The sequence below is a fragment of the Pempheris klunzingeri genome, chromosome 2 (genome assembly GCF_042242105.1).
Source record: "Pempheris klunzingeri isolate RE-2024b chromosome 2, fPemKlu1.hap1, whole genome shotgun sequence".
In the NCBI taxonomy this organism is placed as follows: domain Eukaryota; kingdom Metazoa; phylum Chordata; class Actinopteri; order Acropomatiformes; family Pempheridae; genus Pempheris; species Pempheris klunzingeri.
This window is the reverse complement of record NC_092013.1, coordinates 25,461,730-25,605,908: the sequence shown is the minus strand read 5'-3', so window position 1 is coordinate 25,605,908 and position 144,179 is coordinate 25,461,730. Positions and strand designations below refer to the sequence as shown.

Below are 144,179 nucleotides of genomic sequence, written 5' to 3'. Positions count from 1 at the left end.
TTCGCATACAGCAGGTCCAGAGTTTTATTGTCCCTGGTGTAGCAGTCCATATCCTGATGGAAGTTAGGGAGAGTGGCAGACAGGGAAGCGTGGTTAAAGCCCCCGGTGATGAGGAGAAAGGCTTCGGGATGCGCTGTCTGTAGCTGTGACAACACTGTGGAGAAGCTCACAGGCACGTACACCGTTAATGCGATGCGACATGTGAAAACTCCTGTTAGAACCCTCGATTCTTTGAATTGACAGCCCAAGAATCTTCAGCCAGAGGGTTCAGTCGGGTCTCAGAAGCAGTTTATTCAGGTCACAGGTAAAGTACGTGCAGCGCTGGGCTCAGAGTGACAGAGGCCTCGTGGATATCTGTCAGTGAGCCCCGAACTCAGTTAGATGTCTGCTTTTAAAGTGTTTCTTGGACAGAGTACCGTACGTAACTGTGTCTAATTGGTTGTTGAGGTTCGTGCGTCACAGATAGCATGACCCTGAAGTGATACTATGATATTCTAACACTTGTGGATGTTGTTTGCGTAGGTGTGTATCTATAGTCATAACTTTAGAATATGTTTTGCACAACAAAAGCACTACAATCAAGGTCAGTCTGGTACATTCTATCTTTATCTATCTGCTTCTCAAAACAAGGCAGAGTCACTTGTTCTGTGTAGGTCAGAGTGACCTTCATCTTTATCTGTCCACTCTCACAATGAGGGAGAGTCACTTTTTTTGAGCAGGCCTAAGACATTTTATGGTAATACTAAAATTCTAATTTAACACTCCCTCTGCAGGTAGTACGGCCAGATGCTAACAGCTAGCAGCTCAATGTCCTTAGTACACCGTTGCTCCTTAACATGAATGTGCCTAGGATTACACCACTTGTCGTTCACAAACATCGCTATTCCCCCGCCCTTCTTCTTGCCACTCTCCCTCATGTTTCTGTCCGCTCTGACGAGATGAAATCTGTCCAGCTGCACCAGAGAGTCCGAGGTGAGCTCATTCAACCAGGTCTCTGTAAAGTGTAGCAGACTGCACTCCTGGTACTCCCGCTGTAGCCTCGTTAGCGCCGTTAGCTCTTCCATCTTGTTCTGAAGAGACCTCACGTTTCCCGTGATAACAGATGGAAGCCATGGTTTGAACCATCGTCTCCTTTCTCCTCCTCCGTAGTTCAGCGGGGATCTCTGCTCTCTCCCAGAGAGATAACAACTATAATAACTAGATATTAACTTTATCTTTTCAGCTAGCTTGAACAGCTTACCTAGCTAAACACTCAGTGATGGCTACTCTTTCTCCCTCTCACTCTCCTGCTCTCTCTTGTACAGTATGTCATATGTTTAGTTATTCCTCCTCCTTTAGCGAAAGTGGTACCTGTAATGTTTTTATTTTCTGTCCTGGAGGCGAGGCTTAGTGAGTTGGAAACACGGCACAGCACCATGGAAAATAAATCAGTAGCTGCTGTAGTTAGCCAGCCCTCAGTAGACGGTGGCGATAAAAATGTCTCAACTAGATGCCTATCTGATAGTGCTGTTGCCAAATGTAAGGAAGTGATTCCATACCATCAATACAATAGAAGGCCCTTATGCTAATCTTAGCCCCACCTAAATCGATTTTCTGGTTGATAGCGCTGCAGGTTAACATAACACTATAACACTCCATCGCCCCTCTAAAAAAGAAAATAATTAAAGAAAAGAGACAAATTCCTTGGTATAATTTCCAGACCTGCAAACAAAATTCACGAAAACTTGAAAGGCTATTGTGTGCCACCAAATTAGAAGAATCACGGTTGATCAGGTCTTGAAACCTGTAGGAAGGCCTAACCTTAATCAGCACATCCTTACTGGATATGATCAATCAGTCTTTACTAACAGGCTATGTACCACAGTCCTGTAAAATAGCAGTAATTAAACCTCTTCTGAAAAAGTTAATTCAGGTGTATTAGCCAACTATAGACCTATATCCAACCTTCCCTTTCTCTCCAAGATCCTCGAGAAAGTAGTAGCCAATCAGCTGTGTAATTTCCTAAATTCCAATAGTCTATTTGAGGATTTTCAGTCAGGTTTTAGAGCGCACCATAGCACAGAGACAGCACTGGTAAAGGTTACAAACTATTATGTACCTTATACATGCTTCCTTTGGGTAATATTATCAGGAAACACTCCATTAATTTATGTAATGCAGATGACACCCAACTATACTTGATGAATCCAATCAGTTGACTAAACTCCCAAGTCTGCTTTAAGGACATAAAGTCCTGGATGAGCAGTAATTTTCTGCTGCTAAACTCAGACAAAACTGAAGTTATTGTGCTTGGCCCTAAACACCTTAGAGACCTATTTTTTTTAACAATATAGCTACTCTGGATGGCATTACTCTGGCCTCCAGCAACACTGTAAGGAATCTGTGAGTTATCTTTGATCAGGATTTGTCCTTTAACTCCCACATAAAACATATGTCCAGGACTGCCTTTTTCCATCTACATAATATTGCTAAAATCAGGTCCATCTTGTCTATGAATGATGCAGAAAAATTAGTCCACGCATTTGTCACTTCCAGGTTAGACTACTATAACTTCTTATTATCAGACAGCCCCAATAAGTCCTTAAGGTCTTTCCAACTGGTCTAGAATGCTGCTGCCGGCAGAAGAGATAATATTTCTCCTGTACTGGCTTCTCGTCACTGGCTTCCAGTAAAATCCAGAATAGAATTTAAAATCCTTCTCCTCACATACAAGGCTCTTAATGGTCTGGCTCCATCATATCTTAAAGAATTCATAGTACCGTACACTGCGCTCCAGAATGCAGGCCTACTGATGGTTCCTAAAGTCCTCAAAAGTAGTGTGGGAGGCAGAGCTTTCATCTGTCAGGCTCCACTCCTGTGGAATCTCCGTCCAGTTCGGGTTTGGGAGGCAGACACCCTCTCTACATTCAAGAGTAGGCTAAAAACCTTCCTTTTTGATAAAGGTTATAGTTTGGGGCTGGCTTGGCCTTGGACCAGCCCCTAGTTATGCTGTTATAGGCTTATGCTGGGGGACTCCCCATGATGCACTGGGCTCCTCTCTCCTCCTCTTCCTTTCCATCCTTATGCTTTACGTATACCGGAACCTTTTTGTGCCTTTCTCATCTGTCAGGTTCCTGTGAATCATGGTCATGATTCCCCTGTCTGTGGTTCTCTGGCTTCCGTGAATCCCTGCTGTGGATCGTCAACTTTTTACTAATATTTGTTGTGTTATTATCATTCATATAATAACTATTGTCATGTTTTTCACTGTTACCATATTGCTACTTATTAGTCATATTGCTATTGTCGGTACTATAGGTACTGTTATTATTTTGGTTGCTGTTTGTTTGTGCACCCCCCCCCCCGTCCAACCTCCACCCAACATGGACCCTGACAGCTGATTGAAGGGGAGGTTTTCTTTGCCACTGTTGCCTAATACAGTATCTGATGCTTGCTCATATGGGGATTCTAGAATCCTTAATTTTGCATTGCTGAATCGTTGGGTTTTTCTCTTAATTAAAGAGTTTGGTTTAGACCTGCTCTCTATGGAAAATGTCTTTAGATATCGCTGTTATGAAGTGACACTGTATAAATAAAGATTGATTGTACGTATGAACACATCTGCCGCAAATGCTAATCGATACCATCATCGTTCTGTAGATTTCACCATGGTATACAGAATCAGAATCAGAATCAGAACCTTTATTGTCGTTCTTCTCGAAGCACAACGAAATTGCAGTGGGGGGGGAAAGTGGGGAGGAAACAGGAGGAGAGGAGAGGGGAGGAGAAAAAAACATGCAACGCCAGACTGTACTCATATGTGGAGTGCAGTGTGGGACCGGTGTAAAAAAAAAACCTCAGCACAAAATTAGCACATCACATGACAAAAACAACATTGCAACAGGGGAGGGGAAAAGGGGAGTGGAGATATTCCAGCACCGCAGGAGGCAGGCCGCAGGCTCAAGCCTTTTCAAGCGAACACTTGGACCTCGCCCCTCATACTGGAGGGGTGGAAGCTGGCGAGGGCGTTGGATGTAGGGCAGGAGTAAGTCCTGATGTGTTTGCTTATCAGTTCCCAAAACCCGCCTCAGTTCATTCGCGGCCGTCGGCGATAACATGGCGGTTGCCATGGAGACGTCCCTGGTCTGGTTCCAGACAAGCCGACAAGCACCAGGTGGATGGGGGTGGGATGGGGAAGAGCGTGCCAGCTGCAGCGAACTCAAGGGGAGATTGTTCCAGCAGTGACCTTGGCCGAGGCCATTGCTTAGGGGAGGCCAATTCAGATTAGATTATTTGGGTTAGAGCGAGACAGCCATATTCAATAGACTTGGCTTACTCTATTGTCCATTCTGGCCACTCAATCGATCCAATCCTTTTTGCAGAGCCGAAAACTTCTCCAAGATGTTATCCGTGCGGTTGAGAACCTGAGCCCTGCCTAAACCGTCAATCATGGCCGGCAGCGGAGTGGGGCCCTTGACTGCTGCCACCATCTTCCAAATTTGACGATAAATCAGGGCAATGCCTAATCCAATCAGCAGAACACCTGTTATCATGGTTCCAAACAGATAGACATCTTCCACGTCCTCAATGGACAGGTCCGCCAGGCACACGGTCCTCCACTTATCCCACGAATCGACCATGTAGCCAGCTGGACACGTTCCTTGAGGGCATGCCGGTTCCCCAGAAACCGCTCTTCTGGTGCTGAAAATTTTATCAACTGCGTGAAGAGACCAGTTCACTAATTCCATGGTTAAGGTTTAGAGTTTTGGAGAACAGTGCAGAGAGAGGCTCCTAGTCAGACAAGACTGAGAGCAGAGCAGGAAAGATAAGGGAGAGGAGAGAAGGGAGAATGCGACCGCCTTCGTCAAGAGCCAGGAAGAAGAAGTTGCAGTCCGTTTGCTAGCCCTGACACTGGAAATGTTACATTAACGTCTTAGTTATGTTGTTAAAGCAGCATTATACTATATTCACTGAAAATGTTGTTTTCTAACGTTACTCCAGTAAATACGATGAATTACAGATACAACTCCGCTATGAGCCAGAGAGCTAACATTAAACTAGCAACACTAAATACAATTTGATGGTTTGTTTAATGACGAGACTAGCTAGCTGTCCAGCCATATCACTTTCCCCAAATCAGTTTCAAGATTTTCATCACAGCTGAATGTTAAATTATACTGTTGGCAGCAGCCTGAATGAGCAAGTTGAATGTGGGTTGTGAGATATTCACTTATGTTGAGGTAAGGTGATTTTCCACTCACTGATACTGTTTGAACATCGCTGACAAGGTCACAGACTCCCATGAGCAACAATCACTAGCATTATGTGTGAACCGTTAAAAGACACAACCACAGAGTGATGCTGTTTTGCAAAGTGCAGTGTATCTCCTGTCGCATTTGTGTTACAGTGTCCTGTGGTGAGGATGAGTACTTGAAGGAGAACTCTCACTGTTGGAAATAAGTTAGCTTGTTGCTTTAAATTGTATACAGAGGCTTTGACTGCACCCCTGTTGCTGTGATTACCCATTTTACATATCCAGTGCACTTATTTACAATGATAAACAGACATTTTCTGGAACCACTTAGTAGGTGTCATACATCACTTTTTAATGCAATTAATTAGAATTGAGTATAAACCCAGACCACCGTATAGTCAGTATATCAGAGAGGTCACTGCTCAGGGTCTTCTTATGCCAAGTACCCTTTGCCTCGCTACAGAGAAGGTATTGGGAAGAGATATCGTCTTACAGGGCAATTTAAGACTGCAGTAACCATCTTCAAGTGTAACAATCCCCCCCCCCCCCCCCAAATCTCCATGAACTTGATATCCTCACTTGATAGCCCTGTCTCCTCCATAGCTTTCTCATTGATATCTGGGTTGTACTGCTCACTCATCATGTCTTCTAACCTACCCTCTCCTTCAGTCACAATGTTGTCTGTACTTTCAAGCATTTTCTTGTGGGTTTCTAGGAGTTTATAAAAGAATTTGGCCTCAAATCCAGATGCTTCGAAATCTGAATCAACCCTTTCTTGTCCCGTGGTTTGTGTGTTGCCTACTAGCCAGACAGAGCCTTTGCTTAAGATCCTCTGAACAGAAGGAGGCTGAATTGCTGGGATCCAAAACTGCATACAATTGCAGATAAAATTATCTAAAAATTTACAAACTTTCAGCTGTATTCAATGAACAACTCAGGAAGAACGTGGTCCTTGTTTGAGTTGTTCATTGAACACAGCTGAATGAAGAAGACAGTGATCAATGTATGACTGCAGGTTTTAGAAAATGCTTTGATGTTATATGCTCTTTAGAATACTCTTTAGTCATTAACATTGACAGGTCATCAGGATTCACAGTCTTGACTCCTGTGCCCTGCACATAAGCAGCCAAAGCGGAGCTCGTTTTCCTTTGTAAACTGTATTTTATCTCTGTGCGTCTACCCGTTAAACTGTTGACATTCTTCCAATGAGTGACTTTGAGTTCAGCAAACACAACTTGACTCCACTGCAGAGCCATGAGGGATAGGTCTACACTTGAGTCTCAGAGTTTTTACAGCAGGTGCAATGTTGGTCGAAGCTTGCTCCTTTAACTCTACTTCCTTGCTATGACTTCAGGCTATTGACAACCTTTGAATCACTTGTTCCAGATATCTCGAATGTCACCAAATAAAGGGTCTGATAGAATTCTGACATATCTCTTTTGATAAATGCAACCAGAACTGTGAACAGAGGACAGTATTTCATGTGGAACCACTGTCCATTACTCTCTCAGCTAACATAATAATTTAGCTTGGCATATCCAATTATTTGCATGTACTGCAGCTTCTCCATGACATTACAACACAAGCTCAGAAAAAGATAATAGGATTCTATTATATTCACATCCTCTCATTTTACTCAAGACCACTCTAAAACATTTTCTATGTATGCAGTAGCAATTGTATATTCATTGCCAAAGAGTTCTTGCTGCAGTTGCTTTGCTTGAGTGTAGCCATGCTCAGGAGCTGTATGCTGGCAGCTACAGCTACACTAGTTCCCATGGCTGACCTATGGTGAACAGCCCAAGACAATACAAGCAATTGCCTCTGCTGACTTTTTCCTCCATGCCTTGCTCCAATGCTCTTTTAAAGGAAATGTACTGAAGAGAATTCCCATTCAGTAAGGGAATATGCCTTGCTGAGGATTCCATTAGATGTTGTTGTTGGGCAAGCAGTGCGGCCTTTTCTCACCCTGCTTTTCAATCAGTCAATCAATCTTTATATAGCACCAAATCATAACAAATGTAATCTCAAGACGCTATTCATAAGAAGCAGGTGAAGACCAAACTCTTAAATCAAGAGAGACCGAACACTTTTCAATTCTAAATTAAAGATTCTATAATCCCCAGATGAGCAAGTACTAGGTCAGAATCAGAATCAGAATTACTTTAATAATCCCCAGGGGGAAATTGCATTTTGTTACACACAGCTCCAAAAGAATAAGAATAAGAATAAAGTAATGATACAAATAATACCACTACTACTAATAATAATATATAACAACATGTACATTCAGAGTGAGGAGATGTATTATATAATACTAATAATACTACTACTACCACTACTACTACTACTAATAATAATAATATACAACAACATGTACACTCCGAGTGAGGAGCTGTATTATATAATAATAAATAATAATAATAATATATAACAGCATGTACACTCAGAGTAAGGAGCTGTATTATATAATAATAAATAATAATAATAATATATAACAACATGTACACTCAGAGTGAGGAGCTGTATTATATAATTATAATAATAATAATAATAATAATAATCAGGTGAGTCCAGGGTCCTCTCCTCTCTGGTGAAACAGTTCACGTACTGGATGAAGTTGGGCAGTGCCTTTGCCATGGTGACATGGTTGAAGACAGAGATAGCAGTGAATGCACTCGGGTGTAGAGTCTGTGCCCAGGCTATGGCGGAGTGGATGACGTCACACGCCGAAGTTGGGTTGGCAGAAGGAGGAGTGTAAACAGTCACCACAACAACATGTGAAAACTCCCGTGGCAGGCAACGTGGACGAAGACCAACAGCAAACAGTTCAATATCCGGGCTGTAGATGCGCTCCTTGATAGTAATATGAGCAGGACTGCACCACCTGTTGTTCACCAGAACGGCAAGCCCCCCTCCTTTCCGCTTACCGCTCCTGGTGCAATCCCTGTCGGCCCGAACAGTTTGGAAGCCACCGATGGAAACATTGTCGTCGGGAATGTCCTGATGCAGCCATGTCTCCAAAAAGCACACCAGACTACACTCCCGGTACTCCATCTGACTCCTGGCTAACGCTGTTAGCTCCTCCATCTTGTTTACCAGCGATCTCACGTTGCCCATAGTAACGATGGGGAGACAGGGTTTATATTTCTTTTCCCCATACACCTCCGTTGTCTCCTTCTAGTTTCTCTCCTCCGCTGGTTCTTCTTTCCTCTGCAACCTCGGTGTGTTTTCCTCCACAATTCTTCTGGAATTTGTGAAGATCTCGTGGTCAAGATGCCAGCAGGTTTCAGAGCGATCAGCTGATCACTTGTGTAGCCAAAACAGCTACCAACGGCTACCTATGTTTACTGCACCCGGCAGAGTTAAAGTAGTACTTTCAAAGCAAAAAGATGACAAGAGCTCTCTCCACCAGCATGTATTGGAGAGGGAACGTATTAAAAACATATTACCAGCAAAAAAGTAAAACAAATAATTAAAAAGATAGTTAAAACTAAGAAAAAATAAGGAAACAAGCAGGAGCAATCAGGCAGCATATACTTCCGCACATGCGCACTAGAGATCAAGAGGTGACAATGGAATGGCAAAGCCTGCTTAAACAAGAAGAAACCTTAAACAGAGCCCAGCTCAGGGGTTGACCACAACCAGGTATACCACCACTACAACCCACAGGTACCTGACATGAGAAAGAACAAAAGCTCAGGGGAAGATACTAAGTTGATAAGATACATTAAAGGGACATGATGCATACAGATGAGAGGAAAAGGAAGAGAGAGGAGCTCCATGCATCATAGAAAGTCCCTCAGGTAATCTAAGCCTATAGCAGCATAACTAGAGGCTGGTCCAAGGCAGGCCAGCCCTAACTTTAAGCTTTATCAAAAAGAAAAATTTCACTCTTGCATGTAGAGAGGGTGTCTGCCTCCCAGGACCAAACTGACTGAAAGAAGATTCCATATGAGAAATAGCCTGATAGTTGAAAGCTCTGACTCTTTCAGAGACTCTAGGAACCACAAGTAAGTCTGCATTCTGGGAGCGCAGTGCTTTAGTGGGGTAATAGGGTACTATGAGCTTTTTGAGACATGATGGTCCCTGACCATTGAGGGCTTTGTGGGTGAGGAGAAGGATTTTCAGTTCTCTTCTGGATTTTACTGAGAGCCAGTGCAGAGATGCTAATATGGGAGAGATTTGATCTCTTATCTTAATTCTTGCCAGTACACATGCAGCAGCATTCCGAACCAGCTGGAGAATCTGTCAGGGCAGCCTTTTAATAAGGAATTGCAGTAATACAGACTGGAAGTAACAAACACTTGGACTAGTTTTTCTGCATCATTCTGAGACAGGATGTGCCTAATTTTTCAATGTTGTGTAGGTGAAAAAAGACAGTCCTTGAAATTCCCAGGACTTTATGCCCTGAAAGCAGGTTTGGAGTTTTGTTAACTGGTTTCATCTGGCTTATTGGTAAGTATAATTGGGAATCATCTGCATGTTAATGAAAAAGTTATGGAGTGTTTTATTTATGATGAAGTACAGAACCTTGTTGAACCCCACGTCTCACTTTTGTATGCATGGAGGATTCATTGTTAATGTGTAAAAACTTAAATCAGTCTGATAAATAGTATTTAAACCATCTTAATGTAGTTTCTTTCAGACAGTTGGTCATACTGGTCATATCCTCATTGTTCAAGCCCATATGGCTTTAATATCACTCACTAGTATTGTTCCAAGTGTTTCTTCTTCAAACGTTTTTATCCATTTTGTCTAGTCTAGCAATCAGTTCCTCAAGGTCAAGCATTTGCCAACAAATGTAATGTCCCTGTGTTGCCTTTATTAACCCTTTCATGAATGAATTATGATAACCTCAGTCAGGATTTTTTTACTAAGTGTTTTTATTCATCTTCAGGCATGAAAAACAAGGTTTGAACTTTATTTTTTTATATTATAAGATATATTTACATGTACACTCAGGTGGACAGCATGTGTTCTTGCAGAAATATGCATTCAACAGACACATGAATAAAATTATATAATAAAGTGTATTGAAATGTGATGTGAACTATAAAATTATAGAATTTATGCATGCATAACCAAAACACAGAAATATACAGTGCATCCGTAAAGTATTCATACAGCTTCACTTTTTCCACATTTTGGTATGTAACAACCTTATTCCAAAATGGATTAAATTCTTTTTTATTCTCAAAATTCTACACACAATACCCCATAATGACAATGACAATTAGAAAATGCTGCATATTTATTAAAAATAAAACACTCAAATATCACATGTACATAAATATTCACACCCTTTGCTATGAAACTCAAAATTGAGCTCAGGTGCATCCTGTTTCCAACTTGGTGTTTCTGGCGACCATCTTGGTTTCACTCTTTTTATTTTTCACTTGCAATGGCTTCCCACTGGGCAGCAGTGTATGAGACGATGCAATAGTATCCACTGTAGTGGTTGATGTGCAACTATGCCATCAAAACTCATGCATATACAAGAAAATAGCTTTTGAATAGCTGTACACTGTAGTGACCATGAAAGGGTTAATGTTGGGAAGTTGCCAGGGTCAGTGTAATATTGTTGCCATTGTATGGCAGGTCTGAGTCTTATTTCACAGTCTCTGTTTTCAACTACAGACTTCTTTCCTTTCATCCTATTTTGGAGCATTTTACCTTGCTTAGAAGAAGAACCACCTGTAGGACAGAAGGAAATATATTAATTTAGCATCAAGTGATGAGCATCTAGCATTAACCATTGAACTGTAAACAGCAAACAGCAAACAGCAAGCATTAAGCGTAAACAGTCTCATTACCAAATCTGTGAGCTCTCAAAAACACAGATTTCTCTATTCTGGAGAGTGGACGTGGTAATAAATTAATATTTGAAATTTTCAAACTGATGTATTTCTATGGGATTATCTTTTGTGGCCATGTTAAACTAATGTTTTGGGCTCTCCTCTGTCAGTGGACTTAATTCCATTTCAAATTGCTGTCGGTCAACCGTAGGCTGAATCCAAACACCCCTATATCTTTTGAGAAAGGCTTTTTGTATTAAATTTTTGCTCTCGACATCTCCATTTCTCCATTTCTATTCTAAACTATTAGCCACTTTCCACTCTGCAAATAAATGAGAAATTTTCAATTAAATTTTGGGCTACTTTGATTATTTTTTATTCTATAAAGGCCTTCAGAGTGCTTGCTGAAACTAGGCTTGGGATGTCTTCTGTCCATGAAATGAGAAAATAAAAACTTTGTCATAACACAAAACCAAATGCATAGTTACAAAGGTCTCAACTCAAATCTTTATGAAGATTCTACATGGCTTCTGCTTTGAAATACTGACCTTTGAACCTGACCTCAGTGTGTTTTTTAAGGCTTATAATTCAGTATCATAAGGGGCTACACAGATGGGACCAACTGTTTTAGAGAGTTCTGGACCTCAGCTATTATGTGAATTTGGTCAACAATAATCACACTGTATCTAGATAATGTATAACAACAAAAAGTAAAAATGTTGGTTTATTTCAAGATAGAATGCTAGTATTCTATATAATAAACAAAATGATTACATAAACTTTGGTTATACAGTGGATTAACTTAAACTCCAATTGTTTAATTGTGTGGAATTGTTCGCTTACACTTTATTTCAGTGAACTTTGTAAAGCACTGAGACAACTCTGTTGTGATATTGGGCTATACAAAATAAATTGAATTGAATTGAATTGAATTGGACCTTTCATGTGTTTGATACTGCATGATAGTATGGTCACATGGAAGCTACTGTGTTTTATCACAGACACGTGTAGATTAACATTAGCTAATTTACTGGGTGACTGAACAGTTTCTTAAAATTATGAAACTTTAAGTACAAAAAGGGAAAACGCAGACACTTTCAACTTAGGAATTTGCAAGTATTTTATGACTGTGCTCTGTCAAATGATATCAGTCAGTGTCACCAAGCTGTAAAGAACCTGATTTGTGGGTTTAGCAGGGTTTGCCTTTGAGCAAGAGATCAGAAGGGATGTTGATTGCTGTTTGTAGTTCACTATGATCCCCAAAGCACCATTGTTTGTACTGTAAATATAGTGAGCCAAACTATCTTGTTAAAGAGTTACATTGCATCATATTGTTGGATTGGGTATTTTGGTGGCATTTGTTGACAATAAGCAAGACATAGAACAACTTTAGTCTCATCCTTTAATTTAGGATCAGTTCAACAGTTTCACTCAAAGCTGATTTTTCACAATAAACCCTGGCCCAGAGAGAGAGAGGAAAGGGAGGGAAGCAGAGAGAGAGATGGGTGTAGACCGAAGTGAGGAGGAGAAAGGGAGGGGTGATTCTTTCTGGAGCTTTGGACGTTTCAAATTTCTCTTTCCCTTTGGTTCACTTCTTACATGCTGATTGACTCTCTTCCTTTCTTTTCCTCTGTCTTGTTTCTCCAGACCATTAGAGGTTTCTGCAGATCAGCCCATTCCAGCCAAGCCCCAGCATGTTGTAGGCGACCGCTACTGACAGGAAGTGTAGTGGAGAACTCAACAAAGACAATAAGAGAAGAAACTTAAAGACATGATGGTGAAAGAAGGTAAGCACTGCTGCACATGTTCTTTATTTGAAACACTGAAGGGAGAGGAGGGGGCAAAAAAGATGAAGGGATCTCCAGTTTCTGCTCTCTTTCTATTCAGTTTTTTTCCATGGGAGACATGGTTCAGTGTGTATATGCTGTTGCATTTCTGTGTGTGTGTGTGTGTGTGTGTGTGTGTGTGTGTGTGTGTGTGTGTGTGTGTGTGTGTGTGTGTGTGTGTGTGTGTGTGTGTGTGTGTGTGTGTGTGTGTGTGTGTGTGTGTGTGTGTGTGTGTGTGAAACCTGCAGCTGAAGCCACACATGCTGCTGATGTGAAGGACTAAATAAAGCCATGCCTGTTAAGTGTGACCATAGGACAGGGAAGTGCCTGTGTGAACTTATGTGTGTGTCAAACTCAGAATATTCTTGTCACGTTTTAATATAGAGACCATGCATTTGTTGACACTTAAAAAGCTATGCAGAAAGGAAACATTTTTAGACTCCAGTGGCATCATGTGTTAATTTATGTGATATTCAAAACATTTAGTGTTTGATTGTGTGGTTTGTGAGGTTGTATGCATACAAGATAATAATGTGTGTGCACATAATAAGTAAGGGGTGATGCCCGATGAGGTGTCCATTATCAGGAATTGACATGGAGGTAGAGGCAGCGGAGATTGCCTTCATGGAGATTTTTCGTGGGACTACTAAAGGAATATCGTATCTTATCTTATCTAAAACCTTGTTCACTACTCCAGTAAAGATAAGACTTGCTCATAGATCCATTTTGCTCAGCAGTTAGCCTGAAAGCTAACGTTATGCTAATAAGATTTAATGCAAATAATACTGTGTACAGTTGACAAACAGTAAATATGTTTTGCAGCATGTTTAACAATACCTAGCTAACCAGTTATGCCACTGTCCCCAAAGCAATATGAAGATTTTCTTGAACAAATGAAGGGCCATGTATAACCTTTCATGTTGGCTGCAGCCTAAAGAAGCAAGTTGAATGTGAGATGTGAGATAATCGCTCACACTTTCCACACACCAACAGTTTTTCAGGATTGCAGACAAAAGCTCCAGATCACAGGCTAGCCCCCATAAACAATGATCGTTAATATAAACTGTTCAAAGACATAATCAGAGAGTGATGATGCGATCCAAAGTTTCAGTGAGTTCAGAGTGGCAGCGTGCTTCCTGCAGTTTGCGTGTCTCTATCTTGTGGTGCTCAGAGGATGAGACACAGGACTATAACGTTATAATCATTCTTGGAAATAAGCTAGCTTGGTAATGTGTTGCAACAAATTGTAAACAGAGGCTGACTGTATCTGTTGCTATGGTTACTCTTTTTTTGGCCTTTATTGGACAGGTAACAGTGAGAGAGGGCTAGACATGCAGCAAAGGGCCATGGGACAGAATCGAAGACCACACCGCTGCGGTTCGGCCTAAGCCTTAATGTGGTCTAGCAGTTGAGTCACCAGGGTGCATTGTTACTCATTTAATATAGCAGTAGATTAATTTAGAATGCTGAACAGACAGTTTCAGTGGAACTTAGTAAGTGTCCATTATAACTGTTTTACAGACACCCAGCTGCCAATCAGAATCAAGTATTCAACAAAACCATGGTATATAATAAAAAAATAAAAAATATTTCTGTAGTTGTGCATTCATCCATTTGTCTCAATTTCCAGTCTAATGTTGGATTGATTTGAATAATTTTTGTAGCTTCTTTCACAGCATATTTTATAAAGCATATTTGTATTAGTTTTTCCGCCGTCTGTTGTAAAATTAATACTTCATAACTGAGCAGTCCAAAGTCTTCTTCAATACAGTCTTTTTCCCTAGCTTAGCACAAATGCAACAAATACACAGAGCACTGTGTGTGTGTGTGTGGTTCTGCATCAAAGTTGTACTCCTACTTTTGTATTGTATTTCTCAGCATCGTTCCCACCAACCAAGATTAAATGAAAACAGGGACACTGTCTCTGGAGGGACATGTTGAATTTATCAAATGTAATTTTTCAAGTATTTAATGCCGACAAACCAAATACAGTTCACCTACATTGTATTGTAGTGCAGTCGTTAGCATTGTTGCCTCACAGCAAGAAGGTTGCAGGTTCCAACCGTGGGCCTTTCTGTTTGGACCCCCTTTCTCCAGGTACTCTGGCTTCCTCCCACACCCCAAAGACATGCAGGTTAATTAAATTGATGGCTCCAAACTGCCCATAAGTGTGAGTGTGAGCATGAATAGTTGTCTGTGGTTGACTGCTGACTAGTCCAGGGTGCACCCCACCTCTCACCCAATGTCAGCTGGGATTGGTTCCAGCCCCTCTGCAACCCTTAAAGATAGACTTAAGACATTAGACTTTATTGTCCCCTTGGGGAAATTCTTTTCCACAGCACCCTCTATATTCCACAGACAAAGACACCACAGAACAAATCCAAAATGCTTGAATTTCAGTTTTGCCCTGAGGCTTTCCCAGTCCTTGAGCCTAAAGGCTTTGTGTTTTTCCTTTAGGCTGTGTCTCATTTGTTTTATTGTTTTGACAGGAATGCTGGTGTTTATGCAGAAATTGATGTAGTCCGTAATGACAGAAACTCTGTCATTCAGATTTCCATCAAAAATACTCCAGTCAGTACATGCCAGGGAGCCTTGGAGATGGGCAATTGTGTCCTCCGACCACTGTGGGGCGCTGTAGCATTGTGGCTTGTGACGTTTCAGTTCTTGTCTGTAGAGCGGAAGTAAACAGATGACGTTATGATCTGCAAGTCCAAGTGGTGGATATGAACGAGCATGGAATGCATTGGTACTATTACCGTAACACATGCCCAAGATGTTTGCCTTCCTCTTAGGAATATCCACATACTGCGGAAATTATGGTAGTACATTGTCCAGCCTGCATGTGTTGAAATCTCCCACAATAAATACCGGAGCCCCGGGATACTTAGCCATCATAGTGTTAGCATCCTCGGCTACCAGCTCCGCTGCTGTCTTGGTGTTAGCGCTGGGGGCAATATAAACATAGCAGACGACAATCGTTGGAAACTCCCGGGGGAGATAGAAGGGACGTAGTGACAGGGTCAGCATCTCAAGGTCCGGTGAACATACCTTACGATGCACCTTGATGTTGTCACACCACCTGTTGTTGATGTAAAGAGCCTAGAAATGGCTGGATATAACATCAACACCAGTGACAGATGTACAGATGAATACACAATGTGTTAATGTCACTGGGACTTTTATCAAGATATACAGATCACAGCTACTGTTTACACCGTGTAGATCCTTCATTCATTGTAATTCTATAAAATACACTACTGCATGTTGTATTTGTTTTTTTGAGACAGAAATAACCAAGAAATGATAACACAATTTCACCCTTATGGAACACTTAGGCAAAAACATGCACCAAAACCAGATTGAAAACATGTGTTTACCACCTAGTCATTTGTGAATAACATTGACTATATTCAGCACAAACACAAACTCTTACAACATGTGTGCCCCCTTCTAGCACTCACGCTTCAAGAAATGATGTAGCATACTCCTGACGATTTGTACAATGTCATTTTTGGGGTATATTTTCCCATTCTTCAACTATGGCATTGCTAAGGCTCTGATACCTCTGGTACTTCACAAAGATACTTTAGTCAAAAAAGGTCATGGACACCCAAGCTGTTTGGAGACAGGCATTGCATGAAAAAGTCATCACCAGCAGCACCTTCAAGTGGTCTGACAATAGGCTCCAGGATATTATGGCAGTATTTAACCATTGGACCACCTCTGCTGAACATGTGTATGTCTTTATGACAATCCAAATACCCATCTACCAAAACTATCACGGAACCTCCACTGTACCTATCAACTTCCACAATGTTGCAATTGGCATACCACTCTCCCTGGTGTTTCCAAGCGCTAAAACACCTATAAGTAGTTGAAACAGTAAAGCTGCACTCCCATGTGGAATACTGGTTTCCAGTAATGAAGTTGCCGGCTCTGGTGTTCATGTGCAAAGTTCAATCATTCTGAACCGTGTTCTGTAATGAGAGTAGGTCCTGTCACTGGCTGTCTGGTCATTCTGTTGACATTGAGTCAATTCCCAACAGTTTGTTTGGAGCATGGTGGAAGTCAGTCTCCATGGATCAAGCTGTACTCTTGCAATTTCAGTGACGCATACTGATGAGATTTGCTTGGTGCTGTCATATGCAAATTACCTTGACCTGCCCACTCTCCTCATAATGTGTCCATAATTGACTGACCACACTTGGAGTCTACCACCCAAATCCTTTCACCATCTCCAAGCATATGAAACACTCTGGCAACCTCAGTCTGGTCTGAATGCCATCTGACACCACCATCAACAACAACCATCCAAAGACATCCAGCAATCGCAATCCATACAGAAAGCCTCATCCTGCCAGACATCCAGCAATCACAGAACATCATCCTTCCCATAGAGTAGACAATTAACTATTGAAAGTATAACTCCATACACTCCATTCTTATATATGGGGTATGTTCACACAGCCACTCATATATTGTCTCATTTTCTCAAGCGTTAGACCATTCTAGCATGAACTATTCTGTGACTAAACTAATCCCCTAATCACACAAAGGTACACTGCATGGACAAAACATATCCAGCAAACCTATTCTCTCTGTTTGTCCATTTTCTTCTGCTTGTGCAGTGCCAGGTCTTGGTGGCAGCAGGCTGAGAAAGGTAGTCCAAATGTAAATGCTTTCACCATCTCAAAATGGTGGAAAACAAGTTTCTTTGTTATGTGAACAAAAGGGATCCTTTTGTTGATGTCAGTCTCCCAGACACTTCAGGTGTATACACCTGAATGTGAACTCAAGCCCTGGACCCAGCTTTCACCTACCACCTATGTGTGGCACATGGTCGATGACATCACCCGGTCTGTAAAACCAGAGCCCAGCTCTTCATTCCTTCTCTTCTCATCGAACCCTCCTTTTATAGGATCTTCTCTCATGGATCTCTGTTGTACCTGAAGCTGCAGCTTCTCAGTACTCTGTGGCCTTCACAAAGAAGACACAATTTTGTTAATGGCAGAGGCACAAAGTCCTGCCTAAAAGTTTATTTAGTGCCAGCAGTTATGACACAAAATCTGCCAGCTGACTTTGCTAGCAAACTGAACCACAAGAAGTCTGCTTTTGACATTGGAACATTTTCCAGCCTGCTTCATCAAATGCCAGCTAACAAAGTAGCACACCAAAGGACCACTTTCTCCCTTTAAAGACTGTGTTGGTCTCCACCAAATGGGTGACGACTACATTTTTCTCTGTCTTTTGAACAAAGAGCTCCCTCTCTGAACTCAGTTTCCCAGAGTCCTTTACTTTTAGACATATGTGCTAAATTCACCCCTGGACCCAGATTTACGGCCACCATTGGTTAATGCATTACACGTGGCCCTACAACCTCAGGTCAGCAAAACCAGAACTCCCCCACTGCTATCTCTCTCCCTGATCTCTTCTCTGGACCCCTGAGGGTCCAGCTTGGCTCTCCTCCACTTCTCTGGATCCATGAGGGTCCAGCTCGGCTCTCCCAATTCTCCTCTGGATCTCTGAGGGTCCAGCTCTGTTTCACCTTGGGCTCTGCTGGAGACCAATTCAGCGCTGCACCTCATCTCACTAAAGCCGCGTTTCCACCAGCACAACTTGGCCCTACTCGACTCGGCACGGCATGGCACGGCACGGTACGGTTGTGTTTCCATTACACCAGGTACCACCTCAAATGTGGGTGGGGTCGTCATAGCAAGGCGGGCCGAAACTCCGGTAGCGTAATTTGTATATGGCACAAACAAACACAACTAAGGACGTGGAGCGTTTGTTTTGCGTGTATCCGTTTACCTCGTTCACAGAAATAATAAAAACGCTCTGTCTCTGTTTCCAGGGTTTTAAAAATGTCGGGTTTGATAGTCGCTCTTATGACTCATCAAGTGACGCCGCTCCCTGGCCAATCAGTGGTCTGCAGTCTGGTGACGTCGCATTGTCAGCTCGACTCAGCTCGCTTGGAACCCCGGCCGAGGAGGTACTAAAGTAGTACCTGGTACCAGGTACTAGGGCCGGTGGAAACGCAACCTAAACCGTGTCGAGTCGTGCCGGTGGAAACGCGGCTTAAGAGTCTATTTACAGCCCAGCAGCTTACTCCTCCAGCCCCAGCCTCAGTGTGGCCTGAACCAGACCAGGCCACCATTTTCATGGCAGCGACACAAAGCCCAGCCTGAACCAAGTTTGTCAGCGCCAGCAGGTATGAAAGTCTGCCAGCTGATCTTCAGAGCAACATGAGCACACCAGCAAGTTAGCACCAAGCTGCTAACTAGCAAGGAACAAAGGAGTGACCGGATTCCTCCAGCGTGCAACCAGGACAGCAAGGACAAAGAATCACAATCCAGTCTGCCTCTGACCCACACATCAAGGGGTCTGGTGGCCATTTTGTAGGGATTTAGACAAGACTCAGGCATTTGGCAGATGTGATTTAAAATAAGTGAAACTGGAAGATAAGTGTATATTACTTAAGCATACAGTTGAGTCATATTTCTGTTGTCATGCAAAATAGGTTTTACTGCACTATGACACGCTACTTCCTCTACTGCTCCTGACAGACAACAGCAATTTTTCACATGACCACAAGTGGAATGTTGCATAAAATGTGGCATAAAATGTTTCAACAAATGTACAATGCAATACGTTTCATCCTTTATTTTGTTTAAATGCTATGCTAAAATCATCATCTAATTTACAGCTGATAGCAAAATAAAGCCATGGAAATTATTGCTGCATTACAGTAAATCACTTCAGTAGCATAATCCATTTTTCTACCATTAATCAGTATGTAGAAGTAGTAGTCGTCAAGCTAAACATTTGCATAATGCTTAGATGCAAGGTCAGCTTAGGTCTGCTCTTTAATTTTGGGTTCGGGCTGGCATGGCTCTCATCTCTTATGTCAAATGAAATCATGTAGCTGGCTGAGCTGAAATGGCGGCAACTAGCAGCACTAGACTGTGTGACACAGAAAGAGACCCTCAGAAAAGCAGGGGAAAATTAAATCAGCCCTTTTTTGTTAACACCACAAGTGTTTAAGAGTTATTTTCTGGCATTTTCTATTTTATTAAACATTTACAGTGACTGGAAATGGGACATAGTGGGAGATAAAAGTGGGGTAATAGTTTAAAAATAAAAAGATAAGTAATACTATGTAATTACCAAAATAGTAACAGGTATTAGCAATGGGCATATATTATATATGTGTAGCATTAGACTGTAACAGGGTAATAAGGGGCCAAAACAAAAGGCAATAATGAGGAAACACATTTTTGGCGAAAAGTTGATTTTAGTAGTATTATAGTAATAGTTTGTTGACAATAGGCCAATGATATCTTGCTAAAATTTAAATGGTTATATCAGTTCAATATGGAAATTTGGTAACATTAATATAGGTTGACGTTCTCACAATATTTTGGGCTATATTTGGCAACTGTTGGAAGTCAAGATTGGTAATTGCCATATTGTAATGCTGAAATTCATCCTCCCGTGCTCCAAATGTTCCCTTCTGTTTTAAGGTAATACTGTACAGATTATGTTTAATGCCATGTCTTGTTACCTGGTAACACCTGAGGATTTTGTGTCATAACCATGAAGCAGGGCTACATAATGCTGAAGTTAATTCAAACAGAAATATATGATAAAAATCAAGCTACCATAATAGTGACCTCTCTGTGTCTTGTGACATGAACAGCATCTTTGTTTTCTTTATGATAATTCACAGCTTTGTCAAGCAGGATGTTCCACATTTCAGTAGTATTCCAATTTGTTTACTTAAGAAAAAAAATCATGTGCTTTTATTTTGAAATGGGATTTTTTATGCAGCAGAGTGCCGTCTATTCACACTCCTTAACAGTAGGTGGCGATAATGCCCTGTAATGCTAATTGACACCCACCATTTCACAGTATAGAAGAAGATCCACAAAGTTTGTTTTCATATGCTTATTGAGCATGGCGAAACGCAAGTATGACACTGACTACATGAGATATGGATTTTCTTACATTGAGGACAAAGGAGGACAAAAACCTCAGTGTGTTTTATGTGTGAGTGGGTACTCAGCTAAAGTTACATATTTTTGAGTCTTTTTGAAACTACTTCTCAGTAGTTGGACTTTTTTCTATTTCAGGTTTGTGCATGAAAGCACTGTTGAGTCTGTTAAAAAAGGCTGAAGTTACTGAAGTGTAATGTATGTTGTTACAGCCTCATGATCAATGGCCTTTTAAGTGCTTCTGATTGAATATTATTAATACAGGGCTGTTCAGTATGTATCCACTGATGCAGGGTTATCACAGCTACGGTTACATTAATATTCTTGAAACCTTGTGTCCCTAAGATGCACTTTTTGGTTTTAATTAAAATGCAGCTAATTGAGTGTCTCTCTGGCATTGCCACCTGCTGGTTGTTTTGGTTTATCATTAAACTTGTTTTTTTGTGTTGGCATACTGTGATATTCTGTACTATCTCAGGTTCAAACTGCACCATCTTTTCATTAAATAAATTTCCTCGATCTGGGTCACGGCTTGTCATTCAGGGGTGATGGTGGGTCCCAAAGACTGGTTGGCGTTTTTTGGCCGGGCCCGATTATGAAATAATATTGTTGTAGTGGTACAATATACAATTGAAAGTCTGGTGTATTATTTTTTAAGACTGACCACATCCTCTGCTGTTTGTTTGCCTGACTCCCTGCCCGCCTCATCTGCTGCTTGACTTTGCCAGGCCATGGCTTCTGTCAAAAATAGAACAGGCGTGCATTTTTAGCGAAGTGGACTGCCAAGCCACTTCTGGGGTGCTCCTGAAACACACAAATGCACTTCTGGCAGAATTTGACATTAACTCTTGGAGGCATGCTCAGCTATGGCAGCTGTAATGTGACGCAGATGCTCCTGGTGGGATTTAGCCATTAAAATGCACAGTTGAGAGTTCAATTTGATTAGTCAAATTTCTGATATTGTGCAGGTTCATTTATTACATTTTCTTTTGGATTTTACTGTTATTTGAAGAGCTGATTATTTTAGACAAATAAAGGTCAGTGCAGTGAGACAAAAAGAGCATTTCAAGATCTTAAATTAGGACCATATTAAAACAAGAGGAAGAATTTAAGAAGTTTGAGAAATTTGAGAAATCTCATGCTAATGTTAAACTGAGCTCAGTAATGTCTAGGAGAAAGAGTCTGGACAAAGAAGAGATCTTGAATTTTCCTTCCCTGAGGGACTATCTACACACTTAGCTTAGAAATTATAAACATTCTGACTGGCTGTGTTTTGAGCATCTCATATCAATGTGTAACATGAAATGTATATAAGATGCAGTCATTCTAAAAAGAAATTAATCTGTGAGAAAAGTCCTTAATGCTGAAAGTCATGTATCATGTAATAATATATCCCAATTCACGGTCAACTTTTTGTCATTCTTTGTTTTGAACACTGCCACCCACTAAATCCTGTTTGTGTAGGGCACTATGGCAGTTTCAGGCAACCTTATTAAAACATATTAAACTCGTGACAATATGTAATATGCTCTCAGAAAAGGTGTAAACAATTGAAAACAATTGTAAGCTGAGGACAAGGATAAGTTATTACAGTTTTTTTTTATTGTTTATGCAACAACAGTGCTACTGGAGACACAATGACCACAACTTGTAACTCATGTACCAACTCTCTGAACCAATTCTGCTAAAGTACAAAGCATTTTGATACAAAGTTAATTCTCTACGCTCAGACAGCAGTTCTAAACCACACTTTTTTTCTTTTTTATTTACAAAAACACTGCTTATGGTTCTCTAAATTTGGCACAATCTTTAACAATAAAATCACATGGTCACAAGGAATACACTGCCCAAAATGCTGAATTCAGATTTCCTACTATCCACCCACATGACTCCTTACATGTAATCACAGGTTGCAGAATTGTTCAACTAGTAATCAGAGCTTTGGAAATAAAAGGGCCACAGATGAGCTCTTCTGTTTTGTAACTCCTTTGAGTGGGATGGCGGTATACCATGTATGTATACAATGGAATGAAGCAGAGAGGTTGTGTCTGTGGTGTTGCGCATCAGACACTTTGTATTGTAGCTCAGACTCTAGCTTAACCAAACTATGTGGTGGCCCACTATGTGGAGTGGCTTTCCTGTGGAAGAGGAGTAGCTACAGCACCATCTTCTGTTTTAGAGGAATGGATTCAAACATTGGAGAGAGAGAGACATGACAGGAGGGTGAGAGGAAAAGCAAGACCAAGGAGAGCCATAATCTCTGATGAGATTTGGGCCACTGTGGTTGACCATGGTATAACAATGAGTAAGGCTTTGTAGAGATAACAACTGAAACAGAAAACAGGATGCCTGTTTTGTATTTATTTACTTTCTTACTGTATGCAGTGCATTTTTCTATCATTTGTTTTGGATGTACAACCCCATACACATCCAAATACAGTATTTTGGGAAAATATTTGCCGTATATGTGTGTTTGAGCATAAGCATAATACAATGTTACAATGACTACTGAACATACATGGTGTAACACACAGGCAAAAGACATCAGTGTTCAACTGGTTCTTAGTAATGTCTGTTTTATTTTGCATATTTGTGGAGTTTTGTGTATGTTTTTGGAATTGTGTGTAGAGTTCTGAGAAGTATGCTTTCGGGAAATTCAAGTAAACAATTGAGAAATACTAAATATGTCTTTTGGAAGTAAGCACTGGTGTGTGTGCCTGCTCCATCCACCAAGGGACAATATCTTGTCAGCTTGTGAAAACAGATAGGTTCCTGTTGCTAACTGGGCCAGAAAAAAGCAATTAGTCTTATCATAAGTGTTCATACAAATACTTGAAATTAAATTATATAAATTACCACTTCCCGAAATCATAAATAAATAGGGACATTTTAAACATTGTGCATTCCAAACTCAATCTCAGTTGTCTGCTAGAAAGGAATTCAATGTCACGCATGTTATCAGTTTTTACTATGTAGCCTACTATGTAACACGTACAGTGTTTACCGTACTAATTAAACTGAAGTACACAGAATGGCCTGAGCTTCTCCATCTGCTTCATTAGAGCAGAAAAGCAGGTCCTTGCCCCCATGAATGCTGCTAATCTCATGTCTGTGAAAGCCAGAGTGAGGGGAGGCACATAATTTCCTTGCTGCATTCGGTAGAGCAGACTTTTAATTTCAGGGTTATGGGTTCGAGCCCCACACTGGGTGCTGGTGTTTTGGACGACTGACTCATGATGGATTGATATAGTCAGATGGCTGTATCATGATTCAGTGTTCACTGTCACATAAACTGTGGACATCTGTGGTTATTCTCGGGTGTTGTTCTGTTAGGGTGGCTATGAAGCCAGCATGTCAAGTCAGCATGTCGAAGGGTCCTGAACCCCAACTTGCTACTGAAGCATAGCTTCAGTGTGTGAATGTGTGTGAAACTTTCCTTGTGAATGATGTGTGAATGGGTGAATGAAGATGTAATGTACTTTGAGTAGTCAAAATGACTAGAAAGGCACTATACACATACAGACCATTTACCATGCCTTACATGACAGTGGGTCTTGGAAGATACATATTAGAGACCCCAGAACAAATGCCCCAGTTTAGTTTTTATACTTTAGAGTGAGAGCAGACAAATACTTTTACCTTTGATACCTTAGTACATTTGCTGATACTGTAATCCTTTTGTATATTTATGCAGCAGGAGGAGTTTGAGGAAAAGGCACTGAACCCATACATACATTCACACACTAGAAGCATAGTGTAAATTTGTGTGAAAGAATAGTCTTCTCCAACTTAGATTTGTCCTGAATGAATAATGGGTGAATGAGGATGTAATGTAAAAGCGTTTTGAGTAGTCAAAATGATTAGAAAGGCGCTATACAAATACAGGCCTTTTATTATTTAAGACTATTTTATTCTGAGGCATTGTTACTTTTACTTAAGTAAAGTATCTGAGTGCTTCTTCTACCACTAAAGCCCACTCATTAAAATCCATGATTAATAGGAGTTGCACTTTAAACTGATCAAGGTTTCTGTAAAGTCTCAGAGATTTTCCCTTTGCAACCAGTTCTAGAGTTTGAATATGGAAGTTCATTCTAAACCCTCAGTATGTGTGGCAAAATAATTTGAATTAAAGGTTCTCATATTAGCTTTGAAGTGGAGTTTTTCCTGGCAATGTCGCATAATATGATATCTGATGAATGCTCATGTGGGGATTCTTGAATCCTTAATTTTGAATTCCTGAATCGTTGGGTCTCTCTCTTAATTAAAGAGTTTGGTCTAGACCTGCTCTTTATGGAAAGCTTCTTGAGATAACGCTGTTGTGAATTGGATAAATAAAGATTGATTGATTGATAATTTTGGAAGATGGTCTCTGGAACTAGATGAACTATCTATTTCCACACTATGTGTAAGTGCTGTATGTGTATTACTATTGCCTGCTTTAGTATGGTTTATATTTTGTCACAATAATTGCATAATTTCTGTATTGTATTAACTGTAATGGCAGCTTCAACAACGTTGTTTGTTCATTAAATTAAAAATATAACAGGTGTACAATCAGAATTATGAATGAGTTATGAAAACATTATTTGTAACTTGGCGCCCCCAGAAATTTTTTCACAGGGGGGGCCAGATAGGGCCAGTGAAAATCCTGGGGTGGCACACCAAAACCAAAAACAATAACGGAATTTCAAGAAGAAAAGCTGTTGTAAGTATTGAGGCTAGTCAAAATCAATGTCAATATGAGAGTTAAGGAATCACGTACTCATATACAGTGGGGCAAAAAAGTATTTAGTCAGCCACCAATTGTGCAAGTTCTCCCACTTAAAACGATGAGAGAGGCCTGTAATTTTCATCATAGGTATACCTCAACTATGAGAGACAAAATGAGAAAAAAAAATCCAGAAAATCACATTGTCTGATTTTTAAAGAATTTATTTGCAAATTATGGTGGAAAATAAGTATTTGGTCAATATCAAAAGTTCATCTCAATACTTTATTATATACCCTTTGTTGGCAATGACAGAGGTCAGACGTTTTCTGTAAGTCTTCACAAGGTTTTCACACACTGTTGCTGGTATTTTGGCCCATTCCTCCATGCAGATCTCCTCTAGAGCAGTGATGTTTTGGGTCTGTCGCTGGGCAACACGGACTTTCAACTCCCTCCAAAGATTTTCTATGGGGTTGAGATCTGGAGACTGGCTAGGCCACTCCAGGACCTTGAAATGCTTCTTACGAAGCCACTCCTTCGTTGCCCGGGCGGTGTGTTTGGGATCATTGTCACACTGAAAGACCCAGCCACGTTTCATCTTCAATGCCCTTGCTGATGGAAGGAGGTTTTCACTCAAAATCTCACGATACATGGCCCCATTCATTCTTTCCTTTACATGGATCAGTCATCCTGGTCCCTTTGCAGAAAAACAGCCCTAAAGCATGATGTTTCCACCCCCATGCTTCACAGTAGGTATGGTGTTCTTTGGATGCAACTCAGCATTCTTTCTCCTCCAAGCACAACAAGTTGAGTTTTTACCAGAAAGTTCTATTTTGGTTTCATCTGACCATATGACATTCTCCCAGTCCTCTTCTGGATCATCCAAATGCTCTCTAGCAAACTTCAGACAGGCCTGGACATGTACTGGCTTAAGCAGGGGGACACGTCTGGCACTGCAGGATTTGAGTCCCTGGCGGCGTAGTGTGTTACTGATGGTAGCCTTTGTTACTTTGGTCCCAGATCTCTGCAGGTCATTCACTAGGTCCCCCCGTGTGGTTCTGGGATTTTTGCTCACCGTTCTTGTGATCATTTTGACCCCATGGGGTGAGATCTTGCGTGGAGCCCCAGATCGAGGGAGATTATCAGTGGTCTTGTATGTCTTCCATTTTCTAATAATTGCTCCCACAGTTGATTTCTTCACACCAAGCTGCTTACCTATTGCAGATTCAGTCTTCCCAGCCTGGTGCAGGTCTACAGTTTTGTTTCCGGTGTCCTTTGACAGCTCTTTGGTCTTGGCCATAGTGGAGTTTGGAGTGTGACTGTTTGAGGTTGTGGACAGGTGTCTTTTATACTGATAACGAGTTCAAACAGGTGCCATTAATACAGGTAACGAGTGGAGGACAGAGGAGCCTCTTAAAGAAGAAGTTACAGGTCTGTGAGAAATCTTGCTTGTTGGTAGGTGACCAAATACTTACTTTACTGAGGAATTTACCAATTAATTCATTAAAAATCCTACAATGTGATTTCCTGGATTCTTTCCCCCCATTCTGTCTCTCATAGTTGAAGTGTACCTATGATGAAAATTACAGGCCTCTCTCATCTTTTTAAGTGGGAGAACTTGCACAATTGGTGGTTGACTAAATACTTTTTTGCCCCACTGTACTTTCTAATTTTACAGTTAATGTTACTTAGATGTACATGGACTAATACAGTACGAGCCTGTTTTAGGAAATTCATTGTTCTAATAGGGTAGCTGTATTATACAGCTTTACTATTAGGGAGTACATTCATGTAATGAACTAAACATTTACAGGGAACAAGTCTACTCAAGTTTAAAAGCACCACACAGAGGCCTTTGATTGTTTTCAATACAGCTTTATTCTGCTGTAAACTATGTCCACAAAAGCATTGTCTTTGACAGTAGACATTTTACCATAGCTCTGAGAGTATTCTAGCCCTGCGTGCGCACTGTGCCAGTCTTTCTTGAAGCCTTGTCTTCTGTCCCCTTGAAGAGTACGAGGAAATCTGTGATGAAACATGAGGAGTTACTCTGAATTTAAAAGCAGCAAAAACAACAATAACAACATGAGTAGCTGTCCATAGTAATCCCAGATTACAGTTGTATTATGGACCCACAGTCAGATCTGTTCTGACTGTTCAAACTACCAGTAAACATGAATGAGAAGCTTTCTGTTGTTGCACCAGGATTCATAACTCAGTGTTGACACCTTGTTACCACACGTTTATCCAGGTAAAGTTACTCTCTTGCCATTCATTTCCTCATGAGGGACCCTGTTCTAAGATCACCTGTTGGTCCAGCAGTAGGTTGAACAGCTGTGTCCTGTCTGACCTGCTGCCTTACTTCTTCCCTGTTCTAAGATCACCTGTTGGTCCAGCAGTGGGTTGAACAGCTGTGTCCTGTCTAACCTGCTGCCTTACTTCTTCCCTGTTCTAAGATCACCTGTTGGTCCAGCAGTAGGTTGAACAGCTGTGTCCTGCCTGCTGCCTTACTTCTTCCCAGTTCTCTGGACCTGTCGCTGCCTGAACCTGCTCCTCTGCACTGCCCTGCTCTGTCTCTGTCCCTGTCTGTTCATGGGCTTGCTCGGCGGTGTTATCTTGGCCTGCATCATCACACATATGGAAGAGATGTCCGTAGACTTTCTCTTCATTGTCTGAAAATTGCCATAGCATCACGGCACAGGTGCTAGTGATCCGACGCTAGCGGCCCTTAACACAAGCTAATGAGATGCTCAGTAATGGAGAGCAGCCAGCATGAGGTTCAGCACAGACACAGTTTACCAAACACGTACTATTTGTTCTAAAAGTAAGTACTGTTTGACTGACTTACCTGTTGGTTGTCTCAACAGCTGCCGTTGAAAATGACTTCCACTGTCCGTCTCTGAGTTTGGGCAGCAGCTGCTGCAGTGCTGCTTTCACTTGCACTCGGACAACGTAGTTACAATTTCCGAAATTTTCAAATGTGAACTTGACCTATCAGAACGGCGCCTCTGACTCAAGAAACATACAGCTTGCAGTTCACAGTTAAAATAATCCAATAATACCAGGCTGAGGCTGACAAAGACTTCAGACTTAATTATTGCCAGTTTTATTGCTCCCTCGCATCTGCACTGTTCTTTCAGTATTTTGTATCTATTTGTGTTTATCAGTCACAATTTATGATGCCCTGATGCAGCATATAGAAAATATAATAATAAGAAGAAGAGGATGAAGAAGAAGAAGAAAAAGGAGAATAGAAGAAGAAGGAGAAGAACGACAAGAATAGGAGAAGAAGAAGAATATAAGAGGAAAGAAGAGGATTAGAAGAGGTTAAAAATTTATAAAATGTATAGCATGTTTACTCTTGAAAATTTGGTGAAAATAAAAAGTAATGCATTTAATGTGTCTTACGTACTTAGTAAAAAAAAGATACAACTCTCGATTGAGATCGAGATTGTTCAATTGGATGTTATGTATGGGTTCTTCTGTCTTGTTGTGTGGTGTTGTCCTGGATATCCATGTATTGTTGGAATGATACCATGGAATGATAGGCAAGACTTAAGAATTATAGGGGTTGTCATGTTTGGTGAGTAAGTAGCCACAGATGTCAGGGGAATGAAAATGGTGGGAAAGTGGTTACAGTAGGGCAGGAGGTCATGGCTGGATATGGAATTTCAGACAGTTAGTATGGCAAGGAAAATGGAGCAATAAACAGATTGAATGTAATGATGCTGCTGGTGTCAAAGGGTCAAAGGTGCGTGTGCTTTTTTGTCAGGTTTGGTTGATAAAACCACTAAGCTTATGGCACTATTTGAACATTTCTCACCAAATGTGTTATAATGAGAGAAGGGTTAACCAGAGGAGCCTCTGTGACACCCAAAAAGTCATGGAAGCCAAGAGAAGACTATGTGGTCACTCTTCAACAAGGGAGGTTGAGACAGGGATGCAGTTTCCCCTTAAATGTAACACATTTAATGTAAAAAGTAACATTTAGTTACATTTAGTTCAGTTAAATTCACGTCTGTAATCTCAGATTTCAAAGAGTTTATGAGCTCTCCAAATTGTAGATACTCCTTGGAGAAGGAGACAGGTCATATTTTGCTGCCCAAATGTATCAACAAGGCACAATTTGAGGGACACTCCTCAGGTTGTGGCATAGACACACACACTCACACACACAGTATGATGTGTTCTGCTGAAATGTAATAAGAGCTTATAGATATTGGATATGGTGTATGTAATGCAAATTTAAAGAACTAATACACAGACACACAGAGAGGGAGAGAGAGCGAGAGAGAGCACATGAGAAAAGGATTCATAGAGTGAGACCATGTTAGAGATAGACAAGACTGAGGGGACCGAATAAGCTGAGTGTTGCTATTCTCAGCTAGAAGGCAGTGTGTGTGTTTGTGTGTGTGAGAGAGAGAGAGAGAGGGAGAGGGAGAGATGAGAGAGGCATAGTGACAGAGAGAGAGAGGGAGGAAAATGAGGGTGAGACGTGAGGAAACAGACAGAGGCATGCAGTCTGAAGGAGAGCGGAGAGGACAGCAGTTTGTATCACTCTCCTCTTATCCATCTGTCCAGTTGCTCTCCACCTCGCTGTTCATTTCTCCATCTCTCCGCCATCTGTCTGTCTGTCCATCTCATCTCCTGCACTGTTGATACATGACGGATCCAGGGGAGGATGTTGAAGTTCCGTGTGGACAGGAGAGTCAGGTAGGTGGAGGGAGAAAGGAGCAAGTGACATGCAGGGCTGGAGTGATGAAAACAAGACGAGGAAGACGGAAAAGGGGACTAGGGGAGGTTGATGGAGGAATGTACATCCAGGAGCTTGGAGGTCAGACATGACTGCAATGCAGTGCCAGCAAGAAACACAGGGAAACTATATGCCCTGCTGTGTATGTATGGCTGATGTTTGAGCTTTGTGAACAGCAATGCATTGAATGCAGTGAGTGGGTTAGTGTGTGTGTGTGTGTGTGTGTGTGTGTGTGTGTGTGTGTGTGTGTGTGTGTGTGTGTGTGTGTGTGTGTGTGTGTGTGCGTCTCAGATGCAGAATTTTAAAGATGTTGGTTTCATTTTATCTATGTGTCAGTTCTTACATATAAGTTGCCAGTCAGCTAGTGGGACTAGTACTATAGTGCTTTTTTTCTTTTATATTATGTTGATGCAGTATTAATATCTGTAGTCACTTTTACGTGTGTGGGACTAAACAATTTCAGGGATATTAAATTGAAATCTATAATATTAATATGATGTTTTTGATAAAAGAATCAGATAGAATAATGCTGCTGTTGTTGCTGAGGTCTTTTAAGGTTCCATTTTTTAAAGCAGTGATTGGCTAGTTTCCTATAGAAAAATACTAATATAGTTCCCATTTATTGGTGCACTTCAAACATGTAAAAAATAATCATTATGATTCAAGGTCATGCCTTACAATATCTTATATCTGACTGAACGCTTTTACAACTGTGTTTATTATTAGTGTAAGGTGATTAACAGAAAGACACATATGAGACATGGCATGCCGAGAGAAAGAAAAACAAGTACAACAAAAAAGTAAAGAAATTAACAGGAGGCATCCTAATAAAATACAGTAGATTCATTTAATTTCCTCCAGGCAAGGATACAGGGGGAAGAGAGAGAGGTTACAAGAGGAAAAAGAAAAAAACTCCTGCGGACGAGTGGAACCAGGACAATTCAGACCAGCTCGGTCAGTTCGGAGATTTTTCTAATTTATACATCTCTCAATTTAAATTTGAATTTAGGTTTATTAACAAAATGATTAAATGTTCCTTGGATTCCTTGTATTAAACTATATTTAGAGATAAGAATATATTACGTGAAATATAAGCGCAGTGTGTCTTGCAATATAACAGTGGTGAAATACTTACAGAACTTACAAAATAAATGTGATCACCTCATGTAAATGGTAAAATGGTCTGTATTTGTACAGTGCCTTTCTAGTCATTTCAACTACAACCCCAATTCCAAAAAAGTTGGTACGCTGTGTAAAATGTAAATAAAAACAGAAAGCAATGATTTGAAAATCTCATAAACCCATATATTATTCCCAATAGAACATAAACAACAGATCAGAAGTTGAAACTGAGACATTTTACCATTTCATGGAAAATATTCGATCGTTTTGAATTTGATGGCAGCAACACATCTCAAAAACGTTGGAACAGGGCAATGTTTACCATTGTGTAGCATCCCCTCTTTTAACAACTGTCTGTAAACATCTGGGAAGTGAGGAGACCAGTTGCTGAGTTTTAGGAGAGGAATGTTGTCCCATTCTTGCCTGATGCAGGATTCTAGCTGCTCAACAGTCCTGGGCCTTCGTTGCCAGATTTTTCGTTTTAATGATGCGCCAAATGTTTTCTATTGGTGTAAGGTCTGGACTGCAGGCAGGCCAGTTCAGCACCCGGACGCTTCTACTGCAAAGCCATGCTGTTGTGATGGATGCAGTATGTAGTTAAGCATTGTCTTGCTGAAATGGGCAAGGCCTTCCCAGAAAGAGACATTGTCTGGATGGGAGCATATGTTGATATACCTTTCAGCATTGATGGTGCTTTCCCTGATGTGTAAGCTGCCCACGCCATACGCACTTATGCAACCCCATACCATCAGAGATGCAGGTTTTTGAACAGTCCGCTGATAACAAGCTGGATTGACCCTCTCTTTCGTCCTCAGGTCACGGCGTCCATGGTTTCCAAGAAGAATTTCAAATTTTGATTCATCTGACCACAGAACAGTTTTTCCATTTTGCCTCAGACCATTTTAAATGAGCTTTGGCCCAGAGAAGAGCCGTTTCTGGATCGTGTTCACATTTGGCTTCTTCTTTGCATGACACAGCTTTAACTTGCATTTGTGAATAGCATGGCAAACTGTATTCACAATGATTTCTGGAAGTGTTCCTGAGCCCATGCAGTGATTCCCAGTAGAGAATCATGCCATGTTTTTAATGCAGTGCAGCATGCCCGAAGATCACGAGCATCCAGTTTTGACCATCGGCCTTGTCCCTTTGTGCACAGAGATTTCTTGCGATTCTCTGAATTTTTTGATGATATTATACACTGTAGATGGTGGGATCTTCAAAGTCTTCGCAATTTTACGCTGAGGAAAATTTTTCTGAAATTGTTCCACAATTTTTAGAAGCAGTTTGTCGCAGATTAGTGAACCTCTGCCCATCTTTACACCTTTTATACCCAGTCATGTTACTGACCTGTTGCCAATTAACCTTATTAGGTTAATTGGCAATGCTCCTCCAGTTGGTTTTGATTTGTGCCAATTAGTTTTCCGGCCTTTTGTTGCCCCTGTTCCAAATTTTTGAGATGTGTTGCTGCCATCAAATTCAAAATGATCTAATATTTTCCATGAAACGGTAAACATGGTAACATATGTTGTTTATGTTCTATTGGGAATAATATATGGGTTTATGAGATTTGCAAATGATTGCATTCTGTTTAATAATAATTTACATACAACAGACTGGCTCTGGCGGGGAATGAACCGTGGATAAAGTAGGAGGTTGAGCCTTACCAACTAGATTAGTTAGGCTCACCTCTACATGCAGTGCATGGCACCAAACTCATAGAGAGGGGCTGGACTCCGGCGTTGCCCAGGGTGAAAGGCGCTGGGCGAGTGTTGGAATACTCACGAGCCACTGGCTGAGCACCTCTGTGTCCGAGTTTTCCCCTGTGAATAAAAGGGCCGCCTCCATGTGACTACGGGTTGCTGGCGGGGTGAGGCACTGACTTTTGTGTGTGCTTATACACCAGTAACAGCAGTTCAGAGTATCTGGCCTTCTTGGAGTCTCTGGATGGCATCCTGGAAGGGTTCATAGTTGTATTGGGAGACTTCAATACTCATGTGGGTAATGATGGAGAAACTGGGAGGGGCGTGATTGGTACTGATCTGAAACAGAGAGGTGCTTTGTGTCATGATCCTGTATTTTGTCTAGTTCCGTTTTTGTCTCGTCTCATGTTGTCTTGTCATTTCCTGTTTTATTTTGTAGTATCATGTGTTTCCTCGTTTCAGTTACAGTTACTTCCTTTCGTCTGATTGTCTGGCTCCTCCCTGATTGTTTCCACCTGTTCCCCATTACCCTGTGTATTTATTGTCTGCGTCTCCCTCTGTCCTGTGCCAGTTCGTCATGTCCATTGTCTTGCCATTCTGCGCTATCTTGTCTTTGAAATCCCATTGTTGGAGTACCATTCTTGAGGTTTGGTCTTTTTCAGTTGTATACTTTGTTTCAAGCTCTGCCTTGCTCCTTTTGTTGTTCACTTTAAGATTAGTCTAGCTTAGTTTTTTTCAGTTGTTACTTTGTATCGGGTTTCTAGTTTTGAGTGCCTTATGCCTGAGTATTTCTGTTCTTAGTGTTTTGATTTTGTTTTGTTGTTCGCTCCTGTTTTTTCACAGTCGCCTTTTGTTAGTTTTAGGGTTTTTTGTCTTGGTTCCTGTTTTTGCCTTTTGTTTAAAGTTTCTTTGTAACTTTAATTGAGTCGAGCGTGTGGGTTCCTCAGTCTTGTCTGTCCGGTCCTTGTCACTTTGTCATTGAACATCTGTGCAAGGCATGAATTGGCCATAACAAACACCATGTTCGAGTATAGGGTGGTTCACCAGTGTACATGGTACCAGACCGCTTTAGGCAACGTAGGTAAACGTGTAGTGAGGGTGTGCTGGGAGCGTCTGGTGGAGGCAGAGTGGGCAAAGCCTCTCTCATATACCTGGCAGAGGCCTCAGAGGTAGTTAAGAAGCTCCTCTGTGGCAAGCTGCCAGGGATGTATGAGATTTGCCCTGAGATGCTGAAGGTTCTGGACATTGTTGGACTGTCGGGGTTGACACGCCTCTTCAATGGTGCATGGAGGTGGGGACAGCCTGTGGATTGGCAGACCGGGTGGAGGTACCCATTTTCAAAAAAGTTGACCAGAGGGTGTGCTCCAATTATTGGGATATCACACTGCTCAGCCTCCCAGCCTACCATTTACTAATGGTAAAATGGAGCGCAAAATGGACATCCAGATTGGTGCAGCTTTATCAGTCATACGGGTGCTGTACTGCTTTGTTGTGGTAAAGAAGGAGCTGGGCCAGAAGGTGAAGCTCTCAGTTAGGTAGAAAAATATGTTCATAACTTAGAAATAATGACATTATAAACTTATAGACCCAAGTTGTATTAAACTGTAATTATCTTTGTTGATCATCCCAACTGAAAAATTAAAGGAAATGACTGATGTTCTGTAATATCATCTTTAGCATCTAATCTTGATTTATATCCTTTTGTCCCTCACGTGCCTGTTCCTAGTCAACATGACCCCAATGAACTGGCTGGACCAACGCTGAGCCCAATCAAGCTGGAAGAGTCAACAAAAATACACCCCTATCGTCAGTAAGTAAACTATAAAAAGAATTTAGTATATACACACACACCATTTAGTTAAACTAAATATATACAGTATATTTAAGTTTAACTTAATTTACAACAACCAGAACACTGCAAATCCTATTATTCCACAAATAGGAAATATTCTGTAATCTAGATACATTTGCTTGCATGAAAAATAAAAAGGTATAATCTGCATCTATTTTAAGATCTCTCTTTTTCAAAGGGATTAGTATTCTTCTATTCCATTATCATAATTACCTACCAAGATTTGCAAGTGGATTCCACCCCTGGCACAACATTTATTACCCAATAAACCCAAGACAATAACAATTTGTCCATCCATCCATCCATCCATTTTCTTCTGCTTATCTAGCGGTAGCGGTGGCAACAGGTCTAGCAGAGCATTCCAGATATCCTTCTTCTGAGCAACACTTTCCCGCTCCTCCAGCAGTATCCTGAGCCATTCCCAGGCCAGCTGAGATATACAGTTGTGTTCAAAATAATAGCAGTGTGTTTAAAAAAGTGAGTAAAGCTCAACATCCTTATAATAGCTTTTATTTCCATACACGCAAATGCATTGGGAGCACTGCACATTCTATTCCAAATCAAAACATGAAGAAAAATGCATCAAATTTGTTTGTTACTTTACAGAAAGTGAAGAAAAAGGAAGATTAGGCTGTTCACAAAAATAGCAGTGTCTGCATTTTTCTTTACAAACTCAAACATTTACTGTAAAAACTGAAAAATGCTTGAAGATTTAGCTTTCCTGTGAATCACTGAATTAATATTTAGTTGTATAACCACTGTTTCTGAGAACTGCTTCACATCTGTGTTGCATGGAGTCAACCAACTTCTGACACCTGTGAACAGTTATTCCAGCCCAGGACAATTGGACTATATTCCACAACTCCTCTGCATTTCTTGGTTTTGCCTCAGAAACAGCATTTTTGATGTCACTCCACAAGTTTTCTATTGGATTAAGGTCCAGGGATTGGGCTGGCCACTCCATAACGTTAATGTTGTTGGTCTGGAACCAAGATGCTGCTCACTTACTGGTGTGATTGGGGTTGTTGTCTTGTTGAAACACCCATTTCAAGGGCATTTCCTCTTTGGCATAAGGCAACATGACCTCTTCAAGTATTTTGATGTATTCAAACTTATCCATGATCCCTGGTATGCGATAAATAGGCCTGACACCACAATATGAAAAACATCCCCATATCATGATGCTTGCGCCACCATGCTTCACTGTCTTCACAGTGTACTGTGGCTTGAATTCAGTGTTTGGGGATCGCCTGACAAACTGTCTGCGGTCCCTAGACCCAAAAAGAACAATCTTGCTTTCATCAGTCCACAAAGTGGCGCCATTTCTCTTTAGGCCCGTTAATGTGTTCTTTGGCAAATTGTAACCTCTTCAGTACATGTCGTTTTTGCAACAATGGGACTTTGCGGGGGCTTCTTGCTGGTAGCTTGGCTTCACATAGACATCTTCTAATTGTTACAGTATTATATACAGTACAGTATTGTTATTTTGACAGGTAGAGGCCTGCAGGAGCTGGGCATGGGCTCTTTGCCAGATCCAGTGCCATCTGCAGACAAAGGCCTGGGCAAAGCGCAGAAAAGTCTCTTCCTCTTGCGAAGGGAAGAGCAGGTGGTTGATACCCAAAACAGACTTGGGGAGAGTGCTGTGGAGATGACGGGCAATGAACTGTGTGCATACTCCACCCATGGAAGGAGTAGACTCCAGGAGGATGGGTTCTGGTTGACCGTGCAGCAAAAGGCAGTTTCCAGGTGCGGATTGGCCCTCTCGGTCTGACCGTTGGTCTGTGGATAAAAGCCTGATGACAGTTGAACTGATGTGCCTACAGAGGGCCTTCCAGAAACGAGAAGTGAATTGAGGCCCCCTATCAGAGACAGAGGTAGGCAGGCCATGTAGTTTGAAAACATGTTGCACAAGCAGTTGAGTAGTTTTCTTGGGCAATTTAGGTAGAGAGAAGTAATGCACAGGCTTGGGGGGGGGGGGAGTGATCAATGGTAAGGACTGTGTTACCCTCTGAATCCAGAAGGCAGCTGACGAAGTCCAGGGCTATGTGTGACCATGGTTGACAAGGAAAGGGCAGCGATTGTAGCAGTCCAGCTGGAGAACAGTTGGACAGCTTACCCTAGGCACAGTTGGGAGAGGCAGCCACATATTCGGACACATCCTTCTGCATGTGGGACCACCACAACCTCTGGCGGAGACTGGCCAAGTTGCGTTGGATGCCTGGGTGGCAGGTGAGTCTGAACACATGAGCCCACTGACAAACCTGAGGACGGACAGACTCAGGGACAAATAGCCTCCCCCTATTACCAGGGGACAGATGTTGATGAAGGGCATCCAGAACCTCTTGCTCAGCAGTAAACCAAGCAGTAGCAATGAGACACTAGCTGGGCAGGACGGTGTCAAGTTCAGCCACTGGTTCCTGGATCACTTCAGATACTGGTTCAGACTTGACCACAGTCTCTGGGACTGGTTCAGGTTCCAATACTGGCTCTGGGAGCGCAGCTGGTTCTGCTAGCTACCTCTTGTGCTTCCACTGGTTCTGGAACAGCATCTCTTGCTGATGAGTGTCAAGGATGGAGACTTACTTGTCCATGAGTGAGCAGAGGTGTCGACGTTCTTCTGGGACCATTCCTAACCAGATCATACTGTCACAATGCAGAAGACCCAAATGCAGAATCGAAGGGCAGAAGCAGGAGTAAGAAAACACAGTAATTTTACTTAAAGATCAAGCAGGGTAGGATACAGTCTGTTCGAGCAGTCAAAAACCAAAAATCCAGACAACCAGGTAGAGGTACAAAAACGTCAGAGATACTGGTCAAGTAACAGGCACAGGTCAAAAATCAAACTAGCAATGCAGGCAGGAGCACAAACTAGGATCCCGCATGCAAATGAAGGCAAACTGCCTTGTAAAAGTACTGTGGGATAATGAGCTAACCAACAACAGGTGTGTGGCAGGTTTGCAGCTGATTGGAAGACAGACAGTACAGGAGGAATGGCAGTGGGTGTGGTTGGTGTACTGGCGGGAAAAAAATGTCAGGTTCTGACTGGAGGATGAGCAGAGGGGTGTGAGCAAGAGGTAGGGGATAAAGAGTTGAAGCTCCGGCAGTGTTGGTGACATTTACCAGGTCAGGTGGTGATCAGTTGATAGCTCTGTTTCTCTCTTCACCCAAGTGTCCAAGACCACAGATCTGATGACATGATGAAAATCTGTGGCCTAAGGTGGTCTGGTACCATGTCACTTATGAACCACCCTATGCTCGAATATGGTGTTTGTTATAGCCAATTCATGGCTAGTCAGAGGCTTCCAGATTTCTCCATCATTAGCCATGTGAGTGTTGAAGTCTCCCAGAAGAACTATGGAGTCCCCCAACAGAGCCCCTTCCAGGATGCCATTCAGAAACTCCAAGAAGGCCGGATATTCTGAACTGCTGTTTGGTGCATAAGCACACACAACAGTCAGAGCCTTCTCCCCCAGCGACCTGTAGTCACATGGAGGCAGCCCTCGCAACACAATGGCGCTCAACCAGGAGCTTGTGAATATCCTCACATCTGCCCATTGCCTCTCACCCTGGGCAACTCCGGAAAAGGAGAGAGTCCAGCCCCTCTCTAGCAGTTTGGTGTCAATGCTATGCAGCCCAGGCCAGCCCAACTATATCTAGCTGGTACCACTCAACTATATATAGTCTGGCTCCTTCCCTGTCAGAGAGGTGACATCCCACATCCCTATAGTCTGTCTGCAATGCCAGGCGTCTGCATGCCCAACTTTTGGGGCAGTAGCTGAACAGCTTGTCACTGAAGTAACTGGGCTGGCCAATCCTGGAGCACCTTGACCTTCTTCGCTTTCAGAAACTTTGATGTGGAGGCTGAAGTATGAGGAGGAGCGCCATCCTGCTGAAGAATTTGCCCGCTCTTGTGGTTTCGAATGTAGTGGGCAGCAAGAATTTGTTGATATTTCAGGCTGTTGATGTTGCCATCCACTCTGCAGATCTCTCGCACACTCCCATACTGGATGTATGCGACCCCAAACTGTGATTTTTCCTCCACCAAACTTGACTGTTTTCTGGGTGAATCTTGGGTCCATGCGGGTTCCAACGGGTCTTCTGCAGTATTTGCTGCGTTTGGGATGCAGTTCAATGGATGATTCATCAGAAAAATCTACCTTCTGCCACTTTTCCTCTGTCCATCCTTTCACCAAGCTGTGGGCCTTTGCAAATGCAACACGATTTTTTAGTTGCCTTCTGTTTAATGCTGGCTTCTGAGCACTAATTTGGCCATGGAGACCACTGCGTGAGAGAATTCGACAAACTGTTGTTCGAGATACAGGGGTTTCTGATGACCACTTCTCATGCAGCTCTGCTGCAGTTGAAAAAGGGCTGGCCCTGGACTGTCGAAGCAACAAACGGTCCTCTCGAACAGTTGTCTTACGGGGTCTGCCTGACCTGGGCTTGTCATGAACTTCAGCAGTTTCTTCAAATTGTTTTCTTATCCTCTCCACTTGACGTTTGGATACACTGAAGATGTCTGCCACCTCAGCAGCAGACTTGGTCTTCGGGTTCTTGATGATCAGCACTTTGATCTGTGGTTGAATCTTTGGCATGTTGTGAGAGGTCAGGTTGCACTTCAGATGAAGGTCTGGTGTGCTGGGGTTCTTTTTATACACACATGGGAATGTGTTAATTACAGTAGTTGTTACAGGTGAAGCTCTAATCTGTGATTGGTTGAATCATTTAAAGGCACGACAAGAGTTTTGTCCAAGCCAAATCTGACCTTTCTGTTCTAATTAAATGATAAAACTCAATGAATGATATAAAACCTTATTTTGGTACAATACACATAATCCAGAGGCCTTTGCCTTTCATATAAGCCATTTCAGATTCCAATTGATCAACTACAAGTCAAGTTATTATTTGTTGTTCCAACAACTTCGGTAAGCGACAAGACTTTTGTCAGGGACTGTACAGGAAAATAAACTTGAATCGAAATGATTTACTGTGGATGCGTGTCACACACACACACACACACACCACTGTGGATTAGTATGACATTTTTAAGTAATGTGTAGCTGATTCTATTTAGAAGTATGTTTTAAAAGGTTCTTTTGATGGAGAATAATCTGGGTTTAGCAGTCCAGCCAATGCCCCTCTTGCACACTAGATTATTAATGCACTGGAGCAGACTGGACCAGACTAGACTGCAATGACCAAGACAGCTAGACAGGACTCAGCCACTATTGTGAATTATACTTGGGCATACAATTTTATGACTACAACTGAGCTGTGCTGGGTCAGGCTACAGTAAGAAAAACACAAGTCCTCCAAACTAAACTGCAAAGGAGATCATTTGCCATTGCCTTGGTCATGGTGAAACCAAGGTTGACTGTTGCTGAAGGTGGGAACAGCAGTCACACACTGTAATAACAACACAACTTCCAACTTTGCATCTGATAGCCAAGAGTCATTATTCACATGATCACTAGATATCATTGTCAGGTAAAAGTACACTGATGCTTTAGGGGCTCATGCCTTTGCTCCTCTGTGCAGGTACTGGGATTTGGATATGAATGGCAGGGTGAATACTGCTGCTGAGAAGATCACTCACCCCAAAAGTGTCAATATGGTGTCAAACATGTCTCAAGAAGCCCAGCCTTACACCCAGGTGAGCACGCACAGACACACATTAATAACACAATTTCTGTAACTACTCAGATCCAACCCCAGTGTTTAGGGAGTTCAGTATCTTGCCGAAGGGCACTTCAATGGACTGGAGGAGCCAGGGATCAAACCACCAATCCTCCAGTTAGTGGATGACCTGCTCTATGTCCTGAGTCAATGTCAGAAGTCAATGAATTCAGTGATATTGACGGCATTGGCTACATGTATAGCAATGGCAATGGTTTAATTGAAAAGAGACTTAATTAGTAATTGATTTATTTGATAAAGTGCACCACATGAACGTTGGGGGAATAAGTGAAGAGTCTTAGGTGACTAGATCCTATCGTGACCTCATTATTTTAGGGGGGTAGTGGTGCCATGAGCTGTGCAAATATATAACCCTTTTCAGCAGCAGAGTTTTGATGAAATGCATAGTTTGGCAGTAGCCACAGACAGTATAGACGGTAAAACTAGGACTCCTTTAAAAATGTATTTATTCATTTATTTATGGTAGTGGATGACTAGCGCTTGACAGTAAACCCAGTGATTCCAGCAATGACCAGGACTTAAAGACTAAGTTCAGCAATAACTGGAACTAAATGTTTACGGTCAGCAGCAGCACAAACTAAGGCTAAGGTGATGGATGACATGATAAGACTGATAAAGAATTAAATCAATTTAATAGTGAAAGCAATTACATGAATCAAAAGTTAGGGTCAGCTGTGACCAAAATAAAATTAAAGGGACAGTAGCAGCAGTTATGACCATGAAAAACCAAAACACCACCACAAATTATGTGCATGACTTATCGGAGAATGTAGGGCTTCAGAGATTTGGATTTGCAAGGCCAGTGTCAACATCAGGGCGGATATACTGCAGAGGTGTAGGCAGATAATGACAAGCACCATTTGTTGAAGGGAGATAGATGAAATGTCTTGATTGTATCCTAAATGAATGCCCTGAATTACTGAATTTGACGTAATGAGGTTATAATAATGCTTGAGAAGGGTCTGGAGTAGGCTTTGGAAAGATCAAGGATAAATCTATTAGTTCCTGGATATTTCTTTCAGTTGATATGCCTTGTTGGATTAGAGTCCTGTGAGGAGGTGGTCTGCAAACACTGAATTAGATGAGGAGACAGATCAGATGTCAAACACTGGACATTATCAGTTTATCCCTCACAGATTGTGTGTGTTTGCTAACAGGGATACACTCTTAGAACAAGCCAGATCACGGCAGGCGATAGTCTAAGGTTGATAGCGCAGATCATCAGAAATCCACAAGGTGTCAGTAGAATACTGTTGGATTCATGTTAGGTTGTGAAATCATGCCCAAGAGAGCACAGTTTGTGCTTTTCCACCAATGTGGCTCATCTGCTCTATCCCCATTTCACTGATGGTCAGGCATTCACAAAGGTTAGAGAGATTTGGAAAATGGCTGGAATGAGTGATACGACCTGTTACATTCAGCAACATTTCAAAATTCGATGGGATCTTGGACTGAAAATTTTAGTTATTTACAGACCCTTGGGTGCAAGTTAACACTGTAAATGTATGACTGATAACCCAAAAAACACAAAACATGCATATTGTTACTACAGTGTAAAACAGCTTCATTCCCATTTAGGATCCTCATTCGCATGTCATTATTGTTACGCAAGTTTTAACAGCCCATGGACTCACTGTTGCAGCAATCTTTCTGCTTAGACCCACTCCAACTCGTTTTCTGCATCGAGTGTTAAAAGATTTACAAAACACAAAGAGCCTACAGAAAGAACTGAATTCAAAAATGTGTCAGTGATTACCAATTGTCTAAAAACTGTCAAAATTAAAATCAGTTCTACTACATTGCTATGAACGATAAAGGGAAAACCACGTGTGTTAGTGTTTGAAATGCAATACCTGAAGTTGGAGAAAGAGAATGAGGTGCATCGGTGTTACATACAACCTAAACCAGCGGTAATACAAAAACAATAGGAAAAAAGGAAATTGGTATTCTCTGATTTTGATACCTATGTAAATTAAAATGTTCCCTTTTTGGTATGCACAAAATTGCAGGATGGCAGTACACTGTCCGGAACCGTTGATCAATTATTTCAGACAACCTGAGTACAAAAAAATCTGTGTTTATAGCCCATGATAGCAAGGGCTTTGATGTGTTTATCATGCTCAGTGACATGATGGCCATAGGTCTAAGGACAAATTTTATTATGCAAGGAAGCAAGTCATCTGTTTCACAGACACACACTATGATCACAGGTACATAGATCACCTATAGTTTTCTCACCGTGCATCTAGCAGCCATGCTTAAAGCTTTAGGTTTTACATCAGAAAGCAATGGATATTTCCCTTTCAGGTTCAGCTCCTAAAATAAACTGGACTACATATTATGGGTAATTATTAAGTTTCTAAGGAATATTAAGTGTGAATTTGATGCAAGGTATGAGACGGTGTGTCACAGCATGTTAACTTTCAAAAGGAAGCTTTGCATTATTCCTTTTTATTGATTTAGATGACTCATTTTATTATTCTCCTGATCTTAGTCTGTACGGCTCTCGACAGGTAGGAGTGAGTTTGATGATATCTATGACGATCTTTGGTGGTGTTTTTAAAATTTGCTGAGCCAATATTTTTATCTGTATTTGTCTTGAGGGTTTTTAAATACCAGGTAGTTTTTTATTTATTGAAATTGACAGTGACTGTGTTTACTTTGTGAAAGACATTCTGAGTCTCCAAGTGATTCTGATCGAGGGGGCACAGGTTTTCATCCTCAAAAGAATCAGGTAGTTCTTCAACAAACTTAATCTTTTTATTTTTCATTTGCAGTTCAGCATAAAAAGGTTGAAAGGAAGAATAGACCCATACAATGTCTGCCCTCTTGAAAACGTTTACCGCCAGCTGTTCTATACAGTAAAACGGGGAAAAATAACTCAAGTAGGGTCAACAACGACCCTGAATAATCCAAATGGTCTGCCCGCCACAGGACAGGTCGCATGAGGCTGAAAAAATGACGGACAGCTGTGGAAAAAACAATCCAGAAACTCCCACACATGGATCTCACCGTTGATCTTAGCATAACTGTCTACAAAGTAACAGCCAATTTGTTTTTCTGCCTTGTTCAAAGAATGTTGAATGTCCCAGTCTTCACTGTTTTACCCACGTCTACGCCATTAGATGCCGGCATTTAACTCTGTAATCATGGGGTGAGGATATAGGTATGGTATTGGAGGTAGGACATTTGTTGTAAACATTTTCATGCAAGCCCTGGTCCTCTCTGCTCTTTGTGTTTGGTAAAACACTCTATTCAGCTATTGCTTAGTGCCGGATAAGTCTAAGCAGACGGCGTAACGACTGCTGCAAAAGTGAGTCCACCGGCTGTTAAAACTTGTGTAACAACATTAGTAGCCTAGAATGAAGCTGTTTCATACTGTAGTAATGATTTTTTAAGTGAAATAAAATTAACTGTTGTTCTTCGGGCCACCCGTTCCTGGGATATGTGAGCCTTGTCCGGTGAAGGCACAGTCTCCCTGCATCAGACAACCGTGTGAATGATAAAGAATAATGGAGCTGGGAACCACAGTTGCATGGGTAAAAATCACCCAACGTTAGTGTTCTAGGGTTAATCACATTTTCAGTCAAGTTAAGTGGAACTTTGTTACATTTTAAGGCATTATTCTATTTCAGTAAATTGTTACATTATTGGGTGCTACAAGGTGTGTAGATTGGTGGGGCAGAGCTGAACATGGAGGCAGGCTGCTACATTTTGAGTGATGATGAGGCAGATAATTTTCTGTGAACTGAAGGTGTGCATTGAAAGGATGGAATAAGCCTGCATTGTGGAAAAGACCGCATTGTGGCAATCAAGGTGTTGTTTGATTGAATTTCCACTTTGCTTCAATTGTTCATAGCCAACTGATGGACACACACTAATGAGCATTGTCCTCCCATCTATGTGGAAGTTCACTTAAGTCTATGCAGGATGAAGACATATGCAAGAACAGACTGCCAAGTATAAACGGTATTTGATAAATGTTATTCATAAGTAAATGATATATAAACCCTCTTCCTCTTTTTCATCCATATTTCGAATCTGCAGATGTCTCGTACTCCTAGAAAGGCAGCTATTTTTGGAAAGCGCTCCAACTCTATGCGCAGGAATCCCAAAGCAGAGGTGACCAAACAGGGATGGCTGTACAAGCAGGTAAAACGTTCTCTCTTTTGATTTTTCAATCCACTAGTCATGTTTACTACTACTCAGCTTGTAGTCTTACCCTGTGTCTAGTGTCACACCAGCATCTGTGTGACAACAGCAATAATGCAATACTGAAGCATCTGTCTATATCGGTTCTATGTTGTCTGCGGGTTTCAAAACATTAAGTAGCAAAGGAACAGCCAAACTTCATGTGCAATGTGCAGCTTTCCTTTGATAGTGTGAGTATTTCTAATGTGTTTTTCCATAGATAAAAAACATAAAAGGGGAAAACTTCCAATAAAAAATAAAATCAAATAAAAAGTTCAGATAAAAACAAGAGAATAAAGATAATTTGATCAAATATTATGAAATATAAAAAATATTAACAAAACCCTAAAGAATTCAATACACTGTAGTAAACCAATGAAGTTTTAAATAACAAATAGTCTATATTGCAAACTTTAGAGCATATTTTAAAAAAAAAATAAATTTGAAGCATAAATAAACACTTAAGGTCGCAGTTACACCTGTGAGGTGCAGCAGAGACATGAGCCTGCTCAGAGCTGTGGTAAGCATTTTATGTTTAGTTTTATTCTTAGTCACTTACTGAAAATTGTAGTTGATTTAACCTCTTAACATTCCAGCCAATCCTAACCATAACCTTACCCTGGCCCACCAGCAGGCCTGTGGATTCTTAAAAGATTAAAAATCACACTTCTGTTTTGTTTTGCTTTGCTTTGCTTTCTTTTCTTTTCTTTTGGTCAAGATTTAGTCAGTGGAACTCTTTTAATTTTAGTATAATTTTAGTGTTGATGTTAGTTTTTAGTCATAATTTTCTCAGACAGTGCTTTAGCAAGTGGTAATGTTCAATTGGGCTATCAGAAATAATTAATAATTATCAAAGATAATTAATAATTATTGAAATAAACTTTGAATAAAGTCCTCCTCAATTGGGGCACCACCTCAAAAAACAAGGAATTGATTTAGTCTTATAAAAATACTAAACTATCAATTTGGAATTATGTTTTATAATTAATTTAATAATTACTACCAAAATTACCACATTGATAGCTAGCTGAAGGATTTTGGAGTTCTTGACAGTGTAGAGGTTGGCAGTGTTCACCCTTGTACAACATTAAAGGAGACAGCAGGTATTAAAACATTTATTAAAACAGAGCAAAACGCAGGGACATCATTTGTTATTCATTAAGGTGAAGGACTTATACTTTGGTTGTAAGTACAGCTGAAGCAGAGTAGGTATTAAAGACATCTGCTGTTACAGAAACAAAATCAATCAAACAATCTAACTAAGTCTCTATGACTAAACTAACACACAATAAGAGTGTGTGTGTGAGATAAGGCTGAGGAATGTGAGACGGGCCCACGAAGGTGGGGGAGAGAGACCAAATGGTGATGGCCAGACCCCCTGGGGTGTGGGGCAAAGGAGACAAAGGAAGCTAAGTGCTGTTAGCTTAGCTTTGTCCCTCAGTGGCCTGTTGGAAACTGTGTGAGATAAAGGTGCCAGGTTAAGGAAGGATGGTTAGTTGCATGTAGACCCTGTGTCTGTGTGAACAAACTAACATCAACTAAACTTAATGGCTGCACAGTAATCTACAACACATCACAATAATCAAACTCAATGAACATTAAAAGCAAGTCAACACATTAACAGGGGTAAACCATGTATGCAGTAATGCTATGCTAATTATGCCCAGTTAGAGTTTGTTACCAGTCCTTAAAGGGGAGAGGAAGTGTCCTTGAGGATGCTGCTTTCTCAGCCTGTTGCTGGAGGAAAGGTGTGGTTCTTGTCCGTTGCTGTGTGGTTGCAGGCTGGAGGAATCCGGTCGCTCCTTTGTTCCTGTTAGTTAGCAGCTCTGTGCTAACTTGCTGGTGTGCTCCTGTTGTTGGTTCTGGTTATCAGCTGGCAGACTCTGGGTCGTGCCTGCTGGCGCTGATCTGCTTACTTCAGGCAGGACCTTGTGTCGCTACCATGAAGGAGGTGGCTGCTCTGGTACACACTGAGGCAGAGCTTAGCTGAGTTGAGCTTCTCTCCTCTTCAGGAGAGATCAGGAGAGCTGGTCTCTCCTCTGCAGGAGAGACGTCAGGAAAAGAGAGGGGAGATGTCTCTCCTCCAGGAGAGGCATCAGAAAAGAGAAAGTTCAGTGGGGGTGAACTGGTTTTGTTGGCCTGAGGTCGTAAAATCATGTGTCCCCTCCGGCCAATGGTGAATGTGGAGTTGGGTGCGGGGGTGATTTCACACCTATCTGTGAAACTGGGGGACATTGGGGAAAGGAGTCCAATAGTTCCACAGACAAAGAAACATGCGGTTTCACTATGTGCTATTCACTGTATAGTGAAACACAACAACAGTTCCAAGATACAATAATAGATTTTGCACAGGGATATTTCTCTGAAAGGCATACCTTGATGCACTTGTGCAGTGAGAGAAAAAACTCTGCTCAAGGTTTTTGTTTCTTTAAAAATGTATCTCCACTCAGACTGCTGGACCCACAAAATCCCAAGAAGGACTGCAAGGTCTTGAGGTTGGTGGGTCTGGGCCAGGTGTGAACGGCCTCCAACTTTGCTCCAGGACAGAAAACCACTTGCTGCCTTCAAGGCAATCCAGAGCTTCATCAATCCGTGGTGTTGTGTACTGGTCAGGGACAGTACAGCTGTTGAGCGTAAATGGTAAATGGTCTGTATTTGTATAGCGCCTTTCTAGTTATTTCAACTACTCAAAGTGCTTTACATGACATCCTCATTCACCCATTCACACATCAATCATACAGGAGGGATCTAAATTTGGAGGAGACTATTCTTTCATACTCATTCACACACTGAAGCCATGCTTCAGGAGCAAGTTGGGGTTCAGTGTCTTGCCCAAGGACACTTGGGCAAGCTGGGGATCGAACCCCCGACCTTCTGATTGAGTGATGGAGTGCTCTACTTCTTTGGCTAGGCCCATATCCAGCTCATGTAGAGAGAAGACATCTGCTCTTTCCGACAGCTGCTGACATAGCCTGGCTTTCCACTCTTTCGGAATGGGCGACTGCCCAAAGTTGATCAAACAGGCATCAAATTCCTCAGAAGCTGGCTGCTGTACTGTGTTTGACACTGTTGTGACAACGTCAGTAGCACACAAACAACCCAACACAGTGCCAACTGGTATTGTTGCTTCTTTCAATGATTCGTTCTCAATTAACACTGTGAGCTGATTAACATCCACAGCGTTGCTTGGTATCACCATGGACTGTAACAGCACGCCTGCAGGAAGGGGATGTGTGGGACAGGCTTCAACCATCAGGATTTCCTCAGGCACTGGCTGCTCTAGCACCACCTTGCAGACGGCTTGACAGCTGCCTCCTGCAGTTAGCGTCAGGGGACCGGGACCTTCCCACCTCACACACCCTACTTCCTCCTACTACCTCGCCGCCACCATCTGCCAACTCAGCAGCACTCCTCTTCTTAAGCTCAGAGCAAGAGGTATGTACCCCCAGTGTGTGAACCACATTCACACCAGGCGTTTCTTCACACAACTGGGCCAACCTCTTAGAAAGACTGGCTTTGTCATTGGTCCCTATAATCACTGGCGTCTGATCAGGACCTGGTGGATCAGGACAGATCAAAGCAAGGACTGACATAGTGGTTGGTGCTCCCGCCACTTTTTTAGGAAACTCTATGTCCACCACTACATAACCCAGGTAAGGAAAAGTTGAATCACTCAAACCCCAGATGTCCAGGTTTCTCACAGGATAGCTAGGGGTATCTGATAAGTGTTTTTTGTACCACGATTTGAAGATTATGCTGACACAGGAACCGCTGTCCAGCAGTGCATCGCACAGGTGCCCATTAACTTTCAGTGGTTCCACAGAGGGTGGGCCTATCAAGCCTTCTGGTATGCCTATTGAACCTCATTGTGTTAATTTTTCAGCTCTCTCCTCAGCGTCTTGATAAAGATTTGTGGCAAGGGCTGCGAACATTGACTTTACTTCCTTAATTTCAGCTCTCAGACTTTCTATTTCTGATTACTTGTTTTCTCCTTGAAACTTTGTATGGACTGTGCACACGGGCTGATTTAATTTTGCCTTGGAAGCTGTATATTCTTCTTCTGTGCGGATTTGAGGAAGAAGTTCAAGGAATGTTGGGGGATTTTCCCTTCTCTCTCTCAACCGCAGTTGAATTAGCATCAGGTCAGCATCTACTGCACCTTTAAGCAGTTGCTCAAGCCGGGCTTTATTTAGACTACTGGGTGGAAGACCACCTTTTTGGACTACTTTTGACAGGCAACGTTCAAGTCTCTTCAAGAACTCAAGAGAGTTTCTCTCCAGGGTGTTGCTGCTGTAGTCTGAAAGTGATGTACAAGTCATCTCCTGATTCTGCCAGTCTAAAAGCACTTTCAAGAGCCTCCAAGCACTTTTCTGGGGTCACATCCAGGTCTGACAGGCGCACTGCTCTTATCACCTCCAATGCTGGCCCCTTTAAGCTTTCCATTTTTTTCCTTCTTTTATCGTTGGGGAAGCCGTCACTCTCCTCAACCATCAGATAAGCTTACTCCAACCAGTGATCAAATGGTTCTTCACCGGCGGGAGTGGGCACATTACCTGAAAAGACGCGTAGGCGGCGGTATCCTCCACTCTCCATGGGTGGTTTGGCGGATTTGTCTAGTATGTCGCCCACAGCCCGGAGAATGGACTCTGTTGGGGAGGGAGCTGGCTGTGTTCCTGTGAGCAAAGCTTGTAAGTCATCCATGGACTTGCCTTCAGCCTGAAGTAAAGCACTCAATTTACTGTTAAAGTCATCCCCAGCGCTCAGACTTTAGCATTCTGTTACAATGAAGATTGGCCATGGGGTCAATCCTTGCAGGTCTTGTACCTAACCAGGAATACTGGCATCAGCCACTTTTCTTTGCACTCACAAAGCACAGTACATCCTTTGACGTATCACTTAGCACTTTATAGTGTATCTTCTATTTCTGTGATCTCTTTATTTTCTGGAACAACTGTCAGCAATGCATGACTCTCATCCAATGTCTCTCCTCGACACCAATTCTTCAACCAGTTTATATAGACAGCTTGAGTCTGCATTTTCTTGAATTTCAACTGCTCTGCTCATGAATTTACTTAATCTAACTTGAGTCAAATGGGACCCAAAACACATTACATCCCAGCGGTGCCTCCATTTATGTAGCCCATTTCTCCCTATGCAATTCTGGGACAGGCCCAGAGTTCTTCAATTCACTGTGTCTTTTACCTATTTAAATGTTTACTTTAGTTTTGAGTCCCAACATGAACTTTAATTACCACCCAACACTGTATTACTACAAACTATGAATCAAATATACCTTACCTTTGATTGCTGCTACTGCTATAATAAACCTTTTAAAACACAATAGTATTTACCTCTAAACCTCTGACACACTTAGTAAATGAATAATCACTTCTAAGACGTGAATTCGTTTAGAAATACACTGTGTTCCAAATTATTATGCAAGTAGGATTTCGGTTAAATAAACTTTTGGTCTTTTGTTTTTCGATGAAACATATCGCTTGTGTTGTTTCTCTTGTCTGTTTAAAACACTGACCTCAATTTCAGACAGGTTTGATAATTAATTTGGTAGGTGTGCCTAATTAAAAGGAAACTACTTAAAAAGGTTGTTCCACATTATTAAGCAAGTCACAGATTTCATGCAATATGGGGAGAAAGAAAGATCTTTCTGCAGATGAAAAGTGTGAAATATTGCAATGCCTTGCAAAAGGTATGAAAACACTGGAAATTTCATGAAAACTTAGGAGATCATCGTACTGTGAAAAGATATGTGTGTGATTCAGAGCGCAGACGGGTTTGTTCAGATAAAGGTGTATTGAGGAAGATTTCTGTCAAGCAAATACATCGTATTAAGAGAGCAGCTGTTAAGAAGCCACTGCTGAGCAGCAAACAGGTATTTGAAGCTGGAGTCCCAAGAACCTCTCAATGCAGGATCCTTCAGAGGCTTGCAGTTGTGCATAAAGCTGTATTTCGGCCAACCCTAACCAGTGCTCACAAGGAGAAACGTTTGCAATGGGTTCGGAAATACATGAAGACCAGTTTCAAACAGTTTTATTCACTGATGAATGCCGTGCTACACTGGATGGTCCAGATGGATGGAGTTCTGGGTGGCTAGTGGATGGCCACCATGTTCCAACAAGGCTGCGACGTCAGCAAGGAGGTGGTGGAGTGATACTTTGGGCTGGAATAATGAGGAGTGAGCTGGTAGGCCCCTTCAGAGTGCCCGAAGGTGTCAAAATGACCTCTGCAAAATATGTGGAGTTCTTAACGGATCATTTCCTGCCATGGTATAAAAAGAACTGTGCCTTCCGGAGTAAAATCATTTTCATGCAAGACAATGCACCATCCCATGCTGCAAAAAATACCATTGAGTCTTTGACTGCTATGGGCATAAAGGGAGAGAAAATCATGGTGTGGCCGCCATCATCCCCTGACCTCAACCCTATTAAGAACCTGTGGAGCATCCTTAAAAGGAAGATCTATGAGGGTGGGTGGCAGTATACCTCAAAACAGCAGCTCTGGGAGGCAATTCTGGCATACGCAAATGAAATCCAGGCAGAAACTATACATGGACTCACAAGTTCAATGGATGGAAGAGTTGTAAAGGTGATATTCAAGAAGGGCTCCTATGTTAACATGTAACTTGACTTGTAAATATGTTTTTGATTGAAACAGCATTTATTTTGAGAAAGAAATATCTCCTAATGCAGAAAATACAACAGATTTCTGTTTTCAGTTCTTTATAACCTATTGAATGCTTTGAAACTCTGTTGTGCATAATAATTTGGAACACTGTATTTTGAGTTATTTAAAAAAAAATACTGTTATCATTTGAAGTTTTGTTTAATAAAATCCTGATTATGATATAATTGTTGAGGATTTCTGTTAATACTTCCAAAAAAAACAGCAATATTCCCTTTCAATGAAAATGAATTCAAACCAACTCAAAATTACCTTTACATGTACGCTACATGCACACTTAAACCAAATGAGGTGGGCCCACTCTCACACTTTATACATACACACTCTACCAGCCGGCAGATCTTCTTTTAAAAAAAATGTTGCAGGCCTGGTTCAATGCTTGTGAGCAGAGTGACCCAACACTAATGGCCATTTCACTCCGAAGAGCAAACAAAATAAACGTGTGGTACCTTATAGAAAAGTTCTTAGTTAAATCTGTGGTAAATACCGGTTCCGGTGAAGATGCTGATGGAAGGTTACATGAATTGGAGTAGTCCCACTCCCTCACGCTTTCACCGAGGTAGAAGGAACTCTGTAGGTTGACTTGGAAGCTCACTGCGCTGTTTGCAGAATCTTCAGGGTTTCCTCATTGAAAACAATGTCCTAAAAAACCTTTTTTAAGAAAGCCGAGTTAGCTATACTATGGCTAAAAGTCCATTCACTTTGCTAATGAATGCTAACAATTTACTCAAACAGCTAACATTACAGACTACACACACCCGAACACTTGAACAACTGTCCAACATATCACGTCGAAATGTCTCCACAGCTGCTCCCGGGTAGAAAAAGTCCTCACACAGACCATGGAGTGGAAAGTCAGAACAGAATTTCACACAGTCTTTCTCGTCGCAACTTCTTCAATCAAGCGACATAAAACTGTCAAGCAACTTCAGATTACCTGTACACTTCCTTCTTTCCCGGTACACAACTTATCAATCATCTCACTCAACCAATTAAGAACCAGTATTACTGTTATGCTCAGATCCCACTTCCTCTTAGTACCATGAATTCTTCAAAATAAAACACAATATATTTATAAAATAAGCAGTATTTATAACCAAACATAGTACTTTTTAACACTTGTTTATTGCATTGAATGTTTTTAACCCTTCATGAAATGACTTTTAACTTACTTAAAACATATACTACAACTTTTAACCTGGCTACACCAACATAGACATATTGCCTATTTATCATGTCCAGTCAGTTTAAAACAAAGGTCATATTAAACCCACTTATTATTGTATAAAAAGAAATAAAATAAAATTAGAAATCGATCTTATTTAGGTGTTTAGCTTTGCAATTCAGCAATTGCATATCTTAATTTTGATTCGGGGATTTGTTACCTTGGTCAAAGCCCTGTTTTCTTTGGCTGTGGGATTGTTTCCAATTGTGTCCCTACTTCAGCTCATCATAACAATTAGCTTTCAGCAAGAATTACATCTAATACCAATGTTCAGTACTGAAACAGAAAGCAAGGTGACCTTCATATTGCAAGGCAAAAAACTAAAGATGTGGAGGCTTATGTGGTGAAAACACATTCCACTTAATCATTTGCCCAAATTTGCATCCTATCTCCTATCTGAAGAGACCAAAATCAACATGAATTCATCCAGCTATCCACTGGTCATGTTCATATGAGTGCAGGAATATGTCTCCCACTGCTGCAGCAAGGCACTTTTATGTTATTAATAGTTTTTAGATAATGGGTTTGAACGCCTGGAGGCAGATTGTGGCTACAAAGACTTTGTTGATTTTTGGCTTGTTCATGATAAAGATATAAATGATGATGTTGATCATCATGATGACAATGATGATTGAGTGTGTGGCATGTGTTCCTCCAGGCCAGCAGTGGAGTGAAGCAGTGGAACAAGAGGTGGTTCGTCCTCACTGACAGATGTCTCTTCTACTACAAAGGTTTGTTCTTCATTGTGTTAACCAGAATCTGCTTCAGTTTATATAATTTGTAATGAGGAGCTGTCTTATATTTAGACAATGTATTGTTAGCATGAGGGTTACTAAGTTCAGTTAAACCTGTCACCTCTGTCCACTGTGGCCAGTGGACAGCAAGGTGACTGAATAGCAGCTACAATGCCAAGTTTGTGCCAAACTTAACATTTGTCAAATATTTAATTGTAGTGGTGGTGTGTCTCACTTTGCTCTTATAAAAATCAAGAGCAAACACAAATCAGCTATGTTGGTTGCTTTCATTCTTTGTAATGCTGAAAATGTTTTACATCTGTAACAATGCTAAATTAGAATTGTACCATCAAGAATGCATGTGTTTTCACCTAGTGGTATCAGACATTTGTTTACTGTTGACTTTTGAAAGGCTGAAACCACCATTTAACTACACAACTAGACAACTACCAAAGCCAATTGGCAAGGCCAACAATCCACCACACAGCTCAGCACCAGTTGCAATAACATCCATCCTGTGGTGAATAGTGTAGTTTATAATTATACTTCATTCAAATAATTGGTCTATATTGTCTGAGTGCACTATTGCCAATCTGATCCTGTTATGTACTAAAAGGATTACATCTGTTAATTATTATATGTTAATTCTTGGAAAATATCTTATTATTTTGAGTTTCCATCTTATAAGAGAAATGTATCTTTTATGCACAAAAATGTGGTGCACCCAATTGCAGACATCACAAGGAGGTTAAGTTTCAAAATGTTTATTGAAAAGGGGGAAAAGGTAAGGGGAATTGTGAGTGTTTTGAGCTCCCAGTATGGAGGTGACAGCGAAACTTGTGTACTTTACATACTTTAACAAGGGGCCAGCTCCATTTGGAGCACCCTGACTTTCTCAGCCTTCACATGGCTCAGGAAAGGTGGCTCTGGCCCCTTCCCCCACATAGCTATACTTTTTTTAAGTTTGGGTTCTTTCAGTACATTCTATTTCAATCCATTGTATGTCTCCATTATCAATCAATCAATCAATCAATCAATCTTTATCTATAGAGCGCCAATTCATAATAGCGTTATCTCAAGACACTTTACATAAAGAGCAGGCCTAGACCAAACTCTTTAATTAAAGAGAGACGCAACAATTCAGGAATTCAAAATTCAAGAATCCCCATATGAGCAAGCATCAGATATTATATTGAGCAACAGTGGCAAGGAAAAACTCCCCTTTAACGGGAAGAAACCTCGAACGGACCCAGGCTCAATGTGGGCGACTTCTGTCAGGGTCTGCGTTGGGTGGAGATTGGACAGAGAGAGAGACAGAGAGAGAGAGAGAGACAACACAAACAGCAACCAACGTACAAACAATGACTAGAACACTAGCAATAGGAGTGTGACTAAAAGATTAGCAGTATGATATTATTGAAAAACATGATGAGTGGCAGACGATCCGCAGCAGTGATTCATGAAGCAGAGAACCACATCAGCAGGACCAGGACCAGGATCCACAGGAACCTGAGAGATGAGAAAGCACAGAAAGGCTCAGAGGAAGATAGCGGGTTAGTGGCAGACATTAGGCGGACATGAGACATAATGATGGAGAGGAAGAGGAGGATAGAGAATAGAGAGGAGCCCAGTGCACCGTAGGAGTCCCCCAGCAGTCTAAGCCTATAGCAGCATAACTAGGGGCTGGTCCAAAGCCTGATCCAGCCCTTAGCTATATGCCTTGTCAAAAAGGAAGGTTTTTAGTCTACTCTTAAATGTAGAGAGGGTGTCTGCCCCCGAACCCAAACTGGAAGGAGGTTCCACAGGAGAGGAGCCTGATAGCTGAAAGCTCTGCCTCCTGCACTACTTTTGGAGACTTTGGGAACCACCAGTAGGCCTGCAGTCTGGGAGCGCAGTGCTCTAGTGGGGTAGTATGGTACTATGAGTTCTTTAAGGTATGATGGAGCCTGACCCTTAAGAGCCTTGTAGGTGAGGAGAAGGATTTTAAACTCTATTCTAGATTTTACTGGAAGCCAATGAAGAGAAGCCGGTACAGGAGAAATATGGTCTCTTCTTTTAGTTCTCGTCAGTACACGAGCAGCAGCGTTCTGGACCAGCTGGAGAGTCTTTAACGACTTATTGGGGCAGCCTGATAATAACGAGTTACAATAGTCCAACCTAGAAGTGACAAATGCATGGACAAATTTTTCTGCATCATCTATGGATATGATGGGCCTGATTTTAGCAATATTACGTAGATGGAAAAAGGCAGTTCTAGAAATCTGTTTAATGTGGGAGTTAAAGGACAAACCAGATTCCTCACAGTGGAGCTGGAGGCCAGAGTAATGCCATCCAGAGTATATATGTTGTTAGAAAAGGTGTCTCTGAGGTGTCTGGGGCCACGCAGAATAACTTCAGTTTTATCTGAATTTAGCAGCAGAAAGTTGCTGCTCATCCAGGACTTTATGTCCTTAAGGCAGACTTGAAGTTTACTCAACTGATTGGGTTCATCTGGCTTTATTGATAAGTATAATTGTGTATCATCTGCATAACAGTGGAGTTATCTTGATCTACAGACCAGATGGAGCCCCTATCAGTCCCCAGAGTCCAGGCTTAGCTGTAGGGGTGCTCTGTGAGGCCTAGGTGTCCTCTTAAGCCGCATTTCCACCAGCACGCCTTGCCCTACTTGACTCGACTCTGCACGGCACGGCACGGTGCGGTACGGTTGTGTTTCCATTACACCAGGTACCACCTCAAACGTGGTCGTCATAGCAAGGCGGGCCGAAACTCCGGTAGCGCAATTTGTATACGGCACAAACAAACACAACTAAGGACCTGGAGCATTTGTTTTGCGTGTATCCGTTTACCTCGTTCACAGAAATAATAAAAACGCTCGGTCTCTGTTTCCGGGGTTTTAAAAACGGGGGGTTTGATAGTCGCTCTCATGACTCATCAAGTGACGCCGCTCTCTGGCCGATCAGTGGTCTGCAGTCTGGTGACGTCGCATTGTCAGCTCAACTCAGCTCGCTTGGAACCCCGGCCGAGGAGGTACTAAAATAGTACCTGGTACCAGGTACTAGGGCCGGTGGAAACGCTACCTAAAGCGTACCGAGTCGAGTCGAGTAGGGCCAAGTCGAGCCGGTGGAAACGCAGCATTTGTGCGCTTACCTTGGCCCACAGACCCCATGGATCCGCTACCAACCAACAGAGTTCCAAGCTGAATTTCTGGGGTTTCAGACTTCCAGTGTACCAGGCTGAGCACTCGGGATGGTTCTGCAAGGTCTGCGTGTCCTCTACACACAAATAGCTGCACCCACAAAGGTTTTGTGACTCCTTTTCACAATCCATGCCCCTGGTACTCTGTCCACTTCACATACCTTAATGCAGGGCTCAAGTTCCACAAAGTGGATATATGTCAGCCTCCAATCATCAGCATGTAGTACACATGACCTCATCATGTATGTCTCTGACTCTATCCCCCTCTTCCAAGCGCCTTGTTTTACATCTGAACCTGTGGAGCAACCCCCTAGCACCCTCACCCAGACTACACACAAATGAATGAATTAATGAATGTCTTTATTGTCATTGCAACAAGTACAACGAAATTGAAAGGTGCGACCTCCTTTAGGTGCCATAAAAGGTATAAAAGAAAAACACAATAAACAGAATAAAAGGTGTATAAGTACACTAAAGTGCAAAAATAAATAAATAAATATCATCCACACCCAAACAACGTCACTTCAGTCAACACAGTCATACATTGTTTAGTGCAATTATGGCTCTTGCATAGAAGCTGTTCTTCAGTCTGTTTGTTATGGCCTTTATGTCCTGAAACGTCTGCCAGAAGGTAACAGTTCCAAAAGTGAGTTTCCAGGATGGGTTGGATCCCTGAGGATGTGCTGTGCCCTCCTGAGGCAGTGGGAACTGTAGAGCTCCTCCAGAGAAGGAGGTGGTCTTCTGGGTCGTGGTGACCACCCTTTGGAGTGCTTTTCTGTCTGCAGCTGTGCAGCTGGAAAACCACACACAGATACAGTATGTGAGGATGTTCTCTATGGAGCAAGGACACAACCACCTCTGTGTGAGGTGGTTGTTCCTAAGTATCCTTTGAAAATAATCTTTGCTGTGCCTTTTTGATGGTGGCTGTGGTGTTGGTGCTCCAAGTCAGGTTGTCCTCGATATGCACACCCAAGAACCGGAAGTTGGAGACCCTCTCCACACAATCCCCACCAATGAACAGGGGCTGAATGTCTGTCTTCTTCCTCCTGAAGTCTATGATGGTCTCCTTTGTCTTAGTGGTGTTAAAGATCAGGTTATTCTCCGTGCACCACACTGACAGCCGCTCCATCTCACCCCGGTATGCAGATTCATCCTCTCCTGTGATGAGCCCCACCACGGTGGTATCATCAGTGAACTTTATAATGCTGTTTCTAGGGTGTGTGGAGGTGCAGTCATGTGTGTAGAGGGTGTAGAGTAGCCTGAGGCTGATGGCTGGGGAGACATGGGGGCCTACTCTCACCTTCTGGGAGTGATCTATCAAAAAGTCCCTGATCCAGAGGCAGGCGGAGTCGGATATAACCAGGTTGGATAGCTTTGACACCAGGCTGTTGGGGAGGATTGTGTTGAATGCGGAGATGAAGTCCACAAAGAGCAGCCGTGCATAGCCCCCCTGCTGCTCCAGGTGAGACACAGCAGTGTGGAGGACTTTGGCTATGGCGTCCTCCATGGACCTGTTAGTCCTGTAGGCAAACTGGTGAGGGTCAAAACCAGGGTGTAGGCTGGAGGTGATGTGGGTCCGGACCAGTTTCTCGAAGCACTTCATGATTATGGGTGTGAGTGCCACCGGACGGAAGTCAATGAAACTGCTGATGTTGTTTTTCTTCTTCGGGAGTGGGACAATGATGGAGGACTTCAGGCAGGGAGAGACGACAGCTGGACTGAGTGACTGGTTGAAGATCTTTGTGAAGACCCCAGCCAGCTGAGCTGCACAGTCCTTCAGCACTTGTCCAGAGACGCCGTCAGGGCTCACAGCTTTCCTTGGGTTCACATTACCTAGCGCGCGCCTCACCTGGTGCTCCCCCACCGTGAGGACATTGCTGTGGGCTGGTGGATGTGGTGATGGCTCTGCTGACGGTACCTCAAAGCGAGCGAAGAAGTGGTTCAGCTCCCCCGCCAGTGAGGCGCCACCATCATCAGCTGACAGGCTGCTGGGTCTGTAGTTTGTTATGTGTTGGACCCCTCGCCACACCTGCCTGGAGTCGTTGCTCTTGAAGCAGTCCTCCATCCTCTTTTTATATGCTGCCTTTTAGATTAGATTCAACTTTATTGTCATTACACCTGTACAGTACAAGGCAATGAAATGCAGTTTGGCATCTAACCAGAAGTACAATTAGTAGCAAGTACAAAATTATATGGAAAGTATGTACAGAATATACAGAGTGAGGATGTTTACAGATGCAATATACAGATTAGTGCTATGAACATGTGTGCTAGTAAACATAATATATGGTTATATGGATGAATGAATGAATATAGACATGATATACAGGTTGTATAAATATAATAGACTATATTAAGGGTGGAATGTACATATGATACAGGTGTGTACAGGTTGAGGTGATTTAAATACTATATATATGTTCATATTTACAGATGGGACAGTATGTGGTAATGTGTAGGGGCAGGGGGGGGTAGGGGGGTCAGCGGGGGGCTGAGTTCAGTTGGGAGACAGCTCTGGGGAAAAAGCTGTTCCTCAGTCTGCTGGTCCTGGTTCGGAGGCTCCTGAAGCGCCTGCCGGAGGGTAAGAGGACAAACAGTTTATGGGCAGGGTGGGAGGAGTCCTTTAGGATGCTGCGAGCTCGACGCAGACAGCATTTCCTCTGGACGTCCTCAATGGCTGGAAGAGGAGTCCTTATGATACGTTGGGCAGTTTTCACCACCCGCTGTAGCATCTTACGGTCTGCGGCAGAGCAGTTCCCATACCAGACAGTGACACAGCTGGTAAGGATGCTCTCAATCGCACAGCGGTAGAAGTTCACCAGTATGCTTGAGGACAGGTGGTGTCTCTTCAGTGTCCTCAGGAAGAAGAGGCGTTGGTAAACCTTCTTAACCAGGTTGGAGGTGTTAGTGGACCAGGAGAGGTTCTCAGAGATGTGGGTCCCCAGGAACTTGAAGCTGGAGACACGTTCCACAGCCATCCTGTTGATGTGAATGGGGTTGTGCTTGTTTCCACTCTCCTTCCTGAAGTCAATGATGAGCTCCTTAGTCTTGCTGGTGTTAAGGAGCAGCTTATTGTCAGCACACCAAGCGGCCAGATGCTGTACCTCCTCCCTGTAGGAGGCTGTCTCATCGTTGTTGCTGATGAGGCCGATCACCCTTGTGTCGTCCGCAAACTTGATGATGGAGTTGGATCCATGTGCAGGTCTGCAGTCGTGGGTGAAGAGGGAGTAGAGGAATGGGCTCAGCACACAGCCCTGTGGTACGCCTGTGTTGAGTGTGATGGTGGTTGAGCAGGTGTGTCCTGACCTAACATGCTGGGGTCTGTCTGTCAGAAAGTCCCTTATCCAGTAACAGAGGGGGGTGTTGATGCCCAGGTCTCCAAGTTTAGTGATTAACTTGGAGGGGGTGACGGTGTTAAAAGCTGAGCTAAAGTCAATGAACAGCATCCGTGCGTAAGTGTTGTTATTGTCCAAATTTGTGAGCACAGAGTGCAGCGCAATGGAGATTGCATCCTCTGTACTCCTGTTGCTGCAGTAGGCAAACTGGTAGGGGTCCAGTGTGGGTGGGAGACAGTTCTTCAGATGTGCCAGGACCAGTCGCTCGAAGCACTTCATAACGATGGGTTTGAGTGCTACAGGGCGGTAGTCGTTCAGGCACGCCGGGCTGGAGTGTTTCGGCACTGGAACGATGGAGGTGGATTTGAAGCATGCTGGCGCAGCTGCTCGGGCAAGGGACAGGTTGAAGATGTCTGTAAAAACCTCTGCTCCGCACATGTTCTAAGCACACGCCCGGGGATGCCGTCTGGGCCAGCAACCTTGCGTGGGTTGATACGGCTTAGTGCAGCGTGGACGTCTGTGGGTGTGAGTGAGAAGGGCTGGTTGTCTGCAGGGGGTCTGGTCGTGGTCGCCGTCTCCCTGTTGTCTCTATCGAAGCGAGCATAAAAGTGATTTAGCTCATTCAGGAAGGAGACATCTGTGGTTGTGGAGGTGGAGTTGCTGGGCTTGTAGTCGCTGATGACCTGAATGCCTTGCCGCATGCATCTGGGATCAGAGTTGGTGAAGTGTTCCTCTACCTTCAGCTTGTAGCAGTGCTTGGCCTTGATGATGCCCCTCCTCAGGTTAGCCCTGGATATGCTGTAGGCCTGTGCATCACCTGATCTGAAAGCAGTGTTGCGGGCCTTCAGCAGGAGCCGCACCTCCTTGTTCATCCATGGCTTCTGATTTGGGTACGTGGTGATCTGTTTCCATGTTGTCACACTGTTGATGGTGGTGTTGATATAGTCCAGCACAGAAGAAGTGTAGGTGTCAATATCTGTCTGAGAGCCACAGGTGGCCTGAGAAGCAAACATACTCCAGTCTGTGTGATGGAACTTGTCCTGAAGTACATTGTCTGTCCCTGCTGGCCACACTTTGAACACTGTCAGAACCTGGTGTCCTTCTTGATAAGAATCTTTTGTCCTTAGTAAACCACCTTTTGCTGTTATGACCTGCTGCAAACCTGATGCATATTCAGTCAGGTTTGCAGCAGGTTATAACAGCAAAAGGTGGTTTACTAAGGACAAAAGATTCTTATCAAGAAGGAGCCACTGAACCTAGGACTAGCAGGCTGAAAACCGTACCCATTGAAAACCTGAATCCACTTCGCTGTCCTGCATTGTAAAACCGACTGACCAAATTTCCAATGTTGAAATAAAATCACAAGAGTTTTGGTAGAGTTTGGGCATGCTCCTGTCATCTGGTCAGTTGAGTGTAAGGTAGTCATAAGAAGCAGTCTTTTTCCCATCTTGACTGACAAAATCAAACATTTTCAATATCATCAGTCTTGGCTCATAAAAATTGTGGGCATCAGTGACATGACCATTGTCAACAGCCAATAGGTGTGCTCTGCCCAGCACCAAAGAGGAGGAACTGGTGGAGTTGTGGGATAATGAAGAGTGCCTCTCTGAGCTATCCTCTCATTTGTACTACAAAGGAGTAAAGATGGAAAAAAGTGAACAGAAATTGCTGCAACCCTTCGACAACCCCAGTAAGTATGCTATAATGTTAAACTTTATAGCTAGCTAACTACTGTCCCTGACTAGACGTTGCTTGCAAGCTAACATTAGTTTCTGAATCTTTGCTATTAGTTTACAAGCTAACTGTATGTTTCAGCTGAAGAACTCTAGCTTGATCTATATAAATCTGGATGAAGAGCTCCCTCTCTCCACTGCTGACTCAGCAGTGCGTCTTTAGCCTCACATCAGAAGTGCAGCTTTATAGACTGATATATCAGGACTACTTTGAGCAGTGGGAGCTGTTGTACCCTTCAGTAGTTGTACTTCTGCTGTAATATTGCTATGTATTTGTCTTAAGAGTAACGGTGAATCTGCCATGTTTTACAGATTATCTGAGTGACCTGATGAAGCTCAGGTGATCCCTAGACTCCCCCCTCCAATCATAGGAGGAAATTATTGCTGGACAGGTGTACTGCAGGAGGGGACACCGCAGGAGCCAGCAGCATCATGACGACCGGAGAACTCATCATCAGCTGACACTACAGTGTACCAGAGGCCCTTTTTATCTCAATTGAGAACATGATCTGGGCAGCTTATATATTAGTTTCGGCTTATACTATATTTACACAATATTTCCATTTCATTGGCTATGAAATGGAACCACTTTACACCAGGCTGCGATGGAGTCAGTGTTGTAGAAAAAGTTCACTTTATTATTTCGCCAGTCAAGCTAAAGGTACTATAGCATCGGACACACTTCCATCGCAGGACACATGGCTCAGACAAAACTTACTGCAACTTGTCTTTTTTTGCGACTCGCGATAATGTGTAAAAAACAGATCATTCTTACTGCCACCTAGTGGAAATGAAATAATGCATAACTGACATGCATAAAAAATTATTTTTACAGGTGCTATATCATTTTTTAAATTTACTGGTTAGGCTTGTGTTATTAAAGAGATATTTTATGTTCTCTCACAATGGTTTTATGTAATTTCACTGTTTAAACAGGTGATGTGAGAAACCTGGGAAATAATAGGAAATCTCAAAAGGAATCTAGTTGTAGTCTTGCAAATAGTGACCATACAAGTACACCACCAATACACCATCCACAGTTTTTACAAAATTTTATGCCGGCCTTACACCAAACGACTTTTCAAGCTATTTCACTGTCGCAGACAAATTTCTGATGTCCGAATAAAATCCTGTCATCTTTATCGTTTAGTGTAAGGTGGTCATAAAACTCAGTCCAACACATTTACTCGTCTTGACCGTCGGATAAAAACTTGTTATCAGAAATGTTTAGTCTTGGCTCATGCAAATTCTGAACGTGAATGTTCATAAATTGCCAATAGGCAGTAGCCAATAGGTGCGCTCTCGTCAGCACCCTCAGACTCTGGGGTGACACAAGAACATGGCCAAGTCTTGGTTCTCTTGGACTGAGGAAGACCATAAGAAAGTGGTGAAGTTCGGAGTGATGAAGAGTGACTTTCTGACATGTCCTATTTTTACTGCGATGGAAAAAAGTGGATAGGAATTGCTGCAACACTGGAAATCCCCAGTGAGTATGCTGTAACGTTAAGATATATAACCAGCTAGCTACTCAGTAGTGCGTCTTTATCCTAGCATCAGGATAATACTTTGAGGATTTAAATTACTTTGGATGGAAAAGGGATTGAAATGTCCTCACAACCACTGGAAAATTTTCTGTATTTTACTCCAGCAGCTTTCTATGGACATTTAATTGCGAAATTCAAACTCAGTTTCCTGCAACTCCTAAGTGGAATGAGTTCAGTATGTTTGGGCATTGTGATGAAAACTAAACAAAGAGGCATTCACAAGGACAGCTACACATTCGATTTCCTGATTTCAACAGCTGTCATAACTACGACGACCACAGACGAATTCGGCTGATGGTCCCCAATTAACATGGTCACTCATTTTACTGAAACATTGATAATGTTGTAATACTGAGGGATGATCGAGAGAAACTGTAACCATTAAGCCTCACCTGAAGTCAATTAAATAATGAGTGGTAGGTGCAGGTAACTGTTTTTTTCAAGTTGCTTTTTGTTATACTTTATCATGTTTTCTGGGATACCTTTGTTGTTATAAGCCCGTTCTTCGTGATCCTCTCTGGTATTTACGTGTGTTGCTGCTGATGTAACATTATGTAAATGTAACGCATGGTAACGAGTTGTGAAAAACAAACTGCAGAAATTAATTTCATCAGCAACCCAGCAGCTAACTGACATGGATATAGTTGTAATGTTAGTGTCCCGCAGGGCAGTGGGCATCCCCAGGCAAATAACATTACAACCACCGTCATCCACAGATATACTTAGTGTCAATAATACTAGTATTAGTGCAGTCCCAGTGTAATATGTCTTGGCAATAGTCTTGAGTTGTATCATAAACAACAGCAAGTCTTACTTTGAAGAAGCTGCTTTTTGCATGGGAACTGTATTGAGCTTTTGGTATGTCAGCAACACACAGTTTATACTACTGTCCATACTGTATATGTCTTACCTATAGTGTATTCGAATTTATACCACTGTCCATATTGTACTTCTGTTGTCCATATTGTTGACACTGTAGTCATACCATACCTCATACCTTAGTCCGTATAGAACATAATACTACTAGCATCACCACTATGTTACTGGTTGTACTGTGCTTGTATTTGTCAACAAGTAACACTGAATCTGTCGGGTTTTGCAGATCATCTGTGTGACCTGATGGAGCTCAGGACCTTAAGTCAAGTGATATCTTGAAGACACACAGCAGCTTCATGGAGTCTCCTTGTACACAGGAAGAGGCTTCAGGATGACCATTGAAACCTGAGAGCTCCATCACCAGCTGACACTTCAGTGTAAAAGGAGCACTTTATCTCAAATTATCACATGATCTGGATAGTTATCAGAAAAGTTATGGCTTTGCCACTCTGTGCATTATGTATATATATGTATAGATATATATATATATATATACACACACACAATGTGTATTTACTTTTTTATTGACTGTGAATAAAGTTCTTTATATCTTTCTTGAGTCCTTAATTTTCAATTCCTGAATCCCATAGACCTGCTCTTTATGGTCTCGTCTTTTTCAGTCAGGATAACACAGTGGCAATAGTAACCAGTGGTATGAATGGTAAATGGTCTGCATTTGTACAGCGCCTTTCTAGTCATTTCAACTACTTAAAGCACTTTACTACATCCTCATTCACCCATTCACGCATCATTCATATAGGAGGAATCTAAGTTGGAGGAGACTATTCTTTCACACAAATTCACACACTGAAGCTAGTTTCACATCATCTGCTTTATATGGTACTTTCCAGCCCTACATCCTTGTGATTATCATAGGTGTTTACATTACATACTGGGCTCTATAGCCTCTGTAGCTCCTCAAGACAAATGCTTTCTACTTCACTGGGGTTAGTAGGTTATGTCTCACAGGTACGTGTAAGGGCAAGTGGAAAACAGTGTGTATGGTCAGGATTTACACCATTTAGGTAAACCTTAGGTAAAAATGTGACAAAGAGATAAAGTGTTAAATAAATTAGCAGTATTTTCCTGAGGCAAATGTCAAGGTAAACGCGACTCTTGATTGACGACGTTGTTAATTTCTCCCCGATTTCAGATCAAACTCCCACTCAAACGTGTGGTGGTGAAGTCCTTCGTTTGAAGGTGATATTCATGGTAGAGCTGTGGCTAAAAGCTAATATGGCAGTGGCTTCAGAAACAGCGGTGGAACCATATACTGTATAAAAGAACTGGACCTAGCCAACTGAAATCACCCATTGGTCTGTGGACTGCCGTTTTGAAGCCTTGAGTTCAGCTTCACGGGAGTTGCCATCTTGGTTTCACAAGTGTCGCCATCTTGGTGTCTTGGAACCGGATGTGATGTTTGCTGAACAAAGACCGCCTCTGATCAGTTAGTCACAACATAGACCCACCCTTAAGCATACCCTGCTTTATCGTCTATTTTCCTATAAATGGGCATAATTGACTAAAACAACGTCATGCTGTATCGAAGAAGAAGAAACTAGCAACTGAGACCATAAACTCAGTAGGAAAGTGTTTACTGGGGTAATAAATAAAGTGAGAAGTAAGGTTATTTTCCCATAGACTTCTATACAACTTGAAGTCTTTTTGCAACCAGCGTAGTCGCCCCCGCTGGCCATTTGAAGGAATGCAGGTTTAAGGCACTTCCACATTGGCTTCCCTTTACAGACCTGGAAGCCACGTCCACTTCTTTATAAGTCTGTTTTGTTCCAGTCTTCCCTTCGTCTCTGCCTTGCCCAGCTGTGTTTTGGAAAAGAAGGTTTGGAGAGAGGGAGCTGTGGAGAAAGGAATGTGTGACAGTGCAATTTACCACTGCCATTGCTATGCCAGCATGAACCAAGGGCCAAAAAATGGGCACAAGGGGAGGAAAAAAAGCACAGGACTTTTGTTGTCTGGGATGTGTTTTAAAGGGCTGACTGTGAGTGTATCTATTTAGAGAAACAGAGTATGTATTAATGTTTTAGTGAACATCAGCTATCTCAGATATTTTTTCACTTAAACAATACTAAAATCTGATATAAACCATAGATATTCTATGATCAATATGCTTATGTTATCCTGTTATCCAAATTTCTTCAATCAAACTTTAAAGGTCATTTAACAGTTTTGATGTCTCATTTTCTAAATAAACCTTTATATGGTTTTATATAAACCTTGATCTGTCCAGTAGCTGGGGCCTATAGCTAGCATTTGTCAGTAGGTCACATCATCTGGTGACTATAAACCAGTAGTTGTTTCAGTCGGGACCCAGGTTAGAGTGGCTGAAAAATTGAAAAGCTTTAACTATAACCATCTCTATTAACTTCTCCAAACCCATGTAGGAGCAAGAGCCCTTGTGAATACATTTTTACATATTAAAGGGGACATCTAATGACCTCACATATTGTATGATCTTAGAGGGTGAGCTCAGTCACCAATCACCAATCAGAATTTCAGCAGTTCAATCCAGTCCGCAAGTCAAAGTGTCCTAGGGCAATACACTTACACGTTTGCTGTAGTTTCTATAGGCATGAAGGGTGTGTGAATGTGAATGTTACTGTGTAAGAAGACTTGATACACACAGATAGACAATCCAATTGAAATACATTAGTTTGGAAATCCTGCTGAGGAACACAAAGAAAGAGAAAAATTGCTCAGACACGAATCAAGAGATTAAATTTCCATGAACTTCTATAGGTTGTTGATTTCCATTGACATTGTTTCCGTGGTGGTGGCACGTAATTTTAACACATTACATGCCGCAACCATGGAATACTGTGTTAAGAAATCTAGGTGATACCACATATTTCTGTGATATCAGGTCGGTCTGTCAGTGGCAAAATCACTTTTAGAGGATGTACATTGACGGATGTGGTTGCCCCAAAAGATTACATTACACACATAAAGCTAATTCACAGCCCGCTCACGGCCTCTGGATGACGGAATCTACCTGTACCTACCAGTCATTTCAAACCCAAAATATGTAAAAATAGGGCCCAAGTTTAAAAATACAGAGTTATCCTTTCATGCAGCTATTACTGTCACATCTTAATATAGTGAGCACAACTAATGAAATTCCACTGACTTCCAATATATTGGGATGGCAGCAGATATCTCAGAAACATCAGAGCATCTGGATAGATAGATACTCACGCTTGAACTAAAAAAATTGCAGTGAAATGCCTTGTTCTGTGTTTTAAATTATCATAAAGTGATTAATTTTACTCTTGTCACTGTGTGTCACCATTGCTTTGTGTGTATAAATACAGACATCAATAAATCATTCAAATGTCTGTGGCACACAAGAGGCAGAAGTGTGTTTATTTATCTGTGCATTTGTGTGCGTGTGTGTGTCTCATTGGTGCATGTAAGGAGCAGGTACAGTTGGCTGTGGGCCGAGATTCCACTGAGTCACATGGGCTGATCATTATCTCACACAAACACACACACATACACACAGGGCAGGGATTGGCGTATTGTACAAGCCCTTCCCCCTCTCTGTCTCTGTCTCTCTCTTTCTCTCTGTCTCTCTCTCTCTCTCTCCTCATCCACACATAGCAAACACACACACACTCAGACAGTGGCAGAGAGAGTGTCGGTGCAAAGCCATGCTCGGGAAATAAGAGGTAGGAGGTCACAGAGAGAGTGTATCCCTTTTCAAATGCTGAAATTTTTATGCCTCCTTCCATTATTCAGTCACCAGCAGGGTTCCTATTTATCACTGCGGGATCTTGGTCTGTGTGTGTTTGTGTCAGTGTGTAAGCCATTACCGCTGCTTATCACAGGGACCCTCGGACCATAATGGATGTCTATTCTAGGAAGCTGTCACCGTGGGAGCAGAGAGTGCACTGGGAGGAGAGCAGCTCTGATTCCACTCTCATGTTTGCACTCTGAACACTCCTCCTTTGTTTTGCTGTTGTTTATCCTGCAAATTGAAAGAACTAGCTCAGGCTATAATTATTAATTCTCTCACACAGTAGTTGTAGCCATGCACCCAATTGTTATTCTGTTTCCAAATCTTCCTGAGATGCATTCACACTTTAATTTTTCCTTTTCACAGATGAGAAGGAGGACACGGTGTTAGGGAGTTTGCCGCTGCTCAGTTTCCAAATCGGAGGAGTGGACTCTTCAGATAGCATCACCCGCAAGTTTGCCTTTAAGGTCAGTAAGATCCTGGTGGAGGGACAAATGTGCAATTGCATTTCATGCAGAGAATACAGGACTGGATAACTAATATGGTTGCATACGACTTTACATATGCAGGACCTACATTAGTGGAAAAAATGGGTTCTATGTTGGAACATACTGGTTCATTTCAGATTGTAAGAAACATATGAAAGCAGCAGTATTGAAAGGCAGAACCGTGGATTTAATCACTGAGGACTCCTTGTGCAATGTAACTGCTAATTGCAAAAGCAGGATTTAATAATGTTTAAACTTGTTCCTTGGTTGCATCACTGTGGTTTAGTGAGGAATGTTGGTTTGGTTCTAGTTGATTGATAGAAGCTTACTAGCTCCACATTGAGTCTCATGATGTTTTATATATATATATATGATGATTGATGTTATATACGACTATCAAAGAGCCCCAAGGGGATGTTTTTTTGGTCTCAACAGAGGGGAGGGTGGATAGTTTCTTTCGTTTGGGGAGGTAGCCTTTAATAGGATTTCCATCAGTATGGGTTTTGATTGCTATCATCATCATCATCGTCACATTTTTGTCATGTTTCTTATTATTAATTAGATATTGCTTAATGTTATTGTTGCATCTGTGTCTAATATTGATTTGTGCATTAATTTGCCTAAACTATACACCTGAACTATATTACTGAATATTTAGATATTCAGTAATATAATTAAAAGAGAGCATCGTCCTTGAGTCTAAAGACACAATGGGAACTCTGTGATGCTTATGTAATAGTAATGAATCATTTTTGGTGGGAGGTTATTGCAGTTAAAGACCATAGATATATTAATTATATTATTGAGGTTTTTGACAAATAGGTCAATCTGACATGAATCTGACAGTCAGAATGAACTGAGCTCCAAAGGCAGCAGCAGTGCACCTGACAGAGCTGTTTGTCAGAGCTAAATAAAGATGAGAAATAAGGATGTAGGTTAGCTGAGTTTGAATCTCTTGAGTAAAACTTTGTATAATTTTTTTTTATGTTTCCCCTTCAGTATCAGCATGAAACATACACATACACAGACAGTGACTGTATATCTCTCTTGTCCTCTTGCTCTGTACCCCTTCTCTGTATGCAATCACTGTTTGTCTTTGTCAGTTTTCTTCACTTTTCAGAACATTTAGTCTTTTCTGCTGTCCTGCTTCTTTGCATGTCCAGTGCAAAGTCCAGCACCCAGTACACACACACACACACACACACACACACACACACACACACACAGCAAATACACTCAGTGTGGCTCTGTGTGACAGCTTTCAGGGGTTAGGGTACTGCTTGTCAGTAAACATTCTGACTGTTTACTGTCCAGTCTCTCTGTAGAAAACCAGTCATCATACAGTGTGTAAAATTAACTTTAATGATTTCATTATTAATTAACAATGATCAAATATATTAGTTCACACATTCAAAGTCATGTGGCAAATGTGTTGTATACAAATACAATAGAGTTCAAAGACTAAATGCAAGAGTAAAGGTATAAATAAGGTATAAAAAACCATTCTTTGTGAAATTCTGGCCAACAATGAGATGTTCATCAGACAGCTGGCAGCAGTGCAGAACACTTGTGTTCATAAAAATTGATTTATCTGCCATCACCTCATAGTGCAACATTTTTGTGCTTATTTTCTGATTTTGAACTTGGCGCTCTCTTCAGTTCATGCCGATCTGGGTGCATGGTTTTATAACCCTGCAAATAAGGGTAGAGTTGATCTTGTGTGGTCTTGCTAGAATAGTGAGAATAGCTCAATGATATTGCCGAATCTCCTCCACTTGACACATTTTTAGCACCCTTGGTATATACTGTCATATTGCCCAACCCTACCCGGAAAGTTGCTCTGCTTGCAATCATTCTTTTACTTTTCAAAGTTAAAAATAGAAATACGCCCTTCTCATTACTAAGTCATCCACCAGGAATGTGTGCTTGCATTGCATGGATTGGCCAACGGAGTGCTCTGCCGGATGTCATGTTTCAGTGTTTGCTTTAATAGCAGCTGAGAGTTCATATAGTTATGTGCTTTGCTCTGTATTGTAAAGACCTACAGTGGTAAGTCTATACAGTACAGACAGTGCCGGTTTATGACAGAGCACTTGTGTCTTTTCTCAAGAACTCATAATGAAAAGTTTCTTTTACTTTTCTTTTACTTTGTCAATTTTTACTTCTTTTGGCCATTACTTGGGTATATAATTCAGGTCATATGGACAGATAACTATGAATTACATAATGACAGATCAAGTGTCAGTCACATGAGTGGTTGAGACTGTTATGCATGCTGGCCTGTCGAAACAGAGTGTATGTTTTTCCAAGGTAGGCTCCTTGTGTTTTGTCTCGTTGGACAAACTCCCTTAGGTCATTGAGGAGGCAGGGCTCAGACTATGTGGTCCTGTCCTAGCATGCATCCTTCAAACTCTTGTGATTCCTGTCCAACCACTTCTGTTTAAGACAAGTGTCAGCTCAAAATGACCCACAGACAACACAGAGACAAAGCAGACAGACGGCTGCAGCCTCTAAACCTGCTGATATCTGTCTGAGTATACAGCATGACCTGGGTTGTGTTGACAGATTTTTGAGTTTTGGCTGAAAGAAAAACAACTTGTACAAAATAACAAAAAATAATAAATATGTGCTCTCAACCACAGAAAAAGTTATTAACCATACAAATCTAAAATTAAATATTTAAATGATTTTTAAAAATCACAAAGCATTTATTGCTCAGATCTGAACCAAATTTTACTCCACCAGTAGTCACAGACATTTCAGTCAGTGCCAAGCAGTGGACCAACTGAATGACGTGGCCATCCATAGAGCCACAGCGCTATCATGTCCAAGAACTAAAGAATCCTACAGAATAACTTAATACTAAACCACAACAGCAACAACATCTGAGTTGTTCACTTTCATGGTAAAGTTCTCTGCTCAAGGAGTGTTGTTTTCAATCAGCAGCTCAGTCAGAGAGATGTCAAAACCTGTTGTACATGTGGTTTCATTACCTGACTGTAGAGGTGTGGCCACAGCCAGTAGACATTCAGTGAGGAGAGAAATCTCTGTCCAACTAAAGGTTTGTTATGTCTTTTAGTCAAAGTAAAACTCCAGTCAATATAAATTTTAGCTGAGCTGTCTAGCTCTCGGTCTAACCCAAGAGAGGTTGCAAGTTTATTTTGGTTTCCTAATTCTGAAAATCCTGCAATAAAACCTGTATACAACAGAATGATCTATGTGCCTAATGGTATAAACATTATCCAGCCCTTATCTATACAGCTTATTCATCAGGGTCGTAGGGGAGCTGGAGCCAATCTCTGCTGACTTTGGGCGAGAGGCGGGGTATACCCTGGACTGGTCGTCAGCCAGTCACAGGGCCAACACACAGAGACAGACAAACACTCACGCTCACACTCACACTTACAGGCAATTTAGATTCACCAATTAACCTAACCTGCATGTCTTTGGACTGTGGGAGGAAGCTGGAGTACCCGGAGAAAACCCACGCAAGCAAGGACGTTCAAACTCCACACAGAATGAAGGTTCACACCTGGAACCTTCTTGCTGTGAGGCAACAGTGCTAACCACCGCACAACTGTGCTGCCATCACGATATTAAACACTATTAAACAGGATTTACATTTAGCAAATATTACTGCTCTGATGGATATTGTTTGTGACTTGCCTTAAATCTGTTGTGTAGGTGAGCATTGCTTACATCCCTGGTGATGGATCTCTCCATGTTGTAAGAGGAATGTTGCATGGCTGTATGAACAATTTTACACAGTTTTCTGGAGGAACAATAAATGATGCATAGCACCGACTGGTGTCTTTCCTGTATGACAGGGTGGATCATTTTGTTAAATTTAGCATGTTCATGTCCATTTGTCATTTTATTTTTGCCTCCTAAAAGTAAGACTTGAGGATACAAAACATTTTGGTCCCCAAGTTGTTATCCAATTTGGAACAACAATGGCAATGATATTTGGTATGGTGAGTCACAATCCACAGAGGATGATTCATGATAAATTTAGTGGACCTTCGACCTTTTCTAGTGAATCTGGCAACAATTTGCCTTTGAAAACAGGAAATAAAAAAATCTAATGGGAAGCTCACAATGACATTTCCTGAACACATTCATGTTCTTTTGAGGAAGAAACCTTTACATCCATAACAGATAATAATTGATTAACGGAACAATAGCAAAATTTAAGATTTAGTGTTTATACAACAGGTATGTATGAGTCAGACATCCAGGGAAGCATTTTAGAGCTCATAGTAACTGTTGCTGCATACTAAATTACTGTTTTGTCAGCATTTCCAAGAGGCTGGACCTGGCAAGATGGATGAACACACACACATACACATGCAAGCATAACTGACATAAGTTAACACTGTATATTCAGAACAACTTGAAGACTTGAATATGAAGCTCTGTGGAACATATCAGCATCAGTTCATTATGACACTGTTTAAAGTTACACTTATTATCAAATAACATAAACAGTTCAATCTGCCTTTCCTCTTCTGATAGATGCAAATGAAATCAAGACTGCATAAACTAACTAACTAACAACAAATCCACATGGATGCCTGTGTTTCACTGTGTGTGTATGTGTTTGTAAGCAAGAATGGCTTAAGAGGCAATACATTTCATAGCAATAATGTAATACCTTTTGAGTTAACTCATGCACAGTACTTCATACAAACAGAACACATAATTCTACACACATTTATTGGTAAAATGAAACGTTTGTTAAACTAACAATAATCATTGTGTCAGGCAGAGTGGTATTTAAACTTAAATGTTCTTTCATTACAAGCTGTGATCAGTTCACTGGTACATACACTACTCACAAAAAGTTAGGGATATTCGGCTTTCAGGTGAAATTTCAGGATGAACCTAAAATGCATTCTAAACTTTCCAGGTGAACTTAATGTGACCTTCTCTAAACTTTTGAATGCGCATGTCCAACTGTTCAGTGTTTCAGTACTTTTTGCACAAGTTGCTGTTCTCTAACAAGAAGGTTAACAGCAAAATTCACAACAGGTTTGATCCGTGAATCGACCAATACATTTCCTGCTTCAGTTAGAATTGGTATTTAAACAGTCCTCCTCATCATGCTGTTCACATTCTGACATCATGAGACCAAGACGACGCCTAACAATTGATCAGCAGCACCTCGCCATTGCGAGGCTTCAAACAGGAAGTCCTCAGACGGAGGTGTTCACTGAGCTTAGAGGGTCACAGAATGTCATCAGGAGGTTGTAACAGTGATACAGAGTGACTGGAAGAGTCACAGAAAGGAGAGGAGTGGACGTCCTTTGGCCACATCCCAATTTATTGAGACACTGAAAATTTTTTGTTGTGGTATACCTACCACTGTTGTTAGATTTTCTTTCAATAAATTGTTTAAGATGAATAAAATTATCATTGCATGCTTCTACTTAAATGCCCTACTTTCATGATATAATATCACTGTAGCATTCACTTTTTACATTTTCCATATATTTCACCTGAAAGTCGAATATCCCTAACTTTTTGTGAGTAGTGTATATGCATATTCACATTTCCTGTTTTATTAGCTAAATGAAAAAAAAAACACATTCCATCTTTATCTTATCTGAATAAGTGGACATGGATGTTAGTGGACATAACCACAGTACAGTTATATACAGTTTATTTTACAGTTTAATGCCCCTGGATGAAACATCAGCATGTGAAATGTTCAGGCCATATCCTGGAATGTGAAAGTATTAGATAAGTTTGTGTCCAGACCCATTGTAAATCTGGCATGTGTCACTTTGCTTTATAATAGTGTCCTTGTTGAGTCTTTGCAGTGCTGTTCCTTGACCCAGGGTATCGCATAAATAAAAGTTTTAGGAGAAGTTTATCAGTTCTCTGTTAAAGATGTGGACTTGTTCATCCTCATCATCATAATTGTCATCATGCAATGGAAGAGTTTAGTTTTAATTTACCGAAACAAAGGATCTGAGTTCCTCTTCCACCACCACATACGAAATATGATGAAACACCCACACAAGAGTCATTTTATTGTTCAGCACTTCATAAAGATTTTGTTGCCATTTTCTCAAGAAAAAAATCAAGATTTTCTCAACTGTAATGAGCTCATTAATGACCAGTTAATCACACACACACAAGGATAACACACAGGAAGACCCGTGACCAAGCGGTGACAAAGCAATTCACAGCATTTCAACCATGGAAACAGAGATGATCAAACTGAAGAATAAAACACAACAGGGAAACAATCTGATAGCAAAAACTCAAATGCAGTTTAACATCATATTAAATGACTTAAGATAACATCTTAAGTCATAACATAACAGGCAGCACACTGTATGTGTTCTTTTAAGCCAAGAGACAACCATGTGTGCAGTTTTCATCTTCTGCCACTAAAGTGCTTTGCGGCTAACTGCCCTAAAACGTGACTCAGATACAAGCATATCTCAGTAAATCCATCTGGCAGACTATTGTGTATGAAGTGAGCCTCGGGCACCAGTGGAATGATGTAATATGATAGAGGAAGGCCTGTTTGAGTGGGTTTGACACCAAATACTGCACATGAGACAAGAATATAAGGCTAAGTCATTGTCTAATGTTGTCATCACTAAAATCCAAGGTTAAACAGTAGAATTACCCTGGTCACATTAGCAATGCATTCAACTTTTGCTAAAATAAAAATGTATCTTAAATTATCTTAAATAGACTATTATTTATGGAGAGAAGCTTGATTTGATATGACATGAAAAAAGATAGACTTCATTGATTCAACTTTTTCATTATACATATACATATGAGGTCACCACTGAATATTCACTTTAACTGCTAAGGTAGAATAACCTATGTTTAACCCTTGTGCACCCCTTAAAAAAATAATGACGTTTTACCCTCGATGCAAAAAATGTTCTGTTCCTAAAAAGTGCTATAAAAATATTATACATTCATATTTTTTTTCACTTTCAATGCATTAAATCTTTCGACCAACTTCAGTCCTAATCATAACTATTAAGTTTTCATGTATTTGTCAAATATTTTTAACCCTTTAATGCCATTTTTGCAATATAAAACTACAATTAATTAATGAGAAAAACACAAAATATGAAATATTTTTCATATACTAATTGCAAACTGGAATTTTTTTGGGGGGGTATTACAGTCTTGGATATGTCAATAATTGACAACAACATTGATTTGAATGCATTATTATTTTTTGAGCAGTTTGACTTTATGTAAAAATGTGCCACCTTTTACCCTCGATGCAAAAAATGTTCTGTTCCTAAAAAGTGCTATAAAAATATTATACATTCATATTTTTTTCCACTTTCAATGCATTAAATCTTTTGACCAACTTCAGTCCTAATCATAACTATTAAGTTTTCATGGATTTATTACATATTTTTAACTTTTTAGTGCCATTTTGGGAATATAAAACCAAAAATTTCAAATGAGAAAAACACAAAATCTGAAATATTTTTCATATACTAATTGCAAACTGGAATTTTTTTGGGGGGGTATTACAGTCTTGGATATGTCAATAATTGACAATAACATTGATTTGAATGCATTATTATTTTTTGAGCAGTTTGACTTTATGTAAAAATGTGCCACCTTTTACCCTCGATGCAAAAAATGTTCTGTTCCTAAAAAGTGCTATAAAAATATTATACATTCATATTTTTTTTCACTTTCAATGCATTAAATCTTTTGACCAACTTCAGCCCTAATCATAACTATTAAGTTTTCATGGATTTATTAAACATTTGTAACTTTTTAGTGCCATTTTCGTAATATAAAACCAAAAATTTCAAATGAGAAAAACACAAAATCTGAAATATTTTTCATATACTAATTGCAAACTGGAATTTTTTTGGGGGGGTATTACAGTCTTGGATATGTCAATAATTGACAATAACATTGATTTGAATGCATTATTATTTTTTGAGCAGTTTGACTTTATGTAAAAATGTGCCACCTTTTACCCTCGATGCAAAAAATGTTCTGTTCCTAAAAAGTGCTATAAAAATATTATACATTCATATTTTTTTTCACTTTCAATGCATTAAATCTTTTGACCAACTTCAGCCCTAATCATAACTATTAAGTTTTCATGGATTTATTAAACATTTGTAACTTTTTAGTGCCATTTTCGGAATATAAAACCAAAAATTTCAAATGAGAAAAACACAAAATCTGAAATATTTTTCATATACTAATTGCAAACTGGAATTTTTTTGGGGGGGTATTACAGTCTTGGATATGTCAATAATTGACAATAACATTGATTTGAATGCATTATTATTTTTTGAGCAGTTTGACTTTATGTAAAAATGTGCCACCTTTTACCCTCGATGCAAAAAATGTTCTGTTCCTAAAAAGTGCTATAAAAATATTATACATTCATATTTTTTTTCACTTTCAATGCATTAAATCTTTTGACCAACTTCAGCCCTAATCATAACTATTAAGTTTTCATGGATTTATTAAACATTTGTAACTTTTTAGTGCCATTTTCGGAATATAAAACCAAAAATTTCAAATGAGAAAAACACAAAATCTGAAATATTTTTCATATACTAATTGCAAACTGGAATTTTTTTGGGGGGGTATTACAGTCTTGGATATGTCAATAATTGACAATAACATTGATTTGAATGCATTATTATTTTTTGAGCAGTTTGACTTTATGTAAAAATGTGCCACCTTTTACCCTCGATGCAAAAAATGTTCTGTTCCTAAAAAGTGCTATAAAAATATTATACATTCATATTTTTTTTCACTTTCAATGCATTAAATCTTTTGACCAACCTCAGCCCTAATCATAACTATTAAGTTTTCATGGATTTATTAAACATTTGTAACTTTTTAGTGCCATTTTCGGAATATAAAACCAAAAATTTCAAATGAGAAAAACACAAAATCTGAAATATTTTTCATATACTAATTGCAAACTGGAATTTTTTTGGGGGGGCAATTACATCATTGGATGTGTCAATAATTGACAACAACATTGATTTGAATGCATTATTATTTTTTGAGCAGTTTGACTTTATGTACAAAAAATGCCACCTTTTATGCTTTGTGCAAAAAATGTTTTGTTCCTAAAAAGTGCTATAAAAATATTATAATTAATATTCTTTTCACTTTTATTGCATTAAATCTTCTGAAAAACCTCAGTCCTGATCATAACTATTCCATTTTCATGGATTTATTAAGTATTTTTAACTTTTTAGTGCCATTTTGGGAATATAAAACCAAAAATTTCAAATGAGGTAAAACACAAAATATGAAATATTTTCCATATACTAATTGCAAACTGGAATTTTTTTGGGGGGGTATTACACCCTTGGGTATGTCAATAATTGACAACAACATTGATTTGAATCCATCATTATTTTTTGAGCAGTTTGACTTTATGTACAAAATATGCCACCTTTATCCTTTGTGCAAAAAATACTCTGTTCCTAAGAAGTGCTCTAAAAATATTATACATTAATATTTTTTTCACTTTCAATGCATTAAATCTTTTGAACAACCTCAGTCCAGATCATAACTATTCAATTTACATGTATTTATGAATTAATTTTAACCCTTTAATGGTATTTTGGGAATATATTGACAAATGATGAGAAAGGTCACTCAGTGGAGCAGGACCTGCAGATCACTGTCATGTATACTTTGCATCCATACTTGCTGTACTTGGCATCCATACTTGCTGTACTTGGCACAATGGGTCCAGACCTTTCTCTGTCCCATGCAAAATGTGCACTGCCTGTACCTCTTTGAGGGCCTGGCTTCTCCTGCTGGCTCTTCCATTTCCTCTGACATGATCCACTAGTGCGGCTGCTGCTGGTCCAAGCAGCAGCCGCACTAGTGGGTCTTCCAGCTCCAGCTCAAGTGAGGAAATGGGTCTTCCAGCTCCAGCTCAAGTGAGGACATGGATGTCCTCACTTGAGCTGGAGACCCATCTGGATGAATTTCAGGTGAAGCCTCCCCTGATATGTCCTCAGTGCCTGTGTCTGTGCCGGACATCTCCTCCTCGTTCTCAGGCGACTGCAGGACAGCAGTCAGAGCCTCCTCTAACACAAAAGTGTCTCTTCATTGTCACTGAGGAAATGACCAGCCAGCACCAGCTAGGTGCAGCTTGAGGTTTGCAGACACAGCACCTGTATAAACATGCTGCACTGTAAACCAAAACAATAAAAAGACTGCTTTGGTCAAAAAAAAAAAAAAAAAACGTTTCCAGGCAAAAAAAAAGCTAGGGTGCTCCTCCTTAGATTCTTTGACCTTTTGACCTTTTGACCTTTTGACCTTGATTGCTTTTTACAAGTGCTGTAGTGTGTCTGGGGGCTTCGAATAGGTGTGTGTGTGTGTGTAGGTGTGTGTTTGTGGGCGGGGGGGTGAGTGGGTGCATGTGGTCTGTAGTCATAAGAAAGATAGCGATAGGGATGTGCAAAATGTGGTGAGCAAAAATGACTTTCTAACTCCCTGTACACAAACACACACACACACACACACTCATCAAATAATTTGTCAAAACACACATTCATACCACACTTTTACATCACTGCCAACACACTCAGACCATTTTAGTTGGAATCATGCATTCTGCTGGGGAGCAATAGTGAGAAATGCAACGGAAGTAGGATTCACAGAAACAGCATATAATGGAGCCCTCAGCCATATAGTGGAAAAAGATGTCAAATGATGGATAATGAAAAAAACTACAATTTTCAAGCCAAAAGCTTAGATTGAAAAGGTAGTCATAAGTAAAACATTATTTTATGGTGTAATTAAAGTAGGATCAAAAAGTGATGTTTTAATGGGAGTCAATGGTGCAAAAAATGTTTTAAGGGTGACGAGAGGAACTTTCTTCTCTCCACAGTGTATTATAATTCTATTAATACATTCAAAGTTGAAATCTTAAAATGTGGTAAAAGACTGACATCCCTGCAAAATTTTGTCTCATTATCATTAAAATTGGCAAAATTATTGAGTATTTTTAGTTGAAAAATGCAAAAAATGTACCGAGGGGTGCATAAGGGTTAAGATATCACATTGTACAGTTTTAGCGAATCCTGTCGGCCAGTCTGTAGCAAGCACTTAAAATTACTTGAAATGGGCTTATTTGACTAGTCAGATACACCATTTACTCAAAACATACACATACAAACTCACGCACACACAGTAGCTAATTCACCTGGCACACACACACACACATCTCACAGTACACATAACATCAATGTATACACGCATCGAGCAGCTGTTACAATACACTTCCTACAGAATAGCTTCAGAATTTGAATGCATGATGAACATGTATCACACAGCTAAGCAGACAAATGATCTACCCTCCCTTACTTTACCTCTTTTTCTCTTACTTTGTCTCTCTTTATTTTTTTTCTTATTGTATTCGTAATTCATCATCTTTTACTGTCTTTTTTGTTTTTTGTCTTTTCCTTCCTTCTTTCGCCCTCCTTTCTTCCAACTTTCTTTTGTTTTTTTATTTTTATTTCAATGGGCAGTAAATAATAAATGATCTTAATAATTGGATATTTATGATTCAAAAGAAAGGAAGTGTGAGAAATAAGAGTTAATATCTGTCATCTTCCTTCCTCCCTGTTACCTATTTGCCACTGAATGAATGAACAAAGAAAGGAGAGCAAAGGAGGGAGGCTACACACATATAAACACACACACACACACACACTCCCACAGCCCCGCCTCTGTTGCTAGGTTACTGCTGCTTCTTACAATGCAGCCATTTCAGCCAATTGCATCACTTTGCATTAGTGCTGGAGGCGGAGCCTTACAGTGCTCCACCGTGGACGGAAGTGACTTCTGTTTTATGACTGACATCATTTCCTTTTCTTGTCTCTATGTCAGTACAGCTCCTCCCCCTACATCATACACTTGAGCCACACAAAACATGTCTTCAGTCACTACGTCTGCATTCAGCAGCCAAAGTTAAACACACGGGGGGGGGGGCAAAATGGTGGACAGGCTCACGAGAGTCAATCAGGAGATCTAGGTTAGTACTAAATTGTGTTTGTTATGCTACCACACTATCTGTGCAATAAAGATATGTGAATGTGTGTATGTATTTGCAGGTTTAGTGAAGGAGAGAGAGAGAAAAAAGAGGAAAGCACTGAAAGCAAAGAAAAGAAGGGTCCTCTCCACCACGGTACTGAGCCACCTGCCGTGGTGCTGGTGTTGTAACTGATAGAATGCAGCTTACTGGCTTTACATGTGGTGGCAGTAACTAACACAAAAAAGTCCATGGCATTGGTCAACATTATATCATTATGTTACACATGCCAAACACAGAGAGTTGACTTAAATTGAAAGACAACAGGGCATAGTGGGGTACCCAGTGGGGTAAGGTTGTTAAAGGTATAAACAGCTGATCAGAAAACACCTCCTGTAACAACTTGCGTTACAATAGAAAGGCACTATGCAGTGGTACGCACCGGCTTTGCATTTCTGGTGAAGTGATGGCCACATCATAGGGATCCCCATGAGCCCTGGTGATCTTGTCCAATTAGACACCAGGATTTGAATTCAAACCTTGCACTTAAGTGAGATTTGTAAGGCCTGATTTTTTAGTTTTGGAACCTGTTTCATTGTATTAGGTGTTGAGTTTTGTAGGACTCTCGTTGTTTACACTCACATGAAAATATATCATTTGATTTTATTAAACAAGCATCACTATTGTAACTTATCATTTACTGTATTAGGAGAGTGTTCATGGGCAACTGGCATTTCTGCAATATAAATTGTGCATTGAATTTTTCGAATATGAAGACAATAAGCCTTGTAGCAAAAGAGGACTGATCACACAAACAATTAATATTTAAATGTTTTTAGCCACGTGATCAACAGACAAAAGGCAATGGAACTTTTAAGATGAACTAATAGTTTTAGGGCTGCCTGAAAGAGATGAAACATTAATGATTTACATGTGGAAATCAGATCATCAGTATACTTTTATTTTTAAAATTTCTACGACATTAGACAAGTTATACCTGCACTCTTTGGCTGCACAATGGATATGACTGCTTAAGAATGGTTATGATTCATGCCAGTCTCAACATTGACATTACTAAAAAATAAATAAAGTGTAAATAAAGCAAGTATTTGAATAATGGTAAATGTGAACACCACTCTGATCTATTATATCTATTATATACACAGAGAAAGTCATTCTCCACATTTACAATTAAGTACCAAAGTATGAGTGTTTTCATGCAGACTTTCTACCTTTCCCTCATTACATTTATCTGATGTTTGGAGTTGCCGAATCATGTTTTTGTAGGAAACATACATTAAGCTCACATTAAGTCTTTCAGGAAACAGTTTGAAGCTCATGTATAGTCAATATTCCAAGATCTTTACTTAACATTTTAGGGTCTTTTAGTCGGAATCAGGTTTATTGCCAATTAAGTTTTCACAGTACAAGAAATTTGGCTTGGTTTATTGGTGCGTAGGGAGAACTTGTTCTGTAGAAGAGCTGTGAGGATCATATTGAAGACAGAGATAAGGCCCTCAACAGGAACCTGGCATAGTTTCCTAGGAAGTCCAGGTGCTGGAGGGAGAAACTTGTCAGTCGTATTGATCAGCACAGCCACATCTCTGTGAAGAACACAATGGAGGATTCCCCCAACAGAAACTAAATTTTGACCAGTTGTTTTGCTCAATAAGGGCATGTATATTACCGGTATTGTTGTGTGAAGCCCACATGTGCGGAGATGCACGAGTGCACCAGCCCGCTTTCCTCTCCTATAGCATTTCACAAAGGTGAGTGTACCTTTGACCAGAATGTATAGTAATTCCACTGATGAGACAATGAAAGTGAGAAATGAATCCAAAGGGGTTGAATCCTTGATGTTCATGAATTCTTTGGTGAAAGAGCTTGCAGTATTGTAACACAACACTGAATTAACAAATAATATGACAAAACCAAGACAGACATTAGCAGCACCCTCTTGGATCCATTACTTTTAAGAATTAAGAGTCTTTTAAGAGTTCAAATGGCTCATCATATAGTTTGTATGTGTATTGTTCGTTATTTCCTGATGTTCTTAACCAGGGGTGCCCAATACGTCGATCGCGATCTACCGGTCGATCGCGGAGGTACTGCGGGTAGATCGTGTGACATTAAAAAAAAAATCAGTCTGTGATCTCTTCTCTGCTACGGGTCGCAGGCGGGGACATGCACGCGGTGAAACGCATTAGCTACTGCAAAACTAGACCTAGACTAGACTAAGACCTAGTTAGCTTTCCAATCTATATCTACTAAAGAAGGGATACTCTGGGATGGGGGATGGGATAGGAAGGGATATTTGACTCCATTCAGTGCAAGTCATCAGAGTAAGGTAGTGACCATAAATGTATTGAATGTTCCAATTACTCTTGTCACTTAGGTGCAATATTGATGGTTACATCACTGTTTGTCACCTATGTGCATTACTGCTGTAAATTTTTATGTGTAATACCAAGGGTTACATTAGTTGCAGTGTACACCAACATATATTGTATATATAAAGTATACTCAGTATGTTTAGCATTTTTAATGTAGGTAGATCATTTTGACCTGGTCATTTTAAAAGTAGCTCGCAAGCCGAAAAAGTGTGGGCACCCCTATTCTAAACCATCTATCTTCTTCAACCAAAGGCAGGCCACAGCTTTAAGAAAACATTTTCAGGCTCTAACATTATGCTAACCAGCAGTGACCAGTGACCTTTGACACCACAACCCTTAACCACCCCCCACCTCCCTCTGTCTCCTCCCCCTCCCACCTTCATCCACCCCCGTGAGATCTGCTAGCCTTCGCCATCTTCTGTTGTGGTAGAAAGTACAGTAGGTACAGTCCTGATGTTGTACTGCTCTTCTTTTTGGATGCATGATTACTCTGTTGTACTGCATGTCTGCATGTCACTTGGGTACTGAAGGATTCACACGTCACGATTTCATGCAACAGTCTTGTCTTGTTCTGTCTGGGTTGTTCAGTTTATTGGTATACCTCATTGGCCACTTCCATATGTACATATGTCTACATGTTCACCATATTGGGGAGGTCAAGATCTGCATCTGATTACAAAATCAACTGTTTGAAATCGCTTGATTCAGACCAGTTTGCATAAACTTTTGTTTGTTATAAACGTAAGAAAATGAGCATGATACTGGTTATATGTTGGAAATTAAGGCCATTACTGGGATCTAATCAGTTCCACACCAAAAGATTAGCTTTCTGAATTGCCGCAACATCTACTGGGACATGCAGACTAAGATCTCCGAATAAGCAACATCATGCGTAAATTATTTAGTATGTCAGCATTTGTGAGCTTCTCCAAAAAAGATTTCTATATCTATTATACCCTTTTATCTATTTTTGCTGCATGTTATTGGACTCATAATTAAATGAATTTGTTAATAAAATACACAAGTGTACAAGTTCAGTTTACCTGTACACCCTGAGACACTTCTGCAGGGTGGACAGTTTAAATGAATAATGTCCCTGAATATTGTAAATGTTTTATTTTAATCTTCATTATATTATTATACTAGAGTGGAGCCTGCAGGTCCCAATGGAAGTAGCTATTTACAAGTTAATGTTATGGAAGAATTGATTAGATTCACCCCCAGTAACTAAATTTAATTCTGACAGATAACCCGTATGTTCAACCTCAACAAACTTTATGAAAATTGGTTCAGAATTAAGCGAGTTAGAGTCAATTTTATAGTGAATTCTGCATCTCTCTGTGCAGTTACTACCACACAGACACACATGAAAGACAATGGTATCTATGTTCCTGTATCTAAGGCTAAATTATTGACTGCATGTTAACTCTGCCGTTTACAAATTCACAATGTGATTTCTTTATTGCAACCAATTCCACCTCTAAAAACCATATAGTGTTTCAAAGCTCATTTGTGAACTGGCCTCAGTCTCAAAACATGCAAAGAACGTGAGCTAGGAGGAAAATGATTTTAGGGTGCTCTTTGGTTGACTCACTCACTGATTCTGTTACACTTTCAGACGATTGTGCCTGGATACTGTTAAAGGATAGTTCTGGTTTATCACAATTTGTGTCCTTGTTTTCATAGTTACATCCTTTAATTCTGCCAATAACAGCAGCATTGTGCTCATCATGTCATTTGCTGAAATCTGAGAACACAGTGGGATCACTAAAAAGAAGTCAGAGTCATAGTCATGTATTATCATAAATCACTAATGTGCCTCAAGGGGCTCTAAAATATGTACAGCATATGACATATTGACCTTTCAGGTGTACTCACATTCAGTTTGACCTTCAAATAAAATAATTTAGAAACTCTGGATAAACCGTTGGTTTGTTTCCAAAACAAACACTATTTGTGATAAACTGGAATTGCCTTTTACCTGGACATCTTTAGTGTCATGCTTCTTCACTGCATGAGAAGAGCAGTAACTCCTGCTGATGAAAATGATGGGCATGTCAGCTATGATGAACACTGGCCAGTCTACGACTGATACTTATGTGCTGTCTTTCTGTGTTTTGTCTCCCTCTGCAGGTTTGGTTTGAGGGGGAGGACAGGCAGTTGAAGGATCCTGTTGTGTTTTGCATGCAGGCCGAACATGCTGGGACCAGGACATACTATTTCAGCACAGACAGCCATGAAGAGCAGGAAGACTGGGTTAGAGCCATGAGTGAGGCTTCAGAGGTCAACATTCAGCCAACACAGAGGTGCTGTTCACACAGATGCACAGAGCCATACTGGACATACAGCACGCACACATAGGCACATCTTCTGTTTCGTTGGGTCTGTCCAATATGTTCAAGCAATATGGCCAGGGCTTGTATGTACTATTCATTTCTTAAATTGATTACATTGATTTTTTTAAATTAATTTTACTTTGATCCCATCTGGTTATGTTATCAGGGACGACATAATAATTGGCCTCAACACACACCACAATGAGACAAGTTGTTTTATGGTATTTACACTGGCATGTCCTCAGCTCATTGAAAAATATTTCTTCCCAGCTACAAAGATTAGCACTTGTGGAGGAGTACTTGAATAAGAAACAAACTACAATCGCATTTTGTAGATTTTGTGCCCAAATTATAAACAAAAATTACAAATGGGTAATGTGGTATAACATATGTCACAAACTTTAAAATCAAATCAAATCAAATGTAGCTAGACATCTTGGCATGTAGCAACAAAGATAATGGGAAGGAGCTCTACACTGGCTTTACATATCTTCTTACAAAAACAAAACAAATGACTAATTAAGACATGTTTGACCCAATGAAGAATATATTGGTAAAACAATGGGTCATTATGTTTTTGGTCCAGAACAACTGGGAGTTGGAACATTGGAAAACAACGTTTAAGGGAGAAATGTACAAAAATCTAATAAACAACATGACCTTTAAGGGGATTCAAATGTGTTGATGATGACTCATTTATTTGGCCTGGTGTTAACATTTTCTGGTTTCAAATTCACTTGTGCCTCCTTCATTGCTTCTGCATCAAAACAAAACAAAGCTGCCTGTCTATTCTTATGCTTTCTTTTTACCACCCACCCACCCACAGAACAAACTCGGACACCATAGCTGATGTCAACCACGTCATGGTGGCCAAGGCACCTGACCCACAAACACAACAGCATCAACACACAGAGACACACAATGACCCTAAGATTGGGACACCCCCCCACTCAAATCAGGAGGTAAAAAAGAATGATGGAAGGCGAGGAGAAGGTGGAGGAGAAGGTGAAGATGAAGGGGGAGGTCGTGGTGCTGACCACACTTCTCACCCAAATCACCATACAAATAGTTGGATCAACTATGGCCCTTGCAAAACCATGCCCCATAACATGAATAGCAAACCCCCTCCATCCAGGAGTCACATTGGGCATCATGCCTCTCAAGGAAACCCAGAGGCTACCGGCCCATCGCATGACCCCAGGGAGCAGCAGGAGAATGTAGTGCTGAGAAGGGGGTTTGTGCCCAGGACGGCTCCAGAGAGGGTGGCCCAGAGGAAGAGCTCCATGGCCCAGCTGCAGCAGTGGGTCAACCAGCGGCGAGGCATGGCTTCTCAGGAGGATATCAACAGGTAGTTCAGTGGAAAAGATGTAAAGGATAACACCTGTGTTTCTCTTCAGGTCTGTTTCTGTGTTGTTCTTTGCACTTAGCTTCAGATTATGCTTCAGTTGTCATGAGGATACTGGACACTGATGGTACTAGTGTACTGTAAGTTATTTTAAGTGATCTTACGCTGGCACAATAATTATTGTATGAGTTGCATGCAGGTGACCCAGCTACATGCACCTGCATTATTCATTATTGTTCACGGCAATATTTTCACGGCATGCAGTAACATTGACAAAAATACTTTTAAGCCCTTATGTGTTGGATCACATCTGATGTTAGTTACTTGTAGTCAAAAAAAGATATTATGGTACTAGTTGTCACTGGATTTGTCTCAAGTTATCAGACTAATTTCAAAGATGCTATGATTGCATGACATTTCTTCACAAAGTTGTTTTAATGTTCATCCTCAGTACAGTTTATTGGTTTGTAATTTTTTTTTTGATAATAATATATTTATTAAAGATATATTTTATAGGCATATAGCACTTTTCATTCACAAAATGCAGCTGAAAGTACTATACATTAACAGTAATGCCTGCAACCAAAATAAAAGAAAGAGCAGACTTAAAAATACAACAAGAGTGTTGATAAAATGAGCAGATATTCTACACACAGCCTGCTGTTTTCAGGTCTGGCCCTCTTTGCATGGTTAAACTCAACTGGAACTCCAAAGGAGGAGCAGTTTTCTCTCCTCCATGACCCCGTTGATGGGTCTAGGGTAAATCTTTTTGTAAAGAAAGGGCCCTATGAGGGGGTTTAGTAGTGAAACTACTACCATCCTATGTGTTCAACGGTCTCAGTCCTGTCCCTGGAGCCGCTCCCAGCTCAAAGGTATTGATCCAGAAAGTGAATTACATGTCCATCACATTACTGCTCCCAAAGCCATCTTTCCTGTCACTCTGTGGGGCTCCTCTGGAACTCCCGGAGTCTCTCCTTAGCTCTATCAGCCGCAGTAGGTGTCGTTCCCCGCGGGTTCCTGCCCTGTCGCTGCCAGCCCAGCAGCTCTTTCAGCCGGGTCACACCGGGGTCCTCCTCGTCGATCGCGGCAGGCACCTCCACACTGTAGCCCCGTCTCTGCAGCTCCTGCCCCGCGTCATTTGCGCTAGTGTAGGTCCGGGCTCCGCTGTCCCTGTGGATTCTCATACTGGTGTAGGGGGTCTGGAAACGTATGCCCTTCGCCTTCAGGCATTTCTTTATCTCGTTGTCTTGCCTACGCTTCTGTACGATTTCTGCAGCGTAGTCATGATCAAAGAATAGCGGGCAGTTGCCGAGTTGAATCTTACCCCTTTTCCAGGCTTCTCTTAACACAGTTTCTTTAATTATAAATTCTTGGAAGTTAATGATAAGGGGTCTCGGGGGTGCCTCTGGTCTTGGTTTTGGAGCGAGGGAGCGATGAGCCCGCTGTATCTTTAGGTCCATGTCCGTGGGTAGTGGCAGCTCACATTTGAGAAGGTCCGAGACGAAGCGCATCACAGAACTTCCTTCTTCACCCTCTGCAACTCCAAAGATGCGGATGTTGTTTCTTCTTGATCTGGATTCCAAATCTGTGAGTTTTTGTTGCAGAGTTTTCTGGCGCTTTATAGCTGTTGTGAGCGCTTCGGTCATTTCCACGGCCATGTCCTCCACTTGCCCCACTCGTGTCTCCGTCTCACCCACTCGCTCCTTCAGCCCCTGCATCTCTTCGGCCAAACCATCGAGTTTACTGCTCACCTCTGTGTGAAAGGAGTTAATGTCCTTTCTCAAGTTGTCGTTGTCGCTCTTCAGCTCGGATTTTAGCTCTTTTATCGCTTCAAGTAGGTCTCCTGGCGTTTTGCTCGTTCCGGGGTGTCTTGTAGCTTCACGTGAGTTGCCGTTAGCTTGTGATGCTACTTTGCTATCTTTGGTGGCGGAATTGTTTTTGTCTTCAGTTTTCGGCATTGTGGCTTTAGTCTTTTTGTTTCGGTTTCTTTCTTTCTATCTATCTATCAAGATTTTCACTTTCTGCTAAAGTAACTAGTCTTTTCACAAAGTTATTGAATTTACGCTGGAGAGCTTCTCTACACACGTCTTTCTACTCCATCTAGCGCCCGGAAGTCCCCATTGGTTTGTAATTTTGATATAGAAGGACAGTCAGTCCACCAAATGCTATTGGAAAAGTTGAGCCTACTTGAATATCACATTGTCTGTTGTGTCTGTGCATTAACTGTACTGATTATCATGAAATTTGTCATGAAACTTTGGCACAGCTGTAATAATTTGTATTTCAAATCAGTAACATTTCACTTTTCCGTAACCTTGTTGAAATTCAGACCTTCCTGATAAAACTAATATCATTTGTCAAAGCATACAATACAACAGAGGTCATAGACAGTAATTTGAGGGAAAATACTTGGTCTGACATTATCTTGTAAATAACAAAACTCTTTGATAAACCATCAAAAATGCCTCATTTGCAGTGTTTGGTTCATAAAGGGGATTATTTAATGAATTTAAATTCCATGTGCATAATAAACAAAGGTATAATTATCCTTATTATTATCGTTATTTTAGCCTAGCCTTTATTTAACAAGATTAAGAGGCTACATTTTGGACTGCTACTGGTTTAAACATCACCCCCATCTTCAGTTCCATTTCCAGGTCTTGACATGACATTTGATAAGGTGGTTATTTCTCCCTTTTGTCTTTTGCTGTCCTTCCAGCCCATCTGGTTGCTACCCAATGAGTCGTGGGATGTCGGCTGACTACTATGGCTACACTGCTGGCCCCCAGTACGTGGAGGAGTACCCTCTGTACCCAACAGCTGTCCGACCAGACAGCATCTGCTCAGTGTCTGCTGTAGGAGGATATGACAGACGCTGGACTGTTGAGGAGAAGCGTCACTCGCTGAGGGACAGACCCCATCAGTTGTATGGACCCCCAGTGTCCAGGGATCATTGGGGGCCACAGTACTCTGGTGAAATAGAAACATCCATGAGGCGTCTGTCCATCCAGCCACGCTCCAGGTCTGTGCCCAGGTCGCCATCCATGTCATCACGGGGGCACTACTCACCTGTGCCACCCAACTTTGCCTCGCCAGCTCGATCACCATCTGCCCGCTTTGACTGGTTTCCAGGGAGGCTGAGAGATGACATGAACTATGCTGCTGTCAACAACTTGAGGAGATCACTCAGCTCACTGAAGGTGAAACTAACTGTGTGTGTGTCTGTGTGTATCTGTAGCCTTTATACAGTGGACATAAATGATGACCGCCACCTCAATTCGACTATGTTTTTTGTTACAACAGATGATTTTATATTCTGAAATCTAGCTTTCTTCCCTAGCTTTTTCCCAATACTTAGACTGAATGTAGGTTTTGATTTTAGAAAAAAGTAAATTGAATGAAAAGTGTCATTAAAGATTAGAATTGAGGCTCAAAATCAGAACAGAATTTGAAATTTATGTTTTCAGAATTCCATAAAGGGTTTAAAAGCCTATAAATTACCTGTAGTACTATAAATCACCATGGATGAAGAAAAGAATGAGATTAATGTTTTGTTTTCATATGCTATAACCATATTCACCTTAATGCAGTCTTACAACTTTCATTCATTCTTGCATTTATTCTTCCCATCATTCTTTCCCTCCCTACCTTCCCTGTCTTCTTCAGTATGACTACCCTGGTGATAGGAGGTCCTTAAGCCAAGGATTATACAATTACAACTACCCTGCATCCCCCTCCATCCACAATAAAATGGTATGTGCTACTAATGTGCTGTAATACTGTATATATTCATCCACTAGATAACACAGTCACATACACAGTCCTGTGGTTGCAGATGCCTACAGTAGATATAGCATTTATGTGTAGCCATGCTTTGCAGCTGCAGCCAGTTTCTATCACACATCAGTCCTCCGATTATCTGTCTGGACCCTTTTTCCTGAATTTTTTTCCTCTAAGGCTCTAGGTTGCTTGTGTGCGTATACAGTTGCACTCAAAATTATTCAACCCCCATTGCTGATGAGGTTTATTGGCCAAATTTATAAACATTAAGCTGTGCTCAATGGACAACTCAAACAAGAACAATTTGAATAGATCAACACAACTAATATTGCAGGTGGTTTCTCCAAATTTGACACATTTAATGACCATTGCAGTCTCAAACTTATTCAACCTACTGAATAGAATTCCTCATAAGAGCATTCATTTGCAAAGTTTTGTCTCAGGCACACCAGATGCAACTAAAAAACCTGCAATACTTGGTGGTAGCAGCCAGAGCCAGGAGCTTGAGGTTATTTCCCATGTCTGGCTATGTATCACATTTGCAACAGGTCATAAGGGTGCTCTACTAAGTACTAAAGATGCTTATCAAGAAGGTTTTGAATGATTTTGAGTCATTAAAAGTGGCATATTGTGTTGAATTTTGAGAAACCACTTGTAATATTACTATTACTATTATATTAAGAGCAATTCCAAAAACACCTGTATGAAATGGAGCAAGAAGTTCAGTGTGTGACGGCCTGCCTGATCTGAACCAGAGTGGTGTTTTGTTATTTGACTTCTGTGCTAGGCATGGATTGTTCGAACATAAGGTGTACATGATACCAGACCACCTTAGGCCAGAGATCTATGATCGACTTTGTGGTCGTGCCATCGGATCTGCAGCTACATGTCTTGGACACTTGGGTGAAGAGAGGAGCAGAGCTGTCAACTGATCCCCACTTGGTGGTGAGCTGGGTCAGATGACAGGGAAGGATGCCGACAGACCTGGTAAACCCAAACGTGTAGTTAGGGTGTGCTGGGAGCATCTGGTGGAGGCCGCTGTCCGGGAGGTGCACAACTCCCATCTCCAGAGGAATTTCTCACATATCCCCAGGGATTTTGTAGACATGGAATCTGAGTGGGCCATATTCAAAGTCTCTATTGCAGAGGCAACTTCCGGGCGCTGTGACCAGAAGGTCATCGGTGCTGGTTGGGGCGGCAACCTAAGAACCTGCTGGTGGACACCAGCAGTGAGGGAGGCCGTCCAGCTGAAAAAGGAGGCTTTTCAGGCCTGGTTGGTTTGGGAGTCTCCTGAAGCAGCAGATCAGTACCGGGGGGCTAGAAGGTTTGTAGCTTCAGTGGTCGCTGAGGCGAAAACCCAGATGTGGGAGGAGTTCGGGGAGGCTATGGAGGAGGACTTTCGGGTGGCCTCAAGGAAGTCCTGGTCAAGTGTTTGGTGGCTCAGGAAGAGAAAGCAGGGCTTGGCTAAGGCTGTGTGAACCAGCCAAGCAGGGTTGTCGGAGTGGTTATTGGACTGTGCTTTGTGGACTTGGAGAAGGCCTATGACCGTGTCCCTCGGCAAATCCTGTGGGGTTTACTGTGGGAGTATGGGGTACCGTGTTCGTGGCTACAAGCCATCCGGTCCGCATTCTCGGCATAAAATCAAGCATGTTTGCAGTGGGTGTTGGACTCCACCAAGGCTCCACCGTGACCATGAGGGGGTGTCTGGGCTCAGCCTTAGAGATAGGGTGAGGAGCTTGGACATCCAGGAGGGGTTTGGAGTGGAGCAGCTGCTCCTTCACATCAAAGGGACCCAGTTGAGGTGGTCCGGGCCTCCTTGGCACCACCGTTTGGAGGTTTACTGGGCACATCCCACCGAGAGGAGGCCCCCAGGCAGACCCAGAACTCACTGGAGAGATTATATATCTCATCTGGCCTGGGAATGGAAAGCGTTGCTCGTCTTGACGTCTTGAGTGCCCTGCTTGACCTGTTGCCACCAAGACATGACTCCGGATAAGCAGAAGATAGTGGATGAATGAATGGATGAACCTATAATATTAGTTGTGTTGAACTATTTTTCTTGTCTGAGTTGTTCATTGAACAAATTTTGCCAATATACCTTTCTCAATTCTCAATGAGGTTGAATAATTTTGAGTGCAGCTCAGTGTATGAGTGTATGTGTGTGACTTACATAGTTGAGAGAAATAGGACAGAGAAAAAAATCTTCCATGGGTTATCAATTTCACTCATGATCAATGGACTATATGGCAATCCCTTAAAGTTCTATAATATAGATGTTGCATGTTCAGTTCTGCTAGTTAAAAAAAAGATGACTAGATCTTGATATCTTATGCTGCGATGTTTATTAATGCTAGGCCAAGGAGACCAGAGACAACAGCAATAACTGCCCAACGCCACTTCAATTCTGAGGGTTGTGTGTTTTGTGATCAGTCTACCTGATGGGCATGCCAAAATTATTCCATGGCCAAATGTATTCTGTACATTTCCACAAATATGTGTGAGTTGTCCAATGGCTCTCTGAAATCTAAACAAGGACCTATAACCATTCATGTTACCCCGGATCACATTCTTTGAATCTCCAGGTCAATGTCAACATGTTCCTCACACAGGAAACATGTCTGGAGCACAGCACATCATGTGCAACCCTTGATAACCCTTGATAACCCTGACAACGGACAACGACTCCTTATCTGAAGGCCCTCAGCCACCCCAAGCAATTAGAGAGCAGATAAACTATACTCCAAAGACAGAGACAAGGCTTCCCTAACCTTAAGTTTCACAGTTGGCTTGAATGAGACCCCTTTAACCAAATGTGACCTAGGGAGACTCCTGTATGTGGAGGCTTAAGAGGGAAAATAGCATCTCATGGTACCAGCATGAGGATAGCCACGCTCACATGAGTATGAAGTGATGAGTGATGTGATGAGTGATGAGAATGGCATAATATAATGCACAGTAAACTGAACAACAGCTGATGGCAATATTATGCCAAAAAACATTACAACACTCCAGTAGAAAACAGGGGAGAAGATTGGTTCTAACTAGCAATGTGGCTGTAAACAATGCTGGAATCATAAACTTTAAAAGATTGGCATTTCCCAGTGTTTTATAAGGAAGGAAATACTTTCAGCATTTGAGACAAATATCTTCTGGAAATATTTTTTCTTTCATCAGGAAATGCAGTAGATAAGATTTGAACCATCAGTCCCACATGGCATGGCATGGTGTGTGGAAAGAGGCTATGTTCAGAATGTCATACTGACGTACTATTTATCCTAAATATGATGTCAAATTGAGTAAATTGAGTGTGTTTCAACTGCATAATACAGTACAGGCCAAAAGTTTGGGCATACCTTCTCATTCAATGCGTTTTCTTTATTTTCATGACTATTTACATTGTAGATTCTCACTGAAGGTATCAAAACTATGAATGAACACATGTGGAATTATGTACTTAACAAAAAGGTGTGATGCGTAGCACTTGTTGGCCCTTTTGCCTTCACTCTGTGGTCCAGCTCACCCCAAACCATCTCGATTGGGTTCAGGTCCGGTGACTGTGGAGGCCAGGTCATCTGGCGCAGCACTCCATCACTCTCCTTCTTGGTCAAATAGCCCTTACAGAGCCTGGAGGTGTGTTTGGGGTCATTGTCCTGTTGAAAAATAAATGATGGTCCAACTAAACGCAAACCGGATGGGATGGCATGTCGCTGCAGGATGCTGTGGTAGCCATGCTGGTTCAGTATGCCTTCAATTTTGAATAAATCCCCAACAGTGTCACCAGCAAAGCACCCCCACACCATCACACCTCCTCCTCCATGCTTCACGGTGGGAACCAGGCATGTAGAATCCATCCATTCACCTTTTGTTCATCGCACAAAGACACGGCGGTTGGAACCAAAGATCTCAAATTTGGACTCATCAGACCAAAGCACAGATTTCCACTGGTCTAATGTCCATTCCTTGTGTTTCTTGGCCCAAACAAATCTCTTCTGCTTGTTGCCTCTCCTTAGCAGTGGTTTCCTAGCAGCTATTTTACCATGAAGGCCTGATTCGCGCAGTCTCCTCTTAACAGTTGTTCTAGAGATGTGTCTGCTGCTAGAGCTCTGTGTGGCATTCATCTGGTCTCTAATCTGAGCTGCTGTTAACTTGCGATTTCTGAGGCTAGTGACTCGGATGAACTTATCCTCAGCAGCAGAGGTGACTCTTGGTCTTCCTTTCCTGGGGCGGTCCTCATGTGAGCCAGTTTCGTTGTAGCACTTGATGGTTTTTGCGACTGCACTTGGGGACACATTCAAAGTTTTTGCAATTTTCCGGACTGACTGACCTTCATTTCTTAAAGTAATGATGGCCACTCGTTTCTCTTTACTTAGCTGATTGGTTCTTGCCATAATATGAATTCTAACAGTTGTCCGATAGGGCTGTCGGCTGTGTATCAACCTGACTTCTGCACAACACAACTGATGGTCCCAAGCCCATTAATAAGGCAAGAAATTCCACTAAGTAACCCTGAAAAGGCACACCTGTGAAGTGAAAACCATTTCAGGTGACTACCTCTTGAAGCTCATCAAGAGAATGCCAAGAATGTGCAAAGCAGTAATCAGAGCAAAGGGTGGCTACTTTGAAGGAACTAGAATATAAGACATGTTTTCAGTTATTTCACACTTTTTTGTTAAGTACATAATTCCACATGTGTTCATTCATAGTTTTGATGCCTTCAGTGAGAATCTACATTGTAAATAGTCATGAAAATAAAGAAAACGCATTGAATGAGAAGGTGTGCCCAAACTTTTGGCCTGTACTGTATGTGGACTTTGTGTAGGCAAGAAATGCCCAAATGTATACTCTATTGGTAAAAAATTCTGAGTATGCGCCATACACAACTGGCGACACAACTAACACCACTGAGTGGCTGGTGAGAGGCATGGTTGTATAAAAGATTTAAGAATGATGGCGAGTAGTGTAATGTTTCCTCATTAATAATATACTATTTGACCCATCCGCTATTAATCTCAATGTTAATGTCTGTGGATATTAAATGCAATCAATACATCACAATTGGCGGGTGAATGTTAAGCAGGAGCTTTCTCAGGACACTGAAAGACATCAAGGTACAGTTAAGAGAAAAAACTCACATATAATGCACATTTTAACACTAAATAATTAGTCATTAATAATTAGTTTACCTTGAAATGATACTTGAAAATATTATATATTATTATTATATATTAAATATAGAAAGAGAGATAATGCTGATTTACATTTGTGGTAAGCAGTTTTCATTCAACTGTAGCTCAGACCGTGATGTTGCAGTTAACACAGAAGTCGTATTGATTGAACATAGTCAAGCATACTTGATTGAGCTGGTAATGGCATACTTCATTGTTCATTTAGTAGGCAGCATGCAGACCACACTGTTGAGTAGGTAGTAGGCAGTGTGTCAGTGTGCCATTCTGAACACAGTCATGCACGTACCCGTAGGGATCACAATTCATTACATGTAACAGGATGTATGATTGCATGATCTTCATAGCTTGGACTATCAAATATATTTCAACCTGATTTTTCAGCCCAATATTTTCCTAATGCTTATCCTTAAGTGCATAAGTTGTTTTTCCAAAGCTAAATTAGAATGTTTGAACTACTGTCTATTGAACAATTTTTTTATTTAAAGTTAATTGAACAACAAAATACTTTAAATTCCAAACTTTCAGGGTTTTTTATTATATACAGTACATCGATATAATAATATATATATATACGTAATAATATTTGCAGTAAGATTTATATGATAATTGCAGAAAAGGTTTGTCTCTCAATGGAGTAACAATCTTACTCTCTTACTCTCTTACATTGTTAGAGTTTTCTTGAGTAGCTCTTGAATCAGTGACCACTGGCATAAAGTTGTTCCATACATTGCATTATAAAGCTAGGCTGCAAGCATTACCAAACAAACAACACGCTCAGTTGGTACAGCCTAAAGACAGGACTGTGAGAGGAAGACAGGAGTGATGTATGACATCATCACATGTGACAGCCTTGGGGAACTGTACATCAGTGAGGGGCTGTAGACCTCGAGTGTGATCGACAGAGTGCTTTGCTTTGCTGCTGTCTTATCTGAAAGCCTTATTTCTATATAGTATGTGTTGATGTGATTTCCATGTATTGCTGCTGCTTGGCTCAGGAGGATATATTAGACCTTCAGCTCCAGCGCAACTTGGATTACTTAGACCAACAGGTAAGATGACACTCTCAGTATTGTCATTATATATTACACTGTGTTGACATTGTGAGTGCCTGAGGTTCCATCCCTCTTTTATTCTCTATACAGACTTCTAAATTTACTTTAAATATGTTATTAGCTTATCTTAACACAGTTCAAGCAGTCGTCCTGTTACATAAGCTAGTTTTCTGTCATCTGACGGTTTCCCAATGGTGAAATGCCCATCCTCAACAACAAGGCTCTTGGCAATGTCCAGCCAAGTAAGAGAGGAGAGAGCACCACAGCAAGGCAGGCCACCACTAGCAGCACTTCATCAGAGCAGCTTCTCTCATGGTTTAAGACTTAACTAATGTGTTGTGAATGACCTTTTTTTACTTTAGCTCAGAACTTGTCTAATATATCCCAGTGTTGGCTTGTTCAGACTGGTCCTCAATCCAGGCCTTAGCCAAGGGCACTATATGCCAATAATAGACCAAATATACCATACCTAACCAAGCCTGGCTTTCTTCTTTAATCCTTGTCTCATCTTCATGTGGTCCATGCTGTTACAAACAGATCCATGGTTACACTCTTCTGCAGCATTCTTTCATAAGCTCACATCATACTTTTGGATTCCGCTTGACTCCTAGAGTCCATGAGATTTAGACAGTCCATGAGATAATTTGCTCATGAGGGCCTGTGTTGACATTTTTGGCAATGTCCAGCCAAAATCTTATGACTATGTGTGAATATATGTAGAAAACATGCTGTGGGGGTGTGGGCTGGTTTTGAGCTCAGCTGCAACGGAGAGAGGTGCAGGGCGGGCCCAGGAGATGGCGCAGGAGAGAGGCAAGTATCACCAGCGCACCTGGGAACAGGTGCAGTAGATTGCCTCTCTCCCTTATTATACGGTAGCACGCCGGGACCCAGGAGGGAGACACATGGCCAAAGCAGGAGCCCGCGGCCTGAAGCATTGTTGGCTGCTATAAAATAAAAGAGTTGACTGTTAACCGAGTCCTGCCTGATCTATATGTGCTGGGAGAACTCACGGAGACAGAAGATCATGTTACACTGGCGCCCAATGTGGGGCACTATAAGGATGGTAGACCGTGGGGAGGGACAACCTGCCCCGCTTCTGGCCGAGCTGGCCCAGAAGCTGGGGCAGATGGCCCGGAGGAGCCATGAGCAGGCGGCGGCGAACCGGCAGCACCTGGAGATGCTCCAGGTCCGGGCGGAGCGACAGGCGGCGGTACTGGAGAGTCTGCTGGCCCATGCAGAGGCTGCATCGCCGCGCGGCTCCCTCCCCTCGCCGCTGGCTGATCTCGCGGTGCACAAAATGGCGGCAGGGGACGACCCGCAGACATTCCTCGGGGTGTTCGAGGCGACGGCGAGGGCGTGCGGATGGCCAGAGGCGGAATGGGGAGTGCGCCTGCTGCCCCTGCTCACAGGGGAATCCCAGACGGCGGCGCTCAGCTTGCCGGCGGCGGACCGGGGGCGCTATGACGCCGTCAGGAAGGCGGTACTGGACCGGACTGGCTGTTCGCCGGAGGACCACCGGCGCCGCTTCCGAGGGTCTCGGCTGGGCCAGGGGGATCGGCCCTTCCCGTACGCGCTGCAGCTCCGAGATGCGGCAACCAGGTGGCTGCAGCCGAGGGAGTCCGCCGGGGAGGCGCGGCTGGTGGAGGTCGTCACCAGGGAGCAGTTCGTGGAGGGGCTCCCAGCGAGGACGGCTGCGTGGGTCCGCTGTCACCGTCCCGCCAGTCTAGATGCGGCCATCACGCTGGCGGAGGATCACCTGGCCGTGCATCCCCGGAACCAGGAGGACGGCCGAGCTTCGGCGGCGGAACGACCCAACCCCGCCCCCCGCAAGAAGAGCTTCGCCCCACCGGCGCAGCAGGGAAACCCAGCCGGCCCCGCCTCACCGCCAGCCAGCAGCACCGTCCCTCGGCCCTCCCTTCCGCGGGTCCCGGCTGCTACCAGCGCCATCTCCCGCCCACAGAGAGTCCCTCAGACGTCAGGGCAGGAGTGCTGGCGGTGCGGGCGGCCCGGGCACTTCCGCTCGGAGTGTCCGCTCATGGAGGTGGGCCAAGTGATCCGGGTCGCCGGCCCGCCAGCACCCTCCCCCGGTTCAGGTGAGACGTACCGCGTTCCGGTAAGGATCCAAGGGGGTATACACCAGGCTATGGTAGATTCTGGCTGCACGCAGTCCATGATTCACCAGAACCTGGTTCGGCCCGGGGCTTTGGTGGAGGCAGGGTGGGTGAATATTAGGTGTGTGCATGGGGATATTCACCGCTATCCCATTGTGCCCGTTGAAGTTAGATACCGGGGAAAGAACCATAGAGTGAAGGCAGCTGTAAGCAACCGCCTGGCGCACCCCCTGATTCTGGGGACGGATTGGCCGGGTTTTCATGGTTTAGTGGGGCAGTGTGCGGGGGTGCGCTCACGACCGGTAGGGACATGTGGTGCGCTGTGCTCAGTGGTGACGCAGGGTCGTCCAACGCTGCCGAGGGGGAGGGGGAACCCGCGACGCCTCCGCCGGAGACGCCGAGGGTTCCCGAAATCCACCCCATGGAAGATTTTCCACTCGAGCAGTCTCGTGACGACACCTTACGCTCAGCCTTCGACCAAGTGATAAGTATTGATGGTCACTTGGTGCGCCCTGACGCAGCGCAGACCTACCCGCACTTTTCCTTGCGGAGGGACAGGTTGTACAGAGTGAGTCGTGACACTCAGACAGGACGAGTAAACACCCTGTTGGTGGTGCCGAAAAGCCGCCGGGAAACTGTTTTCCAGGCGGCTCATTATAACCCGATGGCTGGTCACATGGGATATGATAAAACACTAGACCGGATAATGGCCCGATTCTATTGGCCTGGCATTCGGGGGGATGTAGCCTACGCCGCTGGTGTGCATCCTGCCCTGAATGCCAGTTGGTTAACCAACCTGCCATCCCAAGAGCGCCATTGCGCCCATTACCGCTGATGGAGGTCCCGTTTGAGCGCATTGGCATGGACCTCATTGGGCCATTTAACCGGAGTGCACGCGGCTATCGCTTTGTGTTGGTCCTGATGGATTAAGCAACGCGATACCCGGAAGCAGTGCCGCTGCGCACCATCTCTGCAAAGAGTGTGGCACAGGCACTGTTTCACATAATCTCCCAAGTGGGGATCCCGAAAGAGATCCTCACTGACCAGGGCACCTCGTTCATGTCACGTACACTGAGAGAACTTTACGGATTATTGGGCATTAAGTCTGTTCGTACCAGTGTCTACCACCCTCAGACTGACGGGCTGGTAGAGCAGATGAACAAGACCTTAAAGTCCATGATCCGTAAGTTTATTCACGAAGATGAACGCAATTGGGACAAATGGCTAGACCCTCTGTTGTTTGCAGTGCGGGAGGTGCCCCAGGCCTCCACGGGATTTTCTCCCTTTGAACTGCTGTTCGGCAGGAAACCAAGAGGGGTGCTGGACCTAATTAAGGAAAACTGGGAGGATGGTCCCAGCCCCAGCAAAAACGAGATTCAGTACGTCCTGGACCTGAGAGCAAAACTCCACACTTTGGGAAGGTTGTCACGTGAGAATTTGCTCCAGGCCCAGGAACGTCAGCAGCGCCTGTACAACAGAGGATCGCGGTTGAGACAATTTTCTAGCTCCAAATTACTCGCCAAGTGGCAAGGACCCTTTGTGGTCACACGACGAGTGGGCGACGTGGACTATGAGGTGGAGCGTACTGAAAGGGGAGGAGCCACACAGATCTACCACCTCAACCTCCTCCAAATATGAAGAGTCTCTGTGTCTCTGGTGACGGTAATTGGAGAGAGAGATGAGTTGGGGCCGGAGGTACCAAATTCCACCAAATCCGCTCCGCTCCATTGTAATGACCATCTCTCGCTGATGTGTTCTCCCCCCTGCCAGAACGTACCGACCTCATACAGCACCACATTGAGTCTCACCCAGGGGTGACGGTGCGTTCACGGCCCTATCAGTTACCTGAACACAAGAGAAAAGTGGTTCAGAGAGAGCTGGCAGCCATGTTAGCTATGGGAGTAATAGAGGAGTCCCACAGTGCCTGGTGCAGCCCCATCGTTCTTGTGGTCAAGAAGGATGGGTCTATCCGGTTCTGTGTGGACTATCGCAAGGTGATTTCAACGCCTCATGGACCGGGTGCTGCGCCCGCACACTGCATATGCTGCCGCCTACCTGGATGATGTCATCATCTACAGTGACACCTGGGCGGAGCATGTGCAGCGGGTGGCCGCGGTGCTCGAGTCTCTGGTAGACAAGACTGCGGCGAATGCGGCCTGCCCACGGCCCAAGTTCAAAAAAGAGGTCAGACTGTTTTTGGGACTGCCGGGGTACTACCGCCGGTTCGTACCGGACTTCGCGGACCTCACCAGTCCCCTGACCGATCTGACCCGAAAAGGTGCCTCAGAGCCGGTCCAGTGGACGGAGCAGTGCCAGCGGGCGTTTGAGAGGGTGAAACAGGCTCTCTGTGGGGGGCCACTTCTGCACACGCCTAACTTCTCTCTCCCTTTCATGTTGCAGACTGATGCCTCGGACAGAGGGCTGGGGGCCATTTTGTCCCAGCAGGTACGGGGAGTCGACCGCCCCGTGCTGTACCTGAGCAGGAAACTCTCTGAGAGAGAGCAGGTACAGCACGGTGGAAAAAGAGTGCCTCGCCATCCGGCGGGCGGTCGGCGCCCTGCGTTACTACCTCCTGGGACGCCCATTCACCCTCTGTTCGGACCATGCTCCCCTCCAATGGCTCCACCGCATGAAGGATACCAACGCCCGGATCACCCGGTGGTATCTGGCTCTTCAGCCTTTTAAGTTCACGGTGATCCATAGACCGGGGGCACAGATGGCTGTGGCCGACTTCCTCTCCCGTCCCTTGGGGGGTGGGGGGGGGGTGGGTTAGGCCGGACGGTCCCCGGACGGTCCCCGGCCTAAGTCGGGCGGTGGAGGTATGTGGGGGTGTGGGCTGGTTTTGAGCTCAGCTGCAATGGAGAGAGGTGCAGGGCGGGCCCAGGAGATGGCGCAGGAGAGAGGCAAGTATCACCAGCGCACCTGGGAACAGGTGCAGTAGATTGCCTCTCTCCCTTTATATACGGTAGCATGCCAGGACCCAGGAGGGAGACACATGGCCAAAGCAGGAGCCCGCGGCCTGAAGCATTGTTGGCTGCTATAAAATAAAAGAGTTGACTGTTAACGGAGTCCTGCCTGATCTATATGTGTTGGGAGAACTCACGGAGACAGAAGATCATGTTACACATGCATATGCACATGTGCAATGGAATATGTGTGAGCACATCTACCAGCACAGACACTCTGTGTGATATTAACAGAACTGTTTGTCTGTCTGACCTGCTGATTACTAATCTGTCCACTGTGAAGTATTTCACAGTCTACAGTATTAATTGCCTCAAATGCTCTGCTCATACTGTTCATGCATACTGCCTGTGCAGTCATATTTTTGGCGGATTTGCAGACTGGATGTCTTGACACCTTTGAACCCTTACAGGCATGGGCAGATTAAGTTTGGTTTATGTGAATACTTGGAGACGCTCATTGCTACATGAATGACAATTTGAGCTTTAGCACATTTCCACTAATGACAAAAAAATCGAATTGAATTTAATGGAATTTAGTGTTTTGACTCATCAATACTTAAAGTCGTAAAGTAAAACAATCTGTTTCCCTCATAATATTCCCATTCAATCATAGATCTTAGCAGGACACATTGTTAATGTGGATGAAGCAATTGTGGTGGGGGTTTGCTGGGTTTCCCTTCAACTCGATTCCGTTATTTATAGCCAGGTTTCCAAGATGTATTATGATTTCAACTTAATTCTGATACATGATCCAAAGAGCTTCAGTGATGTTTAGAGATGAGGCAGTGTGCAGACATACATTACCAGTATGCTAGCATGCCGTACATCTGGCTGAAATGGGGTTCTTCTCACCTGATTGCTGGCAGATGTAACATACTATATTTTTGTAGTTATCAACCATCATTCACTGCAGAAAATGTGAAACGCCAGTCATCATTAAGATGAGTTCAGTCTTTGTTTTTACAGGTGCCTCCTTTCCATGCTGTCTACACCAGAGAGTTACATCCCACACTGAAGCTTAATGAAATTGAAACCAGTGTAAGAGACTGCACACACATAATTAACACAAACACTCAAATGTTTCACACTTTTTCAAATACGTTACATGGCCAAAAGTATTGGAACACCTCTGTCTACATATTTTGATCTGCGGTCTAAGCCTCTAATCAGAATCCTACAGTATACAGGCAATAATGTTCTTCTAAGTGTTTAGCTCTTCCCTGTTTGAACATGATAATTTCCACGTGCACAAAGCCAGCTTCATAAAGAAATGGTTTTCCCAGTTTGGCATGGAAGTACTTGATTGGAGCCCTGACCTCAACCCCATCTGACATGTTTGAGATAAACTGGAATGCAGACTATAACCCTGGTCTTATCACCCAACGTCAGTGTTGGTCCTCACTAACACTCTTGGGGCCAAAACAAGGAGAGTGAAGGCTGTAACAGCAGTGGATTAAGAATGACATGTTCAGCTATCGCATGTGGATGTAATGTTCTGGTGTTCATTTACTTTTGGCTATGTACTATAAGTGTGTACCCACACAGATACATTCTTGTGCTGTTTCTTCTTTCTTCTGTTTCTCTTTGTTTTAGGTCCTTGCTTTCGACATACATACATAAATATATGTGGTAACCACCCGTTGTCCTGTCTGACACAGAAACTCTTAGGTCGACTGTGTGAGCAGAACCGAATTTTAAAAGATCACGAGGCAGTTGTCCACAGACTGCGAATGGATAAGGTACATTATTTTTTTCACAGTATTATACCATGTGTTTAAGAAATGTTTACTGTTGGAAAGCTAATACAAATTTGGACTGTTATGATAAAAACTATGACATTGTCTGCACTTTTAACATTTACCACAACAGTTGTGAGGATCTTATTGAAGATGTTATTTTAACACATGTAATGATATGTACCCATAGACCAGAAAAATAATGAATACAACTTTCGTTAGGAATTCAGTTTGTCTTGATTTTACAGTCAATTTTGATACTATAGCACCTTTAGATGTTTAAGCTAAAAACCTGTTATGAGTACTTTTGTTCAAAGGATTGAAATACAAACAAAAAATGTTGAAGCTCAAGTGCATTGCACTGCTGTAATGGCTGGAGATGGCAGTAATAGTCAGAGTTGGAATTTGAACCATGCTCCTTGCAGTCGTGCGCACCAAAACATTTCTATACTAAAAATTGTTGAAAAAAGCTTATATTGTAAAAAGTATTAGAGGTAGAGAAACTGGTGAACATTTTTGCCATTTGAATGGTTCATGCAGCGGAAAATTGTGGGCCAAGAAATGTCATTAAACAGAATAAATCTTTTTATTTAAAGATTATAACTTCTGGAATATGCCTTTGTGACACAAAGTGATGAGTGTCTTGCCTATCATGCTTCCTGATCCTAGGATAGTCTAGAGGAAACGCTGGTGGCAACTCATCAGGAGATGGAGATGTACCATGACCAGCCTTTGGCCATGGAAAAGCTGCAGTTCAAAAAGGAAACCCTCCAGAACCAGCTCATCAGCATCAGAGGGGAGCTCTCCCAGGCCTCCAGTGTAAGACATTGCATAATATTCAGTATCCTATTAGTGACCCAAAAAAATGCGATGTGAAAAGATGACTCTCTGTCTTTATATTGTAAAAAATGGTCATCTATGATGTAGTTGTGTTTTTTTCAAATGTGGCCTTACTCTGCCTTACTTATTGCTGTCATTTATAATATGAGTTTAGTCATCAACAGTATTGGTGATTCATGTAATACAGCAACAATTGAATTAGACAATCACAAGAAAACATTAGACAAGTTTAACCATGCCATCTAAACCAATCTGAAACTAAAAATGAAAGTGCACATTAAAGTTGTTACCAAAACTGTCTGTAGTGAACATCTATTAGAGCCATTAGAGCGTTTAATAATGAGTAGCCCTACCTAATGTTGTACCAGAGTGGTGGACAATGTAATGTATATTGATGAACATGAAATGCATTCATGTTATATGATTATAGGTTGTGTCTACCAATGTTGTCACATCTCAAGATCTTTGCAACAATTTGGGGACAAAAATGTTTTGATAGCTGAGGCCTGAGAATCATGGCCAAACACAAAAACAGGAGCCAGGTTGTGAGAGAAAGTCTAACTTTCATTTAAACATAATTTTTCATTTATAGTCAGTTGAAAAGAGTGAAATGCTTATCAAAAAGGTCACAATTTATATAAGCCACAGAAACATTCTCTTGTTGCTTCCTTTATTTGTTCTTCTCTCAGGCTTTAACCACCACTCGCATGGAGTTTGACGCATTAGAGGATGAGGCCAATGCCATTCATGGTGATCTATGGGAGCAACTTAATGCAGGAGAGCAGGTAATAGATTACACTTTCATCACAATTACAAAGTCGTTGTAATTCTTCATCATTTACTTTTGAAATGTAATGGTTATAAAAACAAAACAAAACACCCTGATCAGCTTTATCGATAATCAGAGAGAGTTTGAATCACCTCCCTTTTATGCATCACGGCAAACCTTTATTGATTTTTGTATACAGTTTTACAGAGTACATGTTCAGGATCATTTTCTCTTGAGCTCTCCAGAGAATGTTTTGTATTTGGTTTTTATATATGGAGTGCAGCCACTCCACATACGGAGAGTGTTCTAACAGCGCAAGAGTTATGACATACTGTATATATATGTATGGCCTGGTCCATTATTTCTATGAAGTGACTGTGACAGGAAAGCAAGGTCAACACTACCACACCCATATTTATACATAATACACAATAGGCTGCCAAGCTGTGTTAGACTGACAAGTTCTACAATGCCAAATCACCCAGGGTCATAAAATAATTTGCAATGAAAAAAAGTACATAGAATCAGGTACATAGAGAAAGAGGTAATGCGAAAGCCATACTTAAATATCAAACATGTAACCTAAAAATTAAACATAAACATATCATAATCTACATCACATACGTTACCATTTGCATCAAGTTAGAGGAAGAAGAAAAGAAATCTGAAATTCATGTACAGTAATTGGGTCTCAAAGACACACCTATTGTATTTATACAATTAAACCTTTTTTTATTTTAACAGACATATGTCAATGTCTAGAAAAAAAACTATATGTGTAGGGAGAGCAACCATGATACTACCACCATTGTTATTTGTTTTTTATTTTTTTATAAAATGTTTGATTTCATACTCTCTCTTTCATACTCTATTCTTGTGTGCAAGATGCCAAAATGATTGAGAAAAGCCACGGGGTGTTTTACCTCTCTGAAATGCACTGCCACTGGGCTACATTGGTCTGGATGCAGCTCCTGTGCTTTGTTATCCTCGTTTTTAGTCCTCCTCGTGTTTTCCTAAATATGCTAAATCACATAGGCATTTAATAAGTTCAATTATATTCTTTTTGAACAAGATATAGGGCCCCCTACTCCTTTTGTTTTTCCTGTTGTATACATGATAGGTGGATATACATGAACTACACCGATAATTCTCTGGTGGAAAATCAAGAAAAGTAGTGTTTTTAGCAGAGATGAGAATAGATTTCAGAAGCATTGGTCTCGTGTTAAGGAGACATTTGTACGCTACTTTGGGTAAGTCCTTGAATACATTTTTAAGTACTCAAAATGTTCCAGTGTAATTTTTTTCAAAATCTTTACATTTGGGTAAATATTTTGAAGAAAGACCCAAAGGTTTTCAATTATAACAGAAGCCAGGATTATGAAAATATACAGTGTAAAATGTATTGGTACACACAGTTGATGGTTCAGAATGTATCAGGAATGTATATGTAGTATTGTTGTACCCCCAGTATAAAATAAGAGACAAACTGTAAATATTGTTATTTGTTGTAAAGGCATATAACTTGGGTTTGAATATGTCATTCAATATATGTTTTTTTTTAGTGGAAGTAGCAAGTATAGTTTAAGTGATATTGGAATGAAGTTTGAAAAAAAATATTTAATTTACCTGTAATGGTAATTAGCCATGCAGACAGTTTCACTTTTGTTTGTCCAGGTTATCCGATATCTGTCTGTCTGAGATTTCCTCTTTGCCGGTTTCCAATGCTCACAAAATTGAAAAAACTAAATTCAAGTAGTTCAACTGAAACAAGGTCCCTCTACAAAGTCCCCACAGATGATTCCACAAACCTTACTTTCAGCAGATTTCATAGGGACTGTAGAAAGTAGTTCTCCTTCCCTCTGTCATTACTTCATTTGTCCTGGCATTTTGCAGAGTGAACTGGTCCGTAGGCACATCCAGAAAGAGTTTTGGAGAGTACAGGATGTTTTAGAGGGACTGCACAAGAATAACTCATCCAGAGGCACAGACACAGCCAAGCACAGAGGTAACACACTGGAGTTGGAAAATAATCACATGTTTAATGGAAATACCACTGTCTTTATCATGTATTTTCTAATGACTCTATCCCTGCCACGCCCACGTCTCACTTTTTGTCTTGCACAGTGGCCAGTGGTGCATCAGGCTCCTTTAGCACCAATAGTCCAGCCAGTCCCCTGAGCTCAGTAAGCCTCACCAGCCCACTCAGCCCCTTCTCCCCAGTGCCCGGCTCCCAGGCCTCCCCCACCAAACAGCTAGGCCAGGAGGTAAGCACTGGACACAACCAGCTGGGGACCGACCCCAATCCAAAACCCAGCCCAGGTCCATGTTCAGACTATAGAACTAACCCTGAAATGCATAAAAGATCAAGCCCTAAACCTCGCCCCAAATCGTGTTTACTGTCTCATTTCAAAAATGACCCTAAGCCAAGGTGTCGGCCCAAAACCTACATGGACCCTGGCACAAGCCAGCATGCAGAACAAATAAATAACTATTGTAGTGAACCCCATGAGCACACTTTCCCTCAGCTCTCCCTACCTTTCCAAGACCTTAGGGAGCCCTTGGGCATATTAGACCCTGTGATAGAGGAAACAGACCATAACACCAGTTGCAGGACCAACTCAAACTTTGCCAACCTACAAACCCAGCCAAAGCCAGAGCAGCAAACCAGATCCGTTTTTAAGGGCATGACACCAAATATACTAGTCAATATTCAGACACAGTCCAAACCCACTCTGACCTTCAGGATGTAAGTGGGTTAACCTCAAATATTTGCAGCCAAGGAGTCAGTTCATATAGATCCATCTTTAAAGAAAAGGATATACACCACTCCATTGTTGATTCTGATTATTTCCGTAGCCATCTATATTTATTTGTAATATTAATATAAAATGCAGGCATGATATTTTCCCCAAATCATGTTTAAGTTCATCATGACAGGATTTTGTCCCCCTCTGTAAAACCATGGGTGCTGTCAACTGCTTTTGCAGACAGATCCTTATCTTTTAATTTGTTAGTGCTAATTTTCTAACTGCTCTACAGAGATCCCATGGAAAAGAAATTTTTTGCATGCATCCCTGAACTATTTTACTCAAATAACACTCTTTGGCACTACTCTCTCTGATTCCCATAAAGATTTCTGAAATTTCTTGTCATGTTAATGTTTATGAGTCATCATGAGATGAAAGAAAGAACATATAAATTAGTTATTTGATTTTTGCTTTGTTCTATTTTTACTTAAAAAGGGTACCTTAGCATTATACAACTTGAATGTGCTACAGTAAAAGTTTTCTCTTATCTTACAAGTTCTCTCTTATTTAAAAAAAAAAGTGGTGTAAGCAACAGTACAGAAACGTAATGACATGCAATACAAATTAATATATAAGTAGTTATGGGGATTATAAGCAGAACAAAACCAAGAAAGAAAGACTAACATACATATAAATACATGTGATTTTGGTGTGATGTTATTTGGAATCAGTGGATGACCTGTGATTTGGTTGAGTTTCCACCAAGAGTCACAGATATGAAAGGGTTTTTTTAAACAACAATAATTTTTAATTGACTGTGAAAAAAATAGGAGATGTGGTTGCGATAGTTCTTGGAATTTATATTTTTCATGTAGCTCTTGTAGCCATTTTGTTATGTGTTGTACATGGGTGGAAAAATTATAGATTTGGGAATTTGGTGCAGATAGACTTCTGTGGTGTTTCTGCAGTATTGATAGACTGATTCCTGTTTTCTTAATTTTTCCAGTAAACTTTCTTGATGATGGGCTCTAGGGAACTAAACTTGTGTGATGTTCATTGAAAAAATGCAATCTATTCTTAGCAGGATTGTTACTGCTGCTATTCTTCCAGTCAAGGAAATGGGTAAGTTGTTCCTGTGGATTAAGTCTTTTTCAATGCTCAATGTAGTGGGATGAAGTTAAGATGAAAAAACTCTGACAGCCTGGTGGAAAAATTGATGCCCAGATATCTAATATTCCCTGTTGCTACTGTGAAAGGTAGATTTTTCTTGGCATCATTCCAGTCTCTGTGTTTCTGCGTGTCAGACGTCACTAATTGGCCGATATCAATAAACTGTCGGGTTGCCATGGTGATGGTGCCTGCTGAGTCACTCTGGGCTCACGCAGCTCTTTTCATTGAGATTTCAGCTGTCACACACCTCCGAAAATCCAGGTTTTAGCTTATAACAGTAACTGTCACAGCATTGCATGTCATTACGTTTCTGTACTGTTGCTTAAAAAGTTTGATGTCTCTAACTTCTAAATTGAGAGAGCTGGAGCAGGTTAGAATAGTGTTTGTTTCTGCCTCCCTCCTGATGTTTGTGCTCTCAGTTAACATGGCCGGCAATGAGGCAGTTGGTTGGCATTCCTGTCGCTTCGAGGCTCATGGAGGCAGCTGTGTATGTTTTTTGTTTCTGTGGCCAAATTTTTTCTACGTTTTTTTTTTGAGGCATGAGTCTGAGTGACACTGTGGGCGTGAGAGCGAGCTAAAGACAAAATTCTGACAATTTTTCTGCTATTCTGCACTCTAGCAATAACGTCATCCACTCTAGGCAGCACAATACACACCCATTATAAAATCTGAGAAGGAGGGAAAACGGCATAAAACTAAAACTGCGATATTGTCAAAACCATAAGTTATCAAAAAGTTGAATTATACTGTAACAGTAGTTGTAGTGTACTGTAGGTCTTGTGACCTGTTTAAAAGTTGAATGAAGTCTCTAGCTGAAAGTATGAGGAGGCTATAACCTTTCAAAGTGGAGGAAGTTGAAGAGGATCTGAACATTCAGCCCATAGACTTCAATGTAAAAAAAAAAGCTGAATATTTTAAAAGGTTTAAAAGATAGATGTGTGAAAAGTCATAGCCTGTCCTCAACGAGCTGAACATGTTGATGTTTGAATGGTATAAAGCATAAAGTATGCAGGAGTAGTTAAGTGCCGAACAGGATAACAACAGTGTGAATGCTGTTGAATAGCATTCACACTATGTGCTGCCTTTAATGGCAGTAGCTTAAAATATACATGTGTTAAATAAGTTTAAAAGTACTCATAATAAGTTAAGGTTTGAAAGTTGGGAACATGTATTTTGTTTGCATTGGTCCTTGGGGTGTACCATACTGCCATCTACTGGCCAACGGTAATTCAGCTGGCAGACCATATTGTTTAGTGGAGCAGACAGGCAAGACAGTTTTGGATTGGTGTTGCTGCCGAGTGTTTTTCTACGTGCTTGTGCCTTGGAAATCATTTGCCTGTAAGTACAGTGTGTACAGTTATCAAACAGATGCATTTTTAGTAAGTTCTTATTAGGAAAACGTTTTCTGTTTGTTGAACTGTGCTCTGCTAGCTAACAGTTTCAGTTGTAGCTAACACTTATCCTCGTGCCATAAAACTGTGTGGGGATTAGTTACGCTAATACACTTGCTAGTATGCATTACAATGTATAACACTGTATAGTTATGTTAATGTACTGATATATGTTCTCTGTAATGTTTCAGTTTTACAGTCATATGGAGTCAAGGCAAGTTGAGTTAAGTCAAGAAAAGTCTTATATGGTTTTTGGACTTCAGACTGTTTACTGGCTGTCTGGCTTCATCTAAGTGAACGCGCTGTGAGGGCAGTACACTTGAGGACATGCAGACTATGACTTTTCACACATCTACATTTAAACCTTTTAAAATATTCAGCTTTCTTTTTTTTACATTGAAGTCTATGGGCTGAATGTTCAAATCCTCTTCAACTTCCTCCACTTTGAAAGGTTATAGCTTCCTCACACTTTCAGCTAGAGACTTCATTCAAACCTGGAACCTTCTTGCTGTGAGGCAACAGTGCGAACCACTGCACCACCATGCTGCCCTGATCATAAACACTTAGATTGTAAAAGTAACAAAGATGAACATCGGAATTTAGTGGGTATATGCAGTACGTCACAGTTGCTAGTCTCCAACACACACATCGAACCCTAACCACCAAACATACAGTGTACATGAAATCATGTAGTTTGAATAATTAAATAATATATAATAATAATAATAATTACGAACGTGAGCAACATATTTAATTGGCCACCTCAGGATTTTCACATCTAATTACATAACATGGGATCAAGATCCCATTCCACAGAATCATTCCTTTGAGTCCTTTCTGCTCTGCACTTTGTCTGGCTTATTATCAGTCTCCTGATGTGCAGCACTCTTTCATCCTCATATTGTCTCTCCTTCCTTCCTCCTGCCCTTATGGTGATCTAGGAAAGTGTTCCCCCAAGGCCACCCCTCCCCAAGTCCTATTACCCTTTGGAACCCTCCTCTACCTTCCCTCCCTCAATCCCTCCCTTGCCCTTTGGCAGCACCGCCTGGCTACGTAGCTTGGCCATCGATGATTACCTTGATGCTGAAGATTCTCACATCAGAAAGGTATTTATGTGTTTCTGTCCCTGTCCTGCCCTTGTTTCACCTAGCTGTTGTCAAATGTCATCTTTTAAACATAATTCTTAAGCATATAAGCTACCAGCAACCACTCCCACCTTTAAACTCGAAATGTTTTTCCTCTTTGGAAAACCTCCATTTGTTCAAGCACTCCACCCACTGCCTTTGATTGCCATTCTGTGTCCATACCATCTCTCCCTCAGCTCTTTTTAAGTCATCTGACTCTAAAAGATATGTCAGTTGAATGCTGTAATGGAAACTGCATTTTTTTGTATTAAACACAAAAAGCCCTCTTTTGCCAAAGATGAGTTGCACTTAGCACTCAGTATGGGTCCTGATGCCAAGTTTGGATTTCTCTAAAGCTACAGATCATCTTTCAAAGTCTATGTGTGTGGTATCTTGGTAGTGATGTAGTCATGCTAGTTTGTACATGGTCACACCATGAAACAGCGCAGTGAATGTATTTTCAAAACTTTCAAAAATTAGGGGGTGCAAAGCTTTGTAGTAACCACTTTCACTTTCTGTCTCTAACTGTCACCTGTCACTGTTAACATGACAACAACTGGTCAGAGTCAGAGTTTACCAAAGTTTTACTCTTTGCAGAAGCTCAGAGAGCAAATCCACTGATCACAGCAATCCTACTATGAGAAGATTTGGGTCTAAAATTTCACTGTCCTGCATACGGGTGTGATCAACATATGTCTGCAATATTGCAACACAGATACAGTGTCTACAATAATGCATTATCAAATGTATTCTGTTTAATCAGCAAATTTGAATGTTTACTGGACGTTTTCACCAGTTTCAGGTTTACTGTTGTTTAGATGACAAATTATATCAATTCTTCATCTTGCAGCCCAAGTCTGGTGAACAAAACAATATCTGTGATGTGCAGGACCAGGACAAACAATCCAACATGAATAAAGGTACAACCAAGTTTCTATGCAATAATGCTACTCATCCTATCTCAGCTGATGATCATAATACAGCAATTGGCTCATGGGTTGGTACACAGAACCTCGTGGAGCATGGGATTACGCTTATGGCATTGCATGTACTGACATTTGCAAATTACACATGAAAGAAAAGTCATAATCCATTTAATGAATGCTGTGTTTTATGTTTTGTGCATCAAGTGAGACTGGCCGAATATGCAAACATTGCCTTAAGTGTTAACTTTGAGAATTGAGCTTCCTCTTCTGATGATTTGAATCTATTTATTTTTTCCCCTGCCAGTTGGCATTGTTCCTCCAAGAACGAAGTCCCCCACTGACGAATCACACAGCAACTCTGCTGGAGTATTCCAATATAATAGCAGAGTGCCTAATGGAATCTCCAGGGTATGTAAACCTAAACTACATGTAAATGATATCAAAATATATATCTTAACTACAGCATACACAGATTTGTAGCTTCATGTCTTCAAACAAAATAACATTTTAACGATGTGCACAGGAACACTGCCATAGATTAGGGACCATGCCTCTGTCCCAATACTCTGAGAATATCTTGTAATTGCTGCTACATTATAGTCAAGGCACATAACTTATTTTGTAAGGATTCTTTGTAATAGTTGTTGAAATTCTAACAATAGCCCAAGAGCAATCAAAAACATAAAATAGTTTTTTAACACTGTCTTTTTGACCTTGGGAGAGTGGACAACACGTAGCAAATGGCCGTGGGCTGGAATCTAACCCAGGCCACTGCATTGAAGCCCAAGCCTTAATGGTTACACTCTACCAAGTGAGCCACTGGGGCACCTCAAAGACATAAAATAGTTTGACAAAAAAAAGAAGAAAGAAAGAACAAAATCCACTATCTGTGGCTGTCTATTACAGGCCTGTATTATGCCAATCCTATCATTTCATTAGAAGAAAATTACCTACATACCTGCCTACCTGTGTGCACTTCTGCGCAGGCAATGAGTGTGCATCATGGCAAAGGGTTTGCTTTTTGTTGTGTTCATGTTCATGCTTTAAAGTGTTAAACCCAGTTTGAAATACATTAAAAACAAGAAACACAGCATAAACATGAATACACAAATTATAATAATTATTGAAACTGTTTGATGGTAAAATTATTTTATATAATTTGGCCTAATGGAAATAGAGGCACAAGGATTGAACCTCAGGAAATTTCATACGTCATATCGGTTTGCCTTGATGCATAGTTTTCAAGTGAGACAAAATAGCCTCTATCCTTGAGATATGACTTGAACCTCTTTGTCTCTGTTACCAACACCAACTGTCTGTTTTCTGCTCTGTGTCATTTCCAATATGACTAGAGCTGAAATCTTGTTGAGTTGAAATGTTTTGTATGCCACATCTTTCTCACAGGAGCGTCCAAAGAGTGCTGTGTTTACTACAGATGTGAAATCGAAGATGAGTGTAGAGGAACAGAATGAACGTATCCGCCGCAACCAGAGCAGCTCTTTGAAGGACAAGCGGCGAAGTCTAAACCTCTCAGGTGGCCAGTCTCCAGCCAACTACAAAGTGGTATGATGAACCATCCTTCTCACTCCTTAATCTGTGTTGTTGAATCATATCTACCTGCAGTGCAAGTTTCCACAAGTTGTTTTAACAACAGTGTACATCCACCCAATGCTGCCTGTGCCTCCCGCACTATTTTTCATGTAGTGCAAAAATTGCATTCAGTTTCACCTGATGCACCAAACTTCATATTGAGTGATTATAACCATATATCCCTTGATGAAAAAAGTTTCTGCAAACTAGAAAGCTTTGCTATTAAAGTGATTAACTGCATACATCTATGCTCTGGTGGACTGATGGACCAAAAGCTTAGCTATTAAAGTGATTTACTGCATAAATGTAGGTGTGCAGAAATGTTTTTCATCAAATTTGCTATCTTTATGCTTCCAACACCTAAGATTCAGCCAGGTGAAGCAGTGGTTATCTTGCATTAACCATATATCCACTAAAAAGGCCCTTACAAACCTTTACCAATATGTCTCTCGTCCAACCAGGTGGAGTAATTATTATTGGTCAGTAAAGTCTTTCCCACTACTCCCACCGGGCTTCAACTGGGCAATGATTGAGAAATAGAAATTTTAAACACAACTGTAAACCTGAAATAAAGAACAAGATGGCTGAAAACAACCTTGGCCAACTTTTATTAGTTTTTTTTGTTTGTTTCTGCTTTTGATAGTAGGTTGAAAAACCAGTAGGTTTTTAGAACAATTTGACTCAAGTAACAATCTTTTGGGCTGCATTTTTGACTTTGTAACTAATAGTATACTATGAGAGTAAATGGAATTCTGTCTGACCAAGGTTGCCCCTCCACTGGCTCCCCACAAGGATATGGGCATCCACTATTATTTATCCTATACATAAATATGTGTCAGACCAGGTGTGAAAATAGGACCGTTTTAAAGTATGCAGCTGACTCTGCTATTGTTAGTTGGCACCAGGAGAATGAGACAAGCCACAACTGAGTCATTGCCAACTTGTGAGATGTGAGGGATCCTGTCTTCAGTTACACATATCTTTCAGAGTGTCTGAAACTGTCCTATTTCCACATTGGAAAAACAATGGAGACTTTATTCTGTCAAGCTTTTACTGAATCATTTTTTCCTTTTCTGTCATGGAAACCTGTCCACAAAACAACTTTAAATTCTCTGATTGGTGAGCCTAACCCAGCATCCCTGTGCACCAGACAGTTCCAGTAGATAATGAAAAGACGACTCTGTTTGCTTGCTGAATACCAGCTTCTTCTTTCTGGATTGAGGTTTATTGTCCTAAGGTGTAGAAGAAAGCAGTATGAAAATAGCTTTCTGTCAGCAGTCATCATTCTGCATATTTATGCCTGCATTTCATCTCTTTATTCTAATTACTTTTTGTGGTTTTGCATTGTTATTTTTCAGTCCTGATTATGGACCCTTTAGTACTTTTATTGAGTTTGTCTATTAACTGTGGTGTTAAATGTGTGTCTAATCTCTATGGGTACAAATAAAGTAACCTGAATTTAGTCATCCGATTATGTTCTTTACAATCAACGTAATACAGGTGATTGTTGTCTGTACATCCATGGTTACAGTGCAAACACAAACCACTAAGGTGTAGACAGCTTTAAGATTCAGACATTTAGCGAAGTTAATCCTCTTTTGACTTTTGACCAGGATAACTACTGTTCACTGAACTGGTCGTTCGTCCTTGAGCTTGTGGATGATTAGATTGTATCTGTATTTGTGTGAATATCTGTATGTGCATGGACAGATTCGTAGACGTCTCACAGCTCATGAGATTGACATCAAAGACTTGGAGGCAGCAGTTCGAGGCCAGGGACAAGAGTCACCTCGGGAAGAAATTGCTCGCCTGAGACGGTTACAGGTTAAAACAGAACTATGCGACCTGGATATCAACAAAGAGGTGAGATCAGTATGCTGAGGCAGTTTCCTCTTAGCTCACATAGAGGCTTTTCTGTTTTTGCAATTCTTTGTGTTTTGCCTTAAGAAGTTGTTATTTTTACAGTATCATCAAGTTTTACACATCCCAGAATATGTCACGCAATAAAGGCTTCTATACACACATGATAGGGGATATTGGCCCATAAAACAAGAAAAACAAAAAACTGACCTTAAATCTGTTGTGATTTGAAACTCATAGTTCATCAGTTAGGTCCATTTTTGGGCAGTGTCCATTAGCGTTCTTTGTCTCCTGCATGCATATCCCTAAACATGATGGCTGTTCCAGTCCACATTCACATGCAAGGGCACCTGGTATGCCTTGCACCAGAGTGGGGTCTGAGCTGGGTGATGTGTGTGGTGGGGACTATTGCTGGAAGATGGAAGGGATAGATGTCCCATCCTGGAGTGTTGTAGGTTGTGTCTGTTCTGGGACAGTGGGGGGAGAGGGTGTTCTTCTACTGCTTCTCCTCCGTGGACTCTCTCTAGAAGTAGGTCGCTGTGGTGGAGGTCCTGGGGGGAGGGGATCTGTGCAAGTGCATGTGTGGTTGATCAAGAGGAGACGGCCTTCCTCTTCATCCCCTTCTCCTCCTTCCATACCCACCCACCTCACCAACATCCGCACTATAACACATGAAAATAAATAAACAGCACTACTTCACTGGGTAATAATGAATATTAAAAATCAAAAAACATACACTCTCTCACACACACAGTCCCTTCCACCATCAGACCACCTCTCCTGTCTGATACACAGGCAGACTTCTAGAGAATTGAAATGACTGTTTCAATGGTATAGTATTGTAATTTCACATATTATTTACTTTCACCCTACACTATTCTACAGTTAAAGTCTGTGTATTTCACATACTGTACATTTACTTTACCTGCAATAATGATTCATACTCATATTCGAAGGGAGACACACCATTGTGACAGGCCTACTGTATCATACGTAGATACAATAGGCCTATCTGGGTAGCGTTAGCTTGTAGCACACATAGTGTGCTAACATGTAAAACATAATACATCTGCAATCACATTTCCCTGCTCCATCACAGTTTGGATAATGTCATCAGTTATTTACTTGTTTCATTACTCTGTCTCACTGAGAAAGCTCCTCTCCTCTGCAGAGAAACACGGCTTTGGCTGCAGACCTTCAGACATTTTCCTCACAGTGGCATAGCCGAGGCTCCAAATCAGACACTCCGATAGCTCCCTCTTTCTGCCACGTCCAGGTAGTGTAGCCAGTGTTCCTTTAGCTTTGAACTTGCGAACTATGCTTCCAGCAGTATCTCAAGGAACATTCAGTGCCTTTGCTATCTTTTTTTATCCTTTTCCTTGTTAGTGCAAGGGAATGATCTCCTTGCTTAACTTTTTCTCTTGATTTCCCTTTATGTCTACCATGCAATCAAACGTCACTGTACACAAACCCCTAGCCAGTCAGGGTATTTGATGTGTTCTATCTCAAGCACACCTGATGCAACTAATGAGGCCCTTTATTAGTTGCATCAGATGTGCAGGTGTTTTATTAGTTTATAGGTTATAGTAGTTGATAGGTTGATGTTAGTTATGCTCACACAGACACAGGGTCTTGCATGCAAACTAACAATTATAAATATGTTAATTTTGGCCGTAGTTATTGAGTTAATTATTAACCATAATACCACATTGATAGTTTAGTTCAACTGGCTGTCTTTTTCTTCTTTTTGAAAAAGTGATGTGTTGAGGTTGAGGTGTACATGAAAAAATAATAGCGAGGACTACCTTGGACAAAATTTTGTAAGGGGCACCATCAAGCCCCTTTGCCACACCAAAGTTGAAGAACCACCCCATAGCACACATTTCGCGCCTCCTGATGGTTTCAGCAAATTGTGAGTTTTCAACTATGCCTAGCCCTTCAAAAGCAACTTCCTGCTTGCCACGCCCGTGACACTGCGTTAATTAACAGACGCCCGGCCGGTTGCCATGGAGTCACTCTGGGCTCAGACAAAGCTCTTTTCATTGAGATTTCTCAGCTGTGAAAATGCAGGTGTAGACACAAAACAACAAGTGTCACAGCCATAATGTGTGGACCTGTGGAAAGAAGACGGGCTGCTGAACACGTACATGTAATTTGATGTGTCTAAGTTGTGAAATGAGAGAGCTAGAGAAGGTAAGAAAAGTGTTTGTCTCTGCCTCTCTCCTCAACTTTGTGCTGTGAGTTAACATGGCCGTCAGTGAGGGACTCGGTCGGCTCTCCCGTCGCTCCGAGGCTTGTAGCAGGAGCTGTGTATGTTTCTGTGTGTTCTGAGTCACAGCACTGCGTCAAGCAAGGATTTTTCCTACTACATTTTGATGCATAAATTGTGAGTGTGAGTGAAACAGTGCGGCCGTGAGAGCGAGTTAAAGACAAAAGTTTCAGGCGATTTTTCCACTCCACTCCAGCGATGACATCACCTGCTCTAGCGCGGGCACATACACACTAATGTAAAATGTGAAAAAGGAGGGGAAAACTTTTTATTTTTGAATGTTGAATGATGTACTGAAAGAGAACAAGATGATGAACGTTTTAACACTAGAACTGCCATGAGGTCACTTTGACCTGTCTTGCCTATTAAAATACACGTAACTCTGAATAAAACCCTATGTCTCCCAGTCCATAACTTTTCCTAAAAGTGTGTTACACATCATCTTATGCGTTTTTGGGGATTCTGGAATAAAAGAGAGAGAGAAAAGGAGTGTTTTTACCTAGAACTGCCATGAGGTCATTTTGACCTCCATTACTCCTAATGTAAAAATGGTAAATGGACTGCATTTATGTAGCCATATACATTATATAGACACACAGCTCAAAACACTTTAGAGTAATGCCTCACATTCCCCCATTCTTACACACACACTATTCGAAAAATAACAATTGGTGTTGCTGTGGGACAGACTGGTACAAAATAGCATTGCCTGCTACAAGCCAGGGGCAGCCATAACCGTGGATGAGCAGCTGTTCCCCACAAAAGCACGTTGTCAGTTCATCCAGTACATGCCAGGTAAACCAGACAAATTCAGCATGAAGGTCTGGTTTGCCACCGATGTGGAGGCCAAATATATGGTCAATGGCTATCCATATCTGGGGAAGGATGAACATCATGCCCAGCCACCAACTGCTGACAGTACTCCACAAGAGCCGCCACCTGCAGATGGCCAATCGCCATCTTCTACAACATGCTGAAATTCATAAAATTCTATTATTTCATCCATTTTTACACGAGATGACATTTACATTTAGATGACCAAATATTCCAGTAACAGACTTCTAATTTGCAATTATAAAGCCTGCAGTTGTGCGAGGTCAAAATGACCTCACGGCGGTTCTAGGAGGTACTGCATTGTTGGCAGTTCTAGTGTTAAAGCTTGAATAGAGTTTCTATCTTAAAGTATGAAGGAGCTGTGAGGGCTTGAAGTTGGTTGAAGAAATTTCAGTTTTGAAGATGTTTTCTTCTGGAATATTATACAAACTATGAATGTCGAGTGAAAAAAGTCATTCCAGTCGATTCCCGATGGAGCTTTACGGCTTTGCTGGCAGCATTCACACTAATAAAGAGCAGGATAACAGACGTAGCAGTTCCAGAGAGACAGCCATATGGTCAGAAACGCCCAGGTCATACACTAGAAGGTTGTTGGGGGGGGCGGAGTCAGTGATGACCAGGTCCAGAGTATTGCCTCTGGTGTGTGTGGGGACGTCAACATGCTGCCTGAGGTTAAAGCAGTCCAATAGATGGAGGAATTTTGCTGCATAATGGCAGGAGGGGGAGTCGACATGGATGTTCATCATGATGTTTGCAGATGTGGGACGGAGGGTAGATAGTAGGTGGGATAAGTCTGGAAATGAAATTTGGATTAGGTTTAGGTGGCAGGTAGACGAGAAGAAATGTCATTGGGATGGGGGGGCTTGGTTTTAAATGCGAAGCATTCAAAAGAGGACAGTTCAGGCAGGGGTAGTGGGGATAAATCCAGGTCTTTGTGGTAGATGACAGACAGACCAGTGCTGCGGGCTGCCTGGAGGTAGGTGTAACCAGCAGGGCAGATCTCATTAAGGGCAGAGAAAGCATTAGGTCTGTGCCAGGTTACAGTTAGAATTTTGAGACGTCAGTCTCTGGAGTGGCTGCAGCTAGCTGAAATCCACTCCACGTCTTCCATTCTGTTGACTCTGTAGGGCTGCGAAGTTTCCATGGCAACAGGTTCCCATAGCGTCAGTGCTCTTATGTGTTGATGTGGTTGATGTGCGACGGTGGGTGCTGCTGACCAGAAGGAGGGAATGGAGTCGCCAGACCGGGAGAAAACAAATTACCTACGGGGGCTTCTATGGATGTATGGGGGTCGACGAAGGAGTCCCAGTTGTTTAATGGCTGGAATACACCATGGGATAGCGAAGTAGTTAAGCTTCAGCAGCTCGGCGGCGGAGTAATTCAGCATGGTGCCGGTCGCTGAGTGTCGGAAGTACGCCGTTAGCCGCTGGCCTCCAGCAGAGGACGAAAAGCACTCATTCAGTAGAAACAGTCCCTTCACCTTGTGACAGCAGGAGTCAAGAACAGGACGAGTCGACCACGATGTAAACAGGAGGAAACGTGGGGGTAGAGTGTCGTAGGTGGTAGGCTAACGGCTAGCGTTTCGGTGGGCTAACGACAAACGGCTAATGTTTTTTCGCAGTCGCGTCTTTGGCAGGCAGAGAACAGCAGGAGCCGGTGGAGTCCGCAGAATAGAAGTCAGGAGTTGTCCAGAGTTTGAGGCAACAAAATGTACACACAGTGTCTTTAAAAAGCCAAAATGCGCCAGCGCCTGCATGTGTTTCTGCTACACCAAACAAACAAAAAAAAACTAAACAAAATCACTAAAACTAAACTTAAGTAACTTTTCCTTTAGTGAAAGGAATAATAAAATTATCTCTGGCTCACTGTTTGGATGCTATGACAGGCATATTGTATAGGTATATCAGAGTATTTGTGTACAGTTGGCCATGTTTGTGTGGATCCATGTTTATTTATGCGCATCATGTTTGTTGTAGCTGATGGCTCCCGATAAGGCTCTGATCCCTGAACGCTACCTGGATGTGGAGGATAACAGTCCTCTGAGCCCAGAAGAACAGAAGGAGAAGCAGAAGAAACTGGAGCGCATCAAAACCCTCATTGCCAAATCAAAGTAGGTTTTTCACTTACACATTTATTGATTGACTGATGAGTGAGCATAGTCAGACTATACTGCTCACATATTTCGAAACATTACGAAATCATAATTATTGGTCCAATTTTAAAGGATGCAGAAGTGCAGATCTTTCTCTAAACTATTATATTCTGTGTGATGAAGCTGATTTTCTTTATGTGTATTGAATTGTTTTTCACAAAATAGACCACTTTGTTTGACCACGTTTATTGAAATGCCTACTTGAGTCTTTGAACATTAGACCTTTTGAAGAACATAACAAACAAACAAAATCTAATTATTGGTATTAGCAAAAAATGTCATTCATACATTGAAACTTAAAGTCTTAATTCAAAATTAGTTTGTGATAGCAAAATTTAATATTATTACATACACACACACACATATCACTGATTCATGAGAGTTGGGACAAAACAGGTTTTAAAAATCTTTTTTTTTAAATGCACACTATATTCATTAGAGTTATATATTTCTGTAGATAAAAGTCTTAGCTATTCAAGCATGTAAAGGAACAGGTTCTACATAAAAACATTTTTTTGACAAATAAACATGTTTCCCTTTTGAACTTGATTTGTGTCAACTCCGTCAGACACACTTAGAAGTATACAATTGTAATTCTTCCAGTCCAACAAGAATCTAAAGTTCTGAATTATGTTGTAATAGGGTTTAGTTACTCTGATATATAATAAAATACAATATGTAAACTTAAGTTGTGATTGCACACTATTCTGAAAACTCAGATTTGTAAATATCTTCATTTTCAAACAAAACAATGCCTTAAATAATTAAGACATAAGAGGATGTAGATCAGATGGCCCTTTATTACATAAACAACATAAACTGACGAAAGAATAAACATTTTCTTTAAAAAATGAACAAAACATACATCTGACGGTGTTGACAAAGAACTGACGGAGTTGACGAAGAAATGACAGAGTTGACAAAAATGTGTGTCCATTACTGATTGACGAATAAAAGTGTTTTTAAACAGATGGAGGCGACAGAAGACGAAGAAGAACTGCCCCTCGTCTTAGATTGAACATATATTACAATATAATGAACATACTGAAAATTACAGTTTCCAAAATAATCATCATCATCAAAATAACGATGGTGGAGAACAGGGGCCCTTCTTCATCTATCTCTCCTCTCCTCCTTCTCATCCACCTCTTCTCCCTATCCTCCTGTGTTCCTCTCCCCTTCTCCTCTACTCTTCCTCTCTTGTCTTCCTCTCCTCTCCTCCCCTCCACGTCCTCCGTTGCCTCTCTGGTGTGGGTCCTGTGACTAACTGGACAGATAGATGAAAAGAGTCAGACAGATGACAATTCAATACTGTGTCAGTTGTTCATTTGCTTGGTCTATTATAGCATGTATGTGTGTGTTTGTGTGTGTATGGGGGGTGAGAGAGAGAGTGAGTGTGTGCGTGTGTGGTTGTTATTGCCCTACACTGCCACTTCATACAGGCTGTGATCTTAAATTGATCCTTAACAACAATACTGCTCAAAATGCAACACAAAATCTGTAGCCTAGAAATAGGTTGAATTACCTTACTTAAGATTTAATTTTTGTCTAACCTGCACTTATGCCTTCAGCAACAGGCGTCGGACATGCTCACGCTCTATCACATCAGGCGCGGTGCTGTAGATCTCTCGTGTTCTTGATTGGACTGGTGATGCCTTTCCCATTAGTTTCACTATGATGTCTGTAACTGGGCAGAAACAGACATCCTTCCTGCCAAGCTTAGGTTGAACCTTTGCTGTTGGACCATGGGGATGCAGAAACTCCACTTTCATGTCCTGATGCTCAATATCCACAGCAATGGTCTTGGCTAGCCACCAGTGCTCACCATATACTACTGCTAGCCAATCTCCATTATTAAGGCTGCTAACAGTCGTTACTGTCATAGTACCCTCAGGACCTTTCACAGCCTCCTTATCCCTCTCCTCCTCTATCACATCTTCCATCTCCATCTCTCCTTCCATCTCTTTTTCCATCTCATCAACATGGCCAAATTTCTTTTCTTCCTTGCCCTCCTTGTATCACTCTGCTGTTCCGCTGGGTAGCCATGGAAATAGAAGGCAGCTGGGCTGAAGCACTGGCAAACCAACATCTCACTGCAAAAGCAGGATAGTTGTCTGTGGTGGATCTTGTTCTCGTGTGCAATGACCTGGTGTATTTGCCTTGTTGAGGGAACCTGTTTGAGAGGTTGCATGAGAAGTGTATCATATCTTTGCATGTTTTCTTCTGCAATGTAGTGCAGCTGAACGCCCTTCAGACTGTTTGAGACCTTTTCAAAGAACGTGTTTCCATCTGTCACGTCATTTCCTCTCAGGACCAGGTTGTCAGCTGTTCTTTTCACTGTTCCACCAATGCCATCTGGTGCGCCCTTACCATGGGAAGTGGGGAAGAAGTTCCATGTTGCTCTTTCAAACCCCAGTGTAGGTGGGATACCAGACAGAAGAAACAAATTCTTCTTTTTTTTATACTGTCTACTTGGACCATCAGATCAAAAGTGCACAGTGGTAACCTGTGGATATTTCGTTTTGACATCTTTTAGGACTGGATCCATGTGTGTCCAGATTGCCGCAGCATCCTGTCTCTTTGACTCTGAAATACTGCAAAACCCTGCCTTTCCACCCTTAATGTAATACATTCCGGTATGCAATGTTATCTGGGCAGATTTTGTCCAAAATGGCAGGCCTGAACTTCAGATTGATATTTGCATCTCCAGGATTCCGAAAAGTCAATGTGAATAATTGCTGTACTTTCGTCACAGGTCTCAATTGTGTTTCTGTGTGCTTTTGAACTAAACACACGTGTGTTGTGGTTTCATTTCTGAGTTTTTGCTCATAGAGTTTGATGAGCTTTGAAAGACGGCCGCTGTGTTGGACAAGCTTAACGTTGATGTGGATTCCATTGACTGTGTCCTCTTCAACTCTCTCCCACTGCTTCCACTGAACATGGATTTTATCTTGCTCCTAGGTTGGAACTGTACCTTTGTTTAGACATTGTGAGCAGGTGCGAAGAAGGCAGGCTTCACTTGCTGGAGAGCAGCAAACTAATTGTAAACTGTCATCAAGTTTGTTTGACTTCACAACACCAGATGATCTATGGACCTCCAGCATTAAGCATGCGTTTTCATGCATTTGACACAGACATATCTTCCGATCAGATGCTTTTGGTGCTGTAACAGAATGGCTTCAGAGCGCAGAATGAAGAATAGCTCAGCTTCACAGTTGGGTTCCTAATGAGGAATTCAGTGTGGAGGTTGATCATGGAGTCTGTAAGGATCATTCTCTGGTGCTTTGTGTTGTTCCTAGTGATTGTGTCCGTCTTATCAGTTGTCACATGTGCAGAGTTCAGGAAGAAAACCTGAACAGTCTGTGTAATACACTGCAGGAATGTTGGCTTTTTCTTTGTCTGTTTCTTTCCTCTCATTAATTTGTAGGTTAACCCAAACTGGTGGATTTGGGAAGGAGACGATATTTTTTTAGAATTTTGCCTGATGACAAACTCAGCGCTGGCTCCTGACGCCGTGGCCCAGGAGTTTGTTTGTTTTTTTGCAGCTCTCTTCTGAGGATGTTGTGGAATAGAAGGGCTTTCTTGATTTTTGGATTCCCAATTTTGCTTCCTGGTAGCATCTTCTTTGTTTCTGTGCCTGGGGAGTCCAGTGGTGTTTTATTTGTAGCCTTTCTTCTTTGCCATTTTTGTTTAATTAGTTTGTTTCCTTGCTTTGTTACATTCTTAAGCTTTTCTTTCAAAGCTTTTATTTCTCTTGAATGCCTTTTCTGGTATTACTTCTCTCCCTTTCCTGTCTGAAAGACTGTCTGCTGTGTCTGGCATTGCATTCTTGATTGCTCTCTTCTACATCTTGCGGACTATCATTTGACCTCTTCTGTCTAGACCTTTTCTTTGCCTCTCTCCAATTCTTTCTCTGTTTCCTCTTTGCCCTGTCTCCCATCTCGTCTATTTGTACTACTTTTTGGTCTTTAACTCTCTTCTTCCACCTTTGTCTTTCCTTCTCTTGCATGTCATGTCGTTTCTCTGGGTCCCTGTTTAATTTCTCTCTTCTCTTTCTTTGGTATTATCTATTTCTTCTCCTTTGCTCCTCAACCGACAATTTCTGACTAGCCATGCTTTCCTACAACACAAATTGAAGTAATGAAAAATTGATTGATTGATGTAAAATCTTAAAGGTGCAGTGTGTAGTTTTGTGACACAATAATAAGCAGACCAAAGCTGGCCCAAGTTCTACAAGTTAGAAGTGTAGGTTATACAGAATGCTTAAATAATTCATGCTATATATGTACATTTATGTGTAAATAAAACCCTTAATTAACATTTTAATCCTTCACTAAGTTCACAAATAATATTATCTTAGTACATTAAGAGGTTATAGGTGGATTTGTCAACTCCGTCAGCTTACAGGTCAACTCCGTCAGACATGGAATCTGACGGAGTTGACGTAAGGGCAAGTATTTTCCCGCCAAAACATGTATTGTACACTGTAGCTAGCTGGTTTTTCATCAATTGCTAGCTGTCTCAATAACCTCACTAAAATGCTTAAATTCAATTCACTATGTTTAAAAAAATTAGCATAACAGAGAGACTGTGATTCAATATTGACCTTGTTTGTCTAAAATATCAAAAAGTTTAAAACTTACCAGTGTATGTGTGGTAGTCTTGCATTCAGCACAGCCAGGGAGACGAAAAGGGGTCCTCAGGGATATAGCTGACCATGCTATTGCCTGATTTAATGAGGTTTATGAAAAAATCTGACGGAGTTGACGGAAACTGAGGACACAACTTTTATAGGCAGGTTTTTATGGAAAATATTGTTTGATGTTCACTTCATGCATTGTTTTATATTTTCATAACACTTATTAATTTGATATATATGTATTTACAATTTTAGAGTTTTTTTAAGTTTTTTTGGGCTGATCAATATTGTGACCTCTTGCTGAGGACAAATACAATAACATGGACCTTCTAACCACAGACCATACATTTAAACAAAATTTCTCAAAAAAGATAAAAAAATGTGTACGAAACAATAACATAGGTATACACAGTTCTTTTAGATCCAACTTTGTAAGTATGTCAATCATGATGAATTTCTTGATATTTAATATGAATTAGACTTTTCTATGTAGGACATGTTTTGTCCCAACTCTCAAGAATCAGTGATATATATATACACATATATATGTTTCTGATATGTAACGATCAAGCTGGGTTTGTATGAAATTGATTATCACTAATTAATGCTAGACTTTAACCTCATTAATGCTGCCAAACAGCTTTATCACTCAGCAGCCCTGTCTATATTAGATGCCTAGAAAGCATTCAATAGCACAGAAGGGATCTACCTTTACCAAGTGCAAAGCCTTTAAAAAATCCATTACTTTTAGAGATAGAGAATATGTAGGGAATATGTAAGATCGAGTCAGAGTTTTAGTATAAAATATTAAAAAATCAACAATCATCAATCAACAGTATCAACGCAATTTGAAAAAATAACACTGTGCTGGTATGCTAACTTCAGTAGATATACAGAAGTTAGCATGATACCACTTTACCACCTTAGTATTCAGCTTGTCCTCAGTATAACATGAGAGGAAGAGGAAGCAGCATTGGACCATCGAACAGCCAAAGTCAGATCATTTGTGCAAACACAGCACAAATTGTACCAAAAAATATCTCAGATTCAGCATGCCATAATTCATCATCACATTTTAAGCATCAAGCTGTTATTTTTTGGTTTGAATTTAGAGCAAAACGATTACTGCCTGCTTATAGCCAAACCAGTAGCTGCAGTGGGCGGTGCAACCACCCCAGAGGAGAGGAGGAGAACTATGATAAAAGCTAAGCTAACGCAGTTTGGATGTGACTGCTTGCCGCAGGAATGTGGAGTGGATAAAATGGGACTCAGGCTGGCCAAGAGCCAAGCATTTGTGCCCACATTTACACAGAGACCTTCATCTAATCAAGATGCTGCTTTCAAAGGGCGGACAGTGCTCTGCATAGGCAGAGTCACTACACATTTTTCAGGACATTGCAAAGTTTATTAGGGGAGGACAATGGTGTGAGGAGGAGGAGGAGGAGGAGGAGGGGTAATGCTGCCCCCCTATTTATTTGGAGCAGGTGGCCAAATCTTAAACTTTGAAATCCAAGGGAACCAGGTAGAGTTGTTCGCTTTCTTCAGTACTGCTCAGTACAGAACCACTTGCTTGCTAAATAAGATCAGAAACAACAATTAACTACAACTATTAAACAAATATTAATGACAGAAAATACAAAATTTCGTTATATACAGATTATATTACGTTCGTCAGATGCCAGATTTTGCATAATAACAAAATCACCACTCTCGCCCCTTTGTTTTTGTCTTTGCATTTACCCACTGACAGTTTGCAGAACATTGTTCCTCTCTTGGACGGCCCAGTGGAGGATGGAGCGCCACTCAGTTCCCAGCAGCAGTTGCAGGAGCAGGAGAAGCGTATTGAGATCTCCTGTGCTCTGGCTGCTGAGGCCTCTCGTCGGAGTCGCCTTCTCTCTGGTAAGAGCTGCCATCAAACAGCTGTAACCAACACCATGGCCATGTCCCTATCCCTCTCCCAATAATCAACTTATCAATCTTTATTTATATAGCGCCAATTCATAACAAACATTATCTAGAGACACTTAATATGGAGCAGTTCAAGACCATACCCTTTAATTAAGAGAGACCCAGTGATTCAGGAATTTAAAGTTAAGCATTCAGGAATCCCCACATGAGGAAACACCAGGCAACACTGGCAAGGAAAACTTCCCCTTTAACAGAAAAGAAACCTTTAGTGGAACTCAACTCGGAGGTTGCTTCCTGCTGAGGCCTGCACATTTTCGCACATATTGATTCACACAACTCACATATACCTCTAATGCTGATGTTCTTGTGTTGTTTTAGATCCAGTCTGGTAAACTAATAACTAACAATTAATAATAATAAATAAATGATTTGCTAGGATATCATTACAGGCAAAACCTTTAACATCCTTTTCTTGTAGAGCCTTTTAAAAAAATGTATAGCTGGAAGATGGCTTTTTAATTGATTTACTGCTAAGAATTCTGGCTTAAAGGTAATTTTTGGGCTCTCACCAATTACTTCTGGGGATTCAGTGACATTTGAAGTCTAACAGGACTTCTTTAGTAAAACAATGTGAGATTGTTTGGATATACTGTAATGATGTGCTCAGTACTCTGGGGCACCAATAAATGTTGGGGTTTGCGCCATTTCTAGGGCAATGTGGCTATCAGATAATTAATAATTATCGAAGAGCTAGCTTCTCTCGGTCGAATGTGTAGGGTAAAGGTGCCAGGTTAGGAAAAATAGGTTAGTTGCATGTAAGACCCTGTGTCTGTGTGAGCAAACTAACATCAGCTTCACAATCACAATAATCAAACTCAATGAACATTAAAGCAAATCAAAACTAATACATGTATGCAGTAATGCTATGCTATATATGCCCAGTCAGAGTTTGTTACCAGTCCTCAAAAAGGAGTTGCCTTTTGATGAGCCAGGCTGGAAGAAAGGTGTGGTATTGGACCATACTTGCTAGCACTGATGATTCATTGTTAACTGATGATAAGATTGAAATGCAAAAAGAAAAGAATGCTTAAGCTGCTTTTATTTGACTTGTGATATTTTATACAGCATCTCAGGTTAATCCTAGGTCAGCAGCAGCAACGTCCACAGGCCTTTGGAGGTGCTGTTGCTCTAACCTGAGAGAAAGGGAAAACAGTCCCCTGTCTTTGTTGCTGAAGATGCGCCTGAAAGCACAGGAGCATGCAACTCGTCTTGCAAAAAGGGCACTGATCTATTCAGAGTCCAACAGGGTCTATTTGTGCACTTAAGTCACAAGTAAAGTGTGCCTTATTTGGACATGTATTTAAAGAATACACTGTGATCGAGGAAAAACAGAATTAACAGTTTTCTTTACCCTGAAAATCCACAGATCTGTATTGTACTGTATTTTTACAGTGCCTCCTACTTACCTTACTGTACTAATTCCTTTGATTGGTTCCCCCTTTGTTTTTATTTCCATATTTACACTCCCACCACCTCCCTCCATCTCACTTCAGCCCAGTGCGCCCCCAGTGCTCCCACCTCCCCAAGCAGCCTGGCCCCTCCCCTTCCCTAATTCTGCCCCTATCATGAAGGTGTGAGTCATATAAGGTGAGTTTTCGTTCACCACACCACGTCCACAAGTCCCATTCTTTTCCTATCCTGTTTAGACCCCCTGCTTGTTTTACTCTCTGTGACTGCTGTTTTATCCAATGATGCTTATAATATGTTTGGCCATTTATAGCAGTGATCATGTTTATACATTAAAGCTGCAAATTGCCCATTTTTGTTGCTCCATGTCATATAACTGTACTGTAAGTAAATGGACATATATTTAATTGGTCAGATGTTCATTTCTGACAGAGAAATTTTAGAAGGAAGTATTTTTGTCTTTTTATGTGCAGATATTTGCATAAAACATTTGCACTAAAGTGTGAGTGTTTTCTTCTATTTTGCATCTTTTTTCCTGAGCTTAGGTCCATTCTCAAAATTGTCAATGCCAGATCCAACTTGTTGTTTCCAAAAATGTTAAACCACTTCTCACCATCACAAGTGTGCAACTGAGGAAAACCAAGAAATGTAGTTAATAGCTCAGATAACAAGTAAGTTGGACCTTGTGTTGAAAATTGTTTTGTCGCTGTCGAGTAGATACCATCCACAGTAACTTATAGCATGTTGTGTTACACAGGCTGAAGATAACATATAAAGATCTATCCATCTGGGCAGCTCACTTGGTAGAGCATGTACCATTTAGGCTTAGTCCTAACCGCAACTGACTGAGCCTGTTGCCCTTTGCTGCATGTCATCCCCTCTCTCTCCCTTTCCTCTTATCTGTCCTATCAGATAAAGCATGAAAATCTTCCTATAGAAAAACTGCTATAGCAGAGATATTTCCAAAAATGTCTTAGAATGTTATTTATTTCCATTTATTTGCCATGATACAAAGAACACATAAAACTGATCACAAAAATTGTTTTATTTCTCTCACCCTGTCTTTTTTACCTATTTTTTGTCTGTAGCTCAAGCCCTGGCTGCTTTCAAGTTTGATGGAACATCTTTCTGAGGTATCACTGGACAAACTAAACAATGAAGATGGTCTCAGACAATTTGTTTTTAGCATCTAAACTGATACAACAGTAGCTGAAAAGCTGTCGAAGAAGGCTCCCAGGAGGCAAGAGCAAATTTAAAACTCAAATGGAAACTCAAAAGACTTGCAAGCTCACCCCCCCAAACTCTAATTCATCCAAGTCACAATGTTCTCGTACAATGTGTGCCTTGTAGCACAAAGGGAGATTCCAGATCTCTTACTAGCTAAAGTTGTATAATACTATTTAACGTAGCTCAGGACATATTGTTAGAGATTAGAGAGATTGCTGATGAACTGCATTGATGTTTTACACTCATAATGACAAAGTGTCATTGAACTGAGGTTCAGTGTTGATCAGTTCACAAGGGAATGCTGCATTTGAGGGGCTCAGTACAAGGTGAAATGAATGTCACTGAAGTCAAATAGTAAACAAGAGTATCATTAACATACAGAGAGACTTTGAGCATGCTTCTGGATACTAAAAGCCAAAGGAGGATGTTCATCATCATCCAATCTCTATATCAGTCTTAAAAAGCCACCAATGGCTTGCGGCCCAGTAAGGAGTGGATTTCAGTGACAGGCTGAAATTATTTTCCCACACTTGTGAACTGACAAGAGTGAGTCCTCTCATTCTTCGTAAAAAGATGAGAACTGTAGGGGTGAGGTGCCCTAGTGGTTCAACGGCTAGTGCATACCATTAAGGCTTATGGCCTAAGCGATCCCAGTTCAATTCCAGCCCATGGTCCTTTGCTGTATGTCATCCTCACTACCATTTACAAAATGCTATCACTATCCAATAAAGCTGTCTGTGGCCAAAGAAAGCCTTTTTTAAAAAAAGGACTCTTCTTCTGAACTCACTGTGATGCCTGTTTCACCCTGACCAACATCCTCTACACTATCCTATCAACCTTGCTCTGCTGTCAATTACACCACATGCAACTATTAGTTATTTACTATATTTGTCCAAACTATGACCCATCTTACAAAGCTGCTGAAGACTACATGCTGTCCTACATCAGAATCCATAAACACAATATTCTTTTTGTAACCTGATTTTCTCTCCCCGTATTATCTATACAGAAATGGGTCAAGCATTTCTGTATGCAGTTGTAGATTATATGCTTAGGTACACATGGTAATGTGTATTTCAAATTCTGCATCTTATTCTAATGTTGGGGCCACACTGTCTACCTGTGAGTGATGGCTACCTCGCTGAACTGCTGTAGGTTACGTGTGCGTGTGGTGTCCACACAGTGTGTCTGCTATGGTGCAGCTGTAGTGTTTTCAGCCTATTTCTCTACTTTGATAATACACATCAAATAAAAACCTTCCTAACAAATAAAAGGGATTCTGTACACAAAAATTCTATGAGGCTTTTCAAACCAATACAGGAAATGTTGGATTAGATGATGAAAAAATATATTAATGTTTTTTCCACGTCTGAATTATGATCTATGGGTACAGACATTGTCAGCATGACTGTTTTTGCTGTGAACCACAGAAAAAATAGGCGAATCTCTAAATGAGCAGCAGCAGAGCTGCGTGTGACCAACACCAGAGCAATGCTGCTCGCATGGTCTGTGTGGCTGCTCAGACTTCTTAACATGGACCCTGAAAAACTCCAACAGGTTTGGCGATGCACACGCACTGCTCAGGTAACCAGTGTGTCCCCAGGATAAGAAACAGAAGGCCATGACACAAACGTCTGCCCCAGATGTAAAGAGGCAACAGCAAAGCCTAAAATTAGAGACAGAAGCCTTTTACTGGTAGCATTAATATTATCTAATTTCACATGTGTTTATGGCAACTACACTATGGCTGAAGTGTAGCTTTCAGCAATGACTTTCTCTAACCCCTCCAATCGTAAGACACAGGTGGTCATCTCTTAGTTAGCACAAAGTCACAAGTATGGAGTTGTGTTATACAGCCATGCACCACCCTGACGTAGAGCTGCACTGCTCTATATGAACCTCACATTTCTGACCTGTATTGGTACAGAATGTTTGCATTGAGCATAAATCTAATCGAAATCAGATGTGTGAGACAAATGATTGCATTCTCACAATCACCTCACCACCCACTACGTGCAGCCCCTTAATTTGGTTAAATCCCTATGCATTTAGCATCATATTGCATAGTGCATCATGGTACTCAAGAAATTCCCCCAGTGACTGTATATATAGGTTAAGTATGTTGGAAATGCTTTTATAAATGCTATGCTGTTGAAATTGAAAAGACCACTCTGCTAGAAAAGAACGTGTCTGAGTTAGCTGATAAGAGGAATGAAATATTAGACAACACTGGACAACACTGTCACTGTCAATTCCAAAAGCATTTCACTTAATCGTGCCCTGCCATAAGTCTGAAACATTCTGTGAGTATTTTATGTTGTATGTTTATGATATAACTTACAAAGAAGTTTGAATGCAGGGAGTGATAGTACCAGTGGGGTTTGCCAAGGTTGGACACATACATATTGGTTTTAAGTGAAACTCCAAAATGACCAATATTAGATAGTTAAATAATACATTTGGAATAAATTGATTCTTTAACTGTGAATGGAGAATAACACATCTATTTCATTATCAAATTTTGAATACACGAAAATGCATAAAATCACCAAATACTGTGAAATACTGAGGAAAAAAATATTACAAGTTATACAAATTATTAGGATTTATGATGTAAACATTCAAATTTTTATAATAATCTTAGTGGAGTTCCTTTTCACATCACTATGGTACATTTTACTTTGAAATATTAACTCTAAGTCTAAGTCTAACTAAGTCTGTTTTTTCTACACTTATGTCATGTAATTTTACACATCCTTAGAAAATTATCAGGATCTGTGTTCTATAAAAAGCTACTAGAAATTCAGGATGTGTTCAAACTCAACCCAACTAACTTGTTTTTACAAGATAAAAAAAACAATCTTGGGATCCATCGAGATTAGGCCATGCCTGTTCCTTACAACTTTGTCCAGATTTCTCTTTGTTATGCGTATGTTATTTATGCTTTTTTCCCCTTACACACCAATGTTCAATGTGTTTGTAGAAAGCTATTGTATATCCATACTCAGATTCAGAGACAATATTTTACAGAGAATGAAATTTTATGCTGAAAGCAGTTAACAGCTCTCACTACGCAAAAACAAAACCAGGATTTAAGAGAATACTCTATTTTTTTCTTGTTTTAAGTTTTTTTTTTAGAAAGGGAATACATTCAAAGAATGACAGAATACATATTTTTTTAGAAGCATGGATATTTGAAGACAAGTTAAGTTAAATTTTTAAACTCAATTTCGTTTTGCATTTTTCACAAAGAAGATTTTGCTTTTATTTTATAGCTCTTAAGGAATTGTTTGAAGGAGCAGAACATAGGTATTTTTAGATTCATTTGAATCTGATGTGTTAAGAAATGACATCCAGAAGGTGGTGTCCAATATTTGATACTAGATGTAGCATTTGTGGATGATGAAAATAAAGAATATCTACATTAAATTATATACGTTTGTCAATGTATATAATATTTTTTATTTCAGTTACAGTATATCCTACTATCACATATAACCATTACTACTTTGGGAGAAAATAGATAAACTGCTTGAACTATGCAAATGATAAAAAAGAGACAAATAAAAGGCTTGCTCTCAGAAAACCTTGCAATAAAGTGAATGTATTCAAATAATATGTTTCTCTAGATGCTTCTGAATTCATCACAGTATTTTGTAAGATTAAACATGTCTTGTTGCCTGGAATTATGATATATTTACTGCTGTTATCCACTTGTTGATGAAGTTCACTGCCAAAAAGACTTCTGTGGTTCAGCCCCATTGTTACCAGTAGGCTCCCTGATTATATTCTACGGTCTTCTTTATATCAAACTGTATGTCTGAATTAATAAAGTGCACAAAGAAAGATGGACTGTCCATTTCCTCATCTAAGCTTTAATGTGAAAGTTTGTATTTGTGATCACCATAACTTACATTTTACAAACTATCATAAACAAATATCTAGTTTGGTTGTTTTTAGTTCATAATTTTATCCTTACCCATGGACCAAGTGGAGGTCAGCTATTAATTTAGTGAGTGCCATTATTACTAATGAAAAAACACTTAACGTATGCTGGAACTATATTTGAAGCAGGACTTCTGTTGGGCTCACTGGAAGGACTTACTGGGAAGAGTGATTGTGAGAAGTATGGAGGTGAATGGGGTTGAGGAGGTTTGCTTCTCTCTGACACTGAAATGACATTTGACAGCAGCAGAAAAAGAAACTGTTTTGGTTGGTTAAAAGGCATTCAGTGCAATCAATCCAAGCTATAGTTTTTAGTACAATGTAATAAAAGTAGATATTGTCTTTACTTGTGTTACTTGTTGTTTACCTGGGTGAAAAACTGATTTATCCTGTTATGTGTTTTTTGTGTTTAGATCAGTGGGAAAGTTGGCAATGTTGAAGTAAAAAAATAGACTGAAAAATAAAACCAAAGAAAATGGAGGCAGGGAGGAGACAACTAGAGAAGGACAGACATGATGTAAAAAGGAAATATAGAAGAAAAGGACACATAGAAGAAAAAAGGAAGACCTAAAGTATCCTATGAGGTTTTTTGTAAATTAATAAATGTATATTTTCATTCACAGTTTCTTAGCAAGCTCACAATATGTTTGTTGAATGCATAGCGTTACCTCAACCTGTAATAGAACTAGTCTTATTTTCCTCCTCTGCATAATAAACTAAACTATATAAATCCAGCAGTCAGAACTGTAAAAGACAGTCTGAAGTGTTTGAGAGCCCAAACACAAGATAAGGGATGCATTGAGTGGCTGATGACAGCGAATCCACATTGCTCATTACAGTGGCACATTGAGTTAATGATCACTTCAAATACTGACAACATCAATGCACAAAGGTTACAGTTTAGAAAAGGAAAAGACTAATTTGTTTCTGATAGTCACAGAGAAACCACGCCAACAAGTAAGACGAAGGGAAAACATTACCATGGTGGCTATCAACGAGTTCCAGAGTAAGTATTTCCACAGTTGCTCGCTTCCTAAATATTGTGGTGAAGCTGTATACTCTGATAACTCATGGAGCACAGAGCAGTGGCCTGATTTCAGCATACATAGATGTGCTTATGGAAGTATTGTATCTCAACTTTTAACTTGAGCTTTTGTATTGTATTGAAAAGTTTATCACTGAGGTAAATTCACTGTAACCATAACTTATATTTATGGGCGTCACAGAATTAAGAGCTGTGTTGAATATTCATAGCAGTGATGTTTAAAACTTCGAAGAAAAGGCTTTTAACTGACTAACTTTAAAAGGCTGACCTGATTTTTGCATAATGAGTCAAAGAAATTCAGTAAAATAAGGGCTACAATGCCCTTCCTTCAGCCAATAGCGGGCCTCCAAAAGCGATGTGTATTAATAATTTGGCTGTTATCCTAGCTGTATTTCTGATTCCAATAAAGGGTGAGGGAGCTCATTGGCATTTTAATGACATTTTTCCAATTACCAAAAAGAAAAGACCAGAAAAAGTATGTATATCAAAGCCTGATATCTTCTTCTGTGCCATAGAGCTACATTGTTATCCAAAATTGATGAAAAGCACATCATACTTGTTGAATTGGGTGACATGTTCCTTCATTATCACACAAACTGTAATTTATTTTGACTTGATCCCACATTCACGCTACTCTGAATAACTAGAGAAAACTAGAGCACCGAATGTAGATTAATCAGACACTAAAAAGGCCTCAAAAAATGCTCTATTTCCTTGACAATAGTTGACATATATAGTTAATATAGATTGGCCAAAAACGCTTGGTCAAGGAAATGGCCGTTTTGGGAGCGGACGCAAAACTGCCTCTTTTTTGCCTCATCCACCTCCAGACCTGCTGGGAAACAGTGACTGATCACTTTTAATGTGGTAAGTCGGCCAGAAAGCAAGTGGCAGCCAAAACAGTGGAGGAGGGGGGATTGGCCAAAAACGCTGACCCCGGGGTCAAGGAAATGGCCGTTTTGGGAGCGGACGCAAAACTGCCTCTTTTTTGCCTCATCCACCTCCAGACCTGCTGGGAAACAGTGACTGATCACTTTTAATGTGGTAAGTCGGCCAGAAAGCAAGTGGCAGCCAAAACAGTGGAGGAGGGGGGATTGGCCAAAAACGCTTGCTCAAGGAAATGGCCGTTTTGGGAGCAGACGCAAAACTGCCTCTTTTTTGCCTCATCCACCTCCAGACCTGCTGGGAAACAGTGACTGATCACTTTTAATGTGGTAAGTCGGCCAGAAAGCAAGTGGCAGCCAAAACAGTGGAGGAGGGGGGATTGGCCAAAAACGCTTGGTCAAGGAAATGGCCGTTTTGGGAGCGGACGAAAACTGCCTCTTTTTTGCCTCATCCACCTCCAGACCTGCTGGGAAACAGTGACTGATCACTTTTAATGTGGTAAGTCGGCCAGAAAGCAAGTGGCAGCCAAAACAGTGGAGGAGGGGGGATTGGCCAAAAACGCTTGGTCAAGGAAATGGCCGTTTTGGGAGCGGACGCAAAACTGCCTCTTTTTTGCCTCATCCACCTCCAGACCTGCTGGGAAACAGTGACTGATCACTTTTAATGTGGTAAGTCGGCCAGAAAGCAAGTGGCAGCCAAAACAGTGGAGGAGGGGGGATTGGCCAAAAACGCTGACCCCGGGGTCAAGGAAATGGCCGTTTTGGGAGCGGACGCAAAACTGCCTCTTTTTTGCCTCATCCACCTCCAGACCTGCTGGGAAACAGTGACTGATCACTTTTAATGTGGTAAGTCGGCCAGAAAGCAAGTGGCAGCCAAAACAGTGGAGGAGGGGGGATTGGCCAAAAACGCTTGCTCAAGGAAATGGCCGTTTTGGGAGCAGACGCAAAACTGCCTCTTTTTTGCCTCATCCACCTCCAGACCTGCTGGGAAACAGTGACTGATCACTTTTAATGTGGTAAGTCGGCCAGAAAGCAAGTGGCAGCCAAAACAGTGGAGGAGGGGGGATTGGCCAAAAACGCTTGCTCAAGGAAATGGCCGTTTTGGGAGCGGACGCAAAACTGCCTCTTTTTTGCCTCATCCACCTCCAGACCTGCTGGGAAACAGTGACTGATCACTTTTAATGTGGTAAGTCGGCCAGAAAGCAAGTGGCAGCCAAAACAGTGGAGGAGGGGGGATTGGCCAAAAACGCTGACCCCGGGGTCAAGGAAATGGCCGTTTTGGGAGCGGACGCAAAACTGCCTCTTTTTTGCCTCATCCACCTCCAGACCTGCTGGGAAAAAGTGACTGATCACTTTTAATGTGGTAAGTCGGCCAGAAAGCAAGTGGCAGCCAAAACAGTGGAGGAGGGGGCATTGGCCAAAAACGCTTGGTCAAGGAAATGGCCGTTTTGGGAGCGGACGCAAAACTGCCTCTTTTTTGCCTCATCCACCTCCAGACCTGCTGGGAAACAGTGACTGATCACTTTTAATGTGGTAAGTCGGCCAGAAAGCAAGTGGCAGCCAAAACAGTGGAGGAGGGGGGATTGGCCAAAAACGCTTGGTCAAGGAAATGGCCGTTTTGGGAGCGGACGAAAACTGCCTCTTTTTTGCCTCATCCACCTCCAGACCTGCTGGGAAACAGTGACTGATCACTTTTAATGTGGTAAGTCGGCCAGAAAGCAAGTGGCAGCCAAAACAGTGGAGGAGGGGGGATTGGCCAAAAACGCTTGCTCAAGGAAATGGCCGTTTTGGGAGCGGACGCAAAACTGCCTCTTTTTTGCCTCATCCACCTCCAGACCTGCTGGGAAACAGTGACTGATCACTTTTAATGTGGTAAGTCGGCCAGAAAGCAAGTGGCAGCCAAAACAGTGGAGGAGGGGGGATTGGCCAAAAACGCTGACCCCGGGGTCAAGGAAATGGCCGTTTTGGGAGCGGACGCAAAACTGCCTCTTTTTTGCCTCATCCACCTCCAGACCTGCTGGGAAACAGTGACTGATCACTTTTAATGTGGTAAGTCGGCCAGAAAGCAAGTGGCAGCCAAAACAGTGGAGGAGGGGGGATTGGCCAAAAACGCTTGGTCAAGGAAATGGCCGTTTTGGGAGCGGACGCAAAACTGCCTCTTTTTTGCCTCATCCACCTCCAGACCTGCTGGGAAACAGTGACTGATCACTTTTAATGTGGTAAGTCGGCCAGAAAGCAAGTGGCAGCCAAAACAGTGGAGGAGGGGGGATTGGCCAAAAACGCTGACCCCGGGGTCAAGGAAATGGCCGTTTTGGGAGCGGACGCAAAACTGCCTCTTTTTTGCCTCATCCACCTCCAGACCTGCTGGGAAACAGTGACTGATCACTTTTAATGTGGTAAGTCGGCCAGAAAGCAAGTGGCAGCCAAAACAGTGGAGGAGGGGGGATTGGCCAAAAACGCTGACCCCGGGGTCAAGGAAATGGCCGTTTTGGGAGCGGACGCAAAACTGCCTCTTTTTTGCCTCATCCACCTCCAGACCTGCTGGGAAACAGTGACTGATCACTTTTAATGTGGTAAGTCGGCCAGAAAGCAAGTGGCAGCCAAAACAGTGGAGGAGGGGGGATTGGCCAAAAACGCTTGCTCAAGGAAATGGCCGTTTTGGGAGCGGACGCAAAACTGCCTCTTTTTTGCCTCATCCACCTCCAGACCTGCTGGGAAACAGTGACTGATCACTTTTAATGTGGTAAGTCGGCCAGAAAGCAAGTGGCAGCCAAAACAGTGGAGGAGGGGGGATTGGCCAAAAACGCTGACCCCGGGGTCAAGGAAATGGCCGTTTTGGGAGCGGACGCAAAACTGCCTCTTTTTTGCCTCATCCACCTCCAGACCTGCTGGGAAACAGTGACTGATCACTTTTAATGTGGTAAGTCGGCCAGAAAGCAAGTGGCAGCCAAAACAGTGGAGGAGGGGGGATTGGCCAAAAACGCTTGCTCAAGGAAATGGCCGTTTTGGGAGCAGACGCAAAACTGCCTCTTTTTTGCCTCATCCACCTCCAGACCTGCTGGGAAACAGTGACTGATCACTTTTAATGTGGTAAGTCGGTCAGAAAGCAAGTGGCAGCCAAAACAGTGGAGGAGGGGGGATTGGCCAAAAACGCTTGCTCAAGGAAATGGCCGTTTTGGGAGCGGACGCAAAACTGCCTCTTTTTTGCCTCATCCACCTCCAGACCTGCTGGGAAACAGTGACTGATCACTTTTAATGTGGTAAGTCGGCCAGAAAGCAAGTGGCAGCCAAAACAGTGGAGGAGGGGGGATTGGCCAAAAACGCTGACCCCGGGGTCAAGGAAATGGCCGTTTTGGGAGCGGACGCAAAACTGCCTCTTTTTTGCCTCATCCACCTCCAGACCTGCTGGGAAACAGTGACTGATCACTTTTAATGTGGTAAGTCGGCCAGAAAGCAAGTGGCAGCCAAAACAGTGGAGGAGGGGGGATTGGCCAAAAACGCTGACCCCGGGGTCAAGGAAATGGCCGTTTTGGGAGCGGACGCAAAACTGCCTCTTTTTTGCCTCATCCACCTCCAGACCTGCTGGGAAACAGTGACTGATCACTTTTAATGTGGTAAGTCGGCCAGAAAGCAAGTGGCAGCCAAAACAGTGGAGGAGGGGGGATTGGCCAAAAACGCTGACCCCGGGGTCAAGGAAATGGCCGTTTTGGGAGCGGACGCAAAACTGCCTCTTTTTTGCCTCATCCACCTCCAGACCTGCTGGGAAACAGTGACTGATCACTTTTAATGTGGTAAGTCGGCCAGAAAGCAAGTGGCAGCCAAAACAGTGGAGGAGGGGGGATTGGCCAAAAACGCTGACCCCGGGGTCAAGGAAATGGCCGTTTTGGGAGCGGACGCAAAACTGCCTCTTTTTTGCCTCATCCACCTCCAGACCTGCTGGGAAACAGTGACTGATCACTTTTAATGTGGTAAGTCGGTCAGAAAGCAAGTGGCAGCCAAAACAGTGGAGGAGGGGGGATTGGCCAAAAACGCTTGCTCAAGGAAATGGCCGTTTTGGGAGCAGACGCAAAACTGCCTCCTTTTTGCCTCATCCACCTCCAGACCTGCTGGGAAACAGTGACTGATCACTTTTAATGTGGTAAGTCGGCCAGAAAGCAAGTGGCAGCCAAAACAGTGGAGGAGGGGGGATTGGCCAAAAACGCTTGCTCAAGGAAATGGCCGTTTTGGGAGCAGACGCAAAACTGCCTCTTTTTTGCCTCATCCACCTCCAGACCTGCTGGGAAACAGTGACTGATCACTTTTAATGTGGTAAGTCGGCCAGAAAGCAAGTGGCAGCCAAAACAGTGGAGGAGGGGGGATTGGCCAAAAACGCTGACCCCGGGGTCAAGGAAATGGCCGTTTTGGGAGCGGACGCAAAACTGCCTCTTTTTTGCCTCATCCACCTCCAGACCTGCTGGGAAACAGTGACTGATCACTTTTAATGTGGTAAGTCGGCCAGAAAGCAAGTGGCAGCCAAAACAGTGGAGGAGGGGGGATTGGCCAAAAACGCTTGCTCAAGGAAATGGCCGTTTTGGGAGCAGACGCAAAACTGCCTCTTTTTTGCCTCATCCACCTCCAGACCTGCTGGGAAACAGTGACTGATCACTTTTAATGTGGTAAGTCGGTCAGAAAGCAAGTGGCAGCCAAAACAGTGGAGGAGGGGGGATTGGCCAAAAACGCTTGCTCAAGGAAATGGCCGTTTTGGGAGCAGACGCAAAACTGCCTCTTTTTTGCCTCATCCACCTCCAGACCTGCTGGGAAACAGTGACTGATCACTTTTAATGTGGTAAGTCGGCCAGAAAGCAAGTGGCAGCCAAAACAGTGGAGGAGGGGGGATTGGCCAAAAACGCTGACCCCGGGGTCAAGGAAATGGCCGTTTTGGGAGCGGACGCAAAACTGCCTCTTTTTTGCCTCATCCACCTCCAGACCTGCTGGGAAACAGTGACTGATCACTTTTAATGTGGTAAGTCGGCCAGAAAGCAAGTGGCAGCCAAAACAGTGGAGGAGGGGGGATTGGCCAAAAACGCTGACCCCGGGGTCAAGGAAATGGCCGTTTTGGGAGCGGACGCAAAACTGCCTCTTTTTTGCCTCATCCACCTCCAGACCTGCTGGGAAACAGTGACTGATCACTTTTAATGTGGTAAGTCGGCCAGAAAGCAAGTGGCAGCCAAAACAGTGGAGGAGGGGGGATTGGCCAAAAACGCTGACCCCGGGGTCAAGGAAATGGCCGTTTTGGGAGCGGACGCAAAACTGCCTCTTTTTTGCCTCATCCACCTCCAGACCTGCTGGGAAACAGTGACTGATCACTTTTAATGTGGTAAGTCGGCCAGAAAGCAAGTGGCAGCCAAAACAGTGGAGGAGGGGGGATTGGGCAAAAACACTGACCCCGGGGTCAAGGAAATGGCCGTTTTGGGAGCGGACGCAAAACTGCCTCTTTTTTGCCTCATCCACCTCCAGACCTGCTGGGAAACAGTGACTGATCACTTTTAATGTGGTAAGTTGGCCAGAAAGCAAGTGGCAGCCAAAACAGTGGAGGAGGGGAGATTGGCCAAAAACGCTTGCTCAAGGAAATGGCCGTTTTGGGAGCAGACGCAAAACTGCCTCTTTTTTGCCTCATCCACCTCCAGACCTGCTGGGAAACAGTGACTGATCACTTTTAATGTGGTAAGTCGGCCAGAAAGCAAGTGGCAGCCAAAACAGTGGAGGAGGGGGGATTGGCCAAAAACGCTGACCCCGGGGTCAAGGAAATGGCCGTTTTGGGAGTGGACGCAAAACTGCCTCTTTTTTGCCTCATCCACCTCCAGACCTGCTGGGAAACAGTGACTGATCACTTTTAATGTGGTAAGTCGGCCAGAAAGCAAGTGGCAGCCAAAACAGTGGAGGAGGGGGGATTGGCCAAAAACGCTGACCCCGGGGTCAAGGAAATGGCCGTTTTGGGAGCGGACGCAAAACTGCCTCTTTTTTGCCTCATCCACCTCCAGACCTGCTGGGAAACAGTGACTGATCACTTTTAATGTGGTAAGTCGGCCAGAAAGCAAGTGGCAGCCAAAACAGTGGAGGAGGGGGGATTGGCCAAAAACGCTGACCAGGAAATGGCCGTTTTGGGAGCGGACGCAAAACTGCCTCTTTTTTGCCTCATCCACCTCCAGACCTGCTGGGAAACAGTGACTGATCACTTTTAATGTGGTAAGTCGGTCAGAAAGCAAGTGGCAGCCAAAACAGTGGAGGAGGGGGGATTGGCCAAAAACGCTTGCTCAAGGAAATGGCCGTTTTGGGAGCAGACGCAAAACTGCCTCTTTTTTGCCTCATCCACCTCCAGACCTGCTGGGAAACAGTGACTGATCACTTTTAATGTGGTAAGTCGGCCAGAAAGCAAGTGGCAGCCAAAACAGTGGAGGAGGGGGGATTGGCCAAAAACGCTGACCCCGGGGTCAAGGAAATGGCCGTTTTGGGAGCGGACGCAAAACTGCCTCTTTTTTGCCGCATCCACCTCCAGACCTGCTGGGAAACAGTGACTGATCACTTTTAATGTGGTAAGTCGGCCAGAAAGCAAGTGGCAGCCAAAACAGTGGAGGAGGGGGGATTGGCCAAAAACGCTTGCTCAAGGAAATGGCCGTTTTGGGAGCAGACGCAAAACTGCCTCTTTTTTGCCCCATCCACCTCCAGACCTGCTGGGAAACAGTGACTGATCACTTTTAATGTGGTAAGTCGGTCAGAAAGCAAGTGGCAGCCAAAACAGTGGAGGAGGGGGGATTGGCCAAAAACGCTTGCTCAAGGAAATGGCCGTTTTGGGAGCAGACGCAAAACTGCCTCTTTTTTGCCTCATCCACCTCCAGACCTGCTGGGAAACAGTGACTGATCACTTTTAATGTGGTAAGTCGGTCAGAAAGCAAGTGGCAGCCAAAACAGTGGAGGAGGGGGGATTGGCCAAAAACGCTGACCCCGGGGTCAAGGAAATGGCCGTTTTGGGAGCGGACGCAAAACTGCCTCTTTTTTGCCTCATCCACCTCCAGACCTGCTGGGAAACAGTGACTGATCACTTTTAATGTGGTAAGTCGGCCAGAAAGCAAGTGGCAGCCAAAACAGTGGAGGAGGGGGGATTGGCCAAAAACGCTTGGTCAAGGAAATGGCCGTTTTGGGAGCGGACGCAAAACTGCCTCTTTTTTGCCTCATCCACCTCCAGACCTGCTGGGAAACAGTGACTGATCACTTTTAATGTGGTAAGTCGGCCAGAAAGCAAGTGGCAGCCAAAACAGTGGAGGAGGGGGGATTGGCCAAAAACGCTGACCCCGGGGTCAAGGAAATGGCCATTTTGGGAGCGGACGCAAAACTGCCTCTTTTTTGCCTCATCCACCTCCAGACCTGCTGGGAAACAGTGACTGATCACTTTTAATGTGGTAAGTCGGCCAGAAAGCAAGTGGCAGCCAAAACAGTGGAGGAGGGGGGATTGGCCAAAAACGCTGACCCCGGGGTCAAGGAAATGGCCGTTTTGGGAGCGGACGCAAAACTGCCTCTTTTTTGCCTCATCCACCTCCAGACCTGCTGGGAAACAGTGACTGATCACTTTTAATGTGGTAAGTCGGCCAGAAAGCAAGTGGCAGCCAAAACAGTGGAGGAGGGGGGATTGGCCAAAAACGCTGACCCCGGGGTCAAGGAAATGGCCGTTTTGGGAGCGGACGCAAAACTGCCTCTTTTTTGCCTCATCCACCTCCAGACCTGCTGGGAAACAGTGACTGATCACTTTTAATGTGGTAAGTCGGCCAGAAAGCAAGTGGCAGCCAAAACAGTGGAGGAGGGGGGATTGGCCAAAAACGCTTGCTCAAGGAAATGGCCGTTTTGGGAGCAGACGCAAAACTGCCTCTTTTTTGCCTCATCCACCTCCAGACCTGCTGGGAAACAGTGACTGATCACTTTTAATGTGGTAAGTCGGCCAGAAAGCAAGTGGCAGCCAAAACAGTGGAGGAGG

General features: G+C 41.9%; 1 protein-coding gene across 1 annotated transcript; it reads left to right on the top strand.

Moving 5' to 3' along the window:
• The first annotated feature begins 40,534 nt into the window (after window positions 1-40,534).
• plekha6 (pleckstrin homology domain containing, family A member 6) lies at window positions 40,535-131,550 on the top strand. The gene is made up of 24 exons (XM_070844371.1): window positions 40,535-40,636; window positions 44,728-44,832; window positions 53,454-53,526; window positions 68,330-68,430; window positions 85,009-85,181; window positions 86,038-86,559; window positions 89,276-89,756; window positions 90,223-90,309; window positions 96,518-96,571; window positions 102,618-102,689; window positions 103,310-103,390; window positions 104,057-104,206; window positions 104,917-105,012; window positions 106,890-107,001; window positions 107,121-107,260; window positions 111,246-111,410; window positions 112,279-112,348; window positions 112,659-112,762; window positions 113,759-113,917; window positions 115,655-115,807; window positions 120,884-121,017; window positions 127,449-127,597; window positions 129,160-129,253; window positions 130,162-131,550. Exons 1-23 carry the CDS (start codon window positions 40,538-40,540, stop codon window positions 129,216-129,218), a joined length of 3,339 nt encoding a protein of 1,112 aa, XP_070700472.1. The 5' UTR covers window positions 40,535-40,537; the 3' UTR covers window positions 129,219-129,253; window positions 130,162-131,550.
• The last annotated feature ends 12,629 nt before the right edge of the window (window positions 131,551-144,179 follow it).

Excerpts from the sequence above, each read along its gene's own strand:
- plekha6 (XM_070844371.1), top strand. The coding sequence starts at position 40,538 with ATGAATGGCAGGGTGAATACTGCTGCTGAGAAGATCACTCACCCCAAA. Across the intron at positions 53,527-68,329 it reads ATGTCTCTTCTACTACAAAG|ATGAGAAGGAGGACACGGTG; the intron begins GTTTGTTCTTCA and ends TCCTTTTCACAG. Across the intron at positions 111,411-112,278 it reads AAGATTCTCACATCAGAAAG|CCCAAGTCTGGTGAACAAAA; the intron begins GTATTTATGTGT and ends TTCATCTTGCAG.